At 44.0% G+C, this 144,179-nt stretch overlaps 1 protein-coding gene across 1 annotated transcript; it reads right to left on the bottom strand.

Moving 5' to 3' along the window:
- Positions 1 to 77,228: 77,228 nt before the first annotated feature.
- On the bottom strand, positions 77,229 to 132,217 carry NXNL2 (nucleoredoxin like 2). The gene is made up of 2 exons (XM_089662163.1): positions 131,723 to 132,217; positions 77,229 to 77,819 (listed from the first exon to the last, which is right to left on the bottom strand). The coding sequence occupies exons 1-2, from the start codon at positions 132,019 to 132,021 to the stop codon at positions 77,648 to 77,650; spliced, it is 471 nt and encodes a 156-aa protein (XP_089518289.1). The 5' UTR covers positions 132,022 to 132,217; the 3' UTR covers positions 77,229 to 77,647.
- Positions 132,218 to 144,179: the final 11,962 nt, after the last annotated feature.

Genomic DNA, 144,179 nt, shown 5'->3' with positions numbered 1-144,179 from the left:
CTTTTTGCTATAAAACATGTCCAGTAAAAAATTTTTTAAAAATCAAATTTAGTCAGTTTGCTACAAAAAACCCCAATATGTGTAAATTAATTGGTTTACGTGAAAGTTGTAGCGTTTACAAATGGCGGGAAAGATACCGGGATTTTTAAAAAAATTTTATACTAATAATGGCGGCGATCAGCGACTTATGGCGGCGATCAGTGACTTATGGCATCGATCAGCAACTTATGGCGGGACTGCGGCGGACATTCTGACACTGGGGGGGAGCTGACTTGGGGTCACTGACATCCCCAGTGACACCAATACAGTGATCAGTGCAAAAAAAAAACACTGACACTGTACTAATGGCACTGAGGAGGAAGGGGTTAACTTTATTATTCAGTGAAAGGGTTAACTGTGTGAGGGGAGTGTTTTACTAGGGGTCAGGGGTGTGTACTGCAGGGAACACCGCTGATCAGGACAGAAGAACTCTTCTGTCCCGATCAGCGTGTCAGGAGCTGTCAGGGAACTAACAGAAAGCACAGCTACTGCAGCTGTGCTCTCTGTCACTGATTGCCGCTAATCGGTAACGACCGGCTGTGACCCGGCGACTGACATCCGCGGCCGTGATCGGCGGGACAGGTAGGGCGGCGGTGCGCCTCATGCGCGCCCCCTACCTGTTTTAAAAACACACGTTTTAAAACGTGGTTTTGCCCAGCCGTGCCGCCCTGCCGCCGTATTTCTACAGTGGCTGGGCGGCATGTGGTTAATTGATTGGAACTACCCTAATAACACTTGCAGCAACTGAAAATGCCTATGAAAAAGCGTTTCATAATAGATAATGTTCTGTGTCTTGTTAAGTAACACGGAATAGATGACAAGCAACGGACATAACTCTGTGACATCCTGTTTCACACTTCACCACATGTTAGATGACTGCCTCAAAATAGGCATGGATATGCTAATATGAAGGCAAATCCCAGTGCTCCCCCAATTTTTCTTACCCTTGTTCATGTCACTAGTAACTGATATCATTTTCCCTAATGCACTAAATAAAACCACAAATCTGTCACAGATGGAAGCCTTCTGTGAACTCTCTAAGAAAATAACCAAGCAACGACTCTTACAAGAACCAGGGATATATAATCAGCATCTCATATGGAGACTGTTAAGCTTTTCCTCTAAGGACCCCTGTTTCCTGTTCTGTGTCAATTTTTTTTTTACCCCACAGATTTTTTTCTGCATTTTAAATTAAGTTCATTGAGAAAACTGTGGGAAAGTTTTGTTTAATAAGTAATCTGGCATGCCCAATAAAAGTCTTTATTTAGCAAATTTTAGGGAAATTACACTGACAGAGCCATACATTAAGCATGTCTCAAATGCAGTGAAATACCATTTTATTGGACTTTCATTAATGATAATGCTGTTTTTTTTTCAGTTAATAATATTAGTTGTCTACCTGTCCACTAATAACTTGTGTTTTTGATTATTAGTAAGTTAAGCAGAAAACAACATTGCTAAATTAGTCATTTTGAAATTCGTATGAATGTCCACTTCTATTACATTTCCTATAGCAACAAGAGTTTTTGAAGCAGGCTTTTTATGCGTACTTGTACACACATGGTTTTTAGGCTTGAGCATTCTTGTTTCAGCAGGCCAAAGAAAAAAAAATCTGAGGGTAAATGGCTAGCTTAGCAATGAGCTTCTCTTATCTGATACCGTTTGGTCTGTTAAAAAAAAGTTTAAAAGTGTTTTGTTATATCTCTTTAATACCCAAAGAAATCCTAGTAATTCAGCTACAAACCCAGTACTGCCCTGTACACTCTGCAGTGTTTTCTCAAGCGTTATAAGCTCTGCCCAGGATACCTCTGAGAACTGCAGAAAACCTCCTACATTTGTTATAGAGATAAAGAGAGGGGGTGTTCTGTGTTCTTGGCTAGTCATAGCATATTTCTTCACCCTTGTTCTAGGGTGACAATACTGCTCCTTCATAGATAGTGTACAGCGAGTGAGCTTAGTCACCCTAGGACATGAAGTGTGTTAATGGCAGGATTAGCAGGCCAAGAAAACAGATAACAGCCTGGGAAAAATAAAAACAAATACAGATATCTAATGTCAAGGCTAAGGACAGTTAGGCTGCAATAATAGGATTTTATTTTTACACAAAATGTTTTTCTTGCAGTACATTTTTGACACAGGAGGTATGTTGGGTTATGCTACTACCTTTAGGTGATTGGACACTGGCAAACAAAGAGCTGTAAGGACAGACCATTATAACCCCACCCATTCCCAGCATGTCTCACTTTTGTAGCAAGCAATAGTAAGAATGGATCAGATATGAGGACTGGTGTCCAAGATTGTACTTCAAGAAGAGGATTTTGCAGTAAGTCAAAAATCCTATTTAATTAATCATACTTAATTCACACAGAAGCATGCAGGTACATAGGGATGTCCAAAATCAGTCCAAGTGATAGGTGAGCAGCACAGCATACAAAGACTAACAGGCCCAGGAAAACTAACAGGTTAACAAAGAGGGCTAAATAGCTAACAGAGACACTAAACCAAAGGCCTTAGCCAGGGGCGGACTGACCATTTGGAAACTCGGGCACTGCCCGAGGGTCCGGAGTCAGTAGGGGGCCCCATGAGATGCCCCTGGTACCTCTTTCATAGCCTTTTTTGAGTTTGGGCAAGGACACAGGGGCCCCATGATCCCCTATTGCCCGGGGGCCCCATGAGTTGTCAGTCCGCCCCTGGCCTTAGCTGAGGCCTGAACATCCACCAAAATTTAAGTAGCAAGTAAAAAGGTTGTGAAACTTGACACTTGGCGCTCAGAATTAGATACCATCACTCCAGGTGTGATCCCATGGACTTTTCACTACCAGGACTGGAAAGAGATGGCGGTGCAGCTCTTCAGACCAGGGAAATCCAACACTGCACAAAAACATGAAAACAAAAGAGAGCACAAACGCCTGGTGCATTACCTTAAAACAATTTATTGAAAATAAAAGACAAAGATTTTACTCACAAACCAGGTAGGTAATTGGCATGTGGTTGCATAAACACATAATGCGGACCACTCTCCACCTCCAACTGAAGACAAGATGGTCTGAGCTTCTGACGCCTTTCAGGGACAGTGTCCCCTTCCTCAGAGCAAAAGCTGGTGCTCCCCAGTACTTAAACCACTTAAATAGAATGTGTAAATCTCACAGCCCACCTACCATCGGGGGCAGGGGGAAGGGTAGGTGGGCCAATCACCAACTGGGTAGATTCAAATATAATTTTGTAACCAGAGGAAGGAGTTGAGAACCTTTAGATTGAGTAGAGGGAAGATGCCATTTTTTGCTTTGGGAACAATAAACAAGTTCAAATAGGAACCCTAACAGCTCTTTTTTTCTTTGAGAGAAGAGCTGCGTCAAAGAAGTATGAAGTTTCACCAACCAACCAAGCAGGGACATTGGCATTTTGATAATGTATGAGCAAAAATTCAGCTTGTAACCTCTGGATACCTTGCTCTGGACCCAAGCATTCAAAACATCACAGAACCAGATGTCCATGAAGGCCAGCAGATATACCCTCACTTTGACAAGTGGGGGCACCCCCTCATTAAGAGAAAAAAGCACTTTCCTAGACTCAGAAGAAATGAGTTTCCCAAGTTTTGCCTTCTTTTTCTGGGGCAAAAGGGTACTTTTACTCTGAGTGACATTCTTGATTAAAATGTCCAGGGGATTGCCCAAAAAGGTGTTCCCCATTAAAGTGCATACGAAGAGGTGTTTCATACACTGAAGCTTTGCAGGCCAACATTTGAGGCAAAGTCTTCTACAAAAAGAGGCCCATTCTAGATATTTGTCAGTTAATCAACACAGAGCAGGGTCACAGGCAAGAGCTCCAGTTGTTAGAGGACAGAAGGGCCCATCAGAATAGAACCTAGCCAGATTAGTCATCTGATGACCCATAGGTAGCAAGAGGTCTAAATGCATTGCAAATTAGCAAAATCTGTGTAGATAAACCAACACTGAGTTCCAGTATTAAACCATGTTGTCAGTAAAAAGCTGCTCCTCAGGCTGATCGAATGTTGGTTGGAGGATCTGCTTATACATAAAATCTTCCCCAGGGGCCCCTGTAACTGGAACCTTGTTGGAGCTTTCATTTGGAGCTATCTTTGCTGATGTTACAGTATATGTTTGTATATTTGATGTACTGTATATGCTATTACTAATATTTTACCAAATTAAGTCTGCATTATTTCTATACTGGTGTGTACAGTAAGTATCTATAAACTTATGATATTGGTATATACTGGGTGCTGTAGTTCTTCTCCAAATTACTTTGTTTAGATTACTGATTAATTTCCCAGGAAGGGAATCCCCTGTTTACTGAAGAACTGTCCTGGGTGGAGGCACCACCAACTTAATTATAAAATCCACTCTTCCATTTAGTGAAGTTTCTGGTTCTCCTACAGTACCTGCAGGTTCAAAACCACAGCCTGATGTGGGGAGAGCCATTTTCATACTCCCCCTAAAATAAATGCCACACATTCTGTAGCATGTTTAAGTAAGAGATGCTTTGAATGGGTTGCTGCATTTTGCACATTGCCACTGCACAAAGATTTATTGAATAAACCTGACATTACTTGGTATTGCACTATATAAATTAAAATACCATTGTTCAATCATTCTTTCTGTCACTAACCAGACTTCTGAGCTTGAAAAAAATAAACATTTTTACTCACAGGAAAACTGGGACATGTGGGAACCTTAGCGGTGATAGATCATGCAATATACAACACAAATACTCCGGAAAGCTGAGAAAATAAATCATTTTCTCTTCATAAGCTCACTAAATCAGTTCATGGGCTTAAAAAAGCTCGGCAGACTGAACAGAAGTGATGGTATCGGCAATAAAGCTGCTATAATATTATGTAAGTCATAGTTTTTAGTCTTTCTTCTATTGTTCTTTTTATCTCAAGCCATGACCGAATTGAGTTTACCTGCAGTAGTTCATCAAGATCATTAGTATCAATATGCAGTGGCTAAAAAAAGTACACATAAACTGCGTTGTCAAAAAACAATATCAAATTATTATAGAAGGATAAAGGAGAGAAAAAACATCCACCAAAAAGTATAAAAAATAAAAATATAATGTGAAAAGTTCAATTCATTACAGTGGTAAATATCTCTTTAAGACTAAGTGATCCACCATCCATGTGATCCTGCAGTGATTAACACCCCATTGGATTCAACACTCACCAGAAGCTGGTGATTGACCAGCAGTGGAAAATTAGTAGAAATTCAATCAATCTCCTTAATAATGAATGGTTGTGAAATCTCGAACTGGATAATCAGCCAGCAGCCCAAAAGAACCTCCAATCAATAGATTATTAGTATCTCATACTCCAATCTCCTCCTCATTCAGATTGGGTAATATCAATTCCATAGGTGGGCATAATAAAACAGCCACATAGCGTGATACTGTAAAAACAATCATTTATTGCCATAGAAAACCCCCTTTAAGAAAAGCACTTACATTGAGTAACATGGTATTGCACATTGTATATATACTTCCAATAAGATGGCCGCAGCTCACAGCAGCTAGTGACAGTCTCACCACACACTGGTAACTGAGATCTTAAACAATGATCACATGCTCTCACCACGTGGTCCCAGCGTGCGTGCTGACATTACGGATGGTCACGCCCAGATGTGTTTTGTCTTATCCGACTTCCTCTGAGGGTGTGACAATTAGTCACATTAGTATGGTTTGGATAGGTTACTATCCTTGGTATTTCCCATTTAATGAATATGGAAAATCATGGGGGTGCGCTGAAAGCAGCAGAAGTAGGAAAGTTTCTGTTGTAATACCAAAGAAGGGTGTAGCCTTGATCCTCATCAAGGCTTAACTTGACCCTTGACCCTTGATCAAGAATGCTTACTCATTTTCCTTATCTGCATCAATGGAACTATCAGTATGTGTTTTTGGGTTTGTAGGCACTTTTCGATTAAAATTATGTAGACCAGTTATACTGTATAATAATAATAATAATATGTAAATAGGAAGTGCTGTTATTGGTAAGGATATAGAGCTCTGGTTTATACTTTGTACTGGGATCTATAAAAATGTAAATAAAACTGACATACAGTTTAATCTTTACTTCTAAACATTAGACTGAAGAGCACCAGATTTATCTTCAGTTTGGAAGTGCTGAATATTAAAGTATACAGTATCTGAAACCAAGAACACAATGTAGTGATGCAGCATACCAGTCCTTGGATGTGGTTACATAGTTACATAGTTATATAGTTAGTCTGGCTGAAAAAAGACAAAAGTCCATCCAGTTCAACCATAAATAAAAGAAAAGAAAGAAAAAAAAAGTTATAATCCTATACCCACAGTTGATCCAGAGGAAGGCAAAAAACCCAGCAAAGCATGATCCAATTTGCTCCTGCAGGGAAAAACATTCCTTCCTGATCCCCCGAGAGGCAATCGGATATTCCCTGGATGAACTTTACCTATAAATGTTAGTATGTAGTTATATTCTGTGTATCTAAGAAATAATCCAGGCCTTTTTTGAAGCAATCCACTGAGCTGGCCAGAACCAACTCTTGAGGGAGTCTATTCCACATTTTCACAGCTCTCACTGTGAAGAAACCTTTCTGTGTTTGGAGATTACATTTCTTTTCCTCCAGACATAAAGAGTGCCCCCTTGTCCTCTGTGATGACCTCAGGGTGAATAGCTCTACACAGAGTTCACTATATGAACCACTGATGTATTTATACATGTTGATCATATTCCCCCTTAATTTCCTCTTCTCAAGAGAGAATAAATTCAGTTCCTCTAATCTTTCCTCATAGCTGATCTCCTCCATGGCTCTTATCAGTTTGGTTGCCCTTCTCTGTACTTTCTCCAGTTCCCCAATGTTCTTTTTATGAATTGGTGCCCAAAACTGAACTGCATATTCCAGGTGAGGTTTTACTAATGATTTGTACAGAGGTAATATGATATCTCTCTCTGGAGTTTATTGCATGCCATTATTAAGCTTGTGATCTACCAGAACTCCCAGATCCCTCTCCACCATTGATTCCCCCAGTTGTACCCCCCTAGTATGTATGATGCATGTATATTCTTAGCCCCCAAGTGCATAACCTTACATTTATCAACATTAAGCCTCATTTGCCGCATAGTTGCCCAATTAAACAGTGCATTGAGGTCAGCTTGTAAGTTGAAGGCACCCTGTAAGGACGTTATTCCTCTGCACAGCTTGGTGTCATCTGCAAATACTGAAATGGGATTTTTAATCTCAGACCCTATATCGTTTATAAATGTATTAAAAAGTAAGGGTCCCAACACTGAATCTTGGGGTACACCACTGACAACCCTAGACCATTCAGAGTATGAATCATTAACCACTACTCTTTGAATACGATCTTTTAGCCAGTTTTCTATCCATTTACATATGGATTTTTCCAAGCCTGTAGACTTTACCTTACACATTAGCCGTGTGTGGGGAACTGAATCAAAAGCTTTTGCAAAATCCAAGTATACCACGTCCACCGCCACCCCTCTGTCCAAGGTTTTGCTCACGCCCTCATAAAAAGAATCAGATTTGTTTGACAACTTCTGTCTTTCATGAATCCATGCTGTCTGTTGCTTAAAATATTATTTTCCAGCAAGAACTCATCTATGTGGTCTTTTATTAAACTCTCCAGTATCTTCCCAACTGGAAGTTAAACTAACAGGTCTATAATTACTTGGTAAAGATTTTGACCCCTTATGCCAATCCAGTGGTACTATGCCAGTCATTCTGCATCCATTTTCTTTTTGCCTTTTCCCCCATTATTTTCAGATGGTGATCTTGCTAGTTACACACTTTTTTTCCTAAGGTGACATGGCTCATTCTGTACTGCATCCCCGGATGTTGTCCTTCTATGACAAGGAATGTGTTAGGACTACAAAACACAAAAGTAATCTACTATATTTTTGTTTACATTTCTGATCAAACTGGACCTTGGAAGAGATTTTTCATTTTGAAATTTACACATACAGTATCTCACCAAACTGATGCTATATACTGTTCAAATTTCGGGCTGTGACTGGCCTTAATAGCACCATATGAGCTGGATCCTATCAGATGCAATCACTGTTCAGGTTTCAGGCAACTGTGGGTGCCACAACTGTTGAATACAATAATTGGCAGTGGAAATTCCTCCATCCACGCTGTTTAGTGTGGATGCCCCCACTGACTGGTGCCACAGCCCCACTAACTGATTTTCTCTCATTCAGCTTGTGAAAAAAATTCCAATTAGGTTAGTCACCCGAAGTGTCTTTATGAGTATAACTCCCAAGACACTTCTTATACCAACATCATCGCGCCAATGTAATTAGATTATGAGTATAAAACATTAGGTGCTGCTATTAATAATAATACACTGTAAATAATAATAGATGTGATAAACCAAATAACCTCAAATAATAGCGCAACCCTAAACCAAATTAACAAATAAATGAATAAATAAATAAATTGATATATCCACCACCATATATGTGCAATAAATTAATCAGTGCAAAATCATATATAGGAAGTCCGCATACAGTCCATTCAGAAAAGTCCATATATTAATAATCCTCAATAAATGAAGTAATGAGATCCTCCTTCACCACTGTGATATCCAGTGCACAGAACACCCCATCAAATTGCACACTCACCATAAACTGGTGATAAACCAGCGTATCAGTAAATATCCAGCATTCCACCATTTAAACTCCAGCTTAAAGAAATCCTCACATATCCAATTTGTACATGTGAATAAAAAGAATACTCGCCATAGTGCAATATCATCCAGCAAATTCATTGAGGTAACAAACCTCCCATAAAAACCGCACTCACAATGAGTATATAAATGTACAGCATTTGTTAAAAGTCAGAGCTTCAAGCTCTGTCTCTAGCGTCTCACCAGCCTGCCTGCACTCAAGATGGTGATGGTGCAATCACGTGGTCCGGACACGTGAATCAGCGTGCGTGGTGACGTCACCGGCTAGCCACACCCTACCGCATGAAACAATTGCATGGCTAGCTTTACTCTACTTAACCACTTGAGCCCCAGAGGATTTACCCCCCTTAATGACCAGGCCTTTTTTTGCTGTTTGCAATGCAATGCTGTACCCAAACCAAATTTATGTCCTTTTTTTCACACAAATAGAGCTTTCTTTTGGTGGTATTTGATCACCTGTGCGCTTTTTATTTTTTGCGCTATAAACAAAAAAACCACGAAAATTTTGAAAAAAAACAATATTTTCTACTTTCAGCTATAAAAAATATATCGTAAACTCAAAGTTAGTCATAAATTTAAGCCAAAATGTGTTCTGCTACATGTTTTTGGTAAAAAAAATCCCAGTAAGTGTATATTGATTGCTTTGTGTGAAAGTTATAGCGTCTACAAACTATCGTATAGATGCTGTAATTTATGCCTGTTTTTGCTATACAGCGCTGCACTAACTCAAATGATAATTGCGCGGTCATGCAATGCTGCACCCAAACGAAAATTACGTCCTTTTTTTCACACAAATAGAGCTTTCTTTTGGTGGTATTTGATCACCTGTGCACTTTTTATTTTTTGCGCTATAAACAAAAAAACCACGAAAATTTTGAAAAAAAACAATATTTTCTACTTTCAGCTATAAAAAATATATCGTAAACTCAAAGTTAGTCATAAATTTAAGCCAAAATGTATTCTGCTACATGTTTTTGGTAAAAAAAATCCCAATAAGTGTATATTGATTGCTTTGTGTGAAAGTTATAGCGTCTACAAACTATGGTATAGATACTGTAATTTATGCCTTTTTTTGCTATACAGCGCTGCACTAACTCAAATGATAATTGCGCGGTCATGCAATGCTGCACCCTAACGAAAATTACGTCCTTTTTTTCACACAAATAGAGATTTCTTTTGGTGGTATTTGATCACCTGTGCGCTTTTTATTTTTTGCGCTATAAACAAAAAAACCACAAAAATTTTGAAAAAAAACAATATTTTCTACTTTCAGCTATAAAAAATATATCGTAAACTCAAAGTTAGTCATAAATGTAAGCCAAAATGTATTCTGCTACATGTTTTTGGTAAAAAAAATCCCGTGCATTAGCGGGCAAACTGGCGCTATCTAGGAGGGGCGCTAACACTATCGGAAGTCACCAGTGACACTAATACAGTGATCAGTAAAAATCTGTTCACTGTAATCAATGACACTGGTGACAGGGCAGTGAAGGGGTTAACTGGGGGGGGAGGGGGGCGATCAAGGGGTTAAATGGGATTTCTGGTGCACTAGCGGGCAAACTGGCGCTATCTGGGAGGGGCGCTAACACTATCGGAAGTCGCCAGCGACACTGATACAGTGATCAGTAAAAATTGGTTCACTGATCAGTGACACTGGTGACAGGGCAGTGAAGGGGTTAACTGGGGGGGGGGAGATTAAGGGGTTAAATGGGATTACTGGTGTACTAGCGGGCAATCTGGCGCTATCTGGGAGGGGCGCTAACACTATCGGAAGTCGCCAGCGACACTGATGCAGTGATCAGTAAAAATTGGTTCACTGATCAGTGACACTGGTGACAGGGCAGTGAAGGGGTTAACTGGGGGGGCGATCAAGGGGTTAAACGGGATTACTGGTGTACTGGCGGGCAAACTGGCGCTATCTGGGAGGGGCGCTAACTCTATCGGAAGTCGCCAGCGACACTGATACAGTGATCAGTAAAAATTGGTTCACTGATCAGTGACACTGGGTGACAGGGCAGTGAAGGGGTTAACTGGAGGGGGGGGGGCGATCAAGGGGTTAAACGGGATTACTGGTGTACTGGCGGGCAATCTGGCGCTATCTGGGAGGGGCGCTAACTCTATCGGAAGTCGCCAGCGACACTGATCAGTAAAAATCGCTTCACTGATCAGTGACACTGGTGACAGGGCAGTGAAGGGTTAACTGGAGGGGGGGGGGGTGATCAGGGGGTTAAATGTGTCCTAGAGTGTTCTAACTGTAGTGTAGTGCTTGTGTACTCACTTTTTGGATGTCTTCTTCTCTGTCTGGAACGGAATGTGTCCAGGCAGAGAAGAATGACATCATATCCTGCCCTGTGTGTATGTCAACACAGGACAGGATAGGACAGGGACCGATCATGTGATTTCAGCCAGAAATTACTGGCTGAAATCTAATGATTGATCCCTCCTGGATCAAATCGTGTCACCCGCGGGTCGGCGGGAGCGCGCGCACGCGCCCCCTGCCGGCGAAAGTGTCGGGAGCGCGGAACCCGTTTTTAAACGTGGTTTTGCGCTCCACTGCCGCCCTGCACACGTATATACACAGTGGCAGGGCGGCAAGCGGTTAAAACTGTCTGTTAGGAGTCATTTGTAGCATTAGCTTCTTAATTCCTATAGCAAATAGTGTTGTATTTTCCAGCCTAGCAGGTTTACTCTAACCCCTTTCCAGCCCTGATATCGCTTTAACAGTGTCTTTATGCCCGGAGGCAGGGAGGACTGCCCAATCATGTCACTGCCAGCTCCCAATCATTACTAGTGACTGGGAGCTGTCCATAACAGTTCGGTCACTGTGCTAGCAGCATGCAGTGGGCACGCTTTCAGCAAAGAAACCGTTATTGCTTAAGGGTGCATATGTGTGGTTTGCAGGCATTAAAGCCCAACCTCTATGGCACTTCGCATATACGCTATGCGGGCAACAAGAGTTTAGGTATCACACTACTCATATTCTATATCCTATATGTAGTCATTTGAGTGCATGGCAGTAGTTTGACTTATATGGCAACCCCCTCAGTGTATGGCCAGCTTCAGAAAGAAAAACTTTGCTGCTCAAAAAATTGCATCCAACACAATTTGCAACTTATTAATAATTTTCTACTACACTATATTTTACCAAAGTTTTTTTTATACTATTATACACAGCTTCATCACAAACAGGCAAAAATACTAGTACTACTACTACTACTACTACTACTAATAATAATAATAATAATAATAAAAATAAAAAATATATATTTTGTTTAATAATGCATTACTTAGTGAACACAATCAAACAATTTGGTGTGCTGATCTAATTAAAGATAAATCTGTCTGCAAGTAAACATCTTTGCCATGTGTGTGGCTAACCTTAGACAAGCAGATATTTCCAACATTGCTGTAAGAAAGTACATATTTTTTATATTATTGTTTTTAATATTTTATCTACAACCAGACCATTACCTTTCCATTGCAATTAAATTTATTTCACAGTAATGTACTGTATTAGAAAGATGTATATTTTTAAACGACCAAAAGTAATGTAGCTATATGGCTGAATTGTTTATACTTGTCATATGCCGTAACAAGATATTTATTAAGTAAAAAATGTACCTACATCTAAATTTTATGCACAAATTAAGCAATATGCACAAGATACATATGCTGAATTAAAGAGGAATGTAAAAAAAACTGCCTTTATCTATGCAGAACAAATAATTGTCCAGTAAATAATACACTTTGTGAGCCTCTTCCCTCCCTCACTACCTGTAGCCATGCCTGCTCTATTGCTTACACTGTAATACAGATTAATCGGCATGCAATAGCTTGTCTACAGTGATTGCTCTACAGTAGTAAGCCTTCATCAAAGCCCAGTTGAAGTCACAGAAATGTATTGCATATGCAGTCAGATAGATTGAACTACAACCTCCATTTTTCTAGTCTAACCTGAACAGTTAAGCCAGCCATATAAGGATCACAATTTGGCCACTTCAGCAGGGACTGGCCAAATTTCGATCCATGTATGAGAAGGCTGGTTGTACACAAGTTGATCTATTGATCAACTTGTGGTCAAGGAACCTGTTGAAAACATTTATCTCGATCAGCGTCACTGGCTGTAGCCTGCAGTGCTGATTGGTGTATTCTAACAGTTGGGAAGACTCCCTCGATGTCAGAATGCAATAACACAGCAGGAGGGATTTCCCCATCTATATCGAGTGGATGGGGTATCAAGTCATTGTCTTTCGTTCAACCCGCTGGTTAAAAATAATATACAGTATGCACAATAACGTGCAGGTAGAGGACTCAAAAGGTGTGAGACTTTTATTAGGTTTTAAGTCATCCACAGACTTATGATTTGTGTTATTCTCAGTTGGACATTCTCCACTTCAGAATCTGAAACTACAGCACCCCACTTATCAAAGATCCAGAGATGTTCAGGAATAAGTATAATGGAATAGTGTACCTAACTTCAGCCTGCATCTGGCCACAAGACAGTATAAAGTAGTAAATTAGTAAAGTGGAGCCTGTTAATGCAGAGGTCCCCAATCCCCAAACTGGGGGTCAGTGTGTGTGTGTGTGTGTGTGTGGGGGGGGGGGGGGGCGTGCCAGCATGATCTGCACTGCCACCCCCTGACCACTAGGGGGAGCCTGCTCCCCTTCTCTCAGCACAACTACTACCTTCTCTGTGGTTTCGAAGAAGAAGAAATGGGGGGAGGCAAGTCGGGCCAGGAACAGGATATCATAAAGTACTAGTGAGACCCAGGCCACATCCCCCCCTCATGAGGTGACAGGCTGCACCCCAACACCCCACCCTCCAAGGTGACATGCTGTATACCACCCCAAATTCCCCCCCCCCCGAGGTGACAGGTTACACCCACCCAACGTCCCTGCTCAGTGGAAAGGTTGTCTTCCACGCGGTTGGTCCCTGGTGCTGGGGAGGTTGGGGACCGCTGTGTTAATGGACAGGCATGTCTTGGTAATACCAAGTATAACATATGAGCAAAGTTCCTAAATGTTATTTAACTGCTTGCTAACCACAATACGCATATGAATGGTGGCAGGGAGGGTGGGTCTTAATGCCCACACACTGCACATATGCATCCATGGCCGCTGAGGTTTCTATGCTGAGAGACCGCTCAATGCGTGCTTCCAGCACAATGACCAAACTGTCACAGACAGCTTCCATTTTATTTATGATTGGGACCTGGAGGGATGGAATCCCAATCTTGTAACCACTGTGACAACCACAGTGAAGTTTCAGCTACCTCTTTGCCCCTGGGTTTCAATACTCTAACAACACCCTTCTATGTGAATAAAGGTTTTCTTTAAAATAAAGTGTGCCTGTCAGATTGCCTGATAAAACAATTGGTTAAGCAGTTGGAAAAATGTGTAAACAAACTGTACTTAGGAGACATTACAAAGACTGTTATGTTAGCTTTTAGCTTTGCATTTGTTTCCAGACTCTAAATGGCCAGGTCAGAATTATCCAAACATCAGCTAGCTTTTCTAGATAGTCTTGGAGTAAAATTAAAGCCTGTATTATTGCTAATTTGCTTATCTAAAGGGAAGACTGATTTATTAAGGGTACTATTATATTTTCTAAAAAAAATGGCAGTTACCTTACTGTGAAATAATTTGCACTACTCCAACCATTAATTGTACGTACAAGCTAGTGTACATACATTTCCTGGAATTCATAAAGATTATTGTATACTCTCATTAGAGATCTGTCTCCTATCAATACGACAAATGGCAAAACTTGCAACAGATCCATGTACATGTCTGTAAGGTGTATGAATCTGTCTTAGAATAGGCTCAGAAGAAATTTGTCACAAAATTATCTCAAAGATGCAACACATTACTTGCTGACCAGAAACTATGCAAATTTTTGCTTGTCCCTGATGAACTGGTCAAAATTTGCTCTGTGGGTAGCCTGTCCCCACCCTCCCGCCTGACACCCTTCAATTGAAAATTTAAAGGAGCCGGACAGAAAATTTTCCAATTCAGTCAGATGCAGCCAATGTTCAGGTATTTTGACAGCTGCTGGCAGTAGAGTGACACTGGAGTAAGCATTGATTATACTATTTCCAGTGTAAGGTAAAATAATAAGTGGGAGTTGTTATTAGCAAGTAACACCCCCCCCCCCATTTCTACCACCGCACTGCAAGGTTTCAATGATCATATCCTCTTGGCAGTAGAGGAAGAGGCTGCATTACTTACTATATTATTTGCTTTGACATGCTTCATCACTCTCATCTTCAACCTGACGCTCCAGGCTAATAGTGTACCTTAAAGCGGAGTTCCACCTAAAAAAAATAAATAAAAGTCAGCAGCTACAAAAGCTGTAGCTGCTGACTTTTAAAATACAGACACTTACCTGTCTCTCAGTCCCGCGGTGTCCTCACCACCGCTGGTTTCACCGGCAGTCTTCTCTCCCTGACACCGGCATCTTCAGTGTGGGCACCCGGCTGTGACAGCTTGCGGCTTCACAGCCGGGTGCCCACTGCACATGCATAAGAAGCACTGCGCTTTGTGAATGGCCCTTTAGTCTTTTGGGACCTGTCACATGTCCCAGAAGACTACGGGGAGGGAGGGAGGACAACTAACGCCTCTGATCGCCTTAGGAGATCACAGCGGAAGTGGGAGCGAGTACCTGTCAAATTCAGGTACCCGCTCCCCAAAGGTGCCAATCCTTAATGCATGGGACAAAGGCTTAAAGTGGAACTTCCCCTTTTGGGTGGAGCTCTGCTTTAAGGTACCTACCACGCATGTGGTAGGTACCTCAAAATCATCACATGCAACGATGCAGGGCTATTAGTCCTGCATTGTATTCAAGGGAGTTAGCGTGTGACCACATGCCCAAACTGTCTTAGAGAGGAGGCTTCAGAGGAACAGTGGCAAAAATGGAGCTAGTATGTAGGAGGGGCATTTAAGTCAAATTGGGACTTTTAATTTTACAGGTATAAAAAGGGATGCTAGCATGGTGATACTACTGTACATGCAGTAGTAAGTGGAAAGTGTGTCCTATTACTGATAGGCGGCACACGGGCCAGTCCAGAGATTGTTAATCAAGATGGTGGACCACAGTGTTATTGTGTGCAAGGAACAGCGTGTGGTTATGAAGTATCTTGTGAACGAAGGCGTAAAACCTATGGATATCTGCAGAAGACTTCAAGCACAGTTCGGTGATGAGACACTCAGCCAAAGTATTGCAATTGAATGGTGTAAACACTGCAAAGATGGCTGTATGTCCATCAGTGACTGTCCCAAATTTTCATGTGGATTTTCTACCCCGTAGTGCCACTGTCAACAGTGAGAGTTACTGTTGTGTTCTGCATGATGTGCATACGAATCTGTGGAAAAAACTGCCTGGTTTGATCACTAAGGGCATCCTGTTTCTCCAAGACAACACTTAAGCTCATACTGCTCACCGCACTACGTGCACATTACAGCAACTCGGCTGGGAAGTATTGCCACATCCCCATCACAGCCCGGACCTCACTGAGTGATTTCCACCTGTTTGGACCCCTAAAAGAGTTCCTAGGAGGTCAGCCTTTTGAGCACTGATGACAGTGAAGCAGGCTGTCCTAGGATGGTCCTAGGATGGTACAGGAATACTGACAAATCTTTCTATGCTGAAGCTTCCCAGGCATTAGTTAAATGCTGGGATAAGTGTATAAATGTAGCAGGGGAGTATGTCGAAAAATAAATGCAGTTTTCACTCCTTGAAATTTGTTCTTTTATTATATAAACTCAAAAGTCCCGGTTTGACTTGAATGCCCCTCATATTTTTGGTAACAAAAAAGATAAAATATGGAAACATATCAACAAATTAAAGCAGTATTGAACTCAAAAGCAAACATTTATTATATTACAGATTACCAATTCTTAGATTTGATGGCTGCATTAATTTTCTTTTTTAAGCTTTTTTCCTTCATTTCACCTGGTTATCTGGCCAGACGCAGTGGATGGAAGGGAGGTGAAGTTGGAATCCTTCTATCCCCACAAAGCACCTTTCAGGTTCTTCACTCACCTCCCTCTGTCACTCTCTTCATTCCTGTCTTCCACCTCCTCTCCCTCCAACCCCCTAACAGTTACCCATAGAAACGTTCCCCACTTTAACCCTTCTCTTCTCTATTCTGCTACTGAGCACACCCCTGCCCTGCCACAACCTACCCACTTCTGTCTATAACAGTTCACTGTCATCCTCTCTGGACGCACTCGCCTTCCTCACTACACACATAATCAGGCCCCAACCCCCAAAACCTTGGCAAAAAGATGACACCCGAATTCTCAAAAAAGTAGCCATTCTCTTGCAAATCTGTTGCATAAGACTAAGTCTCAGAAAGACTTCAACCAGTATATATCAACACTCCAAAAATACAATTCCTGCCTCCACATTGCCAAGCAGACCTATTTTATCAATCTCACCTGGTCTCCATGAACTTTTCTGTACCTTTAATTCTCTAATTTGTCCTCCACTGCCTCAACCCACTAACTCACTCACTGTGCAGAAGATTCACAATCTCTTAAACAATAAAACTTATACAATTCGTGATGAGATCTCCATTGTTCAGATATCTCCCCCACTTAATGCTCCAAGTCCATAGGTACACTCAATACCTTCCTCATTCAACCCCACTACAATAGGTGAGATTGTTACATTTTTTACTACTGCCCACCTTTCCACCTGCCCCCTGGATCCTGTTCCCTTCCAAATACAACGGTCACCCTTTGGCTCTATCCTACACTCTCTAATTCACATCTTCAATCTCCCCCTCTCTTCTGGCATCTTCCCTAGCTCTCTAAAATATGCACTAGCCACCCCAATACTTAAAAATCTGGACCTGGACCTCTCTGCTGCCTTTGATATGGATGAGCACCCCCTCCTCCTAAAAAAACTCCACTCCTTTGGACTCTGTGACTGTACAACAACTGTGATTGTTGGTTCTCATCCTACCGTAGCCCACTGCACCTTCAGTGTCACTTACAACTATACCTCCTCCTCTCCTCTTCCTTTTTCTGGCGGGGTCCCTCAAGGCTTTGTTCTTGGACCACTTCTGTTCTCAATCTACACCTCCTCCAGGTGTCAGCCTCCCATGACTTTCAATACCATTTCTATGCTGACCCAAACCCAAATTTATCTCTCTACTTCTCAATTCACTCCATCAGTTTCCTCACAAATCACTAATTTACTAACAGACATATCAATCTAAATGTCACACCACTTCCTAAAACTCAATCTATCCAAAACCGAGTTATAATATTGGAGGGAAGAGACCCCCCCCCTTCACACAGCACATAGCCGCTAGCAATAATCACATGTAAAATCCAGCAGACTGGTTGTACCCACGCAACTCGATCAACTTAGATACATTCGGCCTGCCCATACATGGTTTGAATCTTGGCCGGTACAGCAGCTGTCTATGGCCGGCTTAAGTTCCCTAGTCTGTGTGGGACAGAAACACTGTGAAACTGTCCAGAATTACTTACAGTCTGCCAGGACACCAGAAACATCTAAGGCCCTATTCACATCTGGCGTTTTGGGATCTTGGGGAGAATTCTGCCCACGATCCAAGTCAAACTGCATTAGTGACAAAACGCACCATGCATATTCGGGTGCCATTCATTTTCAATGGCCCCTTAAACTTGATGCAGTTTTGCCGCAATTGTCCCATGATAAATTGTGTGGCAATCATAGCACACCGCATTGCTCAAAATTTGTCAGAAAAAAAGAAGCTCCTGTTCCTTTTTGGACAACAAGCTTCACGGTATTCAGTTTGCAGCAATTGCCATGCAATTTATCATGCAATAATTGTGGCAAAACCACAACACGTTTCGGTGCCTTTGACAATGAATAGCACCTGAAAACACGTGATGCTTTTTGCCACTATTGCAGTGCGTTTTGGGATCACGGGCAGAATCACAGTGATTCTGCCTGAGATCCAAAAACGTCAGATGTGAACAGGGCCTTAAAGGTAAATATGTATATTTTTAAAAAATTATATTTAAGAATGCTCTGTGAATGCAACACATAACAGACACACTGTATAGTGGATTTTTCTCAAAATTGACTGCAAAAGTGGAAAATCACATTTAAGTTTAATCTGCTTATATTTTACCATCTCCGATTCCTCCTCCCCCTATTACCATGCTAATGAAATGATTACATAAAAACTTTCAGTTTTCATTACATACCTTATTGTAGAATCAGTGACATCCTCACTAGGTCTTTGTGCTTTTCTGTGCAATGCAGGCAGATCAAATAAAATGAACCCCCCCATATTTTTCAGATATATTAACAGTAAAAAGGTCAGGTCTCAGCATGCAGGCCTTTTACAAAATAATCTGGAGTGGGTGACTGGGGACAAGGAGAAGGAGAAGGCAAATGTATTAAATACCTTTTTCAGCTCTGTGTATACAAAGGAGCATGGGGGAGCTCTTGTCCATGATGGGCATGGTATTGACACAGCCCCAAATGATCCACAATGGCTGAAAATTGATATGGTCCAGAAATATTTAGACAGTATAAAGATGAATAAAACACCCAGACCAGATGGCATACATCCACGGGCCCTAAAAGAATTGAGCTCTGTCATTTTAAAGCCATTGTTTGTAATATTTAAAGACTCTTTAATGACTGGCAGAGTACCACCGGAGTGGTGTAAGACAAATGTGGATCCAATATTTAAAAAGGTGTTAAAGTCTTTACCAAGCGACTACAGACCTGTTAGTTTAACTTCTACAGCTGGAAAGATAATAGAGAGATTTATAAAAGACCACATACATGAGTTCTTGCTAGAAAAAAAATATTTTACGTATCCGATAGCATGGATTCTTGAAAGACAGTTGTCAAACTGCTCTGGATATAATATACTTGGATTTTACAAAAGCATTTGACACAGTTCCCCACACATGGATAATGTGTAAGGTAAAGTCTACAGGCTTTACTAAAACTGGCTAAAAAAACATATTCAAAGAGTAGTGGTTAATTATTCATACTCTGAATGGTCTAGGGTTGTCAGTGGTGTACCCCAACGTTCAGTGCTGGGACCCTTACTTTTTAATATATTTATAAACGATATTGGGTCTGGGATTAAAAGTACTACTTCAGTCTTTGCAGATGACACCAAGCTGTGCAGTGGAATAACGTCCTTACAGGATGTCTCCAACTTACAAGGCAACCTCAATGCACTGTTTAATTGGGCAACTGTGTAGCAAATGAGATTTAACCACCTCCCGTCCGGCCGTTGTATATAAACGGCCGGACGGTGGCACTGCAGGGTCGGGTGGCCGTCTATAAACGGCCTCCCCGCACCCTGCTTGTGCGCGCTCCCTGGGAGCACGCAGCACCGCGATCCGGTGCCCGCTGTGTCCTCCGGACACAGTGAAACACCGATCGTCGGACGGGACCTCTGTACGAGGTCCCGATCATGTGATCACTGATTGGCCAATCAGTGATCACATGCAAAGTAGTAAGCAAGATGTCACTTCTGACATCATTGCTTACTACGTGTGAAATCTGTGAATGATCACAAAGGTCACATGGTACAAGGCTATTCACAAAAGCCTTGTACCATGTGACAAGCTGTGACCAATCACAGCTCACTCAGTACTTCTCAATGAGTGCAAGAATGCACACAGAGAGAAAGAGAAATTATTGCTTTTACATCCTATATGGGTGTAAAAGCAATCAGTGTAAAAAAAAAACCCCCACAAGTAGTACAGTGTCACCATGGTGACACTGTACTGCTAGGGTGACAGTATGTAAAAAAAAAAAAAAAAAAATAATAATATAAAAAAATAAAAAAAAAATGTTTAAAAATTATAATTTTTGCTTATAAACTAATTTGGATTTTTTTTTTTTACTAAAAAGATAACGGAATAAATTTTGGCTAAGATTTATGATGAAATATTATTTATTTGCAAAATTTTATAAAAAAACACTTTTTTTCAAAATTTTTGGACATTTCATTTACATAGCAAAAAAAATACAAATCCCAGTGGTGAATAAATACCACCAAAATAAAGCGTTATCTGTCTCCAAAAAATGGTAAAAAATTCATTTGGGTACAGTGTTGCATGAGCGCACAATTGTTATTCAAAGTGTGATAGCGCTAAAAGCTGAAAATTGCCCTGGTCAGGAAGGGGGTAAAAGTGTCCGGTCTGGAAGTGGTTAATGTTGATAAATGTATGCACCTTATGCACTCAGATACTTGGAATATGCACCATTTTACATACTAGGGGGAGTACAACTGGGGAAATCAATGGTTGAGAGGGATCTGGGTTTTCTGGTATATCTTAGACTTAATAATGGTAACAATGCCAAGCTGCAGTTTCCAAAGCAAATACAATTCTTTCTTGTATTAAAAGAGTTATAGACTCCAGAGAAAGAAATATCATTTTACCCCTGTACAAATCATTAGTAAGACCTCATCTGGAATATGCAGTTCAGTTTTGGGCACCAATTCACAAAAAGGATATCAGAGAACTGGAGAAAGTGCAGAGAATGGCAACCAAACTGATAAGATGCATGGAGGAGCTCAACTATGAGGAAAGATTAGAGGAACTGAATGTATTCTCTTTTGAGAAGAGCAGATTAAGGAGGGATATGATCAACTTTATAAATATAGGGGTGGTCCATATAGTGAACTTGGTGTAGAGTTATTCACTTTAAGGTCATCATAGAGGGCAAGGGGGCACTCTACATCTAGAGGAGAAGAGATTTAATCTCCAAACAGAAAGGCTTCTTCACAGAAAGTGTGGTGAAAATGTGGAATAGATTCCCTCAAGAGCTGGTTCTGGCCAGCTCAGTAGATGTATTAAAAAAGGCTTGGATTATTTCCTAACTGTACAGAATATAACTGAATACTAATATTTATAGGTAAAGTTGATCCAGGGAATATCCGATTGCCTCTTGGGGGATCAGAAAATAATTTTTTCCCTGCTGAAGCAAATTGGAATAAACTTTATTGGGGTGTTTTGCCTTCCTCTGGATCAACTGTTGGTATAGAATTGTGTAAATAGGATTGTATAATTTTTTTTAACTTTTAATGGTTGAACTAGATGGACGTGTGTCTTTTTTTCAACCGGACTAATTATGTAACTATGGCTGGTGGGGGATGTTGTATATAGCTACCTGAAAACAGGAAGCTGTAGTAATGTCATGCTCACATGTCATGCTGAGCCATGCAATGAATGGAGGGCCAGGGACAGAAATACTGGGAAGAAAAGAGCTAGGTGATGATGAACATTCTCCAGCTAGGAAAGGGTCAGGCTCTATCTTACTGCAGGTCATAATGCACTCCGTGAGATGCTTACAATATACAGTGAAATCAGAGTAAGCAATTTCAGTACACAAAAGAAGCTGCACAACTTTGCAAGAATGAAAGTAAGGTGGGAGTTTGTCTTTAAAGTGGCTGTAAACCCTTACATATACTCACGGAAGTAACTGGCCTCAGATCATACACAGAGATCCTTCCACATAAATTGTACCTGTTTATCTGCAGTCTTCTCTTGTCTACATCTGTTCAAAGTCCAGAATGTATACAGCATGCTTGAGCTGTCAGAAAATAGCGGATGGAGAGCTAAAATTACACACTGCAGAGCTCAGTAAGGAGAGCTCTGATAGCTGATTGGAGGGAAGAGACACACATACCTACTCTGGTCTACTTTATATACATACATTTTTGCTAAAGCTTTTAACTGTTTGATTAATATTTTGGCAAACCTAAGACCTTCCAAGCATTAGAAGTTACCCCTTAGAAACACACACTGCATTGCTCAAAAAAATTAAAGGAACACTTTGAAAACACATCAGATCTCAATGGGGAAAAATATTGTGCTGGATATCTATACTGATATGGACTGGGTAATGTGTTAGGAATGTAAGGATGTCCCATTGTTTGATGGAAATGAAAATTATCGACCTACAGAGGACTGAATTCAAAGACACCCCGAAAATCAAAGTGAAAAAATGATGCAGCAGGCAAGTCAATTTTGAAATTTCATTGCAGCAACTCAAAATGGTACTCAGTAGTTTGTATGGCCCCCACATGCTTATATGCATGCCTGACAATGTCGGGGCTCCTAATGAGATGACGGATGGTGTCCTGGGATATTTCCTCCCAGATCTGTACCAGGGCATCACTGAGCACCTGGACAGTCTGAGGTGCAACCTGGCGTCATCAGATGGACTGAAACATGATATCCCAAAGGCGTTCTATTGGATTTGGTCAGGTGAACATGGGGGCCATTCAATGGTATCAATTCCTTCATCCTGCAGGACCTGCCTGCATACTTTCGCCACATGAGGCCTGGCATTTTCATGCACCAGGAGGAACCCAGGACCCACTGCACCAGCGTAGGGTCTGACACTGGGTCCAAGGATTTCATCCCAATACCTATTGACAGGCAGGGTGCCATTGTCTAGCATGTAGAGGTCTGTGCATCCCTCCATGGATATGCCTTCCCAAACCATCAATAACCCACCACCAAAATGGTCATGCTGAACAATGTTACAGGCAGCATAACCTTCTCCATGGCTTCTCCAGACCCTTTCATGTCTGTCACATGTGCTCAGGGTGAACCTTCTCTCATCTGTGAAAAGCACACAGGGTGCCAGTGATGGACCGGTCAATTCTGGTGTTCAGTGGCAAATACCAATCGAGCTCTATGGTGCAAGGCAGTGAGCACAGGGCCCACTAGAGGACATCAGGCTCTCAGACCACCCTCATGAAGACTGTTTCTGATTGTTTAGTCAGAGAAATTCACACCAGTGGCCTGCTGGAGGTCATTTTGTAGCACTCTGGCAGTGCTCATCCTGTTCTTCCTTGCACAAAGGAGCAGATACCGGTCCTGCTGATGAGTTAAGGATCTTCTACGGCCCTGTCTAGCTCTCCTAGAGTAACTGCCTGTCTTCTGGAATCTCTTCCATGCTCTTGAGACTGTGCTGAGAGACACAGCAAACCTTCTGGCAATAGCACGTATTGATGTGCCATCCTGCAGGAATTGAACTGCCTGTACAATCTCTGTAGGGTCCAGGTATCGCTACCAGTAGTTATACTGATTCTAGCCACATGCAAAACTATTGAAAAACAGTCAGAAAAGATGAGTAGGGAAAAAAAATGTCAGTGGCCTCCACCTGTAAAACCATTCCTGTTTTGGGAATCATCTCATTGTTGCCCATTTAGTGCACCTGTTGTTAATTTAATTAACACCAAAGCAGCTGAAACTGATTAACAACCCCCTCTGCTACTTAACTGATCAGATCAATATCCCAGGAGAGTAATTGACTTGATGCTATACTCTGATTAAAAAGTGTTCCTTTAATTTTTTTGAGTAGTGTACTTGTTTGAACCTGGTGTGCATTGTATAGTGGCTTTCCACAAATCTGAGAAAATGAATAAGCCATTGCACTGATTAGACCCCAGTTGTCAACAGGGCACCTAGGATTGCCAGGAGAGTGGTAGGGAACACTAGATGAAGTGGATGCAGCTCCTCTCAGATTAGGTCTTGAGATCCTAATGCTCATATATAAAAACAAACACAAAGAGGGCACTTCCATCTAGGTGTAGAGATTTATTAAAAAGAATAAAAGACAATAAAAATGCACTCATAAATTAGAAATGGATCAAGCAGACTTCAGCCGAGATGCTGTTGGTGGAAGTACAGCTATCAGGCTTCAAGCTGGAACATGGGCAGCAACAGCTTCTGGGTGTAGCAAAATGGCTGTGGCTCCAGTCAGATCCAATCCATGGCTATGGTTTGATAAAGTGGTGGTCCTGTTGCCCTAAAACATGTAGCCACACCCCCTCCACTTCCTGTCATCATCACCAAGCCGAGAGGTGCTGATTGGAGCTGCATCCTGCTGCCTATGTTCCAGCCTGAAGCCTGACAGCTGTACTTCCACCAACAGCGTCTTGGTGCCCTCTTGTTTTTTTTGCTGGATCATTACTTATCTCTATTGATACCTATATTTGCAGTAACACATCAATTAAATATACTCACAGATTAAAGAGGTATGTTATATTAACTCATTGAAAGAGTGCAAATAGCAAAAATGTAAAACAAATATATTGGAATTGGATTGTCAGTTTAATGTACAACAGAAATGTTGAAATGTACTGCTGCACCTACTGTACTTGAAGCAATGACAGGTTCTCTTCAGTTGTGGTTTCCATAGTGCCATAGAGATAGGTCCTTTTGATGCCATAATGACAGCTTATACTGCCAGTTCTAGTCACTGCTACCCTGCATGATGCCATAACAAGAGATAGGATCACTCATTACTGGTACAACCACTTGGGTCTGGATGTGTTTCCTCCTACCCACTGTGCATGATTGTGGTAAGGCCATTAGTTTGACTGCTTCTTTAGGTGACAGGTATTGATGTAAACGATTTGATGTACAGTGCTTAGTAAAGCAGGTAATATGCTGTTACATAGTTAGTCTGGCTGAAAAAAGACAAACGTCCATCCAGTTCAACCATTAAAAAAAGAAGTAATAAACCTATACCCACAGTTGATCCAGAGGAAGGCAAAAAACCCCAGCACAGCTGTATCTGTGCTCAGCGTCATGACCAATTAAAAGATAAATCATGGAGGCCTCCAGTGGTGCTATCTGTTAAAAAAATTCCTTTATGTTTTTAACCTGCTTTAACAAAGCATCAGGTGAAAAAAATAACTCATTGTTAAAATAGAACTAAAGCCATTTGTCATCATTTTCGTTAGCGTATGGGAAGGTAATAACGCCTGTCAGTCTTTTTGTGCCTTCTGTTCCCTTTGGGGGAATGTCTCCTCACTTCCTGCCCCATAGCCACAACAGGAGTTTAGATGAAATCAAAGTGAAGGAAGTCTCTGGTTCTCACCAGAGTCGCCAGTTCTGGTTTCCCCATTGGAAAGTTACCCCTCTATTCCAGTTTTGGGAATAACTCAAAATTTAGGATTTCTTTTTCTTTCACTTTCTCTGATAATGGTCACAGGGCAACATCTGATAGGTGTTCTAATCCACCTCCACGCTATCTAAAACTAAAAAGAAAGTTTGCGTTTACTTTGGACAACACAGGCACTCTTCATTCAGACACTTTTGATGTGATGTTTTTGTCCATGCATGTGCCATTTTTAAAAGCATTTTAATATAATTTCTCCCACCGTGTTTCAAAATACTGGGGTTAGTCACTTGGGTGCAGACAATCTATAGCCACAAAAAGTTATTGATACAGATTGTAATGCTAGTGTTAGATAAGTGATGATAAAGACAAAGCAAAAATGCAATGGAAGCTTCTTGGATCCCACAGAATTACAAAGCATGATCAGCAGCTGGTGAAATCTGAGCGTACTCGCTGCTCTTTGGATTCAGCGCCCTAGTTCCATTAAAATGTATTTATGAAGTGTGTGTCACCGAATGGAGTGGGTTTATTGCAAAAGTAATGCTCGGAAGAGTAAATTACTAAAGAAGGGACTTTCAAAGACAAAAATCCCCTATATTACTGGGGATTGGAATGCTACCTTTTAGAGCCCCTAATTTAACAGCACATAGACTTCCTTTCCTGAAATCCCCGTTTAGCAACATAAAACATGGAAAAAAATAGTACATGTAATTAATATTTAATTAGTAGTGGGCCAATTTGTGCATGGATCTAGAAAAGTCTTATTTTAAAATCCATAAGTTAAAGCGGATCTCAACTGATAGACTGCATGAAACATTTTAGGTCCCCCAGAAGCTTTTTGCCATACTGTACAAATATGCACAGCATATGTGCTCATTATGGTAGACTGGCCTAGCAAATGGATCCCCTCCAGGGCTGCAATGTTAGTGCTCCCCTTCATTGCTACTACTTCCATCCTTTCCCTGTCTTCTTCCCAGTTAATAGTCTTCAGTTTCTTGATTGGCTAAGCCCAGATGATGTAACTCCCACTCATGCACATAGGAGTTACTATGTACCAGAAAATAATCTTGCCAAGAGTTTTCACTGAGAAGCTTATATGCATTATAGAAAAAAGCCTTAATAAGCAGGGAAAACCACTTACGACAGAAGAGACATATACAGTCACTTCTGTCATACAAAAAGGCTACCTATCAGCACCTGTTACAAAAGCAACTTTAGTTCCACTTTAAGACTTTTAATGGAATCCACAGAACACAGAGTATTCATCTACTAAAACATAAAGGAGAAATGCAGGAAGGATATCGTCCTACCCATTTATGACTCTTGTCTTCCCCCCAGCCCGGACACCACCCCCCATTGACTTCTCTATCACATCGAACAACGCTACCATCAAACCCGCCCCGCAGGCCAGAGTACTTGGTGTCATTCTGGACTAAAACCTATCCTTCCAGCCCCAAGTCCAATCTTTAACAAGCTCGTGCAGACTCCACATCCACAACATCGCCAGAAACCCAGAAACCACTAAAAAGCTCATCCACTCCCTCATCATATCACGACTTGACTACTGCAACTCCCTCCTCACTGGCCTGCCTCGCCGCTGGCTATCCCCGCTTCAGTCGATCCTGAATAGGGCTGCCAGACTCATTCACCTTTCCAACCGCTCCGTCTCCGCCACCCTCCTCTGCCAATCCCTCCACTGGCTTCCAATTGCGCAACGGATCAAATTCAAAATCCTAACGCTGACATACAAAGCTGACCACCATACTGCCCCTGCCCACCATACTGCCCCTACTGGACCTAATATCCAAGTACCACCCAACACGCACACTCCGCTACTCACAAGACCTCCTTCTCTCTAGTTCCCTGGTCTCCTCCTCCCATGCCCGCCTCCAGGACTTCTCCAGGGTGTCACCCATCCTCTGGAACTCCCTGCCCCAACCCATCAGATTATCACCTACTCTCCTCTCCTTTAGGCGCACCCTGAAAACCCACCTCTTCAGGGAAGCCTACCCCACCCCCTGCTAACTTGCCGACCTCCTCCACTCTTCCTACCACTCCATCCCCCACAGCTATCTCCTCCTGTGCCACCATCCCCTCCCTCCTAGATTGTAAGCTCGAAAGAGAGGGGCCCTCAATCCCCTCATGTTTTGCATTGTATTGGCATTGTTCTGTCACATGTTCTGTTCCCCTTTGTAATGTACAGCGCTGAACGAACTATTGGTGCTTTATAAATACTGTATAATAATAATAGTTGTTTTTAATTGAGTTAATAGTTACATGTTAATATACAGTATAGTACACTACCCTTTGAAATGTAACTTGACTGAATGAGTATGGAATTATTATTATTATTATATACATTTTATATAACACCAACAGTTTGTGTAGCGCTTTACAAAATAAAGGGAGATAGTACATTTACAGTACAATTCAATACAAGGGGATTAGTGAAGCCCTGCTTCTTAGAGCTTACAATCTAAGGCAGGCCATACATTATATAGTTATTTTTGTTCATCCAAAAGGTTGAACAAAAAAGGAATGTGCCGATTTCCCCGTCAAAACACTTAGTGCTAATGGATGGATGAATCCTTTCCACAGCACTATCATGTTCTGCCAGTGGGAAGACTTCCCTGCTGGCAGAATGATCCGTGTTACCAGCTATAGCCGGTGGCAATGTTTGCTTTGGAATAACTTGTCAAGCTGGTTGTACACAAGTCAACTGGCAGATCTATTTGTGTACAACCAGCTAACCCCTAAATGGATTGAAGTTCAGCCAGTCAATGCTGAACCAGCCATATTTCAATTCATGTATGGACGGTTTAAGAGGGAAGGTCAAGTAATACAAAAGGTAATAGATGTGAGGGGTGAGTTGATGGAGAAAGTAAAAGTTTGTTTTTTAGGTAGTGGCAGGATAGGCTTCTCTAATTATATGAGTTTTCAAGGATCACCTAAACCCATACAGGGTAGGAGAAAGCCAGAGATATTAGGGTAGGGTGCTCCATAGGATGTGAGAGGCTTTCCAGAGAAGTTCTGGAGGTGAACATATGAGGAAGTGACAAAAGAGTTAGTAGGAGGTTTTGGGAGGAATAATGAGAACAGTTTGGGCAATATTTTTAGACAAGATTGACAATGCAGCTTGGGGCAGAGGTGTGGATGGCTTTGCATGTTGTATTTTGAATTTCTTGGCTGAACGGAACCCAAAGGAGGGATTGACCGAAAGCATCATTCATGATAGGCTGAAGGTGGGGATAGTCCCTTGCATTTGCATAAGATAGGTTCACTTTAAGATACTTATTAAATTTAGCAAACAGCAAAATTTTGTATTTCTTTATATGACATTTTTTAAGTAAAACAACAAATAAAATCTGAATATCATTATCTATTATGGGTAGTTTGCACAGTCAATGAACCGTAAGCAAAGTCCAATCTAAAATGTTATTGGTAACTTAGGTACTTTTGGTGTTACTTTCCACTTCTCCTTTTGAGAGCTCAACAAAGGAGCTGTTCTTTATTTCATAAAACATTTGGCAAATTATAAATTTGCTAAAGCAGTGTAGTTCATAATTGAAATTATATAGATATACAGTGGGGTTCATTTACTATAGGAGTTTTTTTGCATTGGTGCTTCCCTGCAAATGTACACCAACATTTTCCCCGAATGCGGCAAATGCTGTATTTCCTGAACACGCAAAAAAGCATTAACACTTACAAAACAACCCTTTTCTTGAACCAACCTAGGTGAATCAATGTACATATATTATGGGGAATTTATTTACACTGTATTTTAAGAACTGCTTAGCTGTAGGGAACATAGCTATATTTTTAAAGAGGGATGATTCCTTTTAATGTTTCCTAGAAATAAAAAACAGGTATAAAAAGAAAAAAAAATTAATCCAAGCATGTAATCATAAAATGAAATTTAACCACTTGCCTACAGGGCACTTATACCCCCTTCCTGCCCAGTCCAGTTTTCAGCTTTCAGCGCTGTCGCACTTTGAATGACAATTGCACAGTCATGCAACACTGTACCCATATGAAATTTTTATCATTTTTTTTAGACAGATAGAGCTTTCTTTTGGTGGTATTTAATCACCTCTGGGTTTTTTTATTGTTTGCTAAACAAACCAAAAACAACTGAAAATTTTGAAAAAAAAGTTTTTTCTTAGTTTTTGTTATAAAGTTTTGTAAATAAGTTATTTTTCTCCTTCACTGATGTGCGCTAATGAGGCTGCAGTGATGGGCACTGATAGGCTGCACTGATGGACACTGATAGGTGGCACTGATGAGGAGGCACTGGTAAGTGGCACTGATGGGCATTGACAGGCATCACTGATGGGCACTTAAAGGCAGCACTCATATATGGCACTGATAGGCGGCACTGACTGGCACTGTTAGGTGGCAATGACTGGCATTGTTAGGCGGCACTGATAGGCTGTATTGACCGGCACTGATAGCTGGCACTGATGCACACTGATAGGTGGCACTGACTGACAATGATAGGCGACACTGACTGGAACTGATAGGTGTCACTGATTGGCAGTACTGATAGGTGTCACTGACTGGCAGCACTGATAGGTGGCACTGACTGGCACTGATAGGTGACACTGACTGGCACTGATAGGTGACACTGAAAGGCAGCTCAGATGGGCACTGATATGTGGCATTGATGTGCACTGGCAGGCACTGATATGTGGCATTGATGTGGCACTGATGGGCACTGGCAGGTGGCATTGATGAGCACTGACAGCTGGCACTGATGGGGCTACACTGATCATCAGGGCACACTGATCATCAGTGCCCATTCAAACTGAAAAACTAAAATACACTTTCTTTAAAGTGGACCTTTTACTAACTTTACACTTACATTGTAACTGTTATCCTTTCTGGTCTGGGATTCTCTAGCAAGATTAAACACAGGGCTCAAATACCACCATAGGGTAGAGTAGAATTTTCTCTGCTCCTGACTGAGCGTTGTTACAAAACGCATCAGGATGGAGCTTGGTAATGCATACTGCAAGTAGGATCTCTGTAAGTCCAGAGCGATAGTGTGATCATAGCATGAAGTGGGGATCAAGGCACAGGAACACCTGCAATCATCGCCCGGACTGTGCTTCAACTTTTATCTAGATGTATCTGTAGCACTCTCCTGGTTAGGCTGCTAGGTAAATTTAGTTCTTGGTTTCATCTGTAATCAGAGAAAGAACCTGTTGAGCAGTGTTTGTTTGGTCTGGTCTTCTCTGTTCAGGGATTAACAGGCTGGGAGTCTGATTGCTTCCTCCTGCCCCTGGAAGAGGTTGCTAGAGCTTAGGGAGGAAAAATTCAAATGGCCACCCTGAATATTGAGCAAGGCATAGCCAATTCCTAGGGAGGTGTGCCCAGATGGTGGCTGGGATGTGGGTCAATAGCCTGGAGCCCTGAGGAGGCTGGCTTTTTCCCAGCAAAGGGAATAGATCTGTATGCTGAATGGAGGGGGGGCTACTTGCCACTGGAGCCCTATGGATTGGATGCTGGACTACTCTACAAGAGGCTGCACCTATAGACTGACACTATTGCAGGATTCTGTGAGCAGAGCCTCTGACCTGTAGTCTAACCTACTTTATGGTCCCCAACCATGAACCTGTGGACTGTTCCAGTCTGCCCTTACCTATGCTATTGCTACTTTATGGTCCCCAGCCTTGAATCTATAGACTATTCCAGTCTATCTGTTATTTGTACGGCTTAATACTTAACATCCCATACCTCCCAAATCCCCTCCTGTTACTAATTCTACAAGCAAATAAAGTTTAAAAAGACATCCCTATGACTGTTCAATGAGCTGGAGTGAGTGGACTGCTGCTGTGTAGCTGGCTGCCTTTACACTACTTGGGAATGAACCTGTTGAACAACAGTAGCCCCTACAGGAGTATGGTTAGATATCTTTGCTAAATAACTACATATATACCTGGGTATATGTGCACAATTCCACCAGGACTGCTGTTGGGCTGATGATTAAATGCAGTGATTATAGCTGGACGCACACAAAATTCATGCAGCTATTTCAACATACTTGTCATTCCAGATGCAGGAATCCACAGATTTTTGAATGTGGAAATTCCAGAGTGTGCTAACTGCTAGTGTGAATATAAGTCTAAGGCCCCATTCACATCTGTGAATTATGGGTGCCTTAAGAATGCAGTGCTGTAAAAAAAAAAAATGTCTCGAAGAGTTCTTTGTGAATGCAGCTTCCATCAAAACTTGTATTACACTGAGCTCAACGAAAAACATATGTAAAGTGCGTGTGAAAAGATGCTGCGTGCATACACCGAACCCGTGACCCATGAAACTCTAAGAAAGCAAACAGCTGCATAAAGTATCCAACAAAGCAGTGCAGTAAGGAACAGCAGCAATGTCTCAAAAGGGGTTAGTACAATACATTAAGAGAATGTACGGTGTATGTACATGGAATACAAAGTGCAGAATTACAAATTGAATGTCATATACCAAATGCCAGTATGAACAGTGTCTGAAAAATGTGAAGAGATCTAGGTCAAGGTGATAGTGGGGTTTCTACCTCATCCCTTTAAACTTGAACACATATTAATTACACAGGTTCTGTGGCTGATTAAGGTGGTAATAAACTCACTTAAGGTGTGAATACACGATTAGAAAATCGACCGATCGATCATCCGATGACCGAGAGGCGTTTGTTCATTGGTCAAAATCGTGGCCTACATTAACCAATCTAAAAAAAACGTTTGTCGGGCAATACGTAGTGTTGACGTCTTCCGTACAAGTGGAAGTGATGCAGTGTGCGTATGACCTTGTAGCCACGCCCTTCCGGCCAGAACGAGCGATATACACAACAATTACCAGCAATGAGTATAATATCGTTTATTACATTATCTATATACATAAATAGTGATACATAAAATATAATATGCAGAATTCTGGTTTCATTATATCATTAGGCCAATCTACTTTTAACATCTGGATTTTTCGTTCGTGCTTACGAAGATTCCTTGGACATAAACATCCGGGTCATCTTCTGTTTCCGCTCATGCGTGATAGCGCTTGATAGATTTTTTTTGTATGACCGTCATACCAATGCATAGAAAATCGGTCATCCGTATGCGAAACGACATTTTTCACTGTTGTTCAACCGGATTTTTTTGTTCACAATATCGTTATCGGTTAAAACACCCTACTCATCAACTAAGAGAAAATTGTTCGATCAGTGGTTCAGCAAAATTTTTCATACGCGTGTTTGGGGCATAAGTGCTTTATCTGCATTAAATCAGTTGCAGAACCTGTGTAATTAATATGTGTTCGGATTTAAAGGGATGAAGTGGCAACCAGGGGCGGACTGACCATTTGGAAACTCGGGCACTGCCCGAGGGCCCGGGGTCAGTAGGGGGCCCCATGAGATGCCCCTGGTACATTTTTCATAGGCTTTTTTGAGTTTGGGCAAGGACACAGGGGCCCCATGATCCCCTATTGCCCGGGGCTCCATGAGTGGTCAGTCCGCCCCTGGTGGCAACCCTAGGTGATAGTCATAAATGTCCCTGGGCTACCATTCTGCCGGTTACCGGCCACATTAGGTGCTTAGTCAGATACCCAATTTTCATGGAAGAGAAAAGAGGATCAGAAGAACATGAAAAGTACAGAAAAGGGCATAGAGAAGAAGAGAGAGGGGAAAAAAATGGGGGAGGGGAGGATAGGAGAGGGAAAGCTATGCTGGGGTGCACATGTTGAAAGAAAGGACAGGAAAAAGGTCAATCTCCAGAACAGATTCAAACACCTGCGCTTTTCTTTTCTTTGGATTGAAAACATCAGATTCACAAACATGTTATACATGTGCACTTCAAGTTAACCCCCACTATAGCAAAACATTTCTTGTCTTGGATGCCACAACATGAGAATAAATGTCTAGAAATTTCCTATGGCCTTCCAAAGTCACCATGGACAAAGCCTCTGTTGCGTTCAATCCTAACTACAAGTTATAGGTATTCTTTCAAGATTTTTGAAACACAAAATTTGTACTAGGACCTTTATGGATTGCAAGGTGCAACTCTCAGACAGGAAGATGCTTCCACCTTGTGGTGAAATTCAAGCACAGCAAACCAGAAATGATTTAGCTGCCAAACTGCAAACGTACCACCGTGCATTGCTACTGACAAGCCTTACATGTGTAAACAAGGGACCACTACATCTGTTGATGAAAATTAAATATTTTCAGGTCCATATTGCTAGCAGTACATATAGCAGTAAATATCTGAAGAAGGTGATAACCCAAAACAACCATTAGGATTTCACTTTGCTAATGCCTTTTTGAATACATGTTTGAAAGCTCAATTCTATTTTTCTTTAAAAAAATAATGCACATCTTTTTGCATGTAAAAAAAAATGCATTTATTATTTTTTTACTCTGCAGCCTGTGAGGCATTGCACCCGCCATCAGCAGATCATGGGTGCAATGTCAGGCTCCTGCAGACTCTCAGTCAGCAGTTACTGAATGACAGGAAGAATCAATGAACTGAATCACCAGCACGCTCACAATAAACTGAGGACTACAAGCCGTTGGCTGCAGAGGCTCACAATAGATACAGTTAATTCATTAACAGAAGTGAGCACAGCTGATTAACCGCTTCCCAACTGCCCTATAGCAGAATTACTGCTACAGGGCAGCAGGGCTGCGCAAAATCACGTATACATGTGATTTTGTATTTCCATTGGCAGCTACAGCTGGTGATAACCGCGTCCTGGCCAGAGATTCCCCACCAGCAACCGAGGAACACTGACAGGAAGGAGACCTATATGTAAACAATACAGATCTCTCCCCTGTCAGCTCCAGCACACTGCTTTGTATTGCTCTGCATAGCAGAAAAATACAAAGCAGTATGTTTCCCTAGTAAAACACACACAGCACACAGGAAAGCAGCACACAGTAAAACCTTTGATTGCCCCAGATGTTATCCCTTTCCTGTCCATTGTCATTAGTAGTGTCAGTTCTTTTTATTAGAACCGATCACTGTATTAGTGTCACTGGGGATGTCAGTGACAGTTAGTCAGTTCCGCCCAGTGTCAGAATGCCCACTGCAGTCCCGTTATAAGTCGCTGATTGCCCCCATTACTAGCACACAAAAAAATTCCAATTTATAAAAAAAATAAAAAACGCAGAGGCAATCAAATACCACCGAAAGAAAGCTCTGTTTTTAGGAAAAAAGGACATAAATTTCATTTGGGTGCAGAGTTGCATGACCGCGGAATTGTCAGTTAAAGTAACACAGTGCTGTATTGCCAAAAATGACCTGGTCAAGAAAGGGGGTGAATCCTCTGGAGGGCAAGTGGTTACATATTTATTACAACTGGAATTTAGATTTGCATTTTATTGCACAGTTACATAGGTCCAGCTTGGACTGATATAAGTATGCATATCTCATGCCTGACCAATTATAAAAGTTTAAGGTCTCTAGGATTGTGTTTCTCCCTGTCCTATCAAGGCACAATTTACCAGCAAATGCCTTTTGGTCAATTAAACATTAGGCAACTGTTATCCAGTGTTGCTCATTTTGGTGGGTTACGAGAAATTGTCCTCCCCAAACTGGATATTATGCTAAACCTGTAGGTAATTAAGAAAACCAGAACCTTGGAACAGCGGGTTTGATAATAAAGCTGGCAGTGCCTCCACCCAGGACGGGGCCTCTGTGAATATAGAGGATTGCCTTCCTGGGAAATGAATTAGTAATCTAAACAAAGTAATTGGAAGCAGAAGAACTACTGCAACTAGCATATAACATTAACCATAAGTATATAGATGCACACTAGTATAGAAATAAAACAATCTTTATATATGAAGAGATTAATAACAGTACATACATCCAATGTACAAACGGTATTATCAGCATAGGAGTCCTGGTGGAATTCTGCATCTATTCCCAGGTATACACTCACTGACCACTTTATTTGATACACCTTGCCAGTAATTGGACCCCCTTATTGCCATCAGAACAAGCGGTTGGAAACATTCCTCAGAGATTTTGGCCCTTGTTGACATGAGTTACTATTGCCTTTCTATCATCTCAAACCAGTCTGCCCATTCTCCTCTGATCTCTGACATCAACATTTCGTCCACACAAGTGCCGCTCACTGGATATTTTCTCTTTTTCAGACCATTCTCTGTAAACCATAGAGATGGTTGTGCATGAAAATCCCAGTAGATCAGTTTTTTTAAATACTCAGACCAACCAGTCTGGTACCAACAACCATGCCACATTCAAAGTCACTTAAATCCCCTTTATACCCCCATTCTGATGCTCAGTTTGAACTTCAGAAAGTCGTCTTCACCACGTCTAGATGACTAGATGCATTGAGTTGCTGCCATGTGATTGGCTGATTAGCAATTTACGTTCACAAGCAATTGAACAGTTGTACCTAATCAAGTAGCCGGTGAGTGTATATAGAAATAATAAAGATAGAGTACCTCCAGATAAATGTTGCAGCAAAGCTAAGTTACAGGGACCCTCAAAGTTAATGTGGTATCTGTCTTTGTGTCAGGGACCCGAAGACAAGATCTGCGGTCATGGGGAAATTCTCCAACTGTTGTCCAACCAGCATAGAACAGAGCTTCTCACCGGCAGGAACTGTGGGGTGGCACTGGAAGATGGCACTCAAATTTAGAGTCAGCCTATCTATTCTGTGCTTTAGTCCCTCCCTAATATGCTTCTAATATGACATGAAACCAGACCTCTAAGCCTATTAACCCAACATTGCCACTGGAAGCCTAACCAGGCTCTAGCCCATGCTGGATATCGAGCCCTAAGCTAAAACTAGCTCTAGCATTCCAGACCAGAAGGGGCAGGGTTAACTAGGATAACTGCTTTACCAACATAGTGAAAGATGATAACTACACGTACAGTAGTGCAGACTTAGCTGTCTGGCACTGTGCATGTGAAATAATAAGAAGCAGAGGGCAGAGATATTCTATGTGTCACAAGGATCTAGATTTAAACTCAGCAGCTGCAGTTAAAATATTAGATCATAGGAATACTTGCATAATAGCCCCTTTTGGCTTGGAGATTAGCAGCATGGACAGGACATGTGACTGGGACATTCTCTCTTTCTCTACACTTCTACCTTCTAGGGTTTCAAAGCCAACAACCCAGGGACAGGAAGTGTATACATAATATATTATCAGGTCTTTACAGGCACTTACAAATTCAAGGCAGCAGAGGACAGCAGATCCTTCCATCAGATTTGCAAACCTGCCACCTGGCCTTCTGTTCACATGTTCTCTATGTTACCAGGTAGACGTGCAATTCATTTTGTTCTGAATTGAAATTCAGACGAATTTCAGAATTACAATAGTAATGGATTTAAACAAATCTGAATTAACAAAATTAAATTTTGTCCAAAATATGAAACGGATTCGAAAAATGAAATCAGATTCGAAAACAAATTTGAAATGTGAACATATTGCTGATTTTCTTTTAAAGACTGTGTTATTAGAATATAGCAGTTTTCTGAAATTTTAATAAAAAGAAATATAATAAAACAGAACAGAATGGAAAATAAAAGAAAATAATATACTGTAATAGAAAGGAATAGAATAGAAAAGAACTGAATAGACTATGAAAGAATAGAATATAAAAATAGAATAGATTAGACTAGAACAGAATAGAATAGAATAAAAAAAAGAATATCTTTAGAAATTTTAATTTAAAAAAAAATAGCATAAAATAGAATAGAAATAAAAGAATAAAATGGAAAAAATAGAATAGAATAAAACAGAAAGAATATAGCCTTCTTCCAAAATTCGAATAGAATAGAATAAAATAAAAGAGAAAGAATATAGCTGTCTTCCGAAATATGAATTTCCAAGTTTAGATTTTTGAATAGAATAGGATAACATATAAATAATATAGCCATGTTAGAATAGAAAATAAAGGAATAGAATATAAAAGAATAGAATAGAATAAAATAAAATAATAGAATATAATAGAACAGAATAGAAAAAATATAGCTGTCTTCCAAAATTTGAATTTCAAATTTGAATAGAATAAAATAAAAGAGAAAGAATATAGCCATCTTCTGAAATCCAAATTTCCAAGTTTAGAGTTTTGAATAAAATAGAATAAAATAGGAAGAATATAGCCATCTTCCAAAATTAAAAGTTCAAATAGAATAGAATAAAATAAAAGAGAAAGAATATAAAAAAATACAATAGAAAATAAAAGAATATAATAGAAAGGAATAGAATAGAATTGAAAAAAATTATTAGATTAAAATAGTAAAGAATGAAATAGAAGAAATATAGCCATCTTCCAAAATTTGAATAGAATAGAATGACATAGAAAGAATATAGCAATGAACAGAACAGAATAAAAGAGAATAAATTAGGAAAGAATACAATACAAAATAAAAAAATAGAATAGAAAATAAAGGAAGAGAAAAGAATAGATTAGAGTAGAAAAGAATAGAACAAACTAGAATAGAATAGAAAAAATTGAATAGATTAGAATAGAATAGAAAATAAAGGAAAATAATAGAATGGAACAAAGAGAATATAATAGAAAAGAATACAATAGAAAATAAAAGAATAGAAAATAAAGGCATAGACAATAATATAACAGAACAGAGCAGAAAAGAATAGACCAAAAAAGAATAGAATAGAAAAAATGGAATAGATTAGAATAAAATAAAAAATAAAGGAAACAGAATATAATAAAGCAGAATAGAGTAGAAAAGAGTAAATCAGAATATAATAGAATCTAAAATAAAAGCATAGAATAAAAAATAATAGAATAAAATAGAAAAGAATAGAATAGAAAAAAATAGAATATAATAGAAAGAATATAGCCCTCTTCCGAAATTCAAATTTTGAATAGAATAGAATAAAATAGAAAGAATATAGCTGACTTTCAAAATCAGATTTCTAAAAGAACAGAAAAGAATTAAACAGAATAGAATAGAATATAAAAGAATAGAATACAACATAAAAGAATAGAATAGAAAAAAAATAGAATAGAACAGAATAGAAAAAAAGAGCAGAAAAGAATAGAATAGAAAAAAATAGAATAGAATCTAAGAAAATAGCCATCTTCTGAAATTCAAATTTCGAATAGAATAGAGCCAGTTATTCTTCACAATGAATTCAGATTGATTTGATATTTTTGATTCAAATTCAAATGGAATACTCTGAATCCATTGGAAAAATTAGAATCCAGTCAAAAACGAATAAAGGAAACTAAACCAAAAATTTGTTACAAATGCAATGAAACAAAATTGGTAACTTAATGAATCGATACAAAATGAAACAAATGTTTTCGTTCTGCACATGTCTATTATCAGGTGGGGTGGCTGTTCAGGTCTCATCTGATGCCTGCTTCAGTGGAAAGTCTTTCCGGCAGGTTTTTGAGCTGTGAGCAGCCCTTAGTTTTATTTTTCTTTCTTAGGTGGGCCTGTTGACTTTTCTTAGCTGTGTTGCCCACTCTTCAGGCCGACTTTTGACCTCCCAATTTTATTAGAATAACTGTTAATTTTTGACCCCAAAACAGGATTTTTGTACACATCATAAAATGCATTTCTTGAAGTTCATGAAAGGACACAAGTCCCATCCCTCTTTTAAATACTGCTCTAAAAATCGGAAGCATGTTAGAAGTAGGAGAAGTTATACCTGGCTGGACAATGGCTTTTTTGTTTGCTGTTGTCCAGCTCCTCCAAAAGGAAAGTGCAAAAGTCCTAATATTGCTCATAGCAATCAATTTGTTTGCAAATGTCATTTCTACAGTCAGATTGAAAACACAATAAGGATTCTGACTGTTACTATTTGCTTTTGATTTTTTATTTTTCTGGTACAATCATTTTTACTAGTATAGTGCAGGGGTCTACAAACTGCGACCCTAGGGCCGGATGTGACCCTTTGATAGCCTTTATCCGACGCTCAGGGCACTATTCCTCCTAATGATATGAGGTACTATTCCTCCCACTGACACAAACAATGGGACACTATTTCTTACACTGATACCAATGATGGGCCATTATTGCTCCCATTACTACCAATGATGGATATTAATGGGAGGAATAGTACCCCATGTTTATTTTCACTGATGCTGGACCCGGGACATTCTCTGCCCCCACTGGTCACAATCCAGCTCTCCTAAAGTTTGAAGGACAGTAAACCGGCCCTTTGTTTGAAAAGTTTGGAGACCCCCTGGTATAGTGCAATGCAAACAGTGCACAGAAATAGAGAAGCATTGGGTTCCCACACAGGGGATATGGATAACAAAGACAGCAGTACAATGTCAAAGTTTAAGCTTTAAGAGAATAACATTGCAAACTGACCAACCAGACCAACAGGGCCAGGGTCTCTAGTGATGGGCCTGGAGGACCCAAACCAATAACCTGAGAGGACACAAGATCCAGGGGAGGAGGGAGGGGCAAGAGAGGAGCAGTAAGGGAGGAAGGGAGAGGGGAATAGAAAAAAAAGGGGGGTTGGAAGAGGGAAGGGAGAAGAGAGGCAGAGGTGGGGAGAGGAGGAAATAGAAGGGGGAAGTAGAGGGAGCTTGGGAGAAGATAGAAACGGTGTAGAGAAAGAGAGGAAGCAGAGCAAGCAAGAAACTGAAAGAAAAGTTCTGTATGCTAGCAAGCGTTCGAGTGACCGGGGGCACCCATACTAGCCAGAGGCAGAGTTGGAAGGGCATATGACCACCACGGGTTTCAAACCTTCAAAAATGTGGGGTGGGTGTCATTAAGAATACTGGACATTTTCTCATGGACCATTAGGGCAGTCAAAATGCTCTTCATTTCCTGAACCAAACTGAGGGTTTTTCTCGAGCTCTAGCTATTGCCCACTTGCATGGTGCACCATACCTAGGGAGACTGACAGTTGTTTTGTGTTTCTTCCATTTGCGAATGATTGCACCAACTGTTGTCACCTTCTCACCATGCTGCTTGGCGATAGTTGGATAGCCCAGTCCAGCCTTGTGTAGGTCTACAATCTTGTCCCTGACATTCTTGGACAGCTCTTTGGTCTTTGCCATGGTGGAGAGTTTGGAATCTGATTGTTTGATTGATCCTGTGGACAGGTGTCTTTTATACAGGTAACAAAATGCAATTATCAGCACTCCCTTAAGCGACTGCTTCTAATCTCAGCTTGTTACCTGTATGAAAGACACCTGGTAGCCAGAAATCCTGCTGAATGATAGGGGATGAAATACTTATTTCCTTCATGAACATGCAAATTAGTGCATAATTTGTTAGACATGCATTTCTTTTGAATTTTTTGTTGCTATTCTGTCCCTCAGTGTTACAATACACCTACCATTCGATTTTTAGACTGATCATTTCTTTGTGAGTGGGCAAACATTCAAAATCAGCAGGGGATCATATACTTATTTCCTTCACTGTATGTGGCCAGCTTCTGCTGATAGGAGAAGAGTCCCGGGACAGGACAGTGAAGCAGTGCTTGACTAGCATCCTTGCGAAAGGGCATATGGAAGATGGTCAACAGAAGACTGAAAACCCTGGACCACCAAGTGTGGATCTCATCCCCACGCTGGCCATATCCCCAAAAAGACCTATCATTATAAGATGGGTTCAAGTGAGCGATAACGGGTGGGTACCCAGTACCAGCAAAGGAGGACTTTTAGCTGCCTCCATGGTGGCCATGTTGAAGTAACATTTTGCTACACTGGACCAGGCCTTGCTCCAATCTTTAAGATCTATAGGAACTGCCACTTCACATTCCCACCAGACGATGTAGGGAAGGGACATGGATTGGACGCCCGCATTCAGGGAAGAGTAGAGCGCTCAGTCACCTTAATAATAATACACTACATGCCACTATATGAAGTCCCTAATAGCAGTCAAGTAGACTGAAAAATTTGACAAAATTCTATTTTTGTTTTAGGCATAGCTGGTTTACGTTCAGATGCTGGAGTGTACACCCTTCCTAGTAAACTGACCATATATATTTTAGGGTGTGTGGATACCATTTGGGTGTCCTTGATGTGCGAACATACAGTTTAATATATCGGGTTCAATCTTTTTTTAAAAATGTAACCACCTACATACTCCCACTAGGTGGCACATGACTACCTCCTAGAATATATGCGTTACGCAGAATGGTTTTACAGTTCAGAGCTTCTGAACAGCAATCTGTTTGGAAATTGGATTCCAGACAACTGTTGTGTCTACTGGGAAGTGTTGCATGGTTGCCAAGGCCACAGAGGGACATTGTATTGATGTCACTTTCCATATAGTTTTAAATCTCCAGTGAATAAATTATAAATGAACTGTCACATCTAACGTCTGCATTATTAAGAGGTTTGAACTGCTTCAAGCTTGTACATGCTATTGTACTCACGACACTACTAGAGAAAGTTCCAAAAATGGATTATAATATAAACTTGTTGCAACTGCATTCTTACTGCACTGCAAGAGTGTTTACTCTGCTTATCTCAGATGTGCTATAGTCTGAAAGTAAATCCAGTAAGAGGATTCTGGTTCATCTTGTTAAGATTTCAGATGGAAGATTGACAAAAAAAAATCTACAAACCTTTTTGGCGAGTTCTGATGCTTGCAGCATTTGGACTAAGCAACAGAGCTTGGTGGAATACTTTATGTTGAAGGGGAGTTACCATAAAGTAGACATAAACCCTGACTGGGTGGCATTTAGTTAGCAAAGGCATTGTGTATCATAAACAACTGCCATTTTATTTTTCATAAAATGCTGTTTTCACATTTATTTTAGAAATGTGTTTTTTTTATTTCAATGCCACTGATGTCTTGAAGTTTCTTTTAGCAGCTTTCAGTCTAAGTACGCTTGCTCCAGTGTGCAAGGTAGACAACACCTGTGTAATGTGTCAGCTTGGTCAATTGTAGTCACCATTAGGGTCCCAAACGACAAAGTGAAGCACAAGTCAGTTGCCACCTTAACTCGCAGTCATTTGTTTGCAATTTCAGTGAGATTTCAGGTGTGATTTCTGAAGACTTTATTGCTACTGGTGAAGATTTTCAATGATTTCTTGAAATTTGCAGTGTGATTTCCATTATATTCTATGTATGTGAAATCGCAACAAAACTGCAGAAAAGGTACTGCAAGAACTACTTTACAAATCAGACGTTAGGACACTGACATTCACATTCATTAGATGTGATTTCAGGCGTGATTTCAATTCGCAAATTGCACTGGTATGACCAGGCATTAAAACAGGAAGTAGCTAAATAAAAATCTTCATGGCAGGATCACTGGGTATGATTTAACTAGTTGTAGGATTTGGGCATGCTGCACACAACCCAAAAACATTTGGTTAACATCTGGGGTGGTCAAAGTGTTAACTGTGTGCTGTGTGTGCTTTACTAGAGAGACATGCTGTGCAGAGAAATACACAGCAGCATGTCCTTGCTGACAAGGGGGAGGCCTGTGTTGTTTACACACAGGCCTCTCCCCTGTCAGTTCTACATGGTGATCGCCAGGTGCCGTCAGGGAATCTCTGGCCGGGACCTGTTGTTTGACATCCCTAGCTGCCAATGGTGGCGTGGGTAGGACAGTGTGAGTGCGCACACACCTCCTACCCGGAAATGCAATTCACGCATATATATCAATAATTCTACAATAGGGTGGCAGACAAGTACTTAATAACACTTAGTTTGCACTAATCAGCCCTTCAACTATTATTTTGCTGAAGATATTTTCATTTTTTCTATTTTATTAACTATTAATATTTACATTTTTTTGTTTGTTAATATTTTTACACATTTATCATATATTTACATGTTTCCCATTTAACCACTTGTCGCCCGGCCCATTGTCAGATGACGGCCAGGCGAACATTTCGTTCCTCCGGGAGGGCTCAAATCTTTCCCGGATCGCGCACTGCGCATGCCCGAAGCGCCGCGCTGTGGCGAGATCTGTCACCGGCCATGTACCTCAGACACAGCTGATGACAGACCTGTATACCGGCCCCATTGCCAGTACCATGGGACCACCGTCACCTGATGTAACCAATCACAGCAGGTCACATGACAGTTGTATACAATGGATGGCTTCCTTTCATGCTATCCATTGTATAAGTGTTTCTAGCTGTGAATGGTCACCATGATCACATGCACAGGCTGGGCTATTCACAGCCCATCTGTGTCATGTGATTAGCCATGGCCAATCACAGCTAATCACAAAAAAAAAAATCTGAATGAATCGATTTCATTCAGTTAAATGCTTGCTTGTAGCAAAGAATTTCTTTGCTCTCAGCAATCAAATTGTGTAAAGAAAAAAAAAAATACTGATCACTTCCCCAAAGTAGTACAATGTTACTATGGTAACATTATACTGCTTTGGTCATAGTGTAATATGAAAAAAATCTTTAAAAAAGAGAAAAAAATTTAATAAAAATAATTTTTTAGTTATTTTTTTTTCGTACTGTCACCAGTCAGTGTCCCTGATCACCACCACACCAGTTATATGCTGACACTGTACTGCACTGGTGACAGTATGAACAAAAAAAATTATGAAAATAATTTTTTTAATTTCTTCATTTTCTGAAAAATTATGACAAAAAAATTACAACTTCAAAAAACTTGCCATGCCTCTTATGAAAAACGTCGGACTGTCTACTTTGCAAAAAGGGGTCATTTGGGGGATATCTGTACTGTTCTGACATTTTTGGGCCTCAAGAAGTTAGATTGGCCGTCAGTACTTCAGGATTGATCAGTTTTCAGATATATCCCATAGTTTGTGAACTCTATAACTTTTCTACAGACTAAATAATAAATACTGATTTGGGTTATTTTCACCAAAGAAATGTAGCAGAATACATTTTGGCCTAAATTTATGAAGAACAATTATTTATTTGCAAACTTTTATAGCAGAAACCAAGAAAAAGGTGCTTTTTTAAAAAAAAAATTGTTGGTATTTTTTTGTAATTTAGCAATAAATAAAAATCCCAGTGGTGATTAAATACCACCAAAAAAAAAAAAAGTTGTGTGAACAAAATTATAAAATTTTAGTTTGGATACAGTGTTGCATGGCCGCGCAATTGTCATTGAAAGTGTGAGAGCGCTGAAACCTAAATATTGGCCTGGGCAGGAAGGGGGTAAAAGTGCCCGATGTGAAGTGGTTAAAAAAGCGCAAAATTAAAAATTTTGTAAATAACTTTGTGATGCTTCATACCAGAATCATAACAATAATTTCCTCTGTTTAACCCCTTATTAACCCTTAGATTACTCTAGTCAGCCCTAATTTTTACTCCACATTCCCCTTTTCCCTTCAATTATTATTTCCCTGCTGATATTTTCAGGTGTTTCTATTTTATTGACTATTGAATATTTAAACTTTTTTGTTTGTTAATATTTTTACACATTTATCATATAATTATATGTTTCCCATTTTAAAAAGTGCAAAATTAAACATTTTGTAAATAATTTTGCAATGCCTTGTACCAGAATCATAAGAATAATTAGTGTCATTTTAAACAACAAATGACAGAGTAAAATGTACACTTTTTATCTGCAGTAACACTGCTTAAAAAAAGAAAGAAAAAGTGTGTTTGTTTAGTTTTGTTGCATTTTATTGTCTAAGGATTGCGAGAGAAAAAAAATCATTGTTGCAAGACAATGTCATGAAAGTAATGACTTGTTAGTTCTTAAAAAAAACAATGTATGTATTACCGTGTTATATTGTAATGACAAAGTTATTGTCAACTAAACACGTCTATAGCAGAAATGTAAAAATTGCTCTGGTCCATAGAAGGTGAACAGGTGTAAGAGGTAAAGTGGTTAAAGCATATTTAATCTCTTGGCGCCGGTTGCACGCAAATGTGCGGCCATCCAGCGTCTGGGCCTTGACTCCGAGCAGCCGCACATTTGTGTGTAATTAAGAAAAACATATGTGCTGAGAGCACACGCTCTGCGCGCTCCCAGCACACATGTCTGGTACTCACAAAAGGTCCCGATCTCCTCTTTTGATCGGGACCTTTCCCGATCAAGTGATGGCATTGACAGCACATCACGGAGGTCACATGACCCTAAAATCCCGCCCCGCCTCCTGGCTTCTGAAACCCTTAAAGGGCCGGGAGGCACCAAGAGGTTAAATTCAAAATACAAAAATGTGATATATTGCCATCCATTACATGTGGTTGACTGCATTTGTTTTCTTTTTTACCTTTTTTTTTCTTTTTTCATTTTGGGTAAACCCTGCATCACCTAAAATACAACCTCATCTCTGGTCAGCTTTCAACAACTGGCTCCTGCAGGGATAGCCCTTGGTTTGATTATTTTTTAAAGCAGCTGAGTTTAAATCAAATCGAAAGCAAGCTTTTGAATTACATGAACATGAGAAAACTGAAGAAATGAGAAATTGTAGCGATTGCGTTTATTGTTATTATTTGTTTTACTGTAAGCTGCAGCAATATGTAGGGTGAGCATTTTAAATGACTTCTAAGAAGGTTTGCAGGCCTGTGGTAAAGGAAACAGGATTTGATCAAACCTTATTTAGGCTAGATATACACTTTTGTAACCCCCCCTATCAGTGCAATAACGAACACGCATTAATGCATCTCATTTATTAGAAATGGAGTACCAATGCGTTACAAAAAATGACTTTGAGCACTGCAGGGCACTGCACTCTGCTGCACAATGTTTTGTGGTGCCATTCACAATGAATGGCACTGCAATGCACCACAGGTAGAGCAGGTGCATGCAGTTATTCATGTTAAAGCCCATGTTTCAGCCGCATTGCCGTAACACACCAGTGTGGTTGGGCCCTTAATGCAATGGCCAGTTTATCATTCAAAGCACTAAGAAACAGAATACTTTATGAGATGGGTCTTATTTCCTACTACAGCGCTAAAACATTCTGGACCGTTACTATTTCCAAACAATGCACATTTAATAGCTATTGATACTGCATATACGTTACTGGATTTTAAGTTTTGCTTAGGGTTGTTGATTGTTATAGAACTGCGTAAAATGATCTCACAGTGGTAATAGCAGGTATTAGGTTACACAAAAGGGAAAAGAAGAAAACAGCTAAAAGCATTCCCTGCACGGCTATGATTGTCCTCTAATTAGGTTAAACACAACACCTGTCAACAGGTATTTTCTTTATTTTCTGTTCTTTTGCCTAATGTGGATGAAATGTCTGTAAAAAAATAGTGCTTAGCAAATAAAAATGGTTATCTACGTTTAAACAATTTGTGTCAGATTTATTTTTTCCTTGAACACCCCAAAGGTTGGGTTCAGACTTATCAGACAATAAATCTCCCCATATTTTTTTACCACTGGTGAATCACCCCAGGAATATTTTTTTTTTGTTTCATCTGAATTTTAAAACGCAAATAACTTAATTGCTTGCAGTTGGTAAAACCCAAGAGAGACAATTAGTGTACTGGTTTGGCTATTAACTTACATAACCCTGTACAGAGAGAAGATATTCTCCTTTCTTCATTCTTCCAAAGGAATATGTCATGGTTTATTCTCCGAAAACAAAATCATGAAATCGTGTTAAAATGAACCTGGCAATTTTTTTAAATAATTATGCTAGTTTTGGTAGGTTCTGTTAGTACTAGCATTTTCACTTCATTTTCATATGTACATTAAGAAATGAAAAAAACATTTCTGAAGAAATACATTCATTCACTTTCATGTTTGGTGGTTAACAAAGGATTAAATGTGGGTGTGAAAATGCGACACCAGAAACGTGCTATTTATCATATATCGTAAAAATTGACAAGCTATTCTGTGGTATTTTACCAAGAGTACTTACCTCTTCACATACAGTAAATGGCCTAGATCTGAGTGAAACTAAGAGGAGGGTCAACATGACTGGGGCTTGCAGAAAAGCCGGAGTATTAGTGGGGTGATTTTTCAATAATGTATTGGGCTTATAGGATTGGAGGGGTTGAGGCATAGGTCTTATAGTGTGTAGAACGGAGGAAGCTCTTGTCAGAGCTCATGCCAACAGCAGACAGATTTCTTCCTCCCTCCTTGGGTTTTGTTTCTGGTTGGGTGGGCCTTCTTTCCTTTTTTGCAGTGTTAGCATGTTCTGGTGGGTTCTAGGTTCTTTGGTTGTGGTTGGCCATTTTGTTTTCTTGCATTTGTATTTTACTTGTCATAGCAGCTGGCAGGGGGTCTATTGGGTCTTTGAAGGCAGTGCTGGTTCAAAATTGTGGAGAATTATGGGTTGGGCCCATCTTAGGTATGGGTGTCCCCTCCTAATAATACTTCAGTAACATCGGGGTTTTAAGTAGGTTGTATCAGGCAGTACTGTAAGTGGTTAAATTGTCCCTGAGGAGGTGTAGTTGCGGCTGGGGGCCTTTTTATCGGGTGGCAGATACATCCAGTTTGCAGAGATTATATCGGCCTTCAAAGATCTTAGACCTGGCAGGATTAAATCTGAAATTGGTTATGCATTGACTGTATTCTATGCACTGTTTGTTTTTATTTATTATTGTATTTAAGGTTTTGTAATAAAAGGCTGCTATGGCCATTCAACTCCAAAATAAAATGTTGTCGTCTGGTCATTTCAGGGAGAAAAAGGAAGGTTTAATTTGTGGGTAGTTAATAGATAGCAGGAGCCTTGGCACTCCGCAGGTCCCCCAGTCTTGTAAGTGAAGGAGAATACTTCTAATTACCCTACCACACTCCAAATCCTAATGCAGCAAATAAGCAGTTTGAAATTGAACTCTAGGCAGAAACTGCAGTAAATGAAAATGGGAATCAGAGCTTGGACCCATATTCCTGCAAAGCAAATATGCTAACTACAAAGCCATGAATTGTGCCTGCCCACTGTTAAGTAAGCATATAGCAGTCATGTGGTGTGATGAGGATGATACTATCTATAATGGACAGTATCTGGATGTGGCTGCCATTTGCTCCCACTGTATAGGGACTGGTATAAGTAGATCTTTATGGTTAAAGACACAAGTCATTTTAAAAGCATAAAAACAAAACAAAGTAATAAGCCTTTGACCCATTTTAATGTAACACTGCAATGGGGTTGATGTACTAACACAGGAGAGTGCAAAATCTGGTGCAGCTCTGCTTAATAACTATTTAGTTTCTTTTGGGTTTTTTTGCCAAAGCTTTATTGAACAAGCTGAACTTAGAAGCTGATTGGCTACCATGCAGAGCTGCACCAGATCTTGCATGCTCTAGTTTTAGTAAATCAACCCCAATGTATCTTCAAATGATACTGTTTGATCTACCTATCCAGTCATTCACTTGATTCACCATTTGATTACGAGATGGTCAATACACATGGTAAATGATCCACTGCAGATAAACCAAATCAAACTTGGTGATCCCCAGATAACAATTGCTCAACTGTTCCGCTCAAATTCCCATTAAAACTCTGTTCAGGTATTTGCCAACAGGATCAACACCTTTAAAGGTTGGATGTCTGTTATTATTATTATTATTATTATTATACAGGATTTATATAGTGCTAACAGTTTACACAGCACTTTACAATATATAGTGGGACAGTACAAATACAATACGGTTCAATACAGAAGAAATAAGGGGGGCCTGCTCACGGAGCTAACAATCTAAAGAAGGGGTGTCAAACAGGCGGCCCTCCAGCTGTTGTGAAACTACAAGTCCCAACATGCCTCTGCCTTTGGGTATCATGCTTGTAACTGTCAATCTTGCAATGCCTCATGTTTGAAAACAGCTGGAGGGCAGTCAGTTTGACACCTGTGATCTGAAGGAAGGGGAAAGGTCTGATGACCACTGACAACTGCTGGAGTGACTTCATCTTTAACAGCAACATTGCAAAGATGCTATATATATGAGTGCACTGGTATCGAGGTGACCCAGGACTTAAGCACTGGTTCTCAGATCTTAACAGGAAGCTGTTCCTCAGTGAAGGTGAGCTCACAACTTTGGAGTTGTCAAGGTGAGTAACCATGGTTGTTGCCAGGGTAATGAGAACCAAATCTAAGCTGAAAGTTTGAGCAATAACAAAGCCAACGTCAGGGCAGGAGGTCATCTTAACCACTTGCCGCCTGGCCTATGGTCAATTGATGGCTGGGCAAACATCTCGTCCCTCCGGGAGGGCGTTATATAACGTCCTTCCCGAACTGGGCTTTGCGCGTGCCTGCAGGGCAGCGCTGTGGCAAGATCTGTCACCGGCCCTGTACCAGCCCCGTTGCCAGTACCATGTGACTTGCTGTGACCAATCACAGCAGGTCACATGACAGTTGTATACAATGGATAGCTTCCTTTCATGCGATCCATTGTATATACGTGTATCTAGCTGTGAATGGTAACAGTGATCACATGCACAGGCTAGGCCAATAACAGCCCATCTGTGTCATGTGACTAGCCATGGACAATCACAGCTAATCACAGCAAAAAAACATGAATGAATCAATTTCATTCAGTTAAATGATTGCTTATAGCAAAGAAATTCTTTGCTATAAGCAATCAAATTGTGTAAAAAAAAAATACCGATCACTTCCCCAAAGTACTTGCTGAAGTTCAAACGGAGCATCAGAATGGAGATTTAAGTGACTCTGAACGTGGTACAGTTGTTGGTGCCAGACAAGCTGGTCTTAGTATTTCAAAAACTGCTGATCTACTAGGATTTTCACGCACAACCATCTCCAGCGTTTACCGAGGATGGTCCGAAAAAGAGAAAATATCCAGTGAGCAGCAGTTGTGTGGCCGAAAATGCAATTTGTGTTACCAAACAATTGAACGGGTGTACCTAAACAAATGGCCGCTATCTCCCTAGGACAAGGGACATCCTTTCCATCTTTACCCGGATGAAGCAGTAGGATTAACTCCTTGGCTGCCTCTTCACCTCCAGATGTGACAGGTTACAATAGAAGCCTATTAATATTTACTCTCTGGTGAGTGTACATCCGTCCAAGGTGGTGGATTCCCTTTGTGAATATTTTCAATCTCGCACTTTGCACTTGGCAACATTGCACTTGATCTACATAAGGACGTTTACTGATTATTATTCACTGGATGTTATTTGATATCAAATTGAATTACGGACATTTTTTGATTCACTATACTGCACTTTATTGCACTGATTAGCACTTTACCTTGCAGAATCCTTTCCTTATACATCTTTATATGTGAAAGGTGATATATATAAATATATACTGTGTTTTACCATTTCACCTTTATTGATAAGATTCTGCGTTTATAGCGCTGCACTTTTATATATATATATAGTATATGGTAACATTATACTACTTTGGTCATAGTGTAATATGAAAAATAAATCTAAAAATAAAAGAAAAACATTTTATAAAAAATAAAAACAATAATTAAAAAAAAGAAAAGAAAATTGAAAAAAAATTATCAATTTTTTTTTTTGTACTGTCACCAGTAAGTGTCCCTGATCACTGCCACACCAGTTATATGCTGATGCTGTACTGCACTGGTGACAGTATGGAAAACAAAAATTCTGAAAATATTTTTTTTAATTTCTTCATTTTTGGAAAAATTATGACAAAAAAAATTACAACTTCAAAAAACTTGCCATGCCTCTTATGAAATACGTTGGACTGTGTACTTTGCAAAAAGGGGTCATTTGGGGGATATCTGTACTGTTCTGACATTTTTGGGCCTGATTGGCTGTCAGTGCTTCAGGATTGATCATTTTTTAGATATATCCCATAGTTTGTGAACTCTATAACTTTCCTACAGACTAAATAATAATAATAATAATAATAATATTTTCATCAAAGAAATGTAGCAGAACACAACTTGGCCTAAATTTATGAATAGCAATTATTTATTTGCAAACTTTTATAACAGAAACAAAGAAACGTGGGTTTTTTTCAAGATTTTTGGTAATTTAGCAAGAAATAAAAACCCCAGTGGTGATTAAATATCACCAAAAGAAAGCGCTAGTTGTGTGAACAAAATGATAAAAGTTTAGTTTGGGTACAGTGTTGCATGACTGTGCAATTGTTATTCAAAGTGTGAGAGCGTTGAAACCTGAAAATTGGCCTGGGCAGGAAGGGGGTAAAAGTGCCTGGTATGGAAGTGGTTAAACAAGCAATCAGATCCTTAGAGTCCAATGGGTCAGAGGCGGTAAGAGCAGGATCATGAATATCAGACAAAGGAGGGTATCAAGGTCTAGACAGACAAAGAGCAGACAGGTACCAAGAGTAAAGAATGAAACAAAAAGAGCCATGAGTACAGGAACTTGGCAAAGAGGAGAAGAAAGCACACTCCAGGGACAGGATAACAAGAGAAAATGAGAAATGAACAGGATATAGGATGAGGGTCACACAACCACATACCATAGTGACAACAATCTGAATAGTACAACAGTCACTGGAGATCAGATGCTATTGTTCTTCTAAAGGTGTATAGAACAATCACGAGGTGTTCCCTTAACCAGGGGCGGACTGACCATTTGGAAACTCGGGCACTGCCCGAGGGCCCAGGGTCAGTAGGGGGCCCCATGAGATGCCCCTGGTACCTTTTTCATAGGCTTTTCTGAGTTTGGGCAAGGACACTGGGGCCCCATGATCCCCTATTGCCCAGTGGCCCCATGAGTTGTCAGTGTGCTCCTGCACTTAACCACACATGTTCAAGTGCACAGGCTGCCTAAACAGATAAATAGGACAGAGCATGCTTGTGTTGGACCCAGGAAAAGCCAGAAAGGTATGCAGAAAAAGGAGCAGACATAAAAGCAGAACAGAAAGGCAGCAGGACCCAGGTAGGATAGAAGGAGCACAGCAGAAAACAGAAACCCCAAAAGAGGACACAAAGAATAGAACCCTGGTAGGTTTTTGAAAATACCCCTCCAGATGTTACTCTGGGTTGTGAAATTACCTGGGTTTACAGTGTATTTCGGATGATTATTATTATTATTATTATATTACAGGATTTATAAAGCACCAACAGTTTGCTCAGCGGTTTACAATATAAAGGGAGACAATACAGCAACAATACAGTTCAATACAAGAGGATTAAGAGGGCCCTGCTTGTTGGAGCTTACAATCTAAGAGATGGGGGTTGATTTACTAACACTGGAGAGTGAAAAATCTGGTGGAGCTGCGCATGGTAGCCAATGAGCTTCTAACTTCAGCTTGTTCAACTAAGCTTTGATAATAAAACTTGGAAGCCAATTGGTGTCTATGCAGAGCTGCACCAGATTGCACTGTCCAGTTCTAGTAAATCAGTCCCATGCCTTTTGAGAAATTTTCAGGGATCCATGCTGAGGGGCAAAGACAGTGAATGTTGACTTGAGAAGCGTGACATCAGAATGTATCATGGAAATTAATTAATGGTTCATGTGAATTGAGGTTTGAGTTTCCCAGATAATTACAGAAAATAGTGAATCAAAGAGCATTAGCAAAAGGCATGAAGTGTTAACTTGCAAGCAACAAGAGCAACATGTGGACAGAAGGAACCATGGAAGACAGGATGAACAGCAGCTGAGCCCTCTACATCCAACTGTATCCAAGAGACGTGAACAGGTCATGGACAACCTTGTCAGCTAGATGAACCCATTGTAGATATCAAATTAAACAGAAGCCATAAAGGAAGATACTGCAATTAAAAAAAAACAAGAAAAACATATGGAAATACTGTAAATCTAGGATGTGCAATGCATAGCTCCAATGTAAACCACACTCACCTGCAATATACAAATATCAGGAAAGCACAGGAGAGAACATTATAGTCAAATCACTTAAAGCCTGTCTGGATCTCTCAAACACTCTGTGGAGGGAATCTTTATTATACAATGATGATAGCTGATGCTGCCTCTCACACAAAAAAATCTTGCTATTAAACAAATTGGCAGTGTTCATAAACATCTCACACCCAGCAATCCCATTCATACCTACCTTTAAGTATGAATGTGAATGGTGATTCAGAAGTAGAAAGGGGGGAATTTTCACAGCATAGATTTCAAAAAGCACACTCCTATGGTCCTCCAGTTGACCTTTTCTGGAGCTCTGTGTGCTTTTTCAGCAGGTGAATACCCAGAACCCATATTAGAGAAAAATCTGACTTTAGCATAGTTGCTTTATTTACTTGATAACACTAGTAATGCTCAGAATTCTTTTCATTCTTGCCCATACTTGCATGCAAACAGGGTGAAAATACATGCTTCCAGTAATAGAAACCCTATTTAGATCTCAGACAACAGCCTCTCTGGAAAAACAGAAGCAATTAGCCAGAAAATAAGCACCCCCAGAAAAGGAGAAAGATTGAGCAGAGGGTGTCTGCATTGGTTAGACAGAGCCTATAGACGTACAAACATTCCCTCATTCAAACATATATGAAGGATCAAGTACTGTAATTGCTCTTGGATGTATGCACATGTCTGTTAAAAAGCTTTTGGCTACAGTAGATTCTGAATTATAAGAAAATTGTGAAGGAACTGCATTTGCACCCTATGAAGCACTTTGCCCTTGTATAACCTCCTTTACACCCCCTAATTGTTAATTCAGCTATGCAGAAATCACTGAACCTAATGATTGCCATTAGATGACTGTCCATACCATTAGTTTTCCAGCATGATTAACACATGACAACATACATTGTGAGCTGAAATTAATGTAAGCCCTAACAATCAACTGCACTCATTTGCTTCCTTTTTGTCCCTTAAATACACCATTGAACAGTCTTTGTTATATCTTTTAGATAAGTGTTCAAAACCTGTTGATCTTCTCAGAAATTCAGAGCTGTCCTGAGTCTTAGTCCCAGGGCCGTCTTTAACGTGGGGAAAAAGGGGCAGCTGCCCAGGGCCCAGTCATTGTTGTGGGGCCCAAAGCAGTTGCCCCCTGAGCCCACGCTGCCCACCTGAGTTTTTTTTTTTTACTAGCCTTCCACCGACTCCTGCACTGCTCACTTCTGTACTTACAAGTGACAGCTTGTAAGGAGCTCTCCTGGCAGCCGCTCAGAACCCTCCCTGATCTGCACATCGATCTGCATAGGAGAGCAAAGGAGGGAGGGGGCGGGGACAGGGGCGGACTGACAACTCATGGGGCCCCCGGGCAATAGGGGATCATGGGGCCCCTGTGTCCTTGCCCAAACTCAAAAAAGCCTATGAAAATGGTACCAGGGGCATCTCATGGGGCCCCCTACTGACCCCGGGGCCTCGGGCAGTGCCCGAGTTTCCAAATGGTCAGACTCCACACAGGCAGAAGCTCATCCTCACTGGCAGCCTGCACGGACACACTGTAAGGACTCCTCTGCAGCCCCACTGTGAAAATTGTGTGTGTGTGTATGTGTGTGTGTGTGTGTGTGTATATTCATATAATCATATGAATGAATCCCCTCCTTATTAAATCCCCACCCTATAATTAATGGCAAACAAATCCCAGGAAATAAATCTCCAAAAAATACAAATACAAAGATAAGTAAATAAAATAAAATAAAATGAGATTAAATGAAAAATGAGGTAAAATAAAGTCTTCTTCACAAAATAAAATTAATACCCAGTGTCACTAAAGTCCAAAATTATAAACACATAAAGCAATGTCCAAACTCCAACTTGATCATTCTTTAAAGATGTGGAGCCCTTCCTCTGGCTCCCAAGAAGTTGGAGAGTACCTCAAAGAAAAAACAAACTCACAATAGTGTATTACCTCAATACCTGGTATATATCAATATTCAATATCACTCTATTTCGTGCAAAAAAAATTTTGTGCAAAAACAAAGAAAAAATAAAAAAATAAAAAAATGTTTTGTGAAATAAACCAACACTGTGCAAAATCAGTGATGTGCTTCACTCTGTGCCAAAAACAACTCCAGTGGTGTGTCACCTCTACTGAAATCAGCAAATTTACCCTTACCAGAAATCATAAGATAAAGCACCTTGTAAAGCAATGGAAGGTATCATCAGAAACGCTTCTTCTCCTCTCCTCTACTCCTGAAGCTTTCCACTTTTATTACCTTCCCATCATGGTACCACATGAGCCTTGCCCAGATCTCTCAGAGATTGCTCCAAATTGTATATAGGTGAAAAGCAATAACATAATAGTATAACACCGTTTGGAAAATGGAACAATACCTTTTATTCAAACTGCTTACATCAAACAAATAAAACCAGGCGTAGTGAATGTATTCCCAATTCAAAGGGTTACCAGGCAGCTTCCAGGTGGATTTCTCTGCGGTTTCCAAACTCTAAGATGGCCGCCGTACCACTTCCGGTTCCTGCTGTACGTCCGATGTCACTTCCTTTGACGCGTTTCGTCACATCTGGGACTTAATCATAAAGTATAGACACGTCGGAACCACCAGCCGCAATTTATCTCACTCCTCATCCTATTACCGATGCATCGGCCGCCATATTGGATCAGGGAAAATCGCCCAAACTCCAACCGCAGCGGTATCTGGCTATATCCATGTCACTGACTATGGATCTTTCCCCATAAGGATCACATTACCCATCCACCCCTGAAGTCAACCCTAGCATGTAACAGTCAATATGCAAATTGTATCTAGGGAACGAATTAGTAATATATAGACTATTCGGTACTACAACAATCAGCCTATAACACAAGGTGTGTGTATATGTCTGCCTGCATATGTGTGTGTGTGTCTGAGTGTGTGTGTGTAATGGACTGCCTAGTGGCACCACTAGCACTCCACTGGTCAGGTGTCCCCAGAGCGCGGAATCTAAGCCCCAAGGTACTTGTTCACCAGAGCCCCTGATGGTGGGGATGGACTTGGAGTACCCCGAGACCAGGTCGCAACTACTGAGTACACCCGTCAGTGGTAGGGGTGTTCGCCAGGGGCTCCAACAGGGGAGAGCCTGATATGAGGAGGCCGGGTGACCCCGATGGGATGGATGGCTGAGCAAGTGCGAAGTCAGACAGGCCGAGTCGGTAACGGAGTGGACGGTATGGTACAAGGCAGAGAATCGTCGGGTCACACACCAGGTCAGCAACAGCAGGTCAGATCTAATGAGGGGCATTCAGCAGAGAGGTCAGGCAAAGCAAGGGTCTGGGCAGGAGAAATCAGCAGGTCAAGAACAATCCGGGTCAACAACTTACTAGGTACAGGTTCGCAGGATACAGGATGCAGGTAAGACCAGAAGGTACTGAATGACAGCTCAGGGTCGTTTAAATATCGCGCGCTGCGCTGCCATTGGTGCCCGGCAGGCGGCCGCGGATTCTACTGCGCATGCGCGAACTCGAACACCGCGGCCGGCCCGGACCTAGTGCCCGTGTCCCTGCACAGGGCGGCGCACTGCGCCTGCGCCGGGACCATCGCTGCGGGGATCGCGGAGATCCCTGACATTGCCCCCTCCCTACGGGCAACCTCCGGATGCCCACCTGATCTCTCCACCACGGGTGGTCACGAAGAAACCTCCGGACAAGTCTGGGTGCATGGACATTATGGGCTGGTTCCCAAGAATTGTCCTCAGGGCCATAGCCCTTCCATTTAATAAGAAATTGGGTCTGGCCCCCCCTTCTTCGGCACTTCAGGATTGTTTCCACCTCAAATTCCTCTTCTTCTTCGACCGTTATGGCCTCCGGGGGTCTGGATTCTCATTCTGGGAAGGCATCTGGGATTACTGGCTTCAGCAGGGACACATGGAAGACCGGGTGGATCTTGAGTGTATCAGGGAGAACAAGTTCATAGGCCACTTCATTGACCATCCGCTTAATGCAAAAGGGGCCTATAAATTTAGGTCCCAACTTCTTTGAAGGGCAGAGCATCTTCAAGTTGGACATAGCCAGCCAAACCTTCTCTCTGGGCCGCAACACCAGATCTCCTCTTCGTTTCCTGTTGAATGCCTTTTTGTAGTCTTCTTGGGCCCGACTGATGGCTTCCTGTAGTTTCTTGTTGTTCGAAGAGAAAAAAGTTAGTGCACCCTGTGTTGCTGGAACTGGGCATTCCGGGACCAAATCCGGGAGGAAGACAGGATGAAACCCATAGTTGGAAAAGAACGGAGACTGCCCCGTTGCTGAATGGCAAGCGTTGTTATACGCGAATTCCGCCAAAGGGAGAAGTGGCACCCAGTCGTCCTGAGTAAATCATGTGTAACATCGCAAGTATTGCTCCAGGGTCTGATTGGTCCTTTCGGTCTGTCCATTAGTCTGAGGGTGAAATGCAGAGGAAAGGGACAGTTTGATATCCACGGCTTTGCACAGTGCCCTCCAGAATCTCGAGGTAAATTGAACTCCTCGGTCCGAGACGATGTCTTCAGGGACCCCATGCAGTCTTACAACCTCTCAAATGAATACTTGCGACGTCTCGGCTGCTGATGGAGTCTTTCGTAATGGTACGAAATGGGCCATTTTGGATAAACGGTCCACGACCACGAGAATTGCTGTGTGGTCTAGTGAAGGTGGAAGTTCAACTATAAAGTCCATTGAAATCTTCTGCCAAGGCCGTTCAGGAATGGGTAACGGACGCAGCAGACCCCAAGCCTTATTCCTTGAAGGCTTGTTCCTCTGGCAGGTGACACAGGAGCCCACGTAGCTCTTACAATCCTTGGCCATGTCTGGCCACCAGAAGGAGCGTCGGAGAAGCTCCAGGGTCTTGACCGGGCCAAAATGTCTGGCCATCGGGTGGTCGTGGCAATGTCCCAAGACCAGGGTTCGGGCTTCCTCTGGCACCACAATCCGATCCTCTTTCCATAGGAGTCCCCCCTTGTTCTGGAGGGGCGTCCCAACTGGGGTTGACATGGCTGTGGATGCTTCCATTATCCTGAGTGAAGGTTCGTCTGGAGGGCCAAGAAGTTCCCTGCGGACAGAATAGTGTCGGGTACTGGGATCTCCTTGGCGTCCTCGTACATGCGTGACAACGCATCTGGTTTCGTGTTCTTTGATCCCGGCCTGTACGTGATATGAAAATGGAATCTTGAAAAAAACAATGCCCATCTCGCTTGTCGTGGGTGTAAATGTTTGGCGGTCCTCAGGTATTCCAGGTTCTTGTGGTCTGTGAATATCAGGATGGGGTGTGAGGCACCTTCCAGCAGGTACCTCCATTCCTCTAATGCTGTCTTGATAGCCAGTAATTCTCGATCGCCAATATCGTAATTTTTCTCTGCAGGGGTAAGTTTCCGTGAGAAAAATGCTACCGCGTGGAGCAATTCCTTGGTGCCCTTTCGTTGGGATAGAATGGAACCAACCGCATTCTCTGACGCATCTACCTCTAAGATGTAGGGTAGGGAGGCGTCAGGGTGACCCAGAATGGGTGCCGAGGTGAATAACCTCTTTAACGCTTCAAAAGCTTCCTGTGCCTCTGGCGTCCATCTGAACCGGGTCCCAAGCTTGGTTAGCTGAGTGATGGGGGAGACCAGACCCGAGAAGTTTTTGATGAACTTCCGGTAGAAGTTTGGGAACCCGATAAACCGTTGGACGCCTTTCCTGTCCGTGGGTTCAGGCCAATCCAGGATCGCAGAGACTTTCTGAGGGTCCATTGCGACCCCCGCGGTGGAGATAATCAGGCCCAAAAATGTAATGCTAGACTGCTCAAAGCAACATTTATCTGCCTTAGCGTACAACCCATGCTGCTGCAACCACCCCAACACCCTTGTTACATGTATCCTGTGCTCCCCCAGGGAAGATGAAAAAATCAAAATGTCGTCTAAGTAGACGATAACAAAGATATCCAAGAAGTCCCTAAAAATGTAGTTTACGAAGTGTTGGAAGGTGGCCGGTGAAGGAATTAGCCTTTCAGCATTACCATACCGCCATTTTGTCTCTTGACCTGAGATCTGCCATTTTAAGATAAGAATCCATTTTGAGATTTATGTCAGTACTTAAAGATGAATTTGTGTTTTAAGACTGTTTCTTACTTTCGATAAGAGTCTGAGGTTCCTCTTTTTCTTTCAGATGTAACTTCCTTTTTTCCTCTACCTAGCATAAGACTGAAAGTCTGCGGTGGGCTTTTTTCCTGTTGCAAGAGTATTAATAAACTATAGCCAGCGCTAAAAGGGAAGTTGTCTACTTTCTATATTAATGCTTGACGCATATAATAATAATTAACATAAATGCTAAATGATTGGGCATTACTGACGTATATAATATTCTGATTGGTCAATGCATACCTGTCAATTGATTGGTTCTTATATTTCCATGTATTGTTTTAAGTTTCATATATAAGTTTGAACACGGAAGAATAAATTCAGTTCCTTCTGAGATATCACCTAGTGTCTGTGTGCAATTTCCTGTATCTCAAAGGGAACTCCGGGCCTGTGGACAGACATTGGTCAGAGCCAGGGGACTGACGGGAGTCGGTAGCTACAGGAAGGAACGAGAGGAGCCAATTCCTTTCAATTGGGGGCTCGTGTCCGGGATGAGATAATCATCCTTTTCGGTAGGTAAGATTTTTTGTCATTCTGTCAATTAGTCTGTCTTGCCGGAAGGGCTCTGATTAAAATCTCATGCCCTTAGGTAGCACCGGGCTTCGCGTCTTAAGACGCCAGTGGCCAGGCGCAAAGTGCTGTGGGAAGCACAAGGTCTTTTGGAAAAGACCAGGAGCAGTTTTGGGAACTGCACAGTCTCTTATGAGAAGGGGCTGAAAAGAGTTTCTCTGAGAAGAAACCAGGAAAAGTCCGGGGCTGATCAATTCTGTCCTGCAACTCTTTGCTTTTCTTCCTATCGCATAGAAGTATAAGATAATTTGTTTGTGTGACACAAGTGCCCAGTTGGTAAGTGTAGAGGTCCAGAGGTCACTGAAGGTATTGTCAACTTCCGTTGTAAGACGCACCACCCCTTTAGCTAGGCCTTATTGGCTGATGACCTAGAGAAGGTGATAGCATGGTGACACGGAGTTGGGTGCCTATGTAAATGTCTTGTTCAAATTGTGTTGTAGGCTTATTGTTAGAAAAGTGGGAGTTAGTCAGAGTCAGGATATTATTAGAAGTATTGTATATCCAGGTTATAATCTCCACTTTTGGTCAACCACTAGAGAAAGACCCAATAAATATCTTAAGTCCAGACATTTTTATAAAGTAAATTGTCATTTGGAAGTTGACCCCTGTTTTTTGGGACAGCCTATAGGACAGATTTGTAACACAGACCTTTGTAAGTGTAAAAATGGGAAGTGGTCAAAGTAAGGATAAACTCCCTCCCCCAAATGTTGGTGAGACATGTAAAGATTATGTAGCCCGTATCTGTGGGACAGATTACTATCTAGTTAACCCCTGGGTGGATAAATTAGCAGACTGGAGTGAATTCATGGGAAGTGTTGACCCGTTCCCCCGTGATGGGAGTAATGATATTTTTCATATGGATATGATTAGGGGTCTCTGTCTGGGGGATAAACAGGCTTTCCCATGGTATAAGGGAGATCCTGTGTGGGATCAGAAATACATGACCAAAGGTGGATAAAATTGGTTAGAATTTGCCCCTCTCTGGTTTCATAGACAAACTGGGAAACAAAATAAAGCCAAAGCTAGAAATGTAGATGCCACTAAAATACATGCATTAGAGTCAGAAATAGACAGACCCACACACCCTCTCATGCCATTCCCTCCCCCATATGTCCCATCTGTCCCACAGCCCACAAAACTTTATCCATCTCTTACTGAAGAAGATATTGATTTTTTAGCCGGACATTATGCAGTCCAACACCCCACTGCACCTCCAGCACCACCAGCACCAACACTTCCACAGACCCCTCAAATACCTAGTGCTGTTCACATTTCTACCACACAGCCTAGTACAGTTCAAACTCCCGCGCACTCCCAGGGTGTGGTTCAAAGTCCTACCACACTGGGAGCGACAGGGGGAATAGCTGTTTCTTCAACTACTGAAGCAGATGACTCACTTGTTGATGAATCTGCTAGTTCAGGCTCTCTGCTGTTCAGAGCAGCTAATAGTCTAGGTATAGTGGACATGCTAAGTCCATCACACACACGCCATAATACCCAATATGGTATTGATTCCAATACACAACAGATGCCCTTCATGACAATAGGAGACAATCTATTAAAGAAACCCATTGAGATAGAAGACATAAATAGGATTGTCAAACATTGTCCAAGACCCACTGTTTCTTCAACGGCTACTGTGAGCTATTTGAAGAAAGCATGTAAAGGTAGAAACTACACACAAGAGGATATGCGCCTTATCCTCGATGGAATATTGGGACAAACTTCCCCTTGGAATTGGGGTAATGTTGGGACCATATCCATCCTAGAAGCAGGCAACATTACTGCCACAAATTATAAATTAAACACAGAAGATGGTAGGGACAATATGTGGAGAGAGGTCTCAGAAGAAATGGAACGAGCTTTCCAATCTAGATCCTCCCTCCCTACCGCAGTAGCCTGCAAGCAAAAGTCAGGAGAAACTGTGTTAGATTTTTGGAAAAGGTTTAATGAGACATGGACACAAGAGGCAGGACTGACATTGCAAGACACCATGCATAGTCTACTGATTCAGACTTTCCTGTCCAATCTAAAACCCAGTGTCATGTTAACTGTAAAACAGATGATTTCTGAATGGCCCACTTGTACCAGAGAACAATTTCAATTGAAATTGACTGAGAAAGATGCTGCCGGATGTCTAGAGATACCCAAGGCGGTGGCCACTCATTTTCAGGAAGATCCCTTTCCCCACACAAACCCACCGTACAAGAGAAGGGGGGGTTTCAATAACCGAGGCAGAGGCCGGTTTAGGGGAAGAGGGAGGAATAATAGGGGACGGGACACGGGTTGTTTTAACTGTGGGGCTGAGGATCATTGGAGAAATCAATGTCCATATGAAACTCAGGACCACGCCCAGCATAGCCCCTCCCCAGGCCAACCACAAAGGGACCTCCCACAGCAGAATGTGAGGTTTCCTATCTCTTGGCAGACACAATCACAAAATAAATGAAGGTGCCCAGAAGGTGGTATCCCAGCATTCCCGCTTGTCTCTCACTCTTATAAGGAACAACCCCTTGTATCCTTGCATATACAGGGCAAATTAACCCCATTCTTGTTGGACTCAGGCGCGACTCGTTCGAGTCTGAGTGAGGATTATTATAAGGGAGAGGAAATGAATGCTGAACCTTCTATGGGAATAAATGGGATACTGACCAAGACTTATAAAACACCGCCTCTTCCAATTTTTGACCCCATACAGGGAATCACTCTGCTAGATCACTCATTTAGAATAATACCCAATTGTCCAGTTAATTTGTTAGGGAGAGACCTTATGGGAGAGTTGAACATCAACTTGAAATCCACAAGGAGAGGTGGTATAGTGGCTCATTCTGCCAAAATGCCAATCATCCCTGCCATGACAATGATTACTAAAGAAGACCCCTCATTTCCTGCTGGAACAATTAATGACAAAGTTTGGGCAAAAAGTGCCTTGGATGTGGGATTCATTTCCTGCACTCCATATAAGGCCACACTGAAGCCATGGGCTCAACCTGTGTTTCACAAACAATACCCTTTGTCAAAAGAAAAGGAGGAAGGAATAGCGCCCATGGTGGAACACTTTCTCAAGGAAGGAGTCCTTGAAGAGGTGATTTCACCATACAACAGCCCAATAAATCCAGTTAAGAAGCCGGACGGCTCTTACAGATTTGTGCAGGACCTGAGGGCCATTAATGATCTTGTGATTCCCATTGCCCCAATAGTGCCTGATGTACCAACACTCATTTCCTCCATCCCAGCTGATGCTGAGTTTTTCACAGTGATTGATCTGACAAATGCATTTTTTTCAATCCCTGTTGCCAAGGAGACACGCCCAATTTTTGCGTTTCATTACAGGAGAAAGACCCTTACTTGGTGTAAATTACCGCAAGGGTATGTAGATTCGCCTGTGGTCTACTCTGTTGTCCTCCAGGCTACCTTAAAGCCATGGACTCCTTGCCATGGTTCAGTTTTGGTTCAATACGCAGATGATTTGCTTCTCTGTAGTGTTAATCGGGCAGCCAGCCAAGGGGATAGTGTAGATCTCATGAACTGGTTATGTGAATGTGGTCATAAAGTGTCTAAGAAAAAGCTACAATGGTGTCAGAAAACTGTTGAATACCTTGGTTTTGTTCTCACAAAAGGTGAAAGGAAAGTCAGCCACAAAAGAGCTGCGGCTCTTATGGGTCTGCCCCGCCCATTGACCAAGAAAGACATGCTCACCTTTCTTGGTATGATTGGTTACTGCCGCCAATGGATACCTGACTGTTCCTACTATGACAACATTTTGAGACAAGCCACAGGTTCAGAAATGTCAGATCTTGTGAAATGGTCAGATGATATGTGCAATGCTTTTGTGTATCTGAAAAATGCTATGGTAATAGCCCCTGGTCTTGGTCTGCCCGCATATAATCAAATGTTTCATCTGTATGCTAGGGAAAATTGTAAAACTATGGCAGGGGTCCTGGCCCAGGAGCATGGAGGAAAACTCCGCCCTGTTGCTTTTTTCTTAAAAATGGTTCCAGTACAGGTCCAAGGCATGCCTGCGTGTCTCAGAGCACTAGCATCAAGCGCTATGGTGGTCCAAATGGCTACGTCACTCACTCTGGGACATGAGACCACCTTACATACCACCCACAATGTGTCTATTCTACTCAAGAATATACATACCCAACACATGTCAGCCCAGAGACTTAGTGGATATGAGGTTATACTGTTGTCAAACCCTAAGTTGAGAATAAAATATACCTCTCCCACTTCAGGTCCAGCTCCAATTTTAAATGCCTTATTGAGCTTAAAGGGAGAGCAGGATGAAGTTGTTCCACAGCATGATTGCCTGGAATTGATTCATCAGGACACCTCCCCAAGACAGGATATGTCTTCTGTGGCTCTTCCAGAGGCACAGAATGTTTTTGTAGATGGCTCTTGCTCGAGACCCACTGACACTGTTTACCATGCAGGATATGCGGTGGTGCAGTTGCCAGATAAAGTACTTGAAGCAAAACCCATCCCATACCAGTCAGCTCAGGCCGCTGAACTGATAGCCCTTACAAGAGCATGTCAGCTTTTTGAGGGTCAGGATGTAAATATTTACACAGATTCCAGATATGCGTTTGGCGTGTGCCACGATTTTGGAATAATTTGGGAAAAGAGAGGATTTATTGCAGCAGATGGAAAATCCATCTCACATTCATCTCTGGTGAAGGCTTTACTCAAAGCCATACAACTGCCAAGATCCCTTGCTATCCTACACTGTAGGGCACACACAAATGAACAAACTGATATTGCAAAGGGAAATGCTTTAGCTGACAAAGTAGCAAAAGAGGCGGCCCTTACCCAGCCTGCCATGATCCAAATGCCAATGCTCACCCCTGAAATGCCACTGTTGGATCAAACATTGCAGGATTTACAGACATATGCTACCTCAGAAGATATTGAGCAGTGGAATGCAGCTGGTGTGACAAAGAGTCCACAAACTGGACTTTGTGTCACAGAGGGGAGACCATGCATTCCAAAGGCCAGTGCACCTCTGTTCATCTCACAGTATCATGGAGTAGGTCACAGGGGATGGCAGGTTACATGTGAACTGCTGGATAATGATTTTTTCATTCCTGGCCTTCCCTCTTTGGTAAAATCATATGTGTCTAGATACATTACATGCATAAGGAATAACCCAAACAATCCTCACAAGGCAAGACATGAACACCTGACATACCCATCAACACCTTTTACTCACCTACAGGTAGACTTTACACACATGCCAAAGGAAGGAAAAAGACAAGAATATCTTTTGGTAATTGTGGACATGTTTAGCCGCTGGGTAGAAAGCTTTGTAACCACAAAAGAAGATGCCCAAACTGTAGTGAGGATCCTTACACGGGAAATTATTCCCAGGTGGGGATGTCCACTCCAGATTAATTCTGACAACGGTCCAGCATTTGTGGCCAAGGTATGTCAGGATTTGGTGAAAACACTCAAAATTGAGTGGAAGTTTCACATTCCTTACCACCCTCAGAGCTCAGGTATAGTGGAAAGGATGAATAGGACCCTCAAGGATAAAATTAGGAAAGCTACTGGAGGTACCTTTGCAAACTGGAAGAAAGTATTGCCTGCAGTTTTGGCAGAGGTAAGGATGACTCCTTCTAAAAAGACAGGTTACTCCCCCTTTGAGGTTCTAATGGGTAGGCCCTTTCCCACTCCCTGGGCCAGACAGCCACTCATGGTAGAAAGAGGGGATTTGGAATTGATTCAGGAGGAATATGTGAGAAAACTTATTGAAACTTTGGACAAGGTTGAAAGAGATGTTGCTCGCACTTTTCCTCTTTCTTCACAGGAACCAACTCACTCTTTCCAAGTCGGGGACCGTGTGGTGATACAAGCCCTCCATAGGAATCGGAAGCAAGAGTATCCCTTTGGGCCCCCCACTTCTGTGATCGCTGTCACCAGGACCGCTGTCCTGACTGAGGATTCCAAGGCCTGGATCCATGCCAGCCGTGTAAAAAGGGTGAACCAAGCCCCTAAGAAGCAAGACAAAGGCAAAGACACAGATACAGAAGAAGAAAAAGGAAGTGAAGCCGGTGTAAAAGTCTTTGAAGAAGATGACCTTTCTGATGCTCTCACAGAACTCTGGGCAGACATTTTGCTTCCTCATACTAGCAGCCCTGACTGTGTTCCTCCCAGTATGGACAATAACTAACTGTATTTATCACCCAGATGATTATGGAGTGATTAAGAGTATATGTAATACCTCCATCCAAGCTAGTGACCCAGATAATGCAGAACCAGTGCACACACAAAACCATAGTACACAACATTCTAGTGTCAGAAAGAAACGAAGTCTAACCCGCACTAAGAGAAGGATGAGAAGAATGTCCTTTGTACAAGATAAGGGATGGGGGTTACAGGAAACACCAGTCTTGACTACTGAGGATGTAAATCAGACCATAGTGTTTACTCTGACTAAAAACCAGGTGTTTGACCCGACTAAAGTTACTTATGATATTGGACCTTATAATGTGTACATGTGTGGGAGGAATAAGCCTTGTGGTTACTGGGAGAATATATGGTGGACAACAGACCCTCATAAATGGGAGACCCAATCAGCTAGAATTCCCCTAGAGGACATAGGCACCTATCAAAGAATCTCTATAGCAAAAGGCCAAGGGAATATCATTTTCACAATAAGGAACCCACAGGTCAGAGATAGTAGGGAATATAGGTTGGGAATAACTGTGTCAGGAACAGACCCCTGGGCCAAAGTCATATTACAGGTAAAACCCTCCCCAAGAGTCCATGTCAATACCATAGACAATTCATTCCCCAAAGTTAGGAATCGACTGGATAATGAGGTGACAGGAGTAGTGATGCAATCAGAAGACAGATTAAGCATTGAAACTGGTTACTCTGACAAAAATGAATGGATTGAATGGGTGAGATGGACCACTAAAAGTAAGGGACAGGGAGACTGTGTTTCATGTGCCAATCCCCGCCCCCTACTTGCCACAGTTCCTTTGTTAAAAGAAGAAACTAATATGTCCTGCCTAATTAGAATGTATAAAGATAACATCACTGAGAAGGAATGTTCTGATTTTGTTAAGAAGTTCCCTGTTACCGGATTACGAAATTTACCTTTGGCCTCTAAACCGGTACCAGGAAATTTTACCTGCTTTGAACATGATGATGCTAAGGGTAAAGATTTAGGTACATTCCCACCTAATTACTGTGTTAAGACCATCCGCACCTCCGCAGAAGGCTACCGGAAGGAATGGTTTCAGGACCACCGGCAGCAACTGTCGGATGTGTGGTGGCTGTGTGGAGATATGAGACTCAGAGCCAGACTCCCCAGCAGATGGAAGGGAAGCTGCGCTCTGACCCATCTTCTCATGCCTTTCTTTATGATCAAAGTAGAAGATGGGATAAGAAGCTTGCCCATCTTGGAAAAATCCAGATCTAGAAGGTATAAAAGAAATGCACCCCGTGGTTCCTTTGATAATAGAGTTTACATAGATGCTATAGGTGTACCAAGAGGAGTCCCTGATGAGTTTAAAGCTCAGGACCAGATTGCTGCAGGGTTTGCCTCTATTGCTATATGGGTACAGCCTAACAAAAATGTGGATTGGATTAATTACATTTATTATAATCAACAAAGGTTTGTTAACTATACTAGAGATGCTCTAAAGGGGGTCTCTGCCCAACTTGATGCAACATCCCTTACTGCTTGGCAAAACCGCATTGCTCTTGATATGTTATTAGCTGAGAAAGGAGGAGTATGTAAAATGTTTGGTTCCTACTGCTGTACTTTTATCCCCAATAACACCGCTCCTGATGGAAGCATTACTAGAGCCCTTCAAGGCCTCCAAATGTTGTCTGAAGAATTGGCTGAAAACTCAGGAGTAGAAAATCCACTAGCTGGTTTTTTTGAAAATTGGTTTGGTAGATGGGGAACTCTGATGAAAACTATGCTGATTTCTATAGTAATGGCTGCTGCAGTATTAACTCTGTGTGGTTGCTGTTGTATCCCCTGCATCCGAGGTTTAATGCAGAAACTTATTGACGCCACCATTACTAGAACCATGTGGAATCAGTGTCTTGATAAAGGACCTACTAAGGGCCCCAGGTACCAACCTGTAAAAAAGGTGTAAGGTCACGTGCGTGACCTAAGAGGGGGTTTGAAGGAATTAGCCTTTCAGCATTACCATACCGCCATTTTGTCTCTTGACCTGAGATCTGCCATTTTAAGATAAGAATCCATTTTGAGATTTATGTCAGTACTTAAAGATGAATTTGTGTTTTAAGACTGTTTCTTACTTTCGATAAGAGTCTGAGGTTCCTCTTTTTCTTTCAGATGTAACTTCCTTTTTTCCTCTACCTAGCATAAGACTGAAAGTCTGCGGTGGGCTTTTTTCCTGTTGCAAGAGTATTAATAAACTATAGCCAGCGCTAAAAGGGAAGTTGTCTACTTTCTATATTAATGCTTGACACATATAATAATAATTAACATAAATGCTAAATGATTGGGCATTACTGACGTATATAATATTCTGATTGGTCAATGCATACCTGTCAATTGATTGGTTCTTATATTTCCATGTATTGTTTTAAGTTTCATATATAAGTTTGAACACGGAAGAATAAATTCAGTTCCTTCTGAGATATCACCTTGTGTCTGTGTGCAATTTCCTGTATCTCAAAGGGAACTCCGGGCCTGTGGACAGACATTGGTCAGAGCCAGGGGACTGACGGGAGTCGGTAGCTACAGGAAGGAACGAGAGGAGCCAATTCCTTTCAGCCGGTGCATTGCACAACCCGAAAGGCATGACCAGGTATTCGAAGTGGCCAAAACGGGTGCGGAAGGCCGTTTTCCACTCATCCCCCTCCCTTATGCGAACCAAGTTGTAGGCTCCCCTTAAATCCAGCTTGGTAAATACTACGGCAGCCTTTAAACTCTGGAATAATTCCGGTACCAATGGCAATGGGTAACGATTTTTGATTGTGACCCTATTCAGTTCTCGGTAGTCAATACACGGTCTCAAGGTCTTGTCCTTTTTTTCCACAAAAAAGATCCCTGCCCCTGCTGGAGAAGTGGAGGGGCGGATGAACCCCTTCCGGAGGCTGTCCTCAATATATTCCTTCAGGGTCCCTAATTCAAGCTCAGAAAGGGGGAAAATTCGACCAAAAGGAATCTCTGAACCAGGTAACAGGTCAAATGGACAGTCATATGGGCGGTGGGGGGGTAGAGTATCTGCTCCCCGTTTACTGAACACATCAAGAAACTCATGGTAGGCTGCAGGAATCACCTGTTTTAAGCTGGCATCCCCTTCAGAGCACAGGAGGACCTGGGGGACCTCCGGGCCCGAAGTGCGGCAAAGTTCCCGACAGTATGGGGAAGGGAACGAGATTACCCCAGTCTCCCAGTCAATTTGGGGGTTATGGGCCCGTAACCATGGGAGCCCCAGAATGACTGTGAAAAGGGGTGATGCGATAGCATCCAGGCGGAGGAGCTCCCGGTGCTGGCCGGCGATGGAAGTAACAATGGAGGGGGTCTCCTGGTTAACCACCCCTGATTTTATCCGGGAACCATCGGCCAAAAAGATGTGGAACCCCTTCTCCTTTGGTTGGAGGGGGATACCCTGCTGGTGAGCAAAATTGATATCCACAAAACAGCTACATGCCCCCGAATCAACTATGGCCGTCACCTCCACGGTTCTTTCTGAAAGCTGAAAGGAGAGGGGCACAACTAAGTATTGGGACGGACTCATATTGCCAATAGATAAGGAAGACGAGGTGAACTTACTCAGTTTCTGCGGGCAGGATCGTACCATGTGACCAGCTTCACCACAGTAGAGGCACAGGTTCTGGGAGCGTCTGCGCTGGCGTTCCTCTGGCAATAGCTTAGGCCGTTCCAGGCCTAGCTGCATGGGTTCGGGAGCATCTTCAGACGGCAGGTTCTGGATGTTTGGCCTAGTTTTTGAATGGACCCTTGGAATGACCCCCAGGTATTTCCGCGACCCTGACCAGACCTCTCCAACCTGCATTCCCGTAGTCTACGGTCAATTTTAATGGTTAGTGCAATCAAGTCCTCTAATGTCTCGGGCACCTCCACCCGGGCGAGCTCGTCTTTCAGGGCCTCTGGCAGGCCCATACGGAACTGATGCAATAGTGCAAACTCGTTCCAGCGTGTGTCCCCCATCCAACGCCTAAAATCAGAGGCGTATTCCTCTGCCGCTCGCCGGCCTTGTCGGAGTGTGTATAATGTGGCTTCGGCCGAGGCTGCCCGTTGTGGATCATCGTATAAGATGGCCATAGCGTTAAAAAAATTGTCAACCGAAACAAGATGTGGGTCATTGTTTCCCCTTAGTCGGTGGGCCCAGTCTTGGGGTTCACCCTGCAACAGGGAGATAACAAACCCCACCTTTACTGATTCCGTCAGAAAGGTCCGTGGTTGCAGTTCAAAATAGAGCAGGCAGGAGTCACAGAACGACCGGAAGCGTGTGCGGTCCCCGTGGAAGCGCTCTGGTAAGGGTACTCGGGGTTCCGCCACAGGGAGTGATGCGGAAGGCCCGGGAGCTGGCTCATGGGCTGCTACGGCTGGGGGTGCAAGAGCCGAGGCCTGTGAAACAGGGACAGATATGGTGCAGGCCTGGAACCGATTTTCAATCTGCAATCATCTGTCCTGTAACACGTTTACAGCTTGCGTCAGGGTAGCCAGGTGTCTGCAAACTTCCTCCATCGGGGAGGGTCCTCCTCGAGGCTCAGTCATGGCCTTCTGGTACTGTAATGGACTGCCTAGCGGCACCACTAGCACTCCACTGGTCAGGTGTCCCCAGAGCGCGGAATCTAAGCCCCAAGGTACTTGTTCACCAGAGCCCCTGATGGTGGGGATGGACTTGGAGTACCAGGTCGCAACTACTGAGTACACCCGTCAGTGGTAGGGGTGTTCGCCAGGGGCTCCAACAGGGGAGAGCCTGATATGAGGAGGCCGGGTGACCCCGATGGGATGGATGGATTGATGGCTGAGCAAGTGCGAAGTCAGACAGGCCGAGTCGGTAACGGAGAGGACGGTATGGTACAAGGCAGCGGGCAGAGAATCGTCGGGTCACACACCAGGTCAGCAACAGCAGGTCAGATCTAATGAGGGGCATTCAGCAGAGAGGTCAGGCAAAGCAAGGGTCTGGGCAGGAGAAATCAGCAGGTCAAGAACAATCCGGGTCAACAACTTACTAGGTACAGGTTCGCAGGATACAGGATGCAGGTAAGACCAGAAGGTACTGAATGACAGCTCAGGGTCGTTTAAATATTGCGCCTTGCGCTGCCATTGGTGCCCAGCAGGCGGCCGCGGCTTCTACTGCGCATGCGCGAACTCGAACGCCGCGGCCGGCCCGGACCTAGTGCCCGTGTCCCTGCACAGGGCGGCGCACTGCGCCTGTGCCGGGAGCATTGCTGCGGGGATCGCGGAGATCCCTGACAGTGTGTCTGTGTGTGTGTATCTGAGTGTGTATGTGTGTTTCTGAGTGTGTGTGTATGCGTTTGTGTGTGACTGTGTGTGTGTGTGTGTGTATATGTCTGCCTGCGTATGTGTGTGTGTGTGTGTGTGTATCTGAGTGTGTATATGTGTTTCTGAGTGTGTATGCATTTATGTGTGACTGTCTGTGTGTGTGTGTGTGTGTGTTTTTGGTGGGTCCAATTAATATTAAAGATGGCTCTATCTAGTCCTAGTCCTAATCTTGTGCAGCACCACCCCTCAAGAAGCCATTTGGTAACTTTGGGTTCTCTGTCCTGCAAGCACGATTAAAGACACAAGTGTAAATTTCTTTAACCTGGCTGTGGGTAACGATCAGTAAATAGACACACACCTGTTTAGTGGTAAAATGCTCGTAGTCTATTTATATGGATTAGAATAAATAGAATATTGAACATAAATGATCACACAGCAGGTAAACTAGGACACTAATACTAGGATACTAATAATACTACACTGGTCTAAAGGAATTGACCAGGAAATGGTGCAATGTCTCCTAAACGGTACATCTTTAAATGAATAAACGGAACAAGGCCTCAGGGTAGCAATTGTTAGGGGAAGTCCTTAGTCCTGACTCTTCAGCCAGGTAAATGTTGGGGCCCGTTGGCCCATTAAGGCCATCAATAAGACCTGCAGGCAGTATTAGAGCTATGATGTAGCTGGCAGGTAGTTCCTAATGGCTCAGTCACTAACAGTGGTAACAAATAGCTGCCACAAGGCCCTCTCAGGAGACCCAACAACCCAGGAGCAGTGGTCTCTCCGAATCGGATATCCACTCACTCTCTGATGCCCGTGATGACACTGGTGGGTAGTTTTGTCCCTCAGTGATTGGGTCGTTCTCTGTACCCTCTGACTGTCCCTTACATGACTGTGGGCTCCGCTGACACAGGCTCCTTCTCTCTGCTGGAGTTCCTTGCCATCTTTTTACACTCAGCATCTGTCCCCCTCAGCCTAGGTAGTACTCTGAGAAGAAGCACTTTACCAGGAAAACTGGTTCCCTCTCTTCTCTAGTAAGGCACTGTAGGATTTGTAGTCCATTCCCTTATTATTGTCAATGGGAAGCTTCTCTCAGGACTACTTGTCCCATTGTGCCCTAGAGTCTCTGCTCTTTATCCTGCTGTGCCCCAGGGGGGTGAAGAAGAGAAAGCAGGAAATCACACAGAGCCCGCCAATGTCATCCTGTCTTCCTCCTCTCTTTATGGTCCAGCCATTGTTGACCAAGGGAGAAGAGGCAATCTCACATGCAGCCCGCAGCTGTACCTCTCCCCTGTCAGAGCGCAGCTGGTTTACATGTCACCTGGCGGAGAGAAGCAAGCAGGAGAAGCAGGGAACAGGCAGCTCACTACGAGTGCCTGGCTATACTTGGATTAAAGAATGATCCGATTTTATGTTCTAAAGAACGTGAAGTGGAATAGTTTAGCAAAAGACAACTGGGAGGGCCGACACGACTCAGCTGTGTGCATTTATGTCAGATCAATGGGTAATTTTTTTTGTACAGGGTTTTCAAAGGGATGAAAAGCAAGGAAATTTGCATGTAATGCAGATATGTACTGCATTATTTTTTTCATGACATATGCTTTAAAGGATTTCAGTAAGCTGTTACTGCTAACCTTCTTTGAAAAATGCTGGTTCCCTGATTATATTTGCTCATAATACTTTGAGTCACAGACTTGGAAAAGGCATACAGAACGTGATATCAGGACTTTAAAAACAAACTTGCGTAGGTTTGTGGCTGTAAAGGATTCCCATTGTTCAGGTCATGGTATAGGTAGCAGTAGTTAGTGGACTTGTTCTTAATTATTAAAGAGGTTTCACCACTGATCCAAATTAATTCCTCACACAGGAATTCATTTGGATCACTGCATTTATAGCTACCCAGCCCACATGGAAGAAAAATATATTTGAAATATATTTTTAAAATATTCTTCCCAAATATATTCACATATGTTTGAAATATATTTCAATATATGTATATATATATATATATACACACACTGCATCTTGAAATGCTTTTTTATATATTAAAAAATATATGAAAAATATTTTTAAAAATATATATTTTTTAAATATATTCTTCTGATTTTTTTTAACATATAAAAAAGTCATTTTAACATATATTTTTATATATATTTGTAAATGCATTCCAAAAATGTAGATTTGTATTTTTAAAGGCATACAGTATATTTGTAATTTATTTTTAAATAAAACGCATTTCACCATACAGTATATATATATATATATATATATATATATATATATATTGAAATATATTTTGAAATATATTGAATATGGCCAAAATTTTAGTATATCCCATATATGTCAATATATTTGGGAAGAATATTTTTAAAATATATTTCAAATATATTTTTCTTCCATATGAGAGGTATCGCAGTCACTGATATATACAGATTTGATACATAATCAAATTACTGTAATATCCTTAAATGTTTCACAGCAGACGTTAAATGTTAAAACACATGATGGTAGGTGATAATTACATAATCAAGTCACCATGGTGCCATACAGTATTTGCCAGGTGTTAACTGTTTGAATTATATGGTCATGGGTGTAAATTGTCACATCGTTGGGGTAAAGATGATAAAATGGCATTATAAATTGGTAATATATAAAGCCAAAGGCCTCCACCCCTGTCTGGATGTAGATTGCCTCCTTCATGTCTCTTACGAACCAGCTGTCCTCTCTGTCCAAAAACATCGAGCCTTCTCTTCTAAGTGAAGCTGTGGCTATGCTATGAACATTCAAATCTTTAAGCAGGCCATACATGGGTCGAATTCCGAACAATTTTCCATTTGAAAATCGAAAACGTCAGTCGTTCTGTAATCCGATGGTGCCACCAATGATTCCGAAAATTGGTAGTTTTTCATGAATTTTCCAGCATGCCGATAAACAAAATGGGGAGGAACCATGAAAAATCGGTAAGTGCCATTGCCCCACTAACAGAGCGAAAATCAGCTGATTATTCTTAGGTCCGATTTTAAACGAAAAATTGTTCAAAAATCGACCCATGTATGGCCGGCCTTAGTCCTGTAGTGACTTGAAGGTCAGCTGGGGGAATAACTGAGCCCAGCCAATGACACAGAAGATCAACACTCCTAGAAATGTCCATTTCTCTACAGACTTCAGAATCAAATTTCTCCTTAATGGAGTACATGTAGTGAGAGAGGAAAGTATATGCAGCATTTATTGCAGGTAAAACTCTTATCAGTATTTCAGTTTACCAACAGTCACTTTGAAGTGTATCCAAAACTAAAACACTTTTTTCTTTTTTTTTTTAAATCATTTTCCTTACTAAAGCATATCTAAACCCAATAACAAAAACTGATAGTATTGCAGCTTACCAGGTCTTAGATGAGGTGACTGCATTCGTTTTCTTCTTTTACCTTTTTCCATTTTTATCCTTTTACAAGGGTGACAACTGTACTGAACAGTGTTGTCACCATAGGACTACATAACCGTGTGTTAGAACTACAAATAACCTCCCTTTCTTCTGCATAACAGGGGGAGTGGGGTGTTTTGTGGTTCACAAAGATGGTAGGAGGCAATGTTAACTGATAACAGTGCAGTGACAGAGAGGACAAGAAGTTATCAGCTCACAAGATTTCTGGCTGCATGAAAAGCTTACATACACTTTAAAGCTGAACTCGTGGTATGATCTGTATTACATATTTATATTGGTCCAGCTTGGACAATGTAACTATGCATATTTTATACCTGGAGGACCTCTGAGGAATCTGACAATCACTGGAGTAATTGTTGTATTAGATCTTCCAGATTCTGTGCTGCTTCCCTGCTGCAGCACTGCCACCAAACACACCTTGTGTTTTTCCAATTAATTTTGGTGTTCTTTGATTGGATGAGGTGGAGATCATGACATCACTACTCCTCTCCACCTTGTCCAATCATCATAGATGCTTGTTAACATATCATAAAGACATCTTTTAAGGTTTGAGTTAGTCCATTGCTGATATTCTCCTATATGTTAAAGGTTTTAGGTGTTGAGAGCCCAAGCTATTTGATCAATAGGGGTATAGAGATGGGGAAAAGGAAGAGCAGAGCATAAGAAAGGGAAAGGGAAATACTAAGAAAACCATTTTTTTTTAAAGTTTGATAGGGTAGGGCAGTGTTTCTTAACCTTTCTCCAGTCGGGGCGCCATTGAAAAGTATTTTCAGTCATGAGGCGCCCCTGTCCAAGGCTTGGTTCACATTACTGTGTCGCGGAAATCGCAAAATCGCGCTCATTCCTGACACGCAGATAAATGCTCTGCACTCTAGGGGTACTACCGTACATTGGCAAACGCGGGGTGTTTTTGGTGTGGTGCATTTTTAAAACTAAGGTCAGGGATGACTTTCCCTGCATTTCTACAGGTAAGGCAGCCCATTGAAATGAATGGCCTGCCCTACACACAGCCACACAGATGTGAACCAAGAGCCTGTTCACCTGTGAGGTTGGAGGGGTGCTTTAACCACCCCCAACTGCTCCCCCTTTAGCTGCAGAAACAGCAGCTGGGGGTATACACATGTTGTTGCCGCAGCTGGAAGTATACCTCCAGGTGAATGGGGTTGAACTACAACCTCCCTGCAACTGTGTGCGCATTGCATGCACTTATGGTGTGGTGATTGATGCTGCTTTTTACGGGGTTAAAAGGTTGGAAATAGGCAACATATTGCCTCTTTACCACCTGTTAAATGTCTCTTAAAAGCAATCTGAGCATGGATTGCTTTTCAGAGGAGCAACAGTCCTTGCTGCTATTACGAACAAGTCCAAAAAAAGCAGTTCTGAAAGGACAGGAATAGGGGGTCAAAATTAAAAGTAAAATATATATACACACATATAAAAACACACACACATACAAACACACACACACACAGACATACACATATACGTATACACACACACATACATACATACATACACACACATGTACACACACACGTTCACACACACATACACATGTACACATACAAACACACATACACACACACACTCGTACACACACACAGACACATGTATACAGCATTATGAAAAGTTACAGTACTTTAGCCTCCATCACACAGCCAGGTTCTGCACTCTAAGGGGGAAGCAGAGAGCACAGAAGACACCCCCCTCCCTTTGCTTTCACTTTGCTGAGCGGTGTGATGGCTACCAGTGGCAATGTACAGTGCGGCTGCAGATCAGGAGCTCGGGCTCAAGTGACAGCCATTCTCCTCACGGCACCCCTGAAGACCTCTGGCATCACCCTGGGGTGCCGTGGTACCCTGGTTGAGAAAGGCTGGGCTAGGGAACCTGGCCAATATTTATATTTCTTTAGGGCTGCGGCACAAAAAAGTAAATCAGTTTTGAATTGTCACCAGAATAGCAATAGAGGAGAAATCTTCCAGTTGGGACACTTGTTCTAGGGACATCTGTCTAAGAGAGGTTTCCCTTACATTGGAGAGTTTCCTTTTTTTACCCTTTCCCACTTCATCTAAAACTAAAGGATAGGTTTTGGTTTTAGATTTATTTTAGTTCTTTTGTGTAGCTAGTGAGCATTTTGACTAGAACAGCAGGTGTGTAGTGCTGCCTTTGTGGTCCAATCAGGGATTAATATGAATTGTGTTTGCATATGTTTTCTCCAGCGAGTGGTATAAATTCCATCATGATCCTAATGTGTATTTTGGTATTTTCAGGTAGGGAAATTAGATTAGAATTAAAAGTACCGCAGGAGAAATGTAGCCACAAAAACAGTGCAAAAAAGTCATCCTATTATGTTTGTTGATAAATAATACACTTTTATACATTGGTTTTTAAATCATTTAAAATTTAATACAATATGACATTCTTCAAAATATATAAAGCAGTTTAAGAAGATGAACATTGAAGTGCAATAATTTTCAGATTAATATGTAATCCTGTATTAATTTCATACCTCCATACCATTCACATTGGGAAAATATTGGTAATAGAAAGAGCTATACTGTACATCTATACCTGAAATGAATTACAATGTATCTCATGTATCAAATCATTTGAAATAGAAATGGTCTTTACTGTTCCACAGCACCAAATTTGATTCAAGCTTTCATTCTCTTACTGTCATATTCAATCAAAGATTTTTAATTGGCTGCGATGAGCAACAGAGTTTGTATTTCAAATATGTGATTTAAGACCAAGTATTGCATATTCTCGATTTTGAAAAAAAAGAGAAAGGGAAATGTCTCATTTGCTTGTGAAGTTCTGAAAGATATCTGCCACTTCAAGCCATGTTCGGAAACAAGCTAGTCCTCTTTCTCGTATTTGTTTTCTTCCCTTGTCTGTAATCACATCTCCATTTTGTTTTACAATCACCAGTTTTGGTATAGCCGTAATTTTGTACTTATTCTTCAATTCACTAAAAAAAAGGAAAGAGAGTAAAATTAGAAGGCGAAAATTAGATTCATAAAACAATGTGAAGATATTTCTAGATAATCTGTATCAATGTCAAGAAATAAATCTTGAGTTTACCTGAGTTTTCAGTGTTTGACAGATTATTTATTTATTATTACAGGTACTTGCGCTGTCAATTTACACAGCGCTTTACATATATATTGTACATTCACATCAGTCCCTAACCCTCAAGGAGTGTACAATCTAAAGTCCCTAACGTACAGTACATTCATACACGTACTAGGGCCAATTTAGACAGGTTCCAATCAACCTACCAGCATGTTTTTGGAGTGTGGGAGGAAACCGGAGTACCGGAGGCAGGGGCAGACTGACAACTCATGGGGCCCCCCAATAGGGGATCATGGGGCCCCTGTGTCCTTGCCCAAACTCAAAAAAGCCTATGAAAAAGGTACCAGGGGCATCTCATGGGGCCCCCTATTGACCCCGGGACCTCGTGCAGTGCCCGAGTTTTCAAATGGTCAGTCCACCCCTGACCAGAGGAAACTCATGCAGGCACAGGAAGAACATGCAGACTCCAGGCAGGTGGAGTCTTGGTTGGGATTCAAACCAACGACCCTAGTACTGCCCGGCGGAAGTGCTAACCAGATTGACAAGATGCCTGTGGTAAGTGTACCAAATTTGGGCAAAGGTTTTAGAAGAGTGTTCTACTATACAAAGAGATACACTGACACACAAGTGGTATTAGCGCTTGTAGTTAGGCTATACAAATTTTAATACAGATAATTAGAGATGAGCGAATCGAAGTATCCGAAGTGGAATTCGAGTCGAATATCGGAAAAATTTCGATTCGTGCCGAATCCGAAAAACAGCCTAATTCGGACGCGCGAATCGAAATTTTTCCGAAAATGGCGGCTGACATGTGCGGCGACGGAGCGGGGATGTCGGGGAAGGCGCGCAGACAAGGCGCGCTGCCCCATAATGCATTCCTCAACGACATGTGATCGCATCAGCCAATCAGCAGCCAGCCAGCCAGCACTGTGTAATGGTCGAGGTATATATAGCGGCCATTTTGGAAATCTTCATTTGCCTGCAGTCATTGAACAGAGGCAGACCGCTCTGTACTAGGGACAGGGACAGAGTTAGGGCCACAGAAACGAGAATTGGGGACAGAGAGAAGTTACTTAGGGACAGAGAACCATTACTCAGGGACACAGACTTGTTAATGAGGGCCACAGAATCGTTATTTAGGGACAAAGAAACGCTAGTTAGGGCCACAGAATTCATACTCAGGGACAGACAGAATTGTTACTCAGTGCCAGAGAATTGTTACTTAGGGCCACAGAAACGTTATTAGGGCCACAGAATTTTTACTCAGGGACAGACAGAATTGTTACTGAGTGCCAGAGAATTGTTACTCAGGGACAGACAGAATTGTTACTGAGTGCCAGAGAATTCTTACTCAGGGCCACAGAATTCATTCTCAGGGACAGACAGAATTGTTACTCAGGGACAGACAGAATTGTTACTGAGTGCCAGAGAATTGTTACTCAGGGACAGACAGAATTGTTACTGAGTGCCAGAGAATTGTTACTCGCACAGACACAAAATTGTTACTTGCACAGACACAGAATTGTTACTCGCACAGACACAGAATTGTTACTCAGGGCCACAGAATTCATACTCAGGGACAGACAGAATTGTTACTGAGTGCCAGAGAATTGTTACTCAGGGACAGACAGAATTGTTACTGAGTGCCAGAGAATTGTTACTCAGGGACAGACAGAATTGTTACTGAGTGCCAGAGAATTGTTACTCGCACAGACACAAAATTGTTACTTGCACAGACACAGAATTGTTACTCGCACAGACACAGAATTGTTACTCAGGGCCACAGAATTCATACTCAGGGACAGACAGAATTGTTACTGAGTGCCAGAGAATTGTTACTCAGGGACAGACAGAATTGTTACTGAGTGCCAGAGAATTGTTACTCAGGGACAGACAGAATTGTTACTGAGTGCCAGAGAATTGTTACTCAGGGACAGACAGAATTGTTACTGAGTGCCAGAGAATTGTTACTCAGGGACAGACAGAATTGTTACTGAGTGCCAGAGAATTGTTACTCGCACAGACACAAAATTGTTACTTGCACAGACACAGAATTGTTACTCGCACAGACACAGAATTGTTACTCAGGGCCACAGAATTCATACTCAGGGACAGACAGAATTGTTACTGAGTGCCAGAGAATTGTTACTCAGGGACAGACAGAATTGTTACTGAGTGCCAGAGAATTGTTACTCAGGGACAGACAGAATTGTTACTGAGTGCCAGAGAATTGTTACTCAGGGACAGACAGAATTGTTACTGAGTGCCAGAGAATTGTTACTCAGGGACAGACAGAATTGTTACTGAGTGCCAGAGAATTGTTACTCGCACAGACACAAAATTGTTACTTGCACAGACACAGAATTGTTACTCGCACAGACACAGAATTGTTACTCAGGGCCACAGAATTCATACTCAGGGATAGACAGAATTGTTACTGAGTGCCAGAGAATTGTTACTCAGGGACAGACAGAATTGTTACTGAGTGCCAGAGAATTGTTACTCAGGGACAGACAGAATTGTTACTGAGTGCCAGAGAATTGTTACTCGCACAGACACAAAATTGTTACTTGCACAGACACAGAATTGTTACTCGCACAGACACAGAATTGTTACTCAGGGCCACAGAATTCATACTCAGGGACAGACAGAATTGTTACTGAGTGCCAGAGAATTGTTACTCAGGGACAGACAGAATTGTTACTGAGTGCCAGAGAATTGTTACTCAGGGACAGACAGAATTGTTACTGAGTGCCAGAGAATTGTTACTCGCACAGACACAAAATTGTTACTTGCACAGACACAGAATTGTTACTCGCACAGACACAGAATTGTTACTCAGGGCCACAGAATTCATACTCAGGGACAGACAGAATTGTTACTGAGTGCCAGAGAATTGTTACTCAGGGACAGACAGAATTGTTACTGAGTGCCAGAGAATTGTTACTCAGGGACAGACAGAATTGTTACTGAGTGCCAGAGAATTGTTACTCAGGGACAGACAGAATTGTTACTGAGTGCCAGAGAATTGTTACTCAGGGACAGACAGAATTGTTACTGAGTGCCAGAGAATTGTTACTCGCACAGACACAAAATTGTTACTTGCACAGACACAGAATTGTTACTCGCACAGACACAGAATTGTTACTCAGGGCCACAGAATTCATACTCAGGGACAGACAGAATTGTTACTGAGTGCCAGAGAATTGTTACTCAGGGACAGACAGAATTGTTACTGAGTGCCAGAGAATTGTTACTCAGGGACAGACAGAATTGTTACTGAGTGCCAGAGAATTGTTACTCAGGGACAGACAGAATTGTTACTGAGTGCCAGAGAATTGTTACTCAGGGACAGACAGAATTGTTACTGAGTGCCAGAGAATTGTTACTCGCACAGACACAAAATTGTTACTTGCACAGACACAGAATTGTTACTCGCACAGACACAGAATTGTTACTCAGGGCCACAGAATTCATACTCAGGGATAGACAGAATTGTTACTGAGTGCCAGAGAATTGTTACTCAGGGACAGACAGAATTGTTACTGAGTGCCAGAGAATTGTTACTCAGGGACAGACAGAATTGTTACTGAGTGCCAGAGAATTGTTACTCGCACAGACACAAAATTGTTACTTGCACAGACACAGAATTGTTACTCGCACAGACACAGAATTGTTACTCAGGGCCACAGAATTCATACTCAGGGACAGACAGAATTGTTACTGAGTGCCAGAGAATTGTTACTCAGGGACAGACAGAATTGTTACTGAGTGCCAGAGAATTGTTACTCAGGGACAGACAGAATTGTTACTGTGTGCCAGAGAATTGTTACTCAGGGACAGACAGAATTGTTACTGAGTGCCAGAGAATTGTTACTCAGGGACAGACAGAATTGTTACTGAGTGCCAGAGAATTGTTACTCGCACAGACACAAAATTGTTACTTGCACAGACACAGAATTGTTACTCGCACAGACACAGAATTGTTACTCAGGGCCACAGAATTCATACTCAGGGATAGACAGAATTGTTACTGAGTGCCAGAGAATTGTTACTCAGGGACAGACAGAATTGTTACTGAGTGCCAGAGAATTGTTACTCAGGGACAGACAGAATTGTTACTGAGTGCCAGAGAATTGTTACTCGCACAGACACAAAATTGTTACTTGCACAGACACAGAATTGTTACTCGCACAGACACAGAATTGTTACTCAGGGCCACAGAATTCATACTCAGGGACAGACAGAATTGTTACTGAGTGCCAGAGAATTGTTACTCAGGGACAGACAGAATTGTTACTGAGTGCCAGAGAATTGTTACTCGCACAGACACAAAATTGTTACTTGCACAGACACAGAATTGTTACTCGCACAGACACAGAATTGTTACTCAGGGCCACAGAATTCATACTCAGGGACAGACAGAATTGTTACTGAGTGCCAGAGAATTGTTACTCAGGGACAGACAGAATTGTTACTGAGTGCCAGAGAATTGTTACTCGCACAGACACAAAATTGTTACTTGCACAGACACAGAATTGTTACTCGCACAGACACAGAATTGTTACTCGCACAGACACATAATTGTTACTCAGGGCCACAGAATTCATACTCAGGGACAGACAGAATTGTTACTGAGTGCCAGAGAATTGTTACTCAGGGACACCTAATCGTTGAATTAAATAGTATGTCAGACAACATGCAGAGGAGTGGCAGAGGAGGCAATGTTTTAGGAGCGAGCAGACGTGGCAGCAGAGGAAGGGGTCGAGGCAGCAGTATTCGCAGCCAGAGGCCAGTGCTCCCGGTGTCATCCAGCGGTCGTGTCTCCACCGACAACCCTGCCGTCATTGATTGGTTGGCTCGGTCGTCTTCCTCTTCCCAGGTCACCTCTGACACCTACAGCCAACGGTCGGTGGGTACGTCAGACACAACCGTTAGTTGGCATGGCCCGGGACCAAGCCCACTGAAATCACGTGTCCTCTACCTGCCCCTGTCCTTTGCTGTTCCCTCACCAAGCGAAGTATCGCATGCTGTGGGCTCAGCCCCACTGTACAGTGAGGAAGAGCTAACAGAGGGCGGTCAGGAACGGGGGGAGACATCGGCCTTTTCAGCAGCCAAGCGAACAAGTACTGGCGAGGAGAGTGGCTCGGTAGCCGGTCTAGAGACAGGTCTGTCTCCTGACCCAGACGCAGCCGAGGGGGCTAGTAGTGAGGCGGAGACCCTACTTGATGATGAGGAGGTTGATCGCACTTGGCAGCCTCGTCGTCATCAGGCAATTTCTTCCGCATCATCAGGAGAAGAGGGTGGCAGCTTGGCAGCGAGCAAAACAGTCGGTGGGTTGCCCAGGAGACAGCAGCAGGGTCGCATCAGTGTCAGTGGAGCCAAACGTCCACGGAGTAGAGCACCAGCTCCACTGCAGCCTACCACCACGGCCAGTAGTGGTGCCGGTGCGCACGGAGGAAGTAGCAGTCAGCCAGTGAAGAGTAGCGGGGGCAAAGTTTCCTACTCGGTGGTGTGGCAATTTTTCCTCAAGCCGCCCGAGGAAGTAAACGTAGCCGTATGTCGACTATGTGGCCAGAAATGCAAGCGTGGCCAGGGGGCCCATGTTGGGACTACAGCGTTGCGTCAGCATATGCAGCGTCACCATTCGGTGGCCTGGGAAAACCGTGATAAACATACGGCGGTTCTGCCTGCCCCAGCCCCCGCTCCATCACCCGCTCCGTTACTTGCTCCGTCACCCGACGTCGTCAATCGCCCTCTATCAGCCAGTCAAGGCTCCAACACCTCTGCTGAGGGGAGTTGTCGCTCATTGGCATCTTCCGCTCGTTCAGATGCTCCTTCTCCTGCTACTCCTCTTCTCGGATTCCGTCAACAGTCTTTCTTGGAATCCGTATCCAAGAGACAACAGTTTGCGAGCACGCACCCGACGGTGCAAAAGCTGAACGTCCTCCTGTCCAAGTTGCTGGTGCTGCAGTCCCTCCCTTTCCAACTGGTGGACTCAGCACCTTTCCGAGAAATGATGGCTTGTGCCGCGCCGCGGTGGAGAGTGCCAAGCCGTCATTTCTTTGCCCAAAAGGCAGTGCCAGCCCTGCATTCACATGTAGAAGAGATGGTGGGCCAGTCTTTGAGCATGTCGGTCTCTGCCAAAGTGCACGGCAGCGCCGACGTGTGGAGCTGTAACTACGGTCAGGGACAGTACATGTCATTTACGGCCCACTGGGTGAACGTGGTGCCGGCACAGCCGCACCAGCAACTTGGACAGGTCACGACGCTTTTGCCTCCACGTTTGCACGTCCTTGGTCCAGCAAGCATGTCCGCCTCTACCACCTCTTTTTCCGCCGTGTCCTCAGCCGCCACCCCCGTGCCAAGTCCCATTACCCGACCGGCATATCACATGTGCAGGGCGCAACGGTGTCACGCTGTGCTGCACCTGGTATGCCTTGGCGAACGTAGTCACACAGGGGAGGAACTGCTGAGTGTAATGAACAGAGAAATCGACAGATGGCTGTCTCCGCGCAAACTAAAAATCGGAACCATGTTGACTGACAACGGAAAGAACATGGTGTCTGCTCTGCGTCAAGGAAGGTTGTGCCATGCGCCATGCATGGCTCACGTGTTCAATCTGGTTGTCAAGCGGTTCCTAAAATCCACCATCCCACTGCAAGACATCCTTAAAATGTCACGTAAACTGTGCATGCATTTCAGCCATTCCTACACCGCAAAGAACACCCTCATTGAGCTGCAGCGGCAGAACGGAATTCCACAGCATCGCCTGATCTGCGACGTTGCAACAAGGTGGAATTCAACCCTACACATGTTAGACCGCCTTTACGAGCAGCGAAAGGCCATCACCGATTTCCTGATGTTACAAGCGGATAAAGGTACTCCCCTGTGTAACTTAGATGTCAGCCATTGGCAGCTCATGCGTGACACCTGCCGCTTGCTCAGGCCCTTTGAGGAGGCCACGCTATTCGTGAGTCGGCAGGACTATGGGATGAACGACGTCATTCCTCTGTTGCACGTCCTGGAACAAATGCTGTTAACAATGGCTGGTCAGGGTGCGGTAGACGTGGCGCACAGATCTCAACGCCACATGACCCCTGTGGGGGCAGGACAGGAAGAAGAGGAGGAGGTAGAGGAGGACATTTGTGCTCAGGAATTATTGAGTGAAATGGGTGGTTTTTCCACTCAGCGGACAGGAGTGGAGGAGCAGGAGCATCTGGTAGAGGAGGAGGAGGAGGAGACAGAGGACCCAGACGCACCGTGGCAGTATGCTGTGGAGATGGAGGCAGGGAGTCCCTCGCATTCCTTGGCACAAATGGCCCATAGCATGCTCGGTTGCTTGCGTAGCGACAGCCGAATAATAACCATCAGACAGAGGGATGACTTTTGGCTGTCCACCTTGTTGGACCCTCGCTACCGGTCCAAAATGGTGGCCTTTTTCACACCTGCTGAGAGGGAGGCCAAAATTACGTACTATAAAAACCACCTATGTAGTCAGTTGGTCTCTGCCTTTGTGCGCCAACGTCCATCCTCAGACACTGTGGGCCCTGTGCGCTCGCGTTCCGCTGGCATGGCAGCAGGGGAGGGGTGGGGTGGTAGGAGCAGTGGCAGCTCCACCAGCAGTGGCTGCCTCAGTCTGCAGTCGATGATGAGTAGCTTTCTTCACCAGCGCAGTGAGGAAACTACTAACCAGCCGCAGCAGCAGCAGCAGCATCAGGTGGACCTGGAGCAGGAGCTCAAACAACAAGCTTGGGCCTACTTGGACAGCACCCTGCCAACCGAGGTAGACAATCCCCTTGACTACTGGGCAACGAAACTTGACCTTTGGCCCCAACTAGCTGAATTTGCCCTTGAAAGGCTGTCATGCCCGGCCAGTAGCGTGGCATCGGAGCGCGTGTTTAGTGCGGCAGGAGGTATTGTAACTCCGCGGAGGACACGACTGTCCACCCAAAGTGTGGAGAGACTCACGTTTGTGAAAATGAATCAGGCGTGGATTAGTCTGGATTTCAAACCACCAGTTCCTGACACAACTGACTAAATCCGCCATGAATCATGCCTCAAACATGTGCCACTTTCAGGTCTCCTCACACTGCTGGTGTGTTTAATTTTTTGACATAGGGTGCTGGCAGATTACGGGCCTCCTATAGCTGCTGCCAGGCCCCTAATCTGCCATGGGCCCCTATATACCGCCTCCTCATGCTGCTGCCAAGTCTAGAGTCTCTCATGGGTCCCTGTACGGCCTCCCATTGCTGCTGTCTCCATCGCCACACTCTGCTGCCATGTGCCACTTTCAGGTCTCTTCACACTGCTGGTGTGTTAAATTTTTTGACATAGGGTGCAGGCAGATTACGGGCCTCACATAGCTGCTGCCAGGCCCCTAATCTGCCATGGGCCCCTATATACCGCCTCCTCATGCTGCTGCCAAGTCTAGAGTCTCTCATGGGTCCCTGTACGGCCTCCCATTGCTGCTGTCTCCATCGCCACACTCTGCTGCCATGTGCCACTTTCAGGTCTCTTCACACTGCTGGTGTGTTAAATTTTTTGACATAGGGTGCAGGCAGATTACGGGCCTCACATAGCTGCTGCCAGGCCCCTAATCTGCCATGGGCCCCTATATACCGCCTCCTCATGCTGCTGCCAAGTCCAGAGTCTGTCATGGGTCCCTGTACGGCCTCCCATTGCTGCTGTCTCCATCGCCACACTCTGCTGCCATGTGCCACTTTCAGGTCTCTTCACACTGCTGGTGTGTTAAATTTTTTGACATAGGGTGCAGGCAGATTACGGGCCTCACATAGCTGCTGCCAGGCCCCTAATCTGCCATGGGCCCCTATATACCGCCTCCTCATGCTGCTGCCAAGTCTAGAGTCTCTCATGGGTCCCTGTACGGCCTCCCATTGCTGCTGTCTCCATCGCCACACTCTGCTGCCATGTGCCACTTTCAGGTCTCTTCACACTGCTGGTGTGTTTAATTTTTTGACATAGGGTGCAGGCAGATTACGGGCCTCACATAGCTGCTGCCAGGCCCCTAATCTGCCATGGGCCCCTATATACCGCCTCCTCATGCTGCTGCCAAGTCCAGAGTCTGTCATGGGTCCCTGTACGGCCTCCCATTGCTGCTGTCTCCATCGCCACACTCTGCTGCCATGTGCCACTTTCAGGTCTCTTCACACTGCTGGTGTGTTAAATTTTTTGACATAGGGTGCAGGCAGATTACGGGCCTCACATAGCTGCTGCCAGGCCCCTAATCTGCCATGGGCCCCTATATACCGCCTCCTCATGCTGCTGCCAAGTCCAGAGTCTGTCATGGGTCCCTGTACGGCCTCCCATTGCTGCTGTCTCCATCGCCACACTCTGCTGCCATGTGCCACTTTCAGGTCTCTTCACACTGCTGGTGTGTTTAATTTTTTGACATAGGGTGCAGGCAGATTACGGGCCTCACATAGCTGCTGCCAGGCCCCTAATCTGCCATGGGCCCCTATATACCGCCTCCTCATGCTGCTGCCAAGTCCAGAGTCTGTCATGGGTCCCTGTACGGCCTCCCATTGCTGCTGTCTCCATCGCCACACTCTGCTGCCATGTGCCACTTTCAGGTCTCTTCACACTGCTGGTGTGTTAAATTTTTTGACATAGGGTGCAGGCAGATTACGGGCCTCACATAGCTGCTGCCAGGCCCCTAATCTGCCATGGGCCCCTATATACCGCCTCCTCATGCTGCTGCCAAGTCCAGAGTCTGTCATGGGTCCCTGTACGGCCTCCCATTGCTGCTGTCTCCATCGCCACACTCTGCTGCCATGTGCCACTTTCAGGTCTCTTCACACTGCTGGTGTGTTTAATTTTTTGACATAGGGTGCAGGCAGATTACGGGCCTCACATAGCTGCTGCCAGGCCCCTAATCTGCCATGGGCCCCTATATACCGCCTCCTCATGCTGCTGCCAAGTCTAGAGTCTCTCATGGGTCCCTGTACGGCCTCCCATTGCTGCTGTCTCCATCGCCACACTCTGCTGCCATGTGCCACTTTCAGGTCTCTTCACACTGCTGGTGTGTTAAATTTTTTGACATAGGGTGCAGGCAGATTACGGGCCTCACATAGCTGCTGCCAGGCCCCTAATCTGCCATGGGCCCCTATATACCGCCTCCTCATGCTGCTGCCAAGTCTAGAGTCTCTCATGGGTCCCTGTACGGCCTCCCATTGCTGCTGTCTCCATCGCCACACTCTGCCATGTGCCACTTTCAGGTCTCTTCACACTGCTGGTGTGTTTAATTTTTTGACATAGGGTGCAGGCAGATTACGGGCCTCACATAGCTGCTGCCAGGCCCCTAATCTGCCATGGGCCCCTATATACCGCCTCCTCATGCTGCTGCCAAGTCTAGAGTCTCTCATGGGTCCCTGTACGGCCTCCCATTGCTGCTGTCTCCATCGCCACACTCTGCTGCCATGTGCCACTTTCAGGTCTCTTCACACTGCTGGTGTGTTTAATTTTTTGACATAGGGTGCAGGCAGATTACGGGCCTCACATAGCTGCTGCCAGGCCCCTAATCTGCCATGGGCCCCTATATACCGCCTCCTCATGCTGCTGCCAAGTCCAGAGTCTGTCATGGGTCCCTGTACGGCCTCCCATTGCTGCTGTCTCCATCGCCACACTCTGCTGCCATGTGCCACTTTCAGGTCTCTTCACACTGCTGGTGTGTTAAATTTTTTGACATAGGGTGCAGGCAGATTACGGGCCTCACATAGCTGCTGCCAGGCCCCTAATCTGCCATGGGCCCCTATATACCGCCTCCTCATGCTGCTGCCAAGTCTAGAGTCTCTCATGGGTCCCTGTACGGCCTCCCATTGCTGCTGTCTCCATCGCCACACTCTGCTGCCATGTGCCACTTTCAGGTCTCTTCACACTGCTGGTGTGTTAAATTTTTTGACATAGGGTGCAGGCAGATTACGGGCCTCACATAGCTGCTGCCAGGCCCCTAATCTGCCATGGGCCCCTATATACCGCCTCCTCATGCTGCTGCCAAGTCCAGAGTCTGTCATGGGTCCCTGTACGGCCTCCCATTGCTGCTGTCTCCATCGCCACACTCTGCTGCCATGTGCCACTTTCAGGTCTCTTCACACTGCTGGTGTGTTTAATTTTTTGACATAGGGTGCAGGCAGATTACGGGCCTCACATAGCTGCTGCCAGGCCCCTAATCTGCCATGGGCCCCTATATACCGCCTCCTCATGCTGCTGCCAAGTCTAGAGTCTCTCATGGGTCCCTGTACGGCCTCCCATTGCTGCTGTCTCCATCGCCACACTCTGCTGCCATGTGCCACTTTCAGGTCTCTTCACACTGCTGGTGTGTTAAATTTTTTGACATAGGGTGCAGGCAGATTACGGGCCTCACATAGCTGCTGCCAGGCCCCTAATCTGCCATGGGCCCCTATATACCGCCTCCTCATGCTGCTGCCAAGTCTAGAGTCTCTCATGGGTCCCTGTACGGCCTCCCATTGCTGCTGTCTCCATCGCCACACTCTGCCATGTGCCACTTTCAGGTCTCTTCACACTGCTGGTGTGTTTAATTTTTTGACATAGGGTGCAGGCAGATTACGGGCCTCACATAGCTGCTGCCAGGCCCCTAATCTGCCATGGGCCCCTATATACCGCCTCCTCATGCTGCTGCCAAGTCTAGAGTCTCTCATGGGTCCCTGTACGGCCTCCCATTGCTGCTGTCTCCATCGCCACACTCTGCTGCCATGTGCCACTTTCAGGTCTCTTCACACTGCTGGTGTGTTTAATTTTTTGACATAGGGTGCAGGCAGATTACGGGCCTCACATAGCTGCTGCCAGGCCCCTAATCTGCCATGGGCCCCTATATACCGCCTCCTCATGCTGCTGCCAAGTCCAGAGTCTGTCATGGGTCCCTGTACGGCCTCCCATTGCTGCTGTCTCCATCGCCACACTCTGCTGCCATGTGCCACTTTCAGGTCTCTTCACACTGCTGGTGTGTTAAATTTTTTGACATAGGGTGCAGGCAGATTACGGGCCTCACATAGCTGCTGCCAGGCCCCTAATCTGCCATGGGCCCCTATATACCGCCTCCTCATGCTGCTGCCAAGTCCAGAGTCTGTCATGGGTCCCTGTACGGCCTCCCATTGCTGCTGTCTCCATCGCCACACTCTGCTGCCATGTGCCACTTTCAGGTCTCTTCACACTGCTGGTGTGTTTAATTTTTTGACATAGGGTGCAGGCAGATTACGGGCCTCACATAGCTGCTGCCAGGCCCCTAATCTGCCATGGGCCCCTATATACCGCCTCCTCATGCTGCTGCCAAGTCCAGAGTCTGTCATGGGTCCCTGTATGGCCTCCCATTGCTGCTGTCTCCATCGCCACACTCTGCTGCCATGTGCCACTTTCAGGTCTCTTCACACTGCTGGTGTGTTTAATTTTTTGACATAGGGTGCAGGCAGATTACGGGCCTCACATAGCTGCTGCCAGGCCCCTAATCTGCCATGGGCCCCTATATACCGCCTCCTCATGCTGCTGCCAAGTCCAGAGTCTGTCATGGGTCCCTGTACGGCCTCCCATTGCTGCTGTCTCCATCGCCACACTCTGCTGCCATGTGCCACTTTCAGGTCTCTTCACACTGCTGGTGTGTTTAATTTTTTGACATAGGGTGCAGGCAGATTACGGGCCTCACATAGCTGCTGCCAGGCCCCTAATCTGCCATGGGCCCCTATATACCGCCTCCTCATGCTGCTGCCAAGTCTAGAGTCTCTCATGGGTCCCTGTACGGCCTCCCATTGCTGCTGTCTCCATCGCCACACTCTGCTGCCATGTGCCACTTTCAGGTCTCTTCACACTGCTGGTGTGTTAAATTTTTTGACATAGGGTGCAGGCAGATTACGGGCCTCACATAGCTGCTGCCAGGCCCCTAATCTGCCATGGGCCCCTATATACCGCCTCCTCATGCTGCTGCCAAGTCTAGAGTCTCTCATGGGTCCCTGTACGGCCTCCCATTGCTGCTGTCTCCATCGCCACACTCTGCTGCCATGTGCCACTTTCAGGTCTCTTCACACTGCTGGTGTGTTTAATTTTTTGACATAGGGTGCAGGCAGATTACGGGCCTCACATAGCTGCTGCCAGGCCCCTAATCTGCCATGGGCCCCTATATACCGCCTCCTCATGCTGCTGCCAAGTCTAGAGTCTCTCATGGGTCCCTGTACGGCCTCCCATTGCTGCTGTCTCCATCGCCACACTCTGCTGCCATGTGCCACTTTCAGGTCTCTTCACACTGCTGGTGTGTTAAATTTTTTGACATAGGGTGCAGGCAGATTACGGGCCTCACATAGCTGCTGCCAGGCCCCTAATCTGCCATGGGCCCCTATATACCGCCTCCTCATGCTGCTGCCAAGTCTAGAGTCTCTCATGGGTCCCTGTACGGCCTCCCATTGCTGCTGTCTCCATCGCCACACTCTGCCATGTGCCACTTTCAGGTCTCTTCACACTGCTGGTGTGTTTAATTTTTTGACATAGGGTGCAGGCAGATTACGGGCCTCACATAGCTGCTGCCAGGCCCCTAATCTGCCATGGGCCCCTATATACCGCCTCCTCATGCTGCTGCCAAGTCTAGAGTCTCTCATGGGTCCCTGTACGGCCTCCCATTGCTGCTGTCTCCATCGCCACACTCTGCTGCCATGTGCCACTTTCAGGTCTCTTCACACTGCTGGTGTGTTTAATTTTTTGACATAGGGTGCAGGCAGATTACGGGCCTCACATAGCTGCTGCCAGGCCCCTAATCTGCCATGGGCCCCTATATACCGCCTCCTCATGCTGCTGCCAAGTCCAGAGTCTGTCATGGGTCCCTGTACGGCCTCCCATTGCTGCTGTCTCCATCGCCACACTCTGCTGCCATGTGCCACTTTCAGGTCTCTTCACACTGCTGGTGTGTTAAATTTTTTGACATAGGGTGCAGGCAGATTACGGGCCTCACATAGCTGCTGCCAGGCCCCTAATCTGCCATGGGCCCCTATATACCGCCTCCTCATGCTGCTGCCAAGTCCAGAGTCTGTCATGGGTCCCTGTACGGCCTCCCATTGCTGCTGTCTCCATCGCCACACTCTGCTGCCATGTGCCACTTTCAGGTCTCTTCACACTGCTGGTGTGTTAAATTTTTTGACATAGGGTGCAGGCAGATTACGGGCCTCACATAGCTGCTGCCAGGCCCCTAATCTGCCATGGGCCCCTATATACCGCCTCCTCATGCTGCTGCCAAGTCCAGAGTCTGTCATGGGTCCCTGTATGGCCTCCCATTGCTGCTGTCTCCATCGCCACACTCTGCTGCCATGTGCCACTTTCAGGTCTCTTCACACTGCTGGTGTGTTTAATTTTTTGACATAGGGTGCAGGCAGATTACGGGCCTCACATAGCTGCTGCCAGGCCCCTAATCTGCCATGGGCCCCTATATACCGCCTCCTCATGCTGCTGCCAAGTCCAGAGTCTGTCATGGGTCCCTGTATGGCCTCCCATTGCTGCTGTCTCCATCGCCACACTCTGCTGCCATGTGCCACTTTCAGGTCTCTTCACACTGCTGGTGTGTTAAATTTTTTGACATAGGGTGCAGGCAGATTACGGGCCTCACATAGCTGCTGCCAGGCCCCTAATCTGCCATGGGCCCCTATATACCGCCTCCTCATGCTGCTGCCAAGTCTAGAGTCTCTCATGGGTCCCTGTACGGCCTCCCATTGCTGCTGTCTCCATCGCCACACTCTGCTGCCATGTGCCACTTTCAGGTCTCTTCACACTGCTGGTGTGTTTAATTTTTTGACATAGGGTGCAGGCAGATTACGGGCCTCACATAGCTGCTGCCAGGCCCCTAATCTGCCATGGGCCCCTATATACCGCCTCCTCATGCTGCTGCCAAGTCCAGAGTCTCTCATGGGTCCCTGTATGGCCTCCCATTGCTGCTGTCTCCATCGCCACACTCTGCTGCCATGTGCCACTTTCAGGTCTCTTCACACTGCTGGTGTGTTTAATTTTTTGACATAGGGTGCAGGCAGATTACGGGCCTCACATAGCTGCTGCCAGGCCCCTAATCTGCCATGGGCCCCTATATACCGCCTCCTCATGCTGCTGCCAAGTCTAGAGTCTGTCATGGGTCCCTGTACGGCCTCCCATTGCTGCTGTCTCCATCGCCACACTCTGCTGCCATGTGCCACTTTCAGGTCTCTTCACACTGCTGGTGTGTTAAATTTTTTGACATAGGGTGCAGGCAGATTACGGGCCTCACATAGCTGCTGCCAGGCCCCTAATCTGCCATGGGCCCCTATATACCGCCTCCTCATGCTGCTGCCAAGTCCAGAGTCTGTCATGGGTCCCTGTATGGCCTCCCATTGCTGCTGTCTCCATCGCCACACTCTGCTGCCATGTGCCACTTTCAGGTCTCTTCACACTGCTGGTGTGTTAAATTTTTTGACATAGGGTGCAGGCAGATTACGGGCCTCACATAGCTGCTGCCAGGCCCCTAATCTGCCATGGGCCCCTATATACCGCCTCCTCATGCTGCTGCCAAGTCTAGAGTCTCTCATGGGTCCCTGTACGGCCTCCCATTGCTGCTGTCTCCATCGCCACACTCTGCTGCCATGTGCCACTTTCAGGTCTCTTCACACTGCTGGTGTGTTTAATTTTTTGACATAGGGTGCAGGCAGATTACGGGCCTCACATAGCTGCTGCCAGGCCCCTAATCTGCCATGGGCCCCTATATACCGCCTCCTCATGCTGCTGCCAAGTCTAGAGTCTCTCATGGGTCCCTGTACGGCCTCCCATTGCTGCTGTCTCCATCGCCACACTCTGCTGCCATGTGCCACTTTCAGGTCTCTTCACACTGCTGGTGTGTTAAATTTTTTGACATAGGGTGCAGGCAGATTACGGGCCTCACATAGCTGCTGCCAGGCCCCTAATCTGCCATGGGCCCCTATATACCGCCTCCTCATGCTGCTGCCAAGTCCAGAGTCTGTCATGGGTCCCTGTATGGCCTCCCATTGCTGCTGTCTCCATCGCCACACTCTGCTGCCATGTGCCACTTTCAGGTCTCTTCACACTACTGGTGTGTTAAATTTTTTGACATAGGGTGCAGGCAGATTACGGGCCTCACATAGCTGCTGCCAGGCCCCTAATCTGCCATGGGCCCCTATATACCGCCTCCTCATGCTGCTGCCAAGTCCAGAGTCTCTCATGGGTCCCTGTACGGCCTCCCATTGCTGCTGTCTCCATCGCCACACTCTGCTGCCATGTGCCACTTTCAGGTCTCTTCACACTGCTGGTGTGTTAAATTTTTTGACATAGGGTGCTGGCAGATTACGGGCCTCCCATTGCTGCTGCCAGACATGTAATCTGCCATGGGCCCCCGTACCGACTCCTCATGCTGTGACGTTGCAACAAGGTGTAATTCAACCCTACATATGTTAGACCGCCTTTACGAACAGCTAAAGGCCATCACAGATTTCCTGATGTTAAAAGCGGATAAAGGTACTCCCTGTGTAACTTAGATGTCAGCCATTGTCAGCTCATGTGTGACACCTGCGCTTGCTCAGGCCCTTTGAGGAGGCCACGCTATTCGTGAGTCGGCAGGACTATGGGATGAATGAGGTCAAATCGGCCATGGGCCCCCGTACCGCCTGTTCACGCTGATGCTGGTCCCACAGTGTGACCTGGGTCCCTGTACGGCCTCCCATTGCTTCCACTCTGCCATGTGCCACTTTGAAATCTCCTCACACTCCTGCGGTTGTCCATTTTGTCATAGGTTGCTGGCAGATTACAGGCCTTCCATAGGTGCCACCAAGCCCCATATCGGCCATGGGCCCCCGTACCGCCTGGTCACGCTGCTGCTGGGCCCATAGTGTGACCTGGGTCCCTGTACCGCCTCCCATTGCTCCCACTCTGCCATGTGCCACTTTCAGGTCTCCTCACGCTCCTGCTGGTTTCCATTTTGTCATAGGTTGCTGTATGGCCTCCCATTGCTGCTGCCTCCACCGCCACACTGTGGCTCCAAACACTGGTTTTGGCCCCGTGACTGGCCAAAGGAGTGAAGTGTGCAGTGATTCTAAGATCGACGGCACTCATCTGCATGTCATACTGACAGACAGTATTATTTCTCTTCCCCAGCAGACTCCAAGGGCATTTAAATTAAAGGTACAGTGTTCTGCACTAATATTAAGTCTCTCTGAAGCCTAGAAACACCCTTTTTTAAGTTAAATTCACAGCGAATTTATTCGACTCGAATCGAATATTGTCCACGAATTCGCCGAATCAGTCGAATCGAATTTTTCATTTCTTCGCTCATCTCTACAGATAATGATGAGGGCTCAGAACTAGAGTTGACATACACTATCTTAAATATACAGTTGCAAGAAAAAGTATGTGAACCCCTTGGGATTATGTGGAGTTTTGCATGAATTGGGCATAAAATGTGCTCTGAACGTCATCTAAGTCACAACAATAGAAGAACACAGTCTGCTGAACATAATACTACACAAACATTAGATGTTGCCATGGTTTAATTGCACATAACATGTAAACATTCACAGTGCAGGGAGGAAAAAGTATGTGAACCTTTGGACTTAATAACTGGTTGACCCTCCTTTGGCAGCAATAACCTCAACCAAACGTTTCCTGTAGTTGCAGATCAGACCTGCACAACGATCTAGAGTAATTTTGGACCACTCCTCTTCACAAAACTGTTTCAGTGTAGCAATATTCTTGGGATGTCTGGTGTGAATCGCTCTCTTAAGGTCATGCCACAGCATTTCAATCGGGTTGAGGTCAGGACTCTGACTGGGCCACTCCAGAAGGCGTATTCTGTGCTGTTGCAGCCATTGTTCTGTTGAATTACTTGTATGCTTTGGGTCATTGTCCTGTTGCATCACCCATCCTCTGCGGAGCTTCAGTTGGTGGACAGATGGTCGTACGTTTTCCTGAAAAATGTCTTGATAAACTCTGGAATTCATTTTCCCATCAATGACAACAATCCGTCCAGGCCCTGAGGCAGCAAAGCAGCCCCAAACCATGATGCTCCCTCCGCCATGTTTTACAGTGGGGATGAGGTTTTGATGTTGGTGTGCTGTGCCTTTTTTTCTCCACACATAGTGTTGTGTGTTCTTCCCAAACAACTCAATCTTGGTTTCATCTGTCCACAGTATATTTTGCCAGTAGTGCTGTGGAACATCCAGGTGCTCTTTTGCAAACTTCAAACGTGCTGCAATATTCTTTTTGGACAGCAATGGCTTCCTCCGTGGTGTCCTCCCATGTACTCCATTCTTGTTTAATGTTTTCCTTATTGTAGATGTGTTAACAAAAATGTTAGCATGTGCCAGAGATTTCTGTAGGTCTTTAGCTGACACTCTGGGATTCTTCTTTACCTCATGCAGCATTCTGCGCTGTGCTCTTGCAGTCATTTTTACAGGACGACCACGTCTAGGGAGAGTAGCAACAGTGCTAAACTTTCTCCATTTGTAGACAGTCTGTCTTACCGTGGACACATGAACATCAAGGCTTTTGGAGATACTTTTGTAACCCTTTCCAGCTTCATGCAAGTCAACAATTCTTTTTCGTAGGTCTTCTGAGAGCTCTTTCTGCGAGGCATGGTTCACATCAGACAGTGCTTCTTGAAACCAGTAAACCCAAAACAGGTGTGTGTTTTTTAAGGGCAGGACAGCTGTCAGCAACACATCCAATATCACCACACTGATTGGAGTCAAGGTTGGCTCACTCCTGGCTCCAATTAGCTCTGGGGGAAGTCATTAAGCTAGGGACTCACATACTTTTTCCTCCCTGCACTGTGAATGTTTACATGTTATGTGCAATTAAACCATGGCAACATCTAATGTTTGTGTAGTATTATGTTCAGCAGACTGTGTTCTTCTAATGTTGTGACTTAGATGACGTTCAGAGCACATTTTATGCCCAATTCATGCAAAACTCCACGTAATCCCAAGGGGTTCACATACTTTTTCTTGCAACTGTAGGTTCAGATGAACGTATGGAGAAAAATTACTCTGGCTAGGCCACTCTTTAGCAAAAAGGGCCCTCAAAGGCACTTCAGGTAAACAAAGATGACAAACCAGCTGTCAAGGATTCCGTTAAAACGATCACCCTGTCACGTGTCCACCACACGCCACGCCCACAGCGACTAGCTAACCATGACGCACGCGTGCGGCCGAGACAGGGTGGTAAAGAGGGGATAATAAAGGGGATTTACACTTAAATATCTCAAACCGTATATAAGATCAGCCGTGATACCTTTTCACAGCCCGCACTACCTCTGGCCACCACCGGATGGAGACTCCACTCCAATCCAGCTGGTCAACCACACACTGGCAGATACGATCTTACATACAACCTGGTGCCCTGATTAGAGTTGAGGACCAGCTTAGTAATCACACACCCTTCTAAAGGTCCCTTCAGCTATCCTAGCTTGAACCCCGGTGTTGATAACCCTTCCACTGTCCACACACCCCCACACCAGACGCACCACAAAGGCAGCCTGCCACCACCCAACAGTTTATCCGCAGAATGGTCTGTTGAGACACCACACACACACAGATCTCCGTCTGGCAGATCTGTTACCTTTGCAATCTGCGTGCAATCTGTCCACTCACAGTGCAGTTGCATACAGATTGGAAATGAGCTTAACCGAGCGTTTTAAAGGCACTAAAATACAATACAATATAACCCAATCTAATCTCTCTGATCTAGTCTCTCCGAAGATATGAGCACGTGCTTAAATACACAGAAGTTCACTAATTAATTTTAAGATTTAATTTCCCAAAGTGGGCAGTGCATAAAATATGTACAAAATATAACAAGTTACAGAAATACAAAAGATATAAGAAGACACACAAATGACTAATTACTTTAAAATAAAAGGGAATAAAAAGACAGAATAACACTTTACCCTGCGGCTGGAGCAAGCCAGAAACTTGGCAATCCGCTAGTCAATCGAACCAGCTCCGTACGAATCACCCTGTCCAAATGTCCATGCATTCAATTTATTGCGATTTGGACATGGGCGGGACATTAGTCTTCGGCCAATTGACTCTGGGGGAGATGGTCCTGACCTGCCCACAAGAGGTACTGTGTATGGACCTGCCCAAGTTCAATTGGGCCGAGACTGGCCTGAACACCAAGTCAGGGATTGGATTTCTGACACAAGCACGTCAGCCCGATCGCAACAGTACCAAACACCATCCGACTGTCGCACCCCCGCGTCATCTAATCATTCCATGCATTTCCCTGGCTTCCTCCCCAAGCCACAAATATGATTCTTATATGTAAATGTAGTGTACAGAATGGCCTGCACAAAGGAAGCTTGTTCATATCTCTCCAACTAATATTTTGGCTTTTGTAAGAGATTAAACATACTTCTTTGATGTGAATATTACTTATAGAGCTTTCCACAAAAGGCAGACAGTCTGTCTGCTGTCACTGGTTTTCCTCAGGAGGTGATAACCTGATTGACACACAAAAGTTGTCACCTCCAGGAACCTGGCTTTAGACTAATTAATGCTAAATGATGATTGGGTCTGTAAGGCCTATTGAGGAATTGTGTATACATACACATCTGATCCCAGATCATTTGTTTGTACCTTCTATTCATTTCCCTACTGCCCAGGGGCTCAATGTACATCCTTAATGACCAGACTGTTCCTGCACACACCTTTGCAATGAAAGGGCCTGACATAATCTAATCTACTCAACCTGTCATGGCTATGATACCATATTTCCACTCAAATCTTACATGTCCGTTACATCTCCCCTCTTCCAGATGACGCATAGCTGAGCCTAAACGGGTCGGCTAACGCGTCTACATGGAAGGTTCCCTAGGTTGGGGGGGGGGGGAAGTTCTCCCAACTAAAGTTTGACACCGCTGACAGCTCAGCCCATCCCCCTGCCGATGGGGAAGGGCTTCTGCCCAGCTCTCTGACTGATCCCAAAGGGTTTGGGTCACCACTGGCCAGCAGATCACCCCGCGGATTCATTTCATCTGCTGGCCACCGACTATCGACTGGACGGGTACTGGCAAACCTGTCATTGTGCGCTGTCAACATTTTCAGCCACTGGCCAGGGTCATCTGGTGGTTCGCCATTGGCTGCGACACCCAGATGCCTGAGCCTGACATAAGGTTGTTCCTGGGTGATCTGGACCTGGTTCCATGGCTTGGATACCAGAACCTCCACCCTTGGACCTGTCTCCCACACTTCTGCTCTTTCTGCCTCAGCCAGAGACTGGTCAGCACAACCCCTGACTTCCTCCGGGCTGACATCAAACCTATCAGCCAGCAAGAATACAGGGTTGTCAGCTCCAGCCTCTGAGAAAGCAGATTCAGAGGGGGTCAGTGTTCCCCCGTCATCCTGTGATCCTTCCCTTGCTGTGCACAGCAATGAGTCCTCAATCATGATACTCATAGCTGTGGGGACAAAGGATAAATCCACAGACTTTACTCCACCAGGGGTCATCCTCTGACCCGTGCCACACCCTTCTACTCTGTCCTCCTCAGCAGAACATCTGTCAGCACCACCCCTGAGCTCCTCCGGGCCAACCTCAAACCTATCAGCCTGGAAGGACTCAGTGATGTCAGCTGCAGCTGCTGAGGTGGAAGACACTGATTGGGCTGAATTTGCCTCAACATCCTGCAGACTTCCCTCTGCAACACACAGAAATGAGTCTGCACTGGCAGCACCCATGACTGTGGTGACAGAGGGGAAGGTTACAGGAGGAAAAATTCCACTAGGGGTTATCCTCTGACCCACGTCACTCACTTCTACCCCGTCCTCAGCAGAGCGTCTGTCAGCACCCATGAGTTCCTCTGGGCTGGCATCAGATGTAACAGCCTCTGGGAACTCAGTGCCGTCAGCCACAGCTACTGAGGGGGTAGAGTCAGATTGAATCAGACTTAAACCCTTACCCTGTGGTCCCTCCTCTGTGCTCCACAGTCCAGGATCCAAAATGGCATTACTGGTATCTGTGGTGTCAGGGGAGCAGACAACAGAGAACTTCATCCCCCAAGGGGAGGGGGGCACACAACACTGGTCTACTGAAACCCAATGTGCCTTTTCCCCGGGGACTTCAGAAGAACATCCTGTTGCTTTACATAGTGGTAGAAAAACAAAATCCTTTTGCCCATGCACCTCCATCCTGCTATCCACTGCTGGCGGTCCTTCAGCCAGACCCCTGAGATCCTCTGGGCTGCCATCAATTCTCACAGCTCCAGGGGACTCAGAGCTATCTGCCACAGGTGCCAGGTGGACAACAGTCTGAGGAGACCTTAGGCCCTCTGGGCCATGTTCACAAGGGTCCAACTCAGCTAGATTGGGCCCTTCCACAGACAGTTCTTCTGTAGCAGTGGGCAATGACTGGTCCGGGGCCACCTGGTGGGCACCCCGAGTCACCACTGCACCAGAGGGAAGGTCTGCCTTGCACATGTCATTACATTCATCATCACATAAACCATTATCAGTTGCAGAGTCCTCTGCGATTTTAAACTCTTCTCCAGGCCTTGACCCCAGACATCCACTAGAGCCAGGCCCTGGTACACAGTCCTTCACACCCTGACCCTCCCCAGAATTCCCAGTGTGCATTGAGTCACTCAACAGTACATTACGTGAATCCGAGGCCTCGGGTGTAAAGGTAGACTTCAGGGGTGTTGACTTAGACTTGTTCTGGGTTACCAACCGCCCCAGGTCAGTACCCGACAGTATGTTCATGGTAGCTGCTACGCCCACTTCTCTCACTTTGCTTCTGGATCCTTGGGGCAAAGCAACACAAGCTGCAGGTAGTACAGGGGTGACTCCTCCAACCCCTATGATAACTGTAGCTTTCTTTGGGACCACATCCTCACGACTCTTCCATCCGGGAAGGGCTAGGATATCCTCGGGTCCCTTATCTCGGAGTCCAGCTGAAACATTGTTGCCTGCGGTGACTGACTGCAGGCTCTCCACATGGCCTCCTTCATTAGTGGGATCTGCTCTGCCCACTTCTTCCACTTGACTTCCAGACTCCTGGCTCAAAGAAACACAAGCCATAGGCACAGCAGGGATAGCTCCTCCAACCCCTGTGCCAGCCATGGCTTCCACTGGGATCACATCCTCACAGCTCCTCAATTCTGGACGAGCTAGGACATTCTCTGATCCCGTACCTTGTAGTCCAACTGTAACACTGTTACTTGTAGTAAATGGTGGCTGGTTATTCGCTCGGCCTCCTCCATTTTCTCCAACAAGAAACACAGTAGGGGGTACATTTTCCACTTTTGCTGGTGGGCTAGATATCCTCACGTTTGGACAGGGCCCTGCATAATGTCCCACTTGGTTACAGGTAACACACTTCCAGGTCTCCACAAATGTTGGTCTGGCCCTTGTAGTTCTTGATGCAGATGGAGGTAACAATGCATTACCCTGCTGGACTTGGACCATCTTGGGTTTGCGCCTTCTCTCAATTTGCGCAATCCGCTGTTGGTACCTTCTCTCAATTTGTAGTAACGCGGAAATGAGCTGAAACTGCACCTCGGGGTCATCACCTCCCAAAAGCTGTAGGTTTGTTCCCACATCATGGTTCTCTCTGCGTGCTGATCTCTTGTACCGAGCGGGTTTGAGAACAGAGTCACACCGATTCATGCAGTCATCTGGAGTGGCACAGTTGCAGTGTTCTACCAACATGGTGCGCTGTTCTAACTCCACCTCTATCAGAGCACCTAGGAGCTGGCATCTAGTCTTGCCAACTGTATTGATGTCCTTTAGATCACAAAGGTCAATCAAAGTCTCATCGGATTGTCTCAGGAACCAGCGTATTAACTCATCTTCCTGTGTTACCATCTTCACGTTTTGCCAAAATAAAAGATAGAAAAGAAAAAAGAAGGGGGGGGGGGGCAAATAGCCAAGTATGTCTTCTACAAAACAAAAATTATGCACTGAGTGAGCTTCTGTAGGTCAGTCACTTCTACCGAGCTTCCAACTATTAGTACATGGGTTAAATGAATAAACCATGCACTAATGTACTAAGCAGATCCCGCACGCTGCCGCCAACTGTCAAGGATTCGTTAAAACGATCACCCTGTCACGTGTCCACCACACGCCACGCCCACAGCGACTAGCTAACCGTGACGCACGCGTGCGGCCGAGACAGGGTGGTAAAGAGGGGATAATAAAGGGTATTTACACTTAAATATCTCAAACCGTATATAAGATCAGCCGTGATACCTTTTCACAGCCCGCACTACCTCTGGCCACCACCAGATGGAGACTCCACTCCAATCCAGCTGGTCAACCACACACTGGCAGATACGATCTTACATACAACCTGGTGCCCTGATTAGAGTTGAGGACCAGCTTAGTAATCACACACCCTTCTAAAGGTCCCTTCAGCTATCCTAGCTTGAACCCCGGTGTTGATAACCCTTCCACTGTCCACACACCCCCACACCAGACGCACCACAAAGGTAGCCTGCCACCACCCAACAGTTTATCCGCAGAATGGTCTGTTGAGACACCACACACACACAGATCTCCGTCTGGCAGATCTGTTACCTTTGCAATCTGCGTGCAATCTGCCCACTCACAGTGCAGTTGCATACAGATTGGCAATGAGCTTAACCGAGCGTTTTAAAGGCACTAAAATACAATACAATATAACCCAATCTAATCTCTCTGATCTAGTCTCTCCGAAGATATGAGCACGTGCTTAAATACACAGAAGTTCACTAATTAATTTTAAGATTTAATTTCCCAAAGTGGGCAGTGCATAAAATATGTACAAAATATAACAAGTTACAGAAATACAAAAGATATAAGAAGACACACAAATGACTAATTACTTTAAAATAAAAGGGAATAAAAAGACAGAATAACACTTTACCCTGCGGCTGGAGCAAGCCAGAAACTTGGCAATCCGCTAGTCAATCGAACCAGCTCCGTACGAATCACCCTGTCCAAATGTCCATGCATTCAATTTATTGCGATTTGGACATGGGCGGGACATTAGTCTTCGGCCAATTGACTCTGGGGGAGGTGGTCCTGACCTGCCCACAAGAGGTACTGTGTATGGACCTGCCCAAGTTCAATTGGGCCGAGACTGGCCTGAACACCAAGTCAGGGATTGGATTTCTGACACAAGCACGTCAGCCCGATCGCAACAGTACCAAACACCATCCGACTGTCGCACCCCCGCGTCATCTAATCATTCCATGCATTTCCCTGGCTTCCTCCCCAAGCCACAAATATGATTCTTATATGTAAATGTAGTGTACAGAATGGCCTGCACAAAGGAAGCTTGTTCATATCTCTCCAACTAATATTTTGGCTTTTGTAAGAGATTAAACATACTTCTTTGATGTGAATATTACTTATAGAGCTTTCCACAAAAGGCAGACAGTCTGTCTGCTGTCACTGGTTTTCCTCAGAAGGTGATAACCTGACACACAAAAGTTGTCACCTCCAGGAACCTGGCTTTAGACTAATTAATGCTAAATGATGATTGGGTCTGTAAGGCCTATTGAGGAATTGTGTATACATACACATCTGATCCCAGATCATTTGTTTGTACCTTCTATTCATTTCCCTACTGCCCAGGGGCTCAATGTACATCCTTAATGACCAGACTGTTCCTGCACACACCTTTGCAATGAAAGGGCCTGACATAATCTAATCTACTCAACCTGTCATGGCTATGATACCATATTTCCACTCAAATCTTACATGTCCGTTACACCAGCGTATTTTGGGCTCACCTTCTTCTTTATATTTTCTCTATCCCCAATAAGAGGGGGGGGGGCTAGTAGCCCTTAAAACACATTAGAGTGCCATCTTTTTTTATTAGTAGACTTCCGTTATGCTTGGACTCCTAGACCTTTGGTATCTTTCCTACACCTTCTGTCTTGCCACATTCACACTCAAGTGTGAACTGTTGAAAGTATTTTTGTATGTCTATATACAATATATTGCCAAAAGTATATATGCGCTGTGGGCAGAAGCTGTGATAGATTTTTTTCCATCTTTTTACAGAAACTTGGGGTTGAGGTGGCCATGAACACAATGGAACATCTGTCTTTTAGTAATGTCCAGAGAAATCAATGGTTATTTCATTTTTCAGATATAATCTAATAATAATAATACCATACACATATACTATATTGCCAAAAGTATTGGGACGCCTGCCTTTACAATCACATGAACATTAATGGCATCCCAGTCTTAGTCTGTAGGGTTCAATATTGAGTTGGCCCACCCTTTGCAGCTATAACAGCTTCAACTCTTCTAGGAAGGCTGTCCACAAGGTTTAGGAGTGTTTCTATGGAAATGTTTGACCATTCTTCCAGAAGTGCATTTGTGAGGTCAGGCACTGATGTCGCATGAGAAGGCCTGGCTCGCAGTCTCTGCACTAATTAATCTAAAAGGTGTTCTATCAGGTTGAGGTCAGGACTCTGTGCAGGTCAGTCAAGGTGCTCCACCCCAAACTCTCACATCCATGTCTTTATGGATCTTGCTTTGTGCACTGGTGCGCAGTCATGTTGGAACAGGAATGGGCCATCCCCAAACTGTTCCCACAAAATTTGGAGCATGAAATTGTCCAAAATGTCTTGGTATGAAGAGTTCCCTTCACTGGAACAAAGGGGCCAAGCCCAACCCCTCAAAAACAACCCCACACCATAATCCCCCCTTTGCCAAACTTTACACTTGGAACAATGCAGTCAGGCAAGTACCGTTCTCCTGGCAACCACCAAACCCAAACACGTCCATTGGATTGCCAGACAGAGAAGTGTGATTCATCACTTCAGAGAATACGTCTCCACTGGTATGTAAAGCTTGGATGCAGCTGCTCGGCCATGGAAACCCATTCCATGAAGCTCTCTACACACTGTTGTTGTGCTAATCTGAAGGTCACACAAAGTTTGGAGGTCTTTAGCTATTGACTCTGCAGACAGTTGTAGACTTTTGTGCACTGTGCACTTCAGCATGCACTGACCCCGCTTTATCACTTTACATAGCCTACCACTTCGAGGCTGAGTTGCTGTTGTTCCCAGTTGCTTCCACTTTGTTTCAATACCACTAACAGTTGACTGTGGAATATTTAGTAGCAAGGAAATTTCACGGATGGACTTATTGTAAAGGTGACAACCTATCTCGGTACCACGCTTTATTTCACTGAGCTCCTGCGAGTGACCCATTCTTTCACAAATGTTTGTAGTAGTAGTCTGCATGCCTAGGTGCTTGATTTTATACATCTGTGGCCATGGAGGTGATTGGTACACCTGAATCCAGTGACTTGGAGGGGTGTCCTGATACAATATAGTGTATCTTTGATTAGAAAATTTCTTGGCTTCAATTAAAATCCTAGTGGTTAATACAAATAATCTCTTCTTTGTGATTTGAAATTCTCAATCACTACTATAATTCTGACATAATTTATGTTATTCCCCCCTGTTGTAGAAACAGGCTACCACTGAAACATCGATGTTGTGCTTTAAAGCTTGCATCTTGAAAAATGTGAGCAAGTAAAGGATATGAAAAATATAAATGAAAAAGTCAGCGCTTTGTGGGAAAACGATAGATCAGTTGCTAGCACTTAAAGGTAAAAATATGCCTAAACATTTTAACTGAAAAAAGTGCAGCGCTCAAAACTGCACTATATACCTCCATTCTGGGTCTGCTTTTGGCGAGCATCTATTCCATACAGTCCTGCTGTTCATCTGAAGACTGATTTGTCTTACCAACTGTTGCTGGGGCTGCACCTAGATATTCTCATCTTAAGTGGACCTGCTCTGGAGATGTGGAAACAGATACTGGGCTCATTTGCTGTTCACATGTTGTACAGCCACTCGGTCTGGTGAGTGCATTGGACTGGTGGTAGTGAAACAAGTGGAGTTTCTAGTTTTCAATCATGGTTTCTATACACACACTATCTTTTTTCCTTTTTTATATATTTGATCTACTATGCTATATATATCAATTTGTTTTTGGGGAGGGAGCATTTGTCCCCCCACATCTAGCTTTACCACTTCCATTGGAGGACTTCTATTGGAGGGTGTCATCTTTGCAGAAGCTATTTCCCTAAAGGAGACAATCTAAGGAGATCTATCACTTAGGAAGGATGTGGTTGAGCGCCATATGCTGCCTATAACCTGTGCAGCAACTCCCTCTGGTAAGTGCTTATGAATGGGTGTGGGACTCACCAAGGTTTTGTTGAAGATTGATATACTTTACTGTAGAATGATTATCACTATATGAACTGTTATCTTTGGAGTTTTTTTTACTTGCTGGACCTTTTTCATATATGCTTATGTCATTACACCTATGTATGATTTTTTGAGCACTGCACATTTTTCACTTATGAGTAAAGGATATAGTTTAAATTCAAAACATTCTGGCAAAGAGATAAAGTGGTTGTAAACCCTTACATATACCCAATGAAGTGATAGGCCTCAGGTGATACACAGAGATTAAGCAAATCCATATCTAAATCAAATCTACATAGGTTGTACCTGTGTACAGTTGCAAGAAAAAGTATGTGAACCCCTTGGGATTATGTGGAGTTTTGCATGAATTGGGCATAAAATGTGCTCTGAACGTCATCTAAGTCACAACAATAGAAGAACACAGTCTGCTGAACATAATACTACACAAACATTAGATGTTGCCATGGTTTAATTGCACATAACATGTAAACATTCACAGTGCAGGGAGGAAAAAGTATGTGAACCTTTGGACTTAATAACTGGTTGACCCTCCTTTGGCAGCAATAACCTCAACCAAACGTTTCCTGTAGTTGCAGATCAGACCTGCACAACGATCTAGAGTAATTTTGGACCACTCCTCTTCACAAAACTGTTTCAGTGTAGCAATATTCTTGGGATGTCTGGTGTGAATCGCTCTCTTAAGGTCATGCCACAGCATTTCAATCGGGTTGAGGTCAGGACTCTGACTGGGCCACTCCAGAAGGCGTATTCTGTGCTGTTGCAGCCATTGTTCTGTTGAATTACTTGTATGCTTTGGGTCATTGTCCTGTTGCATCACCCATCCTCTGCGGAGCTTCAGTTGGTGGACAGATGGTCGTACGTTTTCCTGAAAAATGTCTTGATAAACTCTGGAATTCATTTTCCCATCAATGACAACAATCTGTCCAGGCCCTGAGGCAGCAAAGCAGCCCCAAACCATGATGCTCCCTCCGCCATGTTTTACAGTGGGGATGAGGTTTTGATGTTGGTGTGCTGTGCCTTTTTTTCTCCACACATAGTGTTGTGTGTTCTTCCCAAACAACTCAATCTTGGTTTCATCTGTCCACAGTATATTTTGCCAGTAGTGCTGTGGAACATCCAGGTGCTCTTTTGCAAACTTCAAACGTGCTGCAATATTCTTTTTGGACAGCAATGGCTTCCTCCGTGGTGTCCTCCCATGTACTCCATTCTTGTTTAATGTTTTCCTTATTGTAGATGTGTTAACAAAAATGTTAGCATGTGCCAGAGATTTCTGTAGGTCTTTAGCTGACACTCTGGGATTCTTCTTTACCTCATGCAGCATTCTGCGCTGTGCTCTTGCAGTCATTTTTACAGGACGACCACGTCTAGGGAGAGTAGCAACAGTGCTAAACTTTCTCCATTTGTAGACAGTCTGTCTTACCGTGGACACATGAACATCAAGGCTTTTGGAGATACTTTTGTAACCCTTTCCAGCTTCATGCAAGTCAACAATTCTTTTTCGTAGGTCTTCTGAGAGCTCTTTCTGCGAGGCATGGTTCACATCAGACAGTGCTTCTTGAAACCAGTAAACCCAAAACAGGTGTGTGTTTTTTAAGGGCAGGACAGCTGTCAGCAACACATCCAATATCACCACACTGATTGGAGTCAAGGTTGGCTCACTCCTGGCTCCAATTAGCTCTGGGGGAAGTCATTAAGCTAGGGACTCACATACTTTTTCCTCCCTGCACTGTGAATGTTTACATGTTATGTGCAATTAAACCATGGCAACATCTAATGTTTGTGTAGTATTATGTTCAGCAGACTGTGTTCTTCTAATGTTGTGACTTAGATGACGTTCAGAGCACATTTTATGCCCAATTCATGCAAAACTCCACGTAATCCCAAGGGGTTCACATACTTTTTCTTGCAACTGTATATGCAGCCATCTTTTCCCTACATACATTCAAAGTGCATAATTTACACAGAATCTCTCAGCTCTAAAAAGCAGGGGACGGGGAGCTGAAGTTACATCAGTGAGAAGAGCTCTGAGAGCTGATTGGTGGGAAAGGACAGGACAGCCCCCCACACACACAGCATACAGGAACAGAGCTAAGGCTGCCAATCACAGGCTGTTCCCTCCCCATTACCGTTTGTCTCTGGGTATCAGGAAAATTCATCAGAAGTGACTTATGCTGATAGCAGAGGAACAAAGCAGCGGACAGAAACCTAGTACTCTGGATTGAGACAAGTACAAACTATAGAGGGATATGCTTTATTCATATTTCATTATTATTACGACTCTGCCAGCATTGCTGCAGGGGTTGAAGGGATGAGGGGTCAGCATGTCAGTGCTCAGACCATATGCCGTACACTGCATCGAATTGGTCTGCATGGCTGTTGTCCCAGAAAAATGCCTCTTCTAAAGATGATGCACAAGAAAGCCTGCAAACAGTTTGTTGAAGACAAGCAGACTAAGGAAATGGATTACTGGAACCATGTTCTGTGGTCTGATGAGACCAAGATAAACTTATTTGGTTCAGATGGTGTCAAGTGTGTGTGAGGAAACCAGGTGAGGAGTACAAAGACAAGTGTGTCTTGCCTACAGTCAAGCATGGTGGTGGGAGTGTCATGGTCTGGAGCTGCATGAATGCTTCTGGCACTGGGGAGCTATAGTTCATTTAGGGAACCATGAATGCCAACATGTACTGTGACATTCTGAAGCAGACCATGATCCCCTCCCTTCGGAGGCTGGGCCGCAGGGCAAGATTTCAACATGATAACGACCCCAAACACACCTCCAAGATGACCACTGCCTTGCTAAAGAAGCTGAGGGTAAAGGTGATGGACTGGCGAAGCATGTGTCCAGACCTAAACCCTATTGAGCATCTGTGGGGCATCCTCAAATGGAAGGTGGAGGAGCGCAAGGTTTCTAACATCCACCAGCTCCGTGATGTCATCATGGAGGAGTGGAAGAGGACTCCAGTGGCAATCTGTGAAGCTCTGGTGGACTCCATGCCCAAGAGGGTTAAGGCAGTGCTGGAAAATAATGGTGTCCACACAAAATATTGACACTGTAGGCCTAATTTGGACATTTTCACTTAGGGGTGTACTCACTTTTGTTGCCAGCAGTTTAGACATTAATGACTGTGTGTTGAGTTATTTTGAGGAGACAGCAAATTTACACTGTTATACAAGCTGTACACTCACTACTTTACATTGTAGCAAAGTGTCATTTCTTCAGTGTTTTCACATGAAAAGATATAATAAAATATTTAGAAAAATGTGAGGGGTGTACTCACTTCTGTGAGATGCTGTATATCCCAACAAAGATAGAACTAATAAAAAAAGGTATATCTGTACAAGAAAGAACAGGGTGTGTAACAACATCTCTAACACTTGAAATGTCTCTGTAGCATTCATTGTGTAAAATACAGTAGTAATTAAATCAAAAGACCAGAGAGAGACTGTTCATCCAATGGGGCACTTAAAGGTGCACGGAATTAAAGAGTAACTTCACCCTAAACTCCCTCCTGTAACACTTTTGAGCAATTTCTGGGGGCCGGGTACCTAGTTTTGGTAGGTACCCACTCACACTTTTGGTTGGATTGCCTAGACAATTGCACAGTTACCCTCCTCCCCCGCTCTTGGCACACATCACAGGTCTCAGGAAGCTGCTAGACCATTCACACAGTACATCATAGCTGAGGAGTCACAGCTGGATTCCCACACTAAACATACCTGCGTGTCAAGGTCCTACCTTTTCCCAGAGGTTATGTTACTCCATGTGCTAGCATCCATCTTGGATTTCTGCTGAGCATGATGGGAATCTTTTATGCCTTCAGGTCTCTGAGGTCCATCCCCCAGAGGGGTGTGGCTGAGTACATATAAGCCTGGGATCTGCACATGCTCTTTGCACTTGTGTCTTTGTCTTGCTACAGCTCTGTGTATACGCTTGTGACTCTTCTGGTATTCTGACTCGGCTTGTGACTAAGACCATTCTCTGCGTTTCCCTTTGATCTGACCTTCTGTTGCTGAACCCGGCCCGTGACCTGTGATTCTCTGTCTACTGTTCTGTACTGTTTTGTCCCGTTGTTATTGACCCGGCTTGTCTGACTACGCTATTGTCATTCTCACCAACTACACGCCATTGGCGGCGGCCATTACCGCAGCTGGGGTGTCTCGGGGGCCGCGACCTGGTCCCTGGTTGCGTCAAGTCCATCCCCACCATCAGGGGCCCTGGTGAAGGGCAGCCTGGGACTTAGACTCCGCGCCCTGAGGGACTTCAGTCTGTTGGTGGTGGTTGTCGTCAGCCAGTGCGTTACCCTGCCACTAGGCCTACCTGTCCGTTCCACAGCCCTGCCCTGACATTACACAAGTGCCATGAATCCTGACGGTGCAGGTACGCCTTCACTTCCTATGTTGGTTGCCAGACTGGATCAACAGGATCTCCTGTTGGATCAGTTCGCTCAGGCGTTGCAAACTCTGCTGGCACGCACCGCGCACCTTACTCCTGGTGTTATTAGGCCGGTTGTCACTCCGGTGGTCGCTCCCGCTGCTGTTCCGCTTGCTGTGCCTACCGCCGCGGCTGATGCGGCACCCGCGGTGTCCAGAGGTATGACCGGTTCAGCCCCTCTTCCACAGCGCTTTGGGGGTGAGCCGAGTCAGTGTCGTGGGTTCCTTAACCAGGTGGGGATTTACTTTGAATTAATCCCCTACGCTTTTCCGACTGAGAGGTCAAAGGTGGGTTTCCTCATCTCACTACTCTCAGACAAGGCCTTGGCCTGGGCGAATCCCTTATGGGAGAGGAATGACCCCGTGATTCACGAGTTTTCCGGTTTTGTCGATGCCTTCCGTAGGGTATTCGATGTACCGGCTCGCTCCGCCTCGGCTGCCAAGCTGCTCATGTCTATGCATCAGGGTCCACGGACCGTGGCCGAGTACGCCATAGAGTTTCGTACCCTGGCAGCAGAGGTGGGTTGGAACAATGAGGCTCTGGTGGCTGCGTTTTCTCAGGGTCTTTCTGATGCATTGAAGGACGAGATCGCAGCCAAGGAATTGCCTGTGGAGCTGGAAGCACTAATTTCCTTCCTGATCCTGATTGATACCAGGCTCAGGGAGAGGCCTTCACTCAAGGAACGCCTGCGGAGGCCTTCCAATCGACTAGCACCTGCGTTTTCTATCCCACCCATTCCTCCCTCTCCTCCCACGCCTCCTGGGGATAGATTGTCTGGTGGTGTGCCCATGCAGCTGGGGTTTGCTCGCCTTTCCGAGGGGGAGCGGGCCGCTCGGCGTCGGGAGGGTCGCTGCCTGTACTGTGGTCTTGGTGGGCACTTTCGGCAGTCCTGTCCGGTCCGTCCGGGAAACGCTCGCACCTGAGATCCTGTCGGGGACAGATCTTGGGTGGAGTCTCCTCGTCCCCGGCGTTCCGCAGAGATAAGCCACTGATCACCGTTGTCCTCTCTTGGGCGGAGGGCTCGGTGACGGCCCAGGCGTTGGTAGATTCTGGGGCTGGCGGGTTGTTTATGGACAGCTCGTTTGCTGCCCAGCACTCCATTCCCCTGCAGGCTCGAGTTACCCCATTGGTTCTCGAGGCGATAGATGGCAGGCCCCTGCAACCACCGCAGGTTACCCACGAGACTATGCCAGTTGAGGTAGCTATTGGGGCTGTTCACAGGGAGTTGGCCTGTTTCCAGGTGATTTCTTCTCCGCACTATTCGGTGGTTTTGGGGTATCCCTGGCTCCAGATGCACAATCCAACCTTCAATTGGCAAACTGCCGAGATTCTCTCGTGGTCTTCACAGTGTGGGGCCGGGTGCATCCGTGGGCCGGTTAAGGTGTTGTGTGCCTCCTCAGACTCTGCGTTGCCCACTGATTATGGGGAGTACCAGGACGTGTTTGATAAGGTACGCGCTGGTGCCTTACCTGCTCATCGTCCTTACGACTGCGCCATATCCTTGCAACCCGGTGCCACTCCTCCGCGTGGCAGGGTGTATCCTCTCTCGGTTGCAGAGAATAAGGCCATGGAGGAGTACGTTGCGGATGCGCTTTCCCGGGGGCACATTCGTAAGTCTACTTCCCCAGCAGGAGCGGGCTTTTTCTTTGTAAAGAAGAAGGGTGGTGAATTGAGGCCTTGCATCGATTATAGGGGTCTCAATCGAATCACCACTAAGAATGCCTACCCGATTCCCTTGATTACTGAGTTGTTCGACCGCCTTAAGGGGGCAACAGTCTTTACCAAACTTGACCTTAGGGCGGCGTACAACCTCGTACGGATCAAACAGGGGGATGAGTGGAAGACCGCGTTTAACACCAGAACCGGTCACTACGAATACCTGGTGATGCCCTTCGGGTTGTGTAACGCGCCCGCAGTTTTTCAGGAATTCATAAATGATGTCCTTCGTGACTTGTTGCAGCAGTGCGTGGTAGTTTACTTGGATGACATCCTGGTTTACTCTGCCTCCATGGAGTCCCATATCCAGGATGTCAAGCAGGTGCTGCAACGATTACGTGAGAACGAACTTTTTTGTAAACTTGAGAAGTGCGAATTCCATCGATCCCAAGTTGCCTTTTTAGGCTACATCATTTCTGCGGAGGGATTCTCCATGGACCCTCAGAAGGTTTCGGCAGTTCTGCAGTGGCCTCGTCCCAATGGCCTTCGGCCCATTCAGCGCTTTTTAGGTTTTGCCAACTACTATCGGAAATTCATCAGAAATTTCTCCACGCTGGCAAAACCTCTCTCAGACCTAACCAAGAAGGGCAGCAATCCTCACGAGTGGCCATCCGAGGCCATCGTAGCTTTTGAGGCTCTGAAATCCGCCTTCGCTTCGGCTCCGATACTGTCTCATCCCAATCCTGGATTGCCCTTCGTCCTTGAGGTTGATGCATCCGAGACAGGAGTAGGCGCTCTCCTGTCTCAACGTCGGTCGCCCGATGGACCCCTACTTCCCTGTGGGTTCTACTCCAGGAAGCTTTCCTCTGCAGAGTGCAACTACCAGATTGGAGATAGGGAGTTGTTGGCAATCATTCTGGCTCTCAAGGAATGGAGGCACCTGCTCGAGGGCTCCGCAGTTCCGGTCCTCATTCTTACCGATCATAAGAACCTGACTTATCTTTCGGAGGCCAAAAGATTGACACCCCGTCAAGCCAGATGGGCCTTGTTCTTGTCGCGGTTCAACTATGTGGTCTCCTATTTGCCTGGTTCCAAGAATGTCAGGGCTGATGCATTATCGCGGCAATACTCTGAGTTGTCCAGGGAGGACTCTGAGCCAACCTCGGTCATACCTCCGGATCATATCCTGGCTGCCATTCGTACCAGTCTGACTTCACCCCTTGGGGAGCAGATTTTGGCGGCTCAAACTGACGCTCCTCCCGAGAGACCGGAGGGTAGATGTTTTGTACCCGAGGGGTTGCGCACCCGTCTGCTGCGTACCTACCATAACTCCAAAACTGCCGGGCATCCGGGGAGGAACCAGTTGTCTTGGGTCGTCTCTCGGTTGTTCTGGTGGCCAACTCTCCGTGCCGACATCGCCTCTTATGTAGCGGCATGTTCGATCTGTGCCCAGAATAAATCTCCACGGCATCTTCCAATGGGTCTTCTGCAACCCATTCCCAATGGGGAGCGTCCTTGGTCACACCTGGGCATGGACTTTATTGTAGACCTCCCTGTGTCTCGGGGTCATACGGTCATCCTCATGGTCGTCGATCGTTTTTCCAAAATGTGCCATTGTATTCCACTCAGGAAATTACCAACAGCGCAAGAACTGGCCACGGTCTTTTCCAGGGAGATTTTTCGCCTGCATGGGTTGCCCAAGGTGATTGTCTCGGACCGCGGGAGTCAGTTCGTGTCCAGATTCTGGCGCGCCTTCTGCTCCCAGTTGGGCATTAGTCTCTCCTTTTCTTCAGCCTACCACCCGCAGTCCAATGGGGCTGCGGAGCGTTCCAATCAGGCCTTAGAACAATTCCTTCGGTGTTATATCTCGGACCATCAGGACGATTGGGCCGATCTCCTGCCTTGGGCTGAGTTTGCCAGGAACTCAGCGGTCAACTCCTCCTCCGGGATGTCCCCCTTCATGGCCAACTATGGGTACCAACCCGCGGTATTACCTGAGAGGTTCTCACCACAGGACATTCCGGCTGTGGAGAACCATCTTGCTGCCCTGCGTTCTTCATGGGGGCAGATCCAGAGGGCTTTGAGGGACTCGGCTCAGCGTCAGAAGTTCCAGGCTGATCGCAGACGGTTGCCCGCTCCTTCATACCAGGTCGGCGATCGGGTGTGGTTGTCTACTCGTAACCTCAATCTTCGGGTGCCCACACCCAAACTAGCTCCCCGTTTTGTCGGTCCTTTTCGCATTCTCCGCAAGGTGAATCCGGTGGCCTATGCCCTTGCCCTTCCACCTGGGATGCGGATCTCCAATATCTTTCATGTATCACTGTTGAAACCTCTGATCTGCAATCGCTTCACTACCTCTCTGCCTCGGCCCCGTCCCATTCGGGTTGACGGTCATGAGGAGTATGAGGTGAGCCGGATCCTGGACTCTCGATTGGTGCGCGGCCGATTACAGTTCCTGGTTCATTGGCGCGGTTATGGTCCCGAGGAGCGTTCCTGGGTTCCTTCCGCGGATGTCCATGCTCCTGCCCTCCTCCGCGCGTTTCATACCCGCTTTCCTCGGAAACCTTTTGTTGAGCCGCGGAGGGGGAGGGGCCCTTGAGGAGGAGGTACTGTCAAGGTCCTACCTTTTCCCAGAGGTTATGTTACTCCATGTGCTAGCATCCATCTTGGATTTCTGCTGAGCATGATGGGAATCTTTTATGCCTTCAGGTCTCTGAGGTCCATCCCCCAGAGGGGTGTGGCTGAGTACATATAAGCCTGGGATCTGCACATGCTCTTTGCACTTGTGTCTTTGTCTTGCTACAGCTCTGTGTATACGCTTGTGACTCTTCTGGTATTCTGACTCGGCTTGTGACTAAGACCATTCTCTGCGTTTCCCTTTGATCTGACCTTCTGTTGCTGAACCCGGCCCGTGACCTGTGATTCTCTGTCTACTGTTCTGTACTGTTTTGTCCCGTTGTTATTGACCCGGCTTGTCTGACTACGCTATTGTCATTCTCACCAACTACACGCCATTGGCGGCGGCCATTACCGCAGCTGGGGTGTCTCGGGGGCCGCGACCTGGTCCCTGGTTGCGTCAAGTCCATCCCCACCATCAGGGGCCCTGGTGAAGGGCAGCCTGGGACTTAGACTCCGCGCCCTGAGGGACTTCAGTCTGTTGGTGGTGGTTGTCGTCAGCCAGTGCGTTACCCTGCCACTAGGCCTACCTGTCCGTTCCACAGCCCTGCCCTGACACTGCGCCAGGGACTCGGAGACTGGCAAAGAACCAGCCCAGGGGAGGACACTGCTGGATCCTCGGACAGGTGAGTATCCTTTTATTAAAAGTCAACAGCTACAGTATATGTACTGTATTTTTGTAATAGGCTAAATATACTATTATAAGCCTATAAATGAGATAAACATGGCTACAAAAGCAGTCAAGGTAATGCTATAAAACCCTAGCTTAGGAGGCCTTTATTGGGCTTTACTTTGTTTGTAACTGGAACCAAGTGTATGTTTTGGTATGAAAAAGTGTGTAGCTTGGCCAAGACAGCTTACGACTCTCCAACTGGAAGAAGGGTCATGGAAGGGTCTAACACACATGCTGGTACTTTTGGTCCAACCATGACTGGATAGCATGGAAAATTGTGCTGTGGCTTGTAGTCATAATCATCTCACCAGGATTCAGTCCTGCTAACAACACACTTAATCCACAGCCTGGGAACAACCAACATCATAATAAAAGAGAGAGGGGATGCTATTATAATATTATTTACGTATCTCCAACTCTATGCCATCAGGTTTAAGCTAGTGGTTATTTTTTCTAAAGTTTCTTCTGTAAGCTCTGTAGGTAGAGACAATCTTCTGAGTTGAAACTTCTTCACTTATGTCCATGACCCTGTGCCTGCTAACTTACAACTTCCTGATATTTTATAGAAAAGAGACTCCAATTAGCCAGGTGCAAACTCCAGAGTAGCTGTGCTACTGCCTTTGTGCAAACAATGAAGGAAACAACTGCCAGAGGAGGAGACTAAGTACAGAGAAACATATGCAGTACACTAGATGCCGCTGGATCCTTGGAAAGGTGAGTATTCTTTTATTAAAAGTCAGCAGCTACAGTATATGTACCTGCTGACTTTGAATTTTTTGCAAATAGGCTAAAGATACTATTTAACTTGTATTTTACTTGTACAGCAGAGGACAGAGTGCCACATGGCACGAGGATCTCTAATTATATGTGAGCTCTGCTAAGAAAGTAAAGGATTCATGCAACATAATGGCAGGAAGAAAGTATTTACTATGGAAATCATCCTTTTTCAGTGGTCACTATCCATTCAGAGTGCCTCAGCAGCCAATAACAGCACTTTGATTGGAGGCCTGATCAGTGGAGTCTGTCTACTTTCTGAAATAAATAATAACAGCTAGTAACTTAACACACTATGGACATTGAATGCCAGTTTACAATTACCATGCACTGTGTTAAGGTAGCCCATCAATTTTGAAATAGCTGCCAAAGCACCGCAACACAGCCAAAATCAGACAAGCCGGGACCCAGTTTGCAGGTCGGTGCTGCCACCAATGTAAGACTCAGAGGTGGTGAAAAGATTAAAGAATTGATGATTGTATGGAAGTCAAATTAAAAGGACCCACTCTCAGCTGTATGGTATTTTTAAAACATTTTGCTTTGTCAAATGTCTCCCATGACAATGTTTACCTCTCTACAGTTGCAAGAAAAAGTATGTGAACCCCTTGGGATTATGTGGAGTTTTGCATGAATTGGGCATAAAATGTGCTCTGAACGTCATCTAAGTCACAACAATAGAAGAACACAGTCTGCTGAACATAATACTACACAAACATTAGATGTTGCCATGGTTTAATTGCACATAACATGTAAACATTCACAGTGCAGGGAGGAAAAAGTATGTGAACCTTTGGACTTAATAACTGGTTGACCCTCCTTTGGCAGCAATAACCTCAACCAAACGTTTCCTGTAGTTGCAGATCAGACCTGCACAACGATCTAGAGTAATTTTGGACCACTCCTCTTCACAAAACTGTTTCAGTGTAGCAATATTCTTGGGATGTCTGGTGTGAATCGCTCTCTTAAGGTCATGCCACAGCATTTCAATCGGGTTGAGGTCAGGACTCTGACTGGGCCACTCCAGAAGGCGTATTCTGTGCTGTTGCAGCCATTGTTCTGTTGAATTACTTGTATGCTTTGGGTCATTGTCCTGTTGCATCACCCATCCTCTGCGGAGCTTCAGTTGGTGGACAGATGGTCGTACGTTTTCCTGAAAAATGTCTTGATAAACTCTGGAATTCATTTTCCCATCAATGACAACAATCTGTCCAGGCCCTGAGGCAGCAAAGCAGCCCCAAACCATGATGCTCCCTCCGCCATGTTTTACAGTGGGGATGAGGTTTTGATGTTGGTGTGCTGTGCCTTTTTTTCTCCACACATAGTGTTGTGTGTTCTTCCCAAACAACTCAATCTTGGTTTCATCTGTCCACAGTATATTTTGCCAGTAGTGCTGTGGAACATCCAGGTGCTCTTTTGCAAACTTCAAACGTGCTGCAATATTCTTTTTGGACAGCAATGGCTTCCTCCGTGGTGTCCTCCCATGTACTCCATTCTTGTTTAATGTTTTCCTTATTGTAGATGTGTTAACAAAAATGTTAGCATGTGCCAGAGATTTCTGTAGGTCTTTAGCTGACACTCTGGGATTCTTCTTTACCTCATGCAGCATTCTGCGCTGTGCTCTTGCAGTCATTTTTACAGGACGACCACGTCTAGGGAGAGTAGCAACAGTGCTAAACTTTCTCCATTTGTAGACAGTCTGTCTTACCGTGGACACATGAACATCAAGGCTTTTGGAGATACTTTTGTAACCCTTTCCAGCTTCATGCAAGTCAACAATTCTTTTTCGTAGGTCTTCTGAGAGCTCTTTCTGCGAGGCATGGTTCACATCAGACAGTGCTTCTTGAAACCAGTAAACCCAAAACAGGTGTGTGTTTTTTAAGGGCAGGACAGCTGTCAGCAACACATCCAATATCACCACACTGATTGGAGTCAAGGTTGGCTCACTCCTGGCTCCAATTAGCTCTGGGGGAAGTCATTAAGCTAGGGACTCACATACTTTTTCCTCCCTGCACTGTGAATGTTTACATGTTATGTGCAATTAAACCATGGCAACATCTAATGTTTGTGTAGTATTATGTTCAGCAGACTGTGTTCTTCTAATGTTGTGACTTAGATGACGTTCAGAGCACATTTTATGCCCAATTCATGCAAAACTCCACGTAATCCCAAGGGGTTCACATACTTTTTCTTGCAACTGTATGTCCTCTTTGGTGATAGCTTACCTATTAGCCTGCAATTGTCCAGAATTTAGTATCAAGATTTACCCCCCCACACACACACACACCCATAGACGTCAATGGAATTCAATGCTAAGTTTGATTTTTGTGAATTTCAAGCAGGATTTCACAACCCCCCTCCCTCATTCCCCCTTCCCCTCCAAATCAAGCCAAGACAGATTCACTCATTTCCAATTGTCTGCATATACAGAAAAAAGAAGACATTTACTGTATATGCACTCCAGCATACCAGTGACATGTTTTTTTTCAACTGGGGGTGTGGATTGTATACTTGCTATAAGCAAAGCACTGTATAGGAAAGTCACATATCATGGCAAATAAGTGACTTCACTTCCAATCCATGGAGCGCATGCCAGATTTGCACTTCTGGGTTTTGATGTGATTGTATGATAAGCTTATGTAAGTGCATTGTTTTATTGGTTGTAGTTCAAATAAATAACACTACACTATGACAGCTTTCCCGTATCTATTCCTTATGCCTGCCTGAGCACTGAAGTTTGAACGCTGAGAGTCATATACCTCTGCTGAGTGTGGGTGGATAGAGGGGAGCCACAGAGTGTTTCTGGGAGCATTGATGGACGTATCCATTGTTGCACTATATTTGTGGATATTGTAAGCACTGAGCACTTTTGCATGGACTGGAAAACAAAGGAAATTAATTATCATTGATCACAATTTATTGTGGAATTATGAGAATGTATTTACACTACTTTGCATATAGTAAATATGATAGCACTGCAACTTGTGAGCAGAAACTGTCCAAGGGGGTAACGTTGGTGTTTTGATTGTATTCTATTTGATTATTAGTATGTTTTATTTACTCATATTTTTTAAATTGCATAGGTAATTTTGTTTTTTAGTTTTACCAAATCAACTTGCAATGTTCAATTTCTCAGTGCAGAGTTAAAAATGAAGGCTTGTTATTTTTTAATAGCTTTTGGGTATTGTTAGGAGAACAATTCAGATATAAATAATTTTCCTAAAGTTCCTGTTAAGCATTTAACTAGAAATGATATAACAAATTATATAAAAAAAGACTCCCTACTCTTGGAACAGACTACTAGATTAGCGGTATGTGTACCCCAGTGATATTTCTAACATGTTTAATGGGTACTGTATTTATGTCTCTTAAAACATACTTAATTTAATAGTTTAAAAAGTTAATACATAATAATTATTCAAAGATTTTTGGTGTACGTATTAATAATTTCCAATGAGAATGAGAAGTGTGACAAATATTTACATTCATTTAAGGGTATTGAAAATAGGTGTCCTTCCTTATGGAGTACATGAGGTTCAGGGATTTCCATTTTTATAATATCCCAAAAAGTTTTGTACACAGGATAAAATAAAATGAGTAAGCTGTAAGCATAAAATGACAAACACCAAAATAATATATAATGGATGCTGCGCTATTTTAAAATGATGAAAAAAATCATTATCAACCACTAAAAAACTAAACAAAAATAGCATCAACATTCTTAGCTCAAACATATAAAGTGCATATACAGTATATACGGTGAAAAAAATGTGATAATTAATTTTAAACCATGATCATTCAGTATATCAACATCTTTTTTTAAAGGTCCATGAATAACTGATTGACAAATTTTGTAGTCTTCTCCCCATGATACACTCTTTTGAATTATTATCAGTGAAGCCTTCACCAAAACTCTTTTGGACACTCCCTCACTTTATTAATGTGACCTTTAAAGAAAAAAGGTAGCCTGGACACAACTGCTTCTCCACTGGTGGATGCACTCTAGGATCATCCCTCATGCTCAAAGTTACAAAGAAATAAAAACATAGTGCTCTCCATAATAAACATTTTTGTTGTTGAAAAAAAGAGATACACTCATTTGTATCTAGATAAAAGAAAGCCTTCAATCTTGGGCTGGCCTCAAAAGGGCAGAGCTATACATCTCCTTATGCCTCCGTGAGCTGCCCCATACACCAGTCTGCATTTGCTTGAGCTGCTAGATACAGGTGCCACAAAAAGGCACTGCTTCAAACTCTGTTGATCCCTCCCTGTTTCTATTATGCCACATACCAGCCCAAGGGAGCCCATCTTCATCCCATGTACCACAGCTACATCAAGGCTGCATACTGATGATGTCACTTCATTAAAAGCTAGAACACACACATCGAGAGTCCTTGCCTATGGACTATGCCTTTTTGACACATTTCACCTTTATGGGCTTAAACATAAAGATTTTTATTTGGAGTTATGTGGAATACAGGCTGTTACTTTTGAAGATGTGCAGAGAGCACCTCAGTAAAAACTTATCAGGGATGTTGGATTCCTATCACCCGATGCCCAGGACATGTAGTTCCAGGCGCCGGGCAGTAGTATTTCTCTACCTTTAGCCCTGCTGGGGGCAAGAAGCAGGGCTCACCTGTCAGGTGAAGCAATCGGTGGCAGCGCTGCTGCTGATTGCTTCACACAGTACCAGCCTCTCCGTGCCCCCGGCATGAGGTCTCCCAGGCTCCGCTTGCCCATCTGCGGGCCCAGCTCACTGTCGGCTAGAGGGGAGGGAGAAGAGCGGACAAGTCCGCTCCCCTCCCCTTCTTGTGCTGACCCGGAAGTGACGTTACATTTTCACTTCCAGGTCACTGCTGAGAGATTGTAATGCAATCCCCGGGAAAGAATGTAATATGGTGCGATGTGCACCACATTACATTCAGTGGAGCAGAGGAGAGACATCCATGGTCTTTTAGACCTTGGATGTCTCAGAGAGAGCTTGTCACCGGAAATCATAACATAGGGGACTTTTTTTTATTGTAAAAAATGAAAGTTACACCCAAGCATATACCATCCCCCTCCAAAAAAATATTGAGGCCCCCACTCCCACATATAGGCACGTACAAGCGTAAAAGCACACCCTGGGGCGATTACGCATGAAACCGTCAATTGCGATACTTGTTACATATCGCCGCGCACGCCAGAATGAGAGCGATAACACAGATCTGCGACTAAAAATCTGTTTGATTATTTTCATCTAATTTCCATGTATTTTGGTGTGCTGAAAACAAATAAAATATTGAAAAAACTCCTAGATGTCATGATTTGCCACAAAATGCAAAATTGTCTTCAAATTTATCACATTTTTTTAATTTTTGGTATTTTTTTTATATTATGGGTTTTGAACCAATTTTAAAGTCCAAACTACTATTAATTAATTCACATAAGTGCATTTAAGATATAAAATGCCAAAAAAACCTTAAAAGGGTTGTCCAAGTTATGTAAAAAAAAATCTAGCACTGTAAATCTGATGGTCAGCAATATATACAGTGGGGATCGAAAGTTTGGGCACCCCAGCTAAAAATTTGTATTAATGTGCATAAAGAAGCCAAGGAAAGATGGAAAAATCTCCAAAAGGCATCAAATTACAGATTAGACATTCTTATAATATGTCAACAAAAGTTAGATTTTATTTCCATCATTTACACTTTCAAAATAACAGAAAACAAAAAAATGGTGTCTGCAAAAGTTTGGGCACCCTGCAGAATTTATAGCATGCACTGCCCCCTTTGCAAAGCTGAGACCTGCCAGTGTCATGGATTGTTCTCAATCATCGTCTGGGAAGACCAGGGGATGTCAATCTCAAAGGTTTTAAATGCCCAGATTCATCTGACCTTGCCCCAACAATCAGCACCATGGGTTCTTCTAAGCAGTTGTCTAGAAAACTGAAACTGAAAATAGTTGACGCTCACAAAGCTGGAGAAGGCTATAAGAAGATAGCAAAGCGTTTTCAGATGTCAATATCCTCTGTTCGGAATGTAATTAAGAAATGGCAGTCATCAGGAACAGTGAAAGTTAAAGCAAGATCTGGAAGACCAAGAAAAATATCAGACAGAACAGCTCGCAGGATTGTGAGAAAAACAATTCAAAACCCACGTTTGACTGCACGATCCCTCCAGAAAGATCTGGCAGACACTGGTGTTGTGGTACACTATTCCACTATAAAGAGATACTTGTACAAATATGGTCTTCATGGAAGAGTCATCAGAAGAAAACCTCTTCTACGTCCTCACCACAAAAATCATCGTTTGAACTTTGCAAATGAACATATAGACAAGCCTGATGCATTTTGGAAACAAGTTCTGTGGACCGATGAGGTTAAAATTGAACTTTTTGGCCGGAATGAGCAAAGGTACGTTTGGAGAAGAAGGGGCACAGAATTTAATGAAAAGAACCTCTGTCCAACTGTTAAGCATGGGGTTGGATCAATCATGCTTTGGGGTTGTGTTGCAGCCAGTGGCACAGGGAACATCTCACGAGTAGAAGGAAAAATGGATTCAATAAAATTTCAGCAAATTGTGGATGGTAACTTGATGCCATCTGTGAAAAAGCTGAAGTTAAAGAGAGGATGGCTTCTACAAATGGATAATGATCCTAAACACACCTCGAAATCCATGGGGGATTACATCAAGAGGCGTAAACTGAAGGTTTTGCCATGGCCTTCACAATCTCCTGACCTCAACATAATTGAAAATCTATGGATAGACCTTAAAAGAGCAGTGCGTGACAGACAGCCCAGAAATCTCAAAGAACTGGAAGACTTTTGTAAGGAAGAATGGGCAAAGATACCTCAAACAAGAATTGAAAGACTCTTGGCTGGCTACAAAAAGCGTTTACAAGCTGTGATACTCGCCAAAGGGGGCAGTACAAGATACTAACTCTGCAGGGTGCCCAAACTTTTGCAGACGCCATTTTTTTGTTTTCTGTTATTTTGAAAGTGTAAATGATGGAAATAAAATCTAACTTTTGTTGACATATTATAAGAATGTCTAATCTGTAATTTGATGCCTTTTGGAGATTTTTCCATCTTTCCTTGGCTTCTTTATGCACATTAATACAAATTTTTAGCTGGGGTGCCCAAACTTTCGATCCCCACTGTACATAAGCTAAGCAAGTTTTAGGGGAAAAAAATTCTATTCCTTATTTCCCTAGTTGCATTTAAAGAAGTCGTACAGAAATTTTTAGGCAATAACAAAGGTCGTCACTACAAAAAGATTGTCGGACGAAAGCTGAAAGCATTTCAAGCTTTAGGTTGCCTGATGAGTTTGAAAGTACATTTCCTCCAGTCCCACCTTGACTACTTTCCTGAAAATTTGGGAGCTGTGAGTGAGGAACAAGGTGAACGATTCCACCAAGACATTAAAGAGATGGAAAGGAGATACCAGGGAAAATGGAGCATTACAACGATGGCAGACTACTGTTGGATGCTTTAGAGAGACATTCCAGATGCTACTCGCAAGCGTAAATGCACCAAGAGAAGCCTCACAGGGAAGAAGAATTGAGTTTAGTGTGTGTAGGTGAACTCATTTCAGTTCCAAAAAGGATTTTCATGAAAAAATTGTAATAAAACTTTAATTTTATAAGTCTATTTCCATTTAATTTGAGGTATTGCCTTATTTAACATAGTTACCTAATTTGTCAGGAAACGTGATGTCCTATGACAAAATGGAGGTCATTTTCAGATTCAGCGCACTAAAAAACATAAAGATTACGTGGAATAACCAAAATGGTTCTTGAAAAAAATTTTTTTGCAGACCTGTGTAATTCTAGCACCAGACCTTCTCCGTAACACTAAACTGGTGACCTATAAGGAGCTTTAAAAGTGTCGACCTATAGAAAATATAGGGTACTGAAGTTCGTCGCCATTTTACGAGCGCTCACAAATTTAAGGTTTGACAAGTTGGATATCTATTTACTCGATGCAACCTCATCTTTGATATATTACAAACAAATAAGGCAATTTATTGTTTTTTGTGCCCTAAAATTAACTTACTTGTATTTTTTACTAAAATTTTGCGGTAGTATCATGCAACATAAAAAATTGGAGCTACCACTATTTTATTCTCTAGGGTCTCTATTTTCAGAAAATATATAATGTTTGGGGGTTTTATGTAATCTTCAGGCCTAAAGTGATTTTTTTAAAATATTAAACGTTTAAGTCACCATAAAGCCTCTTTTGTTTTTAAAAGCCCCAGACATTCCTAAAATCACCTCCAATTTAAATACGGTTTTGGTTAAAAAAAAATTTTTTTCATCTGGACAAGTAGATTGTCATGAGGGACAAGTAGATTGGGGCCCCTATTTAGTCCCTGGACAAGTAGTTTTTTCTCAAATATCTACACCCCTGTATAACATTTGAAGCAATGTCCACCCTTACAGTCAGGAGAGGGATAGAATAAGGAATCTTTTGAAACTGGAAGGTGACAGTTTTAAAAATACTTTTTAGTAGAGTGGTGAAAAGTTAGAATCTGTGTTCAGTTTTTTTTTTGTCTGTGTCCTCCTGTACTAATTCACCTTATGCATGTCCTGTGTCACAGGGATGTTACTCACATACACAGTGAAAGGGCATCTATCCAGTGGAGTCACTGCTATACTCCTCCAAGGCTGTACAAGCTTGACGGGGATACCAAAGTGTATCCCCTCTGAGCACTAAATATGTAACTCGGAATATGGAACTTAGAATATGTAACTCAAAATATGGAACATGAAACTCAAAAAATGCAACATGGACTACGGAACTCAAATAATGGACTATGAAAATCATATGGAATATGGAACAAGGAACTCAGAATAAAGAACAGGGAACTCAGAACTTAGAATATGGAATATGGAATATAGAATATGGATCTTAGAATGTTAAAATTGGAAACTAGAACATGGAATAAGGATCTCAGAATATGAAATCTAAATTATGGAAAATGGAAAACAGAACTTGTAATCTAGTACACAGAGTATGGAACATTTAGACTATAGAATTTATAACATGAAACTCAAGACACATAATCAAAAAATGGAACTAAAAAAATCTGGTTTCAAGACCCCAGGCCAAGAAAACAATTTTTTTTGTCTTTTTTTTGTTTTTGTCTAGCCGTAGCCTAGAAATCACCAACTATTAATCTTGATCAGGTTAATAGTAAACCAGCTTGGATCATGGTCAATAAAAAACTGAATCCCATACCTAATGATGAACTTGAGGCCTTCCAAGAGATTTGACCCCTCTGGATCAGGTACAACTTGATAAGGGAGCAGAATACAAAGCAGTGGTGACTTCGAGTTACCATGGGTTCCTGTTCCCTTTCCCTCCCAACTCACCTCCCTATTCTGCTTTCTTGTTTCCAAGGAAAACTGGGTCACAAAGTATAGCATTGTTTTACTATTCGGTTATAATCTTGTTCATAGAGTTGAGAAACTATTGACCTATGAAAAGGCAACACTCTATCTGCACCCACTAATGTATTCATGACCCATTATTGCCACGTTTTATTTTGCTTCTATATTCAAACCAATAAAAAACTTATGAAAGAGAAACTCAGAATATAGGATAAAGAATAGGGACTATAATATACAGTATGTATCATAAAATATGCAGCATTGAACAGAGAATATGAAATGTTAAATTCAAAATATGAAACATTGAGCCTGGAATATGGAACATGGAGCTTGGAGTATGAAACATGGAATATACAGCTGAAAACATGGAATGCAAAATATGAAATATGGAACCTTCAAAATGACATTTGGAAGATGGAACAAATATGGGACATGGAATTCGGAATATGAGACTCCAAATACTGAACACTGAATGAGTAATGGAATATGAAACTCATAATATGGAACTTAGAATGTGGAACATGGAATTTGAAATACGGATTATGGAATTTAGAATTTGGAACATGGAATATGGAATGTAAAACTTGGAATTTAGAACATGGAATGTGGAAAATGTAACATACTTGTGAAGCCAAGGGCTGGCACAATAATTCCTCTCTGGGGAAAATAATATAAGGACAGGACTTTTTAGAGCTATCATTGTGGGACAAGAAGTCCGAGCATGTATGGAAGCTATGCTTCATTGACTTCCCATGCCCACCCTGGATTGGCCGAACTCAGACTGGAGGGAGGAGGAGCTGTTAAGCCAAGGATTGTGGAAGATATAATATCTCTAAGCGCAACTGGCACTGCATAATATTGGGAAGGAAACTACAATCCCCAGGGAGCCATGCAGACCAGGAGGAGGAGCAGAGGAAGATTCAGTGGGTTGCTTGAAGAGGATCGGTGAACTTGGCGCCAGACTGGGGAAGGAATTGGACATCCAGGGAGAGTGCTGAGTCCTCAGGCACCTTTCCACCAGTACAGTCTATTCATCTACATCCACAATTATAAAGAGAAGGATCGCCGGAGCTCAAGACACCAATCAGTGTGGGGTCCCTCTGCTGTCAGTACCCACAGCTAGAGTGCAGGATTGGTGAGAGGGTTGCCAAACCACCACAGTTTTTGCATCATGGAGCAGAACAAGTATCTAATTAACACAGTTTGCCATCAAGTCTCTTAGATACTACATTGCCTATGTTGCATATCACCAAGAATGTCCATACTACCTGCTTTGGAAAATTCCTAATAACTCAGAACCACTTAACTCTTCTCTGCATTTCTTATTGGCACTCTCATTACTTTTAAGCCCTGTTCAAGTTCCTCCTACCAGAACTATTCTTCAAGTTCCCTTCCCCTAAACTTGGAGGGTTTGTCAGGAAGCCAATCAGTCTCATCATTAATGCACCACCAAAAGGGCCCCAATCACGCTGACTATTTTTTCTTCTTTACATTTCTGGAGATTATCCCTTTCTATTATCTACCTTGCTTAAGTCTGCAGGCAGACTTGGACTAGGCAGAGTCACCCCAGGGCCTAAAGGCAGCATAGCCTCCGTTGTTTTATAAGATCAGTTTCAGGCTTTCCTTACATTACTCTGGGTGGCTCTGTTACAGTTTATGCTAGTTGGTAAAAAGTTGTGCCCAGTTAGTTTTAACATTGTTCCTTGCACACATCCCTGGTATAGAAGTACTCAGTGTAGGAGTATGCATTATCTTAAAGGATTAGTTCACCTTTTTTTACAAAAAAATAATAAATGCACATTTATTTGCATGTTAAAAAATATGCATTTACTATTTATTGTTTTAGAAGCCTGGAAAGCATTGCAGCAGCGATCAGTAGATTGCTGGTGCCATGTAGGTCTCATGCAGACTGTCAGTGTAATCAGTCTGCTCATACCTCACATGAGCAGGCAATTTTACACTGATAGGAAGAATGAATAAACTACCTAGCGTTCAACAGCATCGTGGTAGTTCATTGAGAACTGCAAGCCAACAGCCGCAAAGGCTGTTGGTACTTGTAATTCATTGATTCACAGGGATCTGTGAAATTTGAAACTCAGAATATGAAATATTTTACTTCCAATATGGAATGTAATACTTCAAATATAGAACTTGAAATTAGGAAAAATGTAAAACAGTTGAAAGGGCATTAGATAGTCAGCACCGTTGTTGATTAGGCCGATTTTAGTGTGTCCGTGGAATATTTTGGTATTATATTCATTAATTAAAAACTATAGATGTTAAAGGGGATGCATTGCAAAGTAAACATGAGTCATTTGAACCATTTAAAATAATAAAAGTTATTCTCTAATTACATGTAAAAGCTATGCTGTTTCTCCCAGGTTATCCCACACTCCACTAAAATGAAGCACAGCATAGCACCAACAACCTTCAGTAAGCAATTACTTATCTTCAGTAAGCAATTACATTACTTCTAGGGTGTGAAAGTGGGCCCTTTTAGCATAAAGCATTTAGGAAAATGACAAAGCTCTAACACTCTCCCATTTACATGGATCATGGACAATTCATACCATATACCCTAAATAAATGACATTTAACTAAACTTAACAGCAAAGCGCTGTGTATCATAATCAATCCCCCCCCCTTTTTGTTTTATAAAATACATGATTTCAGTGATATTAATCCCCTGCAGCCTCATTGCTGTCACTTCGGGGTTTATTTACTAAAGCTGGAGAGTCCAAAATCAGACTCCCTTCTGCATAGAAACCAATCAGCTTCTAACCTCAGCTTGTTCAATGAAGCTTTGGCAATGAAACCTGGAAGCTGATTGGTTTCTATGCAGAAGGGAGTCTGATTTTGAACTCTCCAGCTTTAGTAAATAAACCCCATTATGACAGTGGTGTCTAACCTAGAGGGCCCAAGGGAAGGTTGCATCTCAGCCAACACCTTGGTTATACCCAATGCAGGCTAAACAAAACCAAAATGTAACTCCCTTCCTCCTTAGCTAAACATAATTTTTAAACGTTTAAAAACAAATGGTAAAAAAAGATAAAAAAAATGGAACTCAGAACTTATGAATTTTGGAATATGGAACACTAAACTCAGAATATGGAAATTAAAACTTTAAATTTAAAACATAGAATTAGGAAAATGTAACACACTTGCAAGGACATTAAATTGTCAGCACCCTTGTAGATTGGGCAGATGTAAGTAGATCTGTGGAATATGTTGGTGTTATATAAATTAATTCAAAACTATGGATGTTATAGGGTATGAAAGATTTTATTAAATATGCATTAAAAAGAGTGATAAAATGGCCACTTGTACTCTCTATCAGAAGCCTGTATAAAAGGGTGACAATTAAGGAGCACAACTGGAAAACAGGAACAGCAGTCCATATAGCAGGAAACTCCTGAAAAGGAACTTCAAGGTAGGATCACCAGGCATTATTTTAAAGAAAAAGAGTTGCTTTAATGAAAGCTACAGATTAAAAATATTGAATATTACTTCTATATTACAACTGCAAGTTAAATCTTTTATGAGATTTTTGTGATCAGATTACCGTAGACTTTAAGTCCATTTTTTGCTTTTTCTGCAACTTTCTTTCCTTTATATTACAATTTACTTATAATAAATGTAATAATTTAGAGCACGGGTGTCAAACTAGCCCTCAAGCTGTTGCCAAACTACAAGTCCCATGAGGCATTGCAAGATTGACCATTACAAGCATGACTCCCAAAGGCAGAGACATGATGGGACTTGTAGTTTCGCAACAGCTGGAGGGCTGCCAGTTTGACACCCCTGATTTAAACAGTGGTCTCCAACTCAAAAGCGCTCAAGGGCCACATTTGTATCTGCAAATAGAGCAGAGGGTTGCATCTTAATCACCACCTTTGCTATACCATATACAGCCTATACAAAACCATAGTGCAGTACAGGGACATGGACCTCTGGTAGGTGAGGATGCCAAAGTCCCCCACCCCATCCTCCTGAACTAAACAGCATTTGTAAAAGAATACAAACCAAAAAAAGTTGAAAAATAAAACTTGGAAAATAAACTCAGAATTTAGAATATAAAACTCAGAAAATAGAACATGGAAAATGGTCTATGAAACATGGAGCAGCATGGGAAATGGAACTCGGAATCTGGAATTCAGAACTTGGAATGTAGAACATGGATCTTTGAATATGAATAATGGAATTTAGATCTTGTAATTTCGAAAGTGATACTTTAAATATGAAAATATAACACACATACAAGGGCCCTAGATTGTCTGCACCATTGTAGATTGGGTAGATGTGAATGGATCTGTGGAATATTTTGGTGTTATATAAATCAATTAAAACCTATAAATATTGAAGGATATGAAGCATTTTATTTGTTATACATTAAAAAAGGTAAACATACCTGATCTGACCCACATCTGCAACCACCCGCAGCCAAAATGTGCTGCTCTGTAGAGACACGCAGGGCTCCCAATCATTCTTAATGGTACCCCCATGTATCTAAATCCGCAGCATGTTTGCTGGTGCGGGAACTGCAGGGAATTCATATGGCAAAAAAGTTCCCTTATTAGAACATACATCATATGTAGTGGAAATACTTACATTTTCACAAATATCTTTGGAGACATCTTTGATGAAATTTTTCGTAAAACAGCATTGGATTAGGAATAGACAAGTATCCTTACAAAAGGTGTGGAACTTGAGCTTTTAGGAGAGGGATATCATCAATTTGAAGGTTTGGCAGACGGATACCAGAGTAGAATGACAATGGGGGACATTTATTAAAGCTGGAGCCCGGAGAATCTGGCACAGCTGTGCATAGTAACCAATCAGCTACTAAGTGTTACTGTCAAAGCTTCATTGAATGAACTGAATGTTCTTTCCCTTTCACTTTTAATGATAAGGAGAAACATTAGAATTTGAGAGAACGAATAAATCATTTAATGTGTTTTATACAGTTTTATACAGTACCTTGGTGCTCATGCACTATATTTTAATATATATTTTTGAGTTTAAAAATAATTGATTTACACACAGGTTTGATGGTTAGCCGGGTGTTTGCTGATACATCTTTTTTTTGCTACACCTTATTGGTTTTTGATATATCATATACTTTCTGCCATTGGCTTTTGATATTCATGCACTTATTAGCAACACCACACTACACACAGTATTCTATTAAAGCAAACTTCTTGTGAATTGTTTTGGTCAAACCCCCCTTACTTGTAAAAAAAATCAGTAAATTCTCATTTCTGATGACTTGAACTGCATCAACATGTTTCACTGGGAAACCAACACTTCCAAGAGTGTCAAATTTTGTGGTTCCCCTAAAGCTCCCACAGGTTCCCCCCTGTTAATTCACTTCACTGTAGGTCACAGGAAGGACCCAGTGAGAGCTGCATGGGACCCAAGAGAATGATGCTTACTTCATTGAACTATTATAAGGGAAGAGGGGCTTGAACAAAACATTTCAAGTAAATCTATCCCAGAACTGTTAAATTCAATCTGAAATCAAGTTCAACCCACACCTTCCTATTGGTCTTTGTTTTTTTACAGGAAACGTTGAGCTTTGCATTCAAACTCAGCTACCTAAATTTCTGGATCTACTTATCAAACTGACATACAGTCTTACCTGAAGGTAGTCACGGCTTATGCATTTCTTAATGATATTTTCTGGATTTGTAAAAGGCTTCCTCAGGAACATATTCATTGCCCAAGGTCCTCCACCATTGAATCTATTTCTCTAGTAAATTCACTAATATATCTTTATTTTATACCTGTTTCTTTGTTACTGAAATGTGTTGTATCCTTTCTACTCAGCATCCATGTGAGTAAAGGGGAATGCACACTGACACACCATTGTAGTAGAAGCCAGTGCCTTAATGCCCTTAGGGGTTTAGTGGTCTGCTATGTAAATACTAAATTCTTTGATAACATAAATAATAGAATTAAAAATCCAGATACTTAAATGTCCTATCCTGGAGCCAGGAAACTTACTGTCTGTATGGATTGTGCCAGGGTACTGCCAGCCATTCTCCATGCATGTCATGCATGTAATCCACCATATCTTCTGCACTCTTATCTGAAGAGATGAATACAATTTCAAACTGTGCAGGAGGGTCAGCCTCTTCCACCAGCTCGCTATAGAAGTCACACAACACAGGGGTGAAATCCCTGCAGGGCGAACACCAGGCCGCTGAGAAAAACAAGCCAACTATTTTATTCTGCAAAGCTTCCTCGGGATCCACCTTCTCACCATCTTTAGTAACCAGAACGTGTCCAGAAAATATATCCATTTTAATTAGATGTATAGGCAGATGGAGATGTGTCACCTGTTGTCTCCTTGTTCTTGTAGCTACAGTAGTGATTGTGAAACCTCTGAGCGTGAGCTGAAAGTTATTTATAAATACTCATTTCTCATAATTCCCTTTAATCCCACTCTTATACACCTCTCTGAAGCAGGATGCCATCTGTTCTTCAGCCACTGCAGAGAAATTCCTTATGTAGCAAAAGTATAGAACAGCATTATCAGTTTAGTATATATTAGTTATGCATTATGTTATTACATGCTATCTGTTGTAGTGTAACATGCTTTGCAAATCTACATTATCATCAGTGTTGTAGGATACACGCAGCGTGCAAATCTACATTATCATCAGTGTTGTAGGCTACACGCAGCGTGTAAATCTATATTATCATCAGTGTTGTAGGATACACGCAGCGTGTAAATCTACATTATCATCAGCATTGTAGGATACACGCAGCCTGCAAATCTACATTATCATCAGTGTTGTAGGCTACACGCAGCCTGCAAATCTATATTATCATCAGTGTTGTAGGATACATGCAGCCTGCCAATCTACATTATCATCAGTGTTGTAGGATACACGCAGCCTGCAAATCTACATTATCATCAGTGTTGTAGGATACACGCAGCGTGTAAATCTATATTATCATCAATGTTGTAGGCTACACGCAGCGTGTAAATCTACATTATCATCAGTGTTGTAGGATACACGCAGCGTGCAAATCTACATTATCAGTGTTGTAGGATACACGCAGCCTGCAAATCTACATTATCATCAGTGTTGTAGGATACACGCAGCGTGTAAATCTATATTATCATCAATGTTGTAGGCTACACGCAGCCTGCAAATCTACATTATCATCAGTGTTGTAGGATACACGCAGCCTGCAAATCTGCATTATCATCAGTGTTGTAGGCTACACGCAGCCTGCAAATCTATATTATCATCAGTGTTGTAGGATACACGCAGCGTGTAAATCTACATTATCATCAGTGTTATAGGATACATGCAGCGTGTAAATCTACATTATCATCAGTGTTGTAGGCTACACGCAGCGTGCAAATCTATATTATCATCAGTGTTGTAGGATACACGCAGCGTGTAAATCTACATTATCATCAGTGTTGTAGGATACACGCAGCGTGTAAATCTACATTATCATCAGTGTTGTAGGCTACACGCAGCCTGCAAATCTATATTATCATCAGTGATGTAGGATACACGCAGCCTGCAAATCTATATTATCATCAGTGTTGTAGGATACACGCAGCGTGCAAATCTACATTATCAGTGTTGTAGGCTACACGCAGCGTGTAAATCTATATTATCATCAGTGTTGTAGGCTACATGCAGCGTGTAAATCTATATTATCATCAGTGTTGTAGGATACACGCAGCCTGCAAATCTACATTATCATCAGTGTTGTAGGATACACGCAGCCTGCAAATCTATATTATCATCAGTGTTGTAGGATACACGCAGCTCGTAAATCTACATTATCATCAGTGTTGTAGGATACATGCAGCGTGCAAATCTATATTATCATCAGTGTTGTAGGCTACACGCAGCCTGCAAATCTATATTATCATCAGTGTTGTAGGATACACGCAGCCTGCAAATCTATATTATCATCAGTGTTGTAGGATACACGCAGCGTGCAAATCTACATTATCAGTGTTGTAGGCTACACGCAGCCTGCAAATCTATATTATCATCAGTGTTGAAGGATACACGCAGCGTGTAAATCTACATTATCATCAGTGTTGTAGGCTACACGCAGCCTGCAAATCTATATTATCATCAGTGTTGTAGGATACACGCAGCCTGCAAATCTATATTATCATCAGTGTTGTAGGATACACGCAGCGTGCAAATCTACATTATCAGTGTTGTAGGCTACACGCAGCCTGCAAATCTACATTATCATCAGTGTTGTAGGATACACGCAGCGTGTAAATCTATATTATCATCAATGTTGTAGGCTACACGCAGCGTGTAAATCTATATTATCATCAGTGTTGTAGGCTACATGCAGCGTGTAAATCTACATTATCATCAGTGTTGTAGGATACACGCAGCGTGTAAATCTACATTATCATCAGTGTTGTAGGCTACATGCAGCGTGTAAATCTACATTATCATCAGTGTTGTAGGATACACGCAGCGTGTAAATCTACATTTTCATCAGTGTTGTAGGCTACACGCAGCCTGTAAATCTACATTATCATCAGTGTTGTAGGATACACGCAGCCTGCAAATCTACATTATCATCAGTGTTGTAGGCTACACGCAGCGTGTAAATCTATATTATCATCAGTGTTGTAGCATACACGCAGCGTGTAAATCTACATTATCATCAGTGTTGTAGGCTACACGCAGCCTGTAAATCTACATTATCATCAGTGTTGTAGGATACACGCAGCCTGCAAATCTACATTATCATCAGTGTTGTAGGATACACGCAGCCTGCAAATCTATATTATCATCAGTGTTGTAGGATACACACAGCGTGTAAATCTACATTATCATCAGTGTTGTAGGATACATGCAGCGTGCAAATCTACATTATCATCAGTGTTGTAGGATACACGCAGCGTGCAAATCTATATTATCATCAGTGTTGTAGGCTACACGCAGCCTGCAAATCTATATTATCATCAGTGTTGTAGGATACACGCAGCCTGCAAATCTACATTATCATCAGTGTTGTAGGATACACGCAGCCTGCAAATCTACATTATCATCAGTGTTGTAGGATACACGCAGCCTGCAAATCTGCATTATCATCAGTGTTGTAGGCTACACGCAGCCTGCAAATCTATATTATCATCAGTGTTGTAGGATACACGCAGCATGTAAATCTACATTATCATCAGTGTTGTAGGCTACACGTAGCCTGCAAATCTATATTATCATCAGTGTTGTAGGATACACGCAGCCTGCAAATCTATATTATCATCAGTGTTGTAGGATACACGCAGCGTGCAAATCTACATTATCAGTGTTGTAGGCTACACGCAGCCTGCAAATCTACATTATCATCAGTGTTGTAGGATACACGCAGCGTGTAAATCTATATTATCATCAATGTTGTAGGCTACACGCAGCGTGTAAATCTACATTATCATCAGTGTTGTAGGATACACGCAGCGTGTAAATCTACATTATCATCAGTGTTGTAGGCTACATGCAGCGTGTAAATCTACATTATCATCAGTGTTGTAGGCTACATGCAGCGTGTAAATCTACATTATCATCAGTGTTGCAGGATACACGCAGCGTGTAAATCTACATTATCATCAGTGTTGTAGGCTACACGCAGCCTGCAAATCTACATTATCATCAGTGTTGTAGGATACACGCAGCGTGTAAATCTATATTATCATCAATGTTGTAGGCTACACGCAGCGTGTAAATCTATATTATCATCAGTGTTGTAGGCTACACGCAGCGTGTAAATCTACATTATCATCAGTGTTGTAGGATACACGCAGCGTGTAAATCTACATTATCATCAGTGTTGTAGGCTACATGCAGCGTTTAAATCTACATTATCATCAGTGTTGTAGGATACACGCAGCGTGTAAATCTACATTATCATCAGTGTTGTAGGCTACACGCAGCCTGTAAATCTACATTATCATCAGTGTTGTAGGATACACGCAGCGTGTAAATCTACATTATCATCAGTGTTGTAGGATACACGCAGCCTGTAAATCTACATTATCATCAGTGTTGTAGGATACACGCAGCGTGTAAATCTATATTATCATCAATGTTGTAGGCTACACGCAGCGTGTAAATCTATATTATCATCAGTGTTGTAGGCTACATGCAGCGTGTAAATCTACATTATCATCAGTGTTGTAGGATACACGCAGCGTGTAAATCTACATTATCATCAGTGTTGTAGGCTACATGCAGCGTGTAAATCTACATTATCATCAGTGTTGTAGGATACACGCAGCGTGTAATCTACATTATCATCAGTGTTGTAGGCTACACGCAGCCTGTAAATCTACATTATCATCAGTGTTGTAGGATACACGCAGCCTGCAAATCTACATTATCATCAGTGTTGTAGGCTACACGCAGCGTGTAAATCTATATTATCATCAGTGTTGTAGCATACACGCAGCGTGTAAATCTACATTATCATCAGTGTTGTAGGCTACACGCAGCCTGTAAATCTACATTATCATCAGTGTTGTAGGATACACGCAGCCTGCAAATCTACATTATCATCAGTGTTGTAGGATACACGCAGCCTGCAAATCTATATTATCATCAGTGTTGTAGGATACACACAGCGTGTAAATCTACATTATCATCAGTGTTGTAGGATACATGCAGCGTGCAAATCTACATTATCATCAGTGTTGTAGGATACACGCAGCCTGCAAATCTATATTATCATCAGTGTTGTAGGATACACGCAGCGTGCAAATCTACATTATCAGTGTTGTAGGCTACACGCAGCCTGCAAATCTACATTATCATCAGTGTTGTAGGATACACGCAGCGTGTAAATCTATATTATCATCAATGTTGTAGGCTACACGCAGCGTGTAAATCTACATTATCATCAGTGTTGTAGGATACACGCAGCGTGTAAATCTACATTATCATCAGTGTTGTAGGCTACATGCAGCGTGTAAATCTACATTATCATCAGTGTTGCAGGATACACGCAGCGTGTAAATCTACATTATCATCAGTGTTGTAGGCTACACGCAGCCTGCAAATCTACATTATCATCAGTGTTGTAGGATACACGCAGCGTGTAAATCTATATTATCATCAATGTTGTAGGCTACACGCAGCGTGTAAATCTATATTATCATCAGTGTTGTAGGCTACACGCAGCGTGTAAATCTACATTATCATCAGTGTTGTAGGATACACGCAGCGTGCAAATCTACATTATCATCAGTGTTGTAGGCTACACGCAGCGTGTAAATCTATATTATCATCAGTGTTGTAGGATACACGCAGCGTGTAAATCTACATTATCATCAGCGTTGTAGGATACACGCAGCCTGCAAATCTACATTATCATCAGTGTTGTAGGCTACACGCAGCCTGCAAATCTATATTATCATCAGTGTTGTAGGATACATGCAGCCTGCCAATCTACATTATCATCAGTGTTGTAGGATACATGCAGCGTGCAAATCTACATTATCATTAGAGATGAGCGAAGAAATGAAAAATTCGATTCGACTGATTCGGCGAATTCGTGGACAATATTCGATTCGAGTCGAATAAATTCGCTGTGAATTTAACTTAAAAAAGGGTGTTTCTAGGCTTCAGAGAGACTTAATATTAGTGCAGAACACTGTACCTTTAATTTAAATGCCCTTGGAGTCTGCTGGGGAAGAGAAATAATACTGTCAGTCAGTATGACATGCAGATGAGTGCCGTCGATCTTAGAATCACCGCACACTTCACTCATTTGGGCAGTCACGGGGCCAAAACCAGAGTGTGGAGCCACAGTGTGGCGGTGGAGGCAGCAGCAATGGGAGGCCATACAGCACCCTATGACAAAAATGGAAACCACCAGCAGTGTGAGGAGACCTGAAAGTGGCACATGGCAGAGTGTGGCGATAGAGACAGCAGCAATGGGAGGCCGTACAGGGACCCATGACACACTCTGGACCTGGCAGCAGCATGAGGAGGCGGTACAGGGGCCCATGACAGATTACGGGCCTGGCAGCAGCATGAGGAGTCGGTACAGGGGCCCATGGCAGATTACGGGCCTGGCAGCAGCAATGGGAGGCCGTACAGGGACCCATGACACACTCTGGACCTGGCAGCAGCATGGGGAGGCGGTACAGGGGCCCATGACAGATTACGGGCCTGGCAGCAGCATGAGGAGTCGGTACGGGGGCCCATGACACACTCTGGACCTGGCAGCAGCATGAGGAGGCGGTACAGGGGCGCATGACAGATTACGAGCCTGGCAGCAGCAACTTGGACAGGAGGACGTTCAGCTTCTGCACCGTCGGGTGCGTGCTCGCAAACTGTTGTCTCTTGGAAACGGATTCCAAGAAAGACTGCTGACGGAATCCGTGAAGATGAGTAGCAGGAGAAGGAGCATCTGAACGAGCGGAATATGCCAACAAGCGACAACAGGGGCCCATGACAGATTACGGGCCTGGCAGCAGCATGAGGAGTCGGTACGGGGGCCCATGGCAGATTACGGGCCTGGCAGCAGCTATGGGAGGCCCGTAATCTGCCAGCACCCTATGACAAAAAATGGAACCCACCAGCAGTGTGAGGAGACCTGAAAGTGGCACATGGCAGCAGAGTGTGGCGATGGAGACAGCAGCAATGGGAGGCCGTACAGGGACCCATGAGAGACTCTGGACCTGGCAGCAGCATGAGGAGGCGGTATAGGGGCCCATGGCAGATTAGGGGCCTGGCAGCAGCTATGGGAGGCCCGTAATCTGCCAGCACCCTATGACAAAAAATGGAACACACCAGCAGTGTGAGGAGACCTGAAAGTGGCACATGGCAGAGTGTGGCGATGGAGGCAGCAGCAATGGGAGGCCGTACAGGGACCCATGAGAGACTCTGGACTTGGCAGCAGCATGAGGAGGCGGTATAGGGGCCCATGGCAGATTAGGGGCCTGGCAGCAGCTATGGGAGGCCCGTAATCTGCCAGCACCCTATGACAAAAAATGGAACACACCAGCAGTGTGAGGAGACCTGAAAGTGGCACATGTTTGGGGCATGATTCATGGCGGATTTAGTCAGTTGTGTCAGGAACTGGTGGTTTGAAATCCAGACTAATCCACGCCTGATTCATTTTCACAAACGTGAGTCTCTCCACACTTTGGGTGGACAGTCGTGTCCTCCGCGGAGTTGCAATACCTCCTGCCGCACTAAACACGCGCTCCGATGCCACGCTACTGGCCGGGCATGACAGCCTTTCAAGGGCAAATTCAGCTAGTTGGGGCCAAAGGTCAAGTTTCGTTGCCCAGTAGTCAAGGGGATTGTCTACCTCGGTTGGCAGGGTGCTGTCCAAGTAGGCCTAAGCCTGTTGTTTGAGGTCCTGCTCCAGGTCCACCTGATGCTGCTGCTGCTGCTGCGGCTGGTTAGTAGTTTCCTCACTGCGCTGGTGAAGAAAGCTACTCATCATCGACTGCAGACTGAGGCAGCCGCTGCTGGTGGAGCTGCCACTGCTCCTACCACCCCACCCCTCCCCTGCTGCCATGGCAGCGGAACACGAGCGCACAGGGCCCACAGTGTCTGAGGATGGACGTTGGCGCAGACAGGCAGAGACCAGCTGACTACATAGGTGTTTTTTATAGTACGTTATTTTGGCCTCCCTCTCAGCAGGTGTGAAAAAGGCCACCATTTTTGAACGGTAGCGAGGGTCCAACAAGGTGGACAGCCAAAAGTCATCCCTCTGTCTGATGGTTATTATTCGGCTGTCGCTACGCAAGCAACCGAGCATGCTATGGGCCATTTGTGCCAAGGAATGCGAGGGACTCCCTGCCTCCATCTCCACAGCATACTGCCACGGTGCGTCTAGGTCCTCTGTCTCCTCTTCCTCCTCCTCTACCAGATGCTCCTGCTCCTCCACTCCTGTCCGCTGAGTGGAAAAACCACCCATTTCACTCAATAATTCCTGAGCACCAATGTCCTCCTCTACCTCCTCCTCTTCTTCCAGTCCTGCCCCCACAGGGGCCATGTGGCGTTGAGATCTGTGCGCCACGTCTACCGCACCCTGACCAGCCATTGTTAACAGCATTTGTTCCAGGACGTGCAACAGAGGAATGACGTCGTTCATCCCATAGTCCTGCCGACTCACGAATAGCGTGGCCTCCTCAAAGGGCCTGAGCAAGCGCAGGTGTCACGCATGAGCTGCCAATGGCTGACATCTAAGTTACACAGGGAGTACCTTTATCTGCTTTTAACATCAGGAAATCTGTGATGGCCTTTTGCTGTTCGTAAAGGCGGTCTAACATATGTAGGGTTGAATTCCACGTTGTTGCAACGTCACAGCATGAGGAGTCGGTATAGGGGCCCATGGCAGATTAGGGGCCTGGCAGCAGTTATGGGAGGCCCGTAATCTGCCTGCACCCTATGTCAAAAAATTTAACACACCAGCAGTGTGAAGAGACCTGAAAGTGGCACATGGCAGCAGACTGTGGCGATGGAGACAGCAGCAATGGGAGGCCGTACAGGGACCCATGAGAGACTCTGGACCTGGCAGCAGCATGAGGAGGCGGTATATAGGGGCCTACGGCAGATTAGGGGCCTGGCAGCAGCTATAGGAGGCCCGTAATCTGCCAGCACCCTATGTCAAAAAATTCAACACACCAGCAGTGTGTGAGGAGACCTGAAAGTGGCACATGGCAGAGTGTGGCGATGGAGACAGCAGCAATGGGAGGCCGTACAGGGACCCATGACAGACTCTGGACTTGGCAGCAGCATGAGGAGGCGGTATATAGGGGCTTATGGCAGATTAGGGGCCTGGCAGCAGCTATAGGAGGCCCGTAATCTGCCAGCACCCTATGTCAAAAAATTCAACACACCAGCAGTGTGAGGAGACCTGAAAGTGGCACATGGCAGCAGAGTGTGGCGATGGAGACAGCAGCAATGGGAGGCCGTACAGGGACCCATGACAGACTCTGAACTTGGCAGCAGCATGAGGAGGCGGTATATAGGGGCCCATGGCAGATTAGGGGCCTGGCAGCAGCTATGTGAGGCCCGTAATCTGCCTGCACCCTATGTCAAAAAATTTAACACACCAGCAGTGTGAAGAGACCTGAAAGTGGCACATGGCAGCAGACTGTGGCGATGGAGACAGCAGCAATGGGAGGCCGTACAGGGACCATGACAGACTCTGGACTTGGCAGCAGCATGAGGAGGCGGTATATAGGGGCCCATGGCAGATTAGGGGCCTGGCAGCAGCTATGTGAGGCCCGTAATCTGCCTGCACCCTATGTCAAAAAATTTAACACACCAGCAGTGTGAAGAGACCTGAAAGTGGCACATGGCAGCAGACTGTGGCGATGGAGACAGCAGCAATGGGAGGCCGTACAGGGACCATGACAGACTCTGGACTTGGCAGCAGCATGAGGAGGCGGTATATAGGGGCCCATGGCAGATTAGGGGCCTGGCAGCAGCTATGTGAGGCCCGTAATCTGCCTGCACCCTATGTCAAAAAATTTAACACACCAGCAGTGTGAAGAGACCTGAAAGTGGCACATGGCAGCAGAGTGTGGCGATGGAGACAGCAGCAATGGGAGGCCGTACAGGGACCCATGAGAGACTCTAGACTTGGCAGCAGCATGAGGAGGCGGTATATAGGGGCCCATGGCAGATTAGGGGCCTGGCAGCAGCTATGTGAGGCCCGTAATCTGCCTGCACCCTATGTCAAAAAATTTAACACACCAGCAGTGTGAAGAGACCTGAAAGTGGCACATGGCAGCAGAGTGTGGCGATGGAGACAGCAGCAATGGGAGGCCGTACAGGGACCCATGAGAGACTCTAGACTTGGCAGCAGCATGAGGAGGCGGTATATAGGGGCCCATGGCAGATTAGGGGCCTGGCAGCAGCTATGTGAGGCCCGTAATCTGCCTGCACCCTATGTCAAAAAATTAAACACACCAGCAGTGTGAAGAGACCTGAAAGTGGCACATGGCAGCAGAGTGTGGCGATGGAGACAGCAGCAATGGGAGGCCGTACAGGGACCCATGAGAGACTCTAGACTTGGCAGCAGCATGAGGAGGCGGTATATAGGGGCCCATGGCAGATTAGGGGCCTGGCAGCAGCTATGTGAGGCCCGTAATCTGCCTGCACCCTATGTCAAAAAATTAAACACACCAGCAGTGTGAAGAGACCTGAAAGTGGCACATGGCAGCAGAGTGTGGCGATGGAGACAGCAGCAATGGGAGGCCGTACAGGGACCATGACAGACTCTGGACTTGGCAGCAGCATGAGGAGGCGGTATATAGGGGCCCATGGCAGATTAGGGGCCTGGCAGCAGCTATGTGAGGCCCGTAATCTGCCTGCACCCTATGTCAAAAAATTTAACACACCAGCAGTGTGAAGAGACCTGAAAGTGGCACATGGCAGCAGAGTGTGGCGATGGAGACAGCAGCAATGGGAGGCCGTACAGGGACCATGACAGACTCTGGACTTGGCAGCAGCATGAGGAGGCGGTATATAGGGGCCCATGGCAGATTAGGGGCCTGGCAGCAGCTATGTGAGGCCCGTAATCTGCCTGCACCCTATGTCAAAAAATTTAACACACCAGCAGTGTGAAGAGACCTGAAAGTGGCACATGGCAGCAGAGTGTGGCGATGGAGACAGCAGCAATGGGAGGCCGTACAGGGACCATGACAGACTCTGGACTTGGCAGCAGCATGAGGAGGCGGTATATAGGGGCCCATGGCAGATTAGGGGCCTGGCAGCAGCTATGTGAGGCCCGTAATCTGCCTGCACCCTATGTCAAAAAATTAAACACACCAGCAGTGTGAAGAGACCTGAAAGTGGCACATGGCAGCAGAGTGTGGCGATGGAGACAGCAGCAATGGGAGGCCGTACAGGGACCATGACAGACTCTGGACTTGGCAGCAGCATGAGGAGGCGGTATATAGGGGCCCATGGCAGATTAGGGGCCTGGCAGCAGCTATGTGAGGCCCGTAATCTGCCTGCACCCTATGTCAAAAAATTAAACACACCAGCAGTGTGAAGAGACCTGAAAGTGGCACATGGCAGCAGAGTGTGGCGATGGAGACAGCAGCAATGGGAGGCCGTACAGGGACCATGACAGACTCTGGACTTGGCAGCAGCATGAGGAGGCGGTATATAGGGGCCCATGGCAGATTAGGGGCCTGGCAGCAGCTATGTGAGGCCCGTAATCTGCCTGCACCCTATGTCAAAAAATTTAACACACCAGCAGTGTGAAGAGACCTGAAAGTGGCACATGGCAGCAGAGTGTGGCGATGGAGACAGCAGCAATGGGAGGCCGTACAGGGACCCATGAGAGACTCTAGACTTGGCAGCAGCATGAGGAGGCGGTATATAGGGGCCCATGGCAGATTAGGGGCCTGGCAGCAGCTATGTGAGGCCCGTAATCTGCCTGCACCCTATGTCAAAAAATTTAACACACCAGCAGTGTGAAGAGACCTGAAAGTGGCACATGGCAGCAGAGTGTGGCGATGGAGACAGCAGCAATGGGAGGCCTTACAGGGACCCATGAGAGACTCTAGACTTGGCAGCAGCATGAGGAGGCGGTATATAGGGGCCCATGGCAGATTAGGGGCCTGGCAGCAGCTATGTGAGGCCCGTAATCTGCCTGCACCCTATGTCAAAAAATTTAACACACCAGCAGTGTGTGAGGAGACCTGAAAGTGGCACATGGCAGAGTGTGGCGATGGAGACAGCAGCAATGGGAGGCCGTACAGGGACCCATGAGAGACTCTGGACCTGGCAGCAGCATGAGGAGGCGGTATATAGGGGCCTATGGCAGATTAGGGGCCTGGCAGCAGCTATGGGAGGCCCGTAATCTGCCAGCACCCTATGTCAAAAAACTGAACACACCAGCAGTGTGTGAGGAGACCTGAAAGTGGCACATGGCAGAGTGTGGCGATGGAGACAGCAGCAATGGGAGGCCGTACAGGGACCCATGAGAGACTCTGGACCTGGCAGCAGCATGAGGAGGCGGTATATAGGGGCCTATGGCAGATTAGGGGCCTGGCAGCAGCTATAGGAGGCCCATAATCTGCCAGCACCCTATGTCAAAAAATTCAACACACCAGCAGTGTGAGGAGACCTGAAAGTGGCACATGGCATGAGACACTGTGGACCTGGCAGCAGCATGAGGAGGCGGTATATAGGGGCCCATGGCAGATTAGGGGCCTGGCAGCAGCTATGGGAGGCCCGTAATCTGCCAGCACCCTATGTCAAAAAACTGAACACACCAGCAGTGTGTGAGGAGACCTGAAAGTGGCACATGGCAGAGTGTGGCGATGGAGACAGCAGCAATGGGAGGTCTCCCATTGTCCCAACATGGCCCAAATAGTCCCAACATGGGCCCCCTGGCCACGCTTGACTTTCTGGCCACATAGTCGACATACGGCTACGTTTACTTCCTCGGGCGGCTTGACGAAATATTGCCACACCGC

This window comes from Staurois parvus, unplaced genomic scaffold (genome assembly GCF_062004578.1).
Source record: "Staurois parvus isolate SC_StPar_1 unplaced genomic scaffold, SC_StPar_1.0 ptg001432l, whole genome shotgun sequence".
In the NCBI taxonomy this organism is placed as follows: Eukaryota; Metazoa; Chordata; class Amphibia; order Anura; family Ranidae; genus Staurois; species Staurois parvus.
Note: the sequence above shows the minus strand (reverse complement) of the source record. Positions and strands in the feature narration are given on the sequence as shown.

Bases quoted from the DNA above. Each gene is read 5' to 3' on its own strand.
- NXNL2 (XM_089662163.1), bottom strand. From the start codon at position 132,021: ATGGATATATTTTCTGGACACGTTCTGGTTACTAAAGATGGTGAGAAG. The intron at 77,820-131,722 runs GTAAGTTTCCTG...CCTTTTTTTTAG, and splicing joins TGGCACAATCCATACAGACA to TGAATTGAAGAATAAGTACA.